This window comes from Accipiter gentilis, chromosome 2 (genome assembly GCF_929443795.1).
Source record: "Accipiter gentilis chromosome 2, bAccGen1.1, whole genome shotgun sequence".
Taxonomy (NCBI): domain Eukaryota; kingdom Metazoa; phylum Chordata; class Aves; order Accipitriformes; family Accipitridae; genus Astur; species Astur gentilis.
This window is the reverse complement of record NC_064881.1, coordinates 5,407,434-5,551,612: the sequence shown is the minus strand read 5'-3', so window position 1 is coordinate 5,551,612 and position 144,179 is coordinate 5,407,434. Positions and strand designations below refer to the sequence as shown.

General features: G+C 39.7%; 1 protein-coding gene across 1 annotated transcript; it reads left to right on the top strand.

The window, feature by feature from the left end:
• Positions 1 to 25,186: 25,186 nt before the first annotated feature.
• CDH2 (cadherin 2) lies at positions 25,187 to 142,621 on the top strand. The gene is made up of 16 exons (XM_049825493.1): positions 25,187 to 26,179; positions 37,197 to 37,308; positions 103,468 to 103,694; positions 105,529 to 105,675; positions 106,755 to 106,910; positions 108,680 to 108,824; positions 109,865 to 110,037; positions 114,573 to 114,710; positions 115,073 to 115,258; positions 117,112 to 117,368; positions 118,775 to 118,917; positions 120,105 to 120,338; positions 120,660 to 120,893; positions 122,620 to 122,759; positions 134,023 to 134,187; positions 141,417 to 142,621. Exons 1-16 carry the CDS (start codon positions 26,105 to 26,107, stop codon positions 141,621 to 141,623), a joined length of 2,739 nt encoding a protein of 912 aa, XP_049681450.1. The 5' UTR covers positions 25,187 to 26,104; the 3' UTR covers positions 141,624 to 142,621.
• Positions 142,622 to 144,179: the final 1,558 nt, after the last annotated feature.

Below are 144,179 nucleotides of genomic sequence, written 5' to 3'. Positions count from 1 at the left end.
AGTGTTGATTGTGGTACGTCTTATTGCCTTAGGAGATATGTGTTAAGTATAAAAGTTTGCAGCTGCAATTCTGCGAGGCACAAGGCTCCTCTGGAACATCTATCATGTCAGCAGAACTGCTAAAGTGTAACTCTGGTCAAACAAAGATGACACTACAAAAATGACATCTATCACGTACTGTATTTATATTCCCTTGGTGATTTCCAGATTAAATCTGCTCAGTTTACAAATCAAAAGAGACTTTTTTTAACTGCTTTTTTATCCAAAAGTCTATGTTCCCTGTTCAGCCTCTGCCTAAAAAAAAAAATAAATAAATAAATAAATAAATATTAAACTATGTTCTTTCTGTTCCATACCTCATTTTCCATCCACTCACAATAAAAATTCTCCAGCTCAAATAGAGGTTGTATTTGTACTGACATGGAATGAATCACAACAAACCATATCTCTCTCACCTTTCAGATCAAAGTAAAACATGTTTTTCTCCCCAGTAAGCTACATACATATATAGATGAAATGAAGTGATCAAACTGGTAATTTTTACTGTGGCAAACTGAACAATATTTCATACTAAATATATAGCTAACTACATGTCACACATCTATCTATCTATACACACACACACACACATATATGTGTGTGTGTATGTATGCACGTATGTATACTACACACCTGTATATTGCTACACATATATATTTAGATATGCTCTCAAGCATAGCCCTAATCAAAGGGTGTCAACAAATTGTATATCCCTTAAACACTTGTATCAATACCTCTCTGAAATGTCCTTCCCCACACAGGAGAAATTGGGAAAAGGACAGTTCCAGACTTTACTAGCACCAAATGACTGCAGCCCCACACTGCTTCATCTGTGTTGAAAAGCATTAGGATTATTTGCATCATTTCCTAACCCTTTCCTCTGTCTCCTGTTTGCTCACCTATATTTCATTAGCTCTCCTCTTTGACGTGCGTCAAACTGAATCTTTTCAATTTATAATGGCTAATACAGTTTCCTAGTTCTTGGTATCTGTTCATAGCATAAAAATAGTGATGTTATACACAGGGTTATACCACAGAATGGACATGGCTAGTTAGCAGGTATTTTTCCAATGGCAAAGGAATATAATTGCAAACAAAAACTAGTATAAAGAATGTTGCGTTTAAAATATTAGGATCATGGAGAAATCGAGAAATGCAGAGATAAAGCTGGTATTTTAAGTTAACATTTAGCTCTGTTTCATCTTCAGCCTTATGATTAGGATGGCAATCAGATCATCTCATCTCGTGAACGAAGTACAGCCAAATGGAGGTGAATCAAAGCAAGGCAAAGGTCATGCAGGTAAATAGAATATAATTTGTGCAGTGTGCTTTGCCATTATTGAGTGCACTTTGGCTGAAAGTATGTGTCAGCAGTTGGTCAGTCTGACTTAGTTTTGGAGCATTTGCTTGTACCAAGTTCCTCCATAGCTTTATTTGTGAAGTGATTTTTCTATTAACGTTATTTGATAATGTAAATTTGGTGGTGATTCCTCCATCCATCACATCCCAGAGGAAAATGACATCATCGTCCATCCTTTTGTCCCATCACAACTTTATTGCAGGAAGTTACCTGGACAGGCAATTATCAGTCTTTAGGAAAGCTAATGGGAAGAAAGAAAAAAAAAAAAAGAAAGAAAGAAAAAAAAAAAAAAGCAGCTGAAGCACATGTCCTCAGTAACATAACCTACCACGAGCACACTTAACTTATTTTCCAATCCTTGTGCTGGTCCACAGTCTTTATCTTCCAGACAACTCTTGTCGTGGAGCCAAGGTAACTAAAAATCACCTAAAGCTCTCAAATGATGACTAATGGGTGGTAGTACTATTTTTCAGACACATGGGTGATTTTATGGTAGAGGTAAAGCTTGTCTATGCAGGAGACACAACATTTTAAGGGTGTCTACAAGACTATGAAGTAAGCTACCACATGAAATAATGGCCTTTACAAATCTTGCCACTTTCTGCTAAAACTGCATGTGATCAATGTTAATCATTTCATTTAATGAAGTGCTGGAAGGTGAAGGGGAGAAGAGGAGCTGAGGTAGAATTTAAGCCTCAATTTGTCTGTCTCAGTGGTTGGCTTACAATATGGTATCCTTTTAAGTCTTAATGTATTTGTGTCAGTTAATAAATTTGCTATAAAAACCAACAATAAAACTGAGTTAATGTTGACAGCATATATCTGAAATCTATACTAAAACATATTCTTATACTGTTAGAAAGTAAAACTGTATGGCAAACAGCTTAATCATCATGAAAAAAGGTCAAGATTTTATAGTCTCTTTCCACCCCAAATCAAGAAAAAATTGAGATCTCAAGAATATTCAGTACAATCCAGCTCCATTTAAACAATTCAGTCAACAATGCAATGAATTTCAACCAATGAACTTTTTTAAAAGATTTGATTTAATTAACTTAAAGTTGTAATTGAAAAATTATTTTGACTCATAAAATGATTGATTCTGTTGTTTTGTGGACAAAGAGCATCGATTTGCAATTTCTGAAACTATCAAATCCTTGTCAAAAAAGAATCTTCCACAAGAAGAGGTTCTGCTCGAAAATCCTGCTCAGAATTTGTTTGTCCGGCTTCACTGTATTTTTCTGCCCCAAACCATCATACACAATATAATCAAAATAGAGCTTAGAAGCACAAAATATATATAAATAAAAAATGTTAAAAGTTAATTCTAAAAACTAAGCACTGGCTATGGACAGCAGAGGAACACAATCAACCCCATCTCTGATCTCCGACGCCCAGTGAAAACATGCAATAACCTCAGGTTATGACTCAGGCATTCACCTGGATCCTCACCTTCAGCAGAATGTTTATTAAAAGGAACGACTCCCCAGGACACATGAAAAGTACCTTTTTCTTCCTCTTTCTGGTGGCACAGGAGCCTGCGTGGCTTGAGGTGTCCACGCTGGATTTCCTCACAACTGCTTGCCCTCCCCTGCAGGACCATACCCCCAACACGTGCTCTCCTCCGCCCCGCTCTATTTAAATGCACACTCACACTCACCCCTCCTTATCCCACCCTCCTCGCCTCTGCTCAGAATAGACGCAGTGCCGTAGGCACTCGGGTAGCCTTCGGACTAATAATAAAAACAGAGAGCCGAAACTTACTTTCATTAGGAGCTGGTGCACTTTTTCTTTCCCCCCCCCCCCCAGTGAAACACAAAGAATTGTTCTCTTTCAAAATGGCTGCTGTTTCCCACTGCCTTCAGCAATACTGATGCTAAGCCACGTATAAAGACAGAGGCTTCCTACGCTGAAAGAGGAGAGAGTTTTTAGAATGATGTTCATAAAAAGGAATTAAATGTTGAAGTGTGTATCTGCTTGGGTAAGTGTAGTCACAGATTTAGTTTGGCTGTACTCCAAGCTAGGAAGTTGTGAGTGTGCTTTGGTTTGGCAGCCAAAGAGGCAAATTAGCAGACTGCTAATATACCCTGCCTTTCAGCCTACTGCTTCAGGTACAACTCCAGACCAGGCTGACTCATGTTTGGGAAGCGCAGAAAGAAAGATGAGCGAACAGGAAAATTTGGTTACTGTTGACCCTCAGCTGTGAAGTAAAAGAGGTCAAGAAATTAGTTCCAGAACAAAAAAAAAAAAAACCCAAAACACTGATCTGGTAATATATTTACTGCAAATTTTACTGTAATGCAAATATTCATGAGTAGTAGCATGTTAACATTCACAAGTAGTACCATGTTAATATTCATAAATGGCATCATGTCAACTTAAAGTAATTAAAGGAATCTAAGTGGTGAAATTCTTAGAGTTTTAACATGTTAGGTGTTAGACAACTTAATGGATAGCAATAATTGTGCCGCCAGCTTTGATTGTCAAATTGTGAGATAGTAAAGATCTCATTCCGCCTGCAAGTGGGAACGCTGGTAGGACACGAGTTCAAAGATGACAGGAGCCTCACAGCGACCAGCTCTCTTAACACACTCCAAGGTATCCCACACAATCCCATACATCCAGCTTATCTAGGCAGCCTTTAACTTGATCATCCTCTCCTCTCCCAGTCCTTCCTATGAGACATGGAGACCTGGGAGGCTTGAGAGCACTTCTTTCCTGCCTATTCCTTGCACATTCTCTTTTCCTATGCTGCATTTCTCCCAATGGACACAGAGAACAACAAACAACTCTTTTACATATTTGAAGGTTGTAATCATATCCTTCACCTGTCTTTTTTCCTTATATATTTCCTTATATGGGAAAACATCCCATGATTTTGCAGTCTTCCTGGAAAGTCAGGTTCTCCAAATTCTGGACTGTGCTCATTCTTCTACTTTTAGCTAGTCCACATCATTCGTGAAATTTAACACCTAGAACTGCACTCTGTTCAACATCTAATACCCTAGATTCATTTAAAACTCTGCAGTTTTCCTGCACACCGCATACGTACACTGAGATGTCAATCTTGCCCCCCCCCCCCCCCCCTTGCATAATATATTTAGATTTCATGGTATTTAAATGAGAAGGCAGCTGTGCAGGACGGATTCTGTTCAGTGGAACTCCAATGACAATTCTCACTGATTTAAAACTCATGCTTGGAGTCTCTAAGAGTGGCTTCAGATGTCCTCCTGTGTTACTGTTAGTTGAGAAGCTTAACCTACTTCCTACTTTTTCTAAGATTTTGAGGCAGCCAAATGCACATCCACTACCTGGATGAAATAGTATGATGAACAGCTATAAGTGTTCCTCAGTTTAATCCTCGACCTAAAGCTGAGACTGTATCACTACGAAGTTACCACTAGCTCAATAAAGCATGCTGCAGAATCTTAGTTTATTTTTCCCAGACCAGAACTGGATGAAAGTTGACTTACCAAGCATTGAAAGTAAAGATTAAGATGTATTTAAGAGGAAATATGTGTATATACCTAACCTTTTCTCTTTTTCCTGCTTTTCTATGCTCTTTAAATGAATGAATAAATACCTCAATTTGAGTCACCAGTGTGCTGATCACAGACTCTTTGGCAGGAAGGGTTTTGCTTTAGCCAGATATAACTGGGTCCAAAATGCTAACACAGCTGAGAATACAGAGCTATGGGACTGTAAGGCTTCGTCTTTTGTGAGAGGTAAAGGAAAATAAGCCTGTCACTTGATAAATATCCTAGCAAGATCTAAAGCACAGTTTGTCATGCAACCATAACAACATGCTTCGATTTTCTGTACCAGGTACTTAAGATAAACTTGGGCTAGTTTGTACCCAGTCCATAAAGTTCAAACCCGTTCTTTTTATGCTTTGTTGGAATTGCATAAATATTTTTCTGAGAGCTAATTGCCGTTGTGTTTTGAAATAATACAAGTAATACCAGTAAGTGCATCAGAATGCAGATGCAAAGAACTTCGTGATGGAGAGATAATGGTGTGATATGATAGCAGTATCAGTGCTGATTCAGAGCTGTATGCAGTATGCCACATCACTGGGTAGTCTACACAAGCAGATTATGTGGTAGAGGAGTCATGCTTCCCTCTTTGGTTGACACATACAAATGGAGCTGTTTAATGGAAGAAATAGAGCTCTTTCATCCCCTCAGCAATCTTCCCTAGAGATTGTGCATCTTATGTTTTCCACTGAGAGTAAATTACAGACCTCAAGTCTCTTTCCTTTATGTAATATTAGTACATTTCAGGGGATGTCACCATATAAATGCACCATAAAAAAAAAAAAAAAAGAGATAGAAAAAGTTATTATGCACACCTACTTGATCTCCAAAAGCTAACAGTTTTGATTTTGTGGTTTTCCTTTCTCAGACTAATACAAAATTCAGTTTTTACAGTTGCTTCTGTGGGTGGAAGGATGCAAAAGACATGAGTAAAGCAGGCTTCCTAACAAATGTTCTTGAGATTGAGTATACTTTAATCTCTTTTAGGAGTTAGAAATTGTCCTTAATTTTACTTTGGTTTTGAACAATTTCTGTTTTCTTCAGTACAATATAAAGTGATGGCAATGTCTGAGAACAACAGCAATGAAAAGAAAAAAATAGTTTTTAGATCTGAGTTTCACAGCCTCAGACATCTTGAGGGCCATTGTTTTATTCGCCCTTTTAGAATATTAAGTCTTAAGGTATTATTATTTCTAGTAACAGTATAAAGATGACAATGTTTCTATACTGTGGTTTTATTAGTGGAAAATGTGAAGATGGTTTTGGCAATGGTTGAACAGCATGTGACTGGATAAACAGTACGGAGAAGTCTATGATACATCTGCAGCAGCCAGAACAGCAAAATAGCCATTGAAGTATTGATGATAAAAATCTCTGTAAGCAAATAAATCATCTAGGACTGAATTATGATTCCGTTCAAACACTAAAGAAGCCACAAGTCAAGGAAAATGTCTAAAATTAATATTTTGAAAGGAACTCTTACTGCTGCTGAGTTTAGAAATTAATTTCTGAGTTGAAAAACATCAGAGTTGTGAAACTTGAAGAGAAAGTTCTTCTGATCACACTATGGACCATGTGAAAGGATACTGGAAGTGAAAAGAAGAATATTTTTTCTGTTTATCCTGCCTCAACCTTCAAAGGAAAGAATGTCTGGTTTTGATCCAATGTTTGCTGTTCACTCCTAATTTTTTTGTAAAGCCATACTGGATAACAGAAAACTACCTATCTAGAAGAGATTTGAGAATATATGTTTGTACAGAGGCAACCTTGGTTTACTCTTTTAAGACCAATCCTGTGACTTAATTGCCTTTACAGCTTTACAAAGTAACACAAATTGACAAAAATTTCTACCCTCTACATCTATCTCCTTCAGACTATGCTTTCCACACCATAGCTCCAACTTAAATATTTCTTACGTTTGCCACATACATGCCAGCAAAAATCCCTGACAAGACAGGTGATGACAAGGGAAGAATTATTCAAAGCAAGACTGTAGTGCTTGGAAGGTGCTAATATTTACTGTTGCCTTCTGAATTATAAAAAAGGTAAATTTCAGTCAGATTGTAAAACTGAACTTAATTGTTTCATCATTATAAATGTTCTTTCTTCTTTATGATGCAAACCTGTCCTCTATTCCAGCCTTGTGAACAGAGGAAAGTAGGAATTTAAAATTCTTTTTTACCTGCAGTAAGTAGCAGGTATGTGGAGTGAAGATGGAAGAGGAACTGAAAATCTAACAGGTTAGTATGTATCCTAAAGAGTTGAGATTAAAGTGGCTTATTTAACATAAATGTTACAACAAAGTAATACAAAATTGTAGCAGAGGTTTTCAAGCTTCTTTATGGGTGTTCTGCTGTATTTATTCAGTTAGCTACCGAAAACTTTTTGTATGGATTTATGTGCAAGATTTTTTTTTTTTTTAAATAAAACTTTCTTTGGCAGCTCCAAGTTGTCTATTTTTACTGAAACCTCAGCAGAGTGTTCCAACAATAACTGTAATGTAAGTACTTACCAGAACTCTAACAGCATAAGTCAACATTTATTAAGTTTCAAGTATTATATAGTAGTGGATTGCTGAAAAGTCCTGTCTTAAGTCTTGTTTTTCCTCTAACTTCTCTGAAATCTGGGATTTTTAAAATTTAAGAATACACAGGACAGCATCTACTCAATTTACAGAGCCTCCTTTTCTTGGTTCTCTTAAGAGGTTCATTCAACTATAACATCTTCTGTAGTATCAGTCTTATAAGTCAGGTCTTATCAGGCTAGAGATACTCTCAAGAATAGAGTCTACACAATCCCTCTTCACCATCCTTCTTGAAGATGAAGAATAACTTCCTACTTTCACTCCCTGTCCCAAGTCTAAAACTAGCCTCATTAGCTCAGGAATTATTTTTCTTCTTTGTTTACATAGTCCTTAGAACAAAAAGGCCCTAAACTCAGCAGGAGCCTGGTAAGCAGTGTCAATAATATAGGTGTGTCAAAAGAGGTTTTGCTAAGAAGCTCATTATTAAGTTGAACTTATGTTCTGCCTTCCACGGAAATTTTGAATAGCCTTTTATTACCATGATTAATATCTTTTGGATACAAAGAAGGGGGGGGGGGAGGGGGGACAAACCCACAATTTTAGTATTTGGTTTATCTAATACTGAGTTATTTTTGTTTAAATACCTTGACACTTCACTGCATTACGAATACAGTGTAAGAAACAGAGAAGCATGGAGAAACAACTATGCAGAGAAGAAAGCAAGTGAAGAGAGGGAAAGTACACAGAGCATTTAATGAATATGAGCTTCTTTTGATTATCTTGTGACCAGTTTTTAGATTTCAATCAGAATTAAGACCCCACATCATATGAACACATCGACACACAGAGAGGCACACAGTGAGAGGGGCCTTCTTTCCTTGAAGAACATATAGACTAATTAAAGTTCAGTTTGATAACACTAGGACACTACAGGAAAACTTATTCTTTTCCCTTGAAGCATTAAGCAGTTCTAGAAAAGCCTCCAGGATGCCTGAAGAGGCTCTGACTCTGGGTAATAGAAGCAAAAACTTCATTAATGTTTCCATTTCCATTTCTTGTCCTAAGAGGCAAAGTTGAGGGAAAGGCTGGAGGCTCAAAGCAGAGGAGCAACTTGTAGAGGAGACAAGGCATGAGAAGAATATGTGGGAGTAGGACACTATGGCTGTTTCATGTTTATAGCATCTAGAACAAGAAGATATCATCTCTGGAAGTAGCGGGGGGGGGGGGCGGGGGGAAGAGATTTTGCCTTTCTATTTCTTTTTTTTTTTAACCTGATAATAGAAAGGATAATTGATTTTTTTTTTTCTTTAGCAATGAGATCCCCGCTTCGCATCACTGAGAATTATTGCTCAAATGTGAAGAAAACCTCTTGAAAAAAAGCATTTTAGCTAAGCAGCTTTTGCAGTTTTGGTCCACACCTTACTTATAATGCTACTTAACCTTAGTTTTAACACAAAGCTAGAATATATTGCCTACTTTTATCAAAAGCCAAAAATAACACAGCACTCAGTATTTTTCTGTGCAAATATTATTAAAGTTGGGGGAAGGAGGAAAATAAAACTGACCTGAGCAGAATGAAAAATCGTGCTGCAATTAAAAAGACTCAGCTGTGGTAGACGGAGAAAATAAGAAAAGGAAAAATACAGCAGCATGTAAGAAATAAACTGCAATTAGTGAATAAGACTATTGCTGCTTAAAATTGGTATTTAAAACTTGGAAGAAGATCAAGCAACTTTCTTGTAGCTTTCCTATATTTACATGTACAATAAAACTTCCTATCAGTAAACTGCAGCATAAAGAAGTTAACATGTCATGCTACCGCTAAAATAGCATGAAAAAGTCTTGGAGGGGAAAAGAAAGGAATCTGGAGGAGAAAGGTTTCTGCCGTTACACAAAATTATTTATTTTGTCTTGTGTATTTGGCAATGAAGATTTAAAATTGAACAATGACAAGGAATGTTAGCATTGTAGTTAATGTTCTAAGCAGAGGTGCTTATATTACTTAGGTTTCTGTTTATTAATGTTAGAACTCTGTTATTACATAGAGAGAGACAGACAAATCCTGTAGAGTAACAATATGTCTGCTTAAAACTGTATTTCTGGTATAACAAGAATGCTTCTCAAAGCATACTTTATTCATTTTTAAAAATGTTATAAATGCCCTCTATTTCAGAGCTAGAAGTTATATTAATATTAATCTAAAATGTTCCTAACATTTCTTTTGCTTAAAACAACAAAAGTTGGAAGAGATCAGTTGCTGTAATGCATAGTAATACACCTGTCCCCAAAATGTCTTTCAAAAATGTTCTTTTTTCAGCTGGCAAAGCCCCCACTCTCTCTGGAAATTATTTCAAAGCCCATGCTATGTGAAGGCCTGCTTTAGTTGACATTTATGTGATTCTTTTCATGGACATTGTAAGGAGGTCACAGTCCAAAATCGAAGTGTTTGTTTTTCATTCCTAATAGCAGAGAGGTTTTAAACATGAAGCAATCACTCGCTCCTTCAAGAAAGATAATTCATCTCTTCCCTTAGCACAGTCAGATCCTGGAGACTTGCCACTTCAATTCTCTGGGACTTTACAACCCACGCTACAATATTCAAATAAAAACTTATTGTCTTGTGAAAGGGAGAGTGGGGATGAGAAACTGTGTTAGCACTGATTAAAGTTGAAACTTTAGTTCTGTGAAGGGCAGGAAATTCAAAACAGCTGCTTATAATATCTTTACCCTCCAGTGTGTGAACATGTAAATGGTTCTTTGCAGATAGGTGTGTGTTCATGTGGCAAAACAATCTCATACATTGTTTGAAAAGAAACTAATTCCAAGGTGATCAGGATCTCACTTTCAAAGAAAATCCTTGGAAACATGACTTACTTTTCCCTTTTAATCAGCACAGTAAAGCTGTCTGAGTGTTCCTTGCCCATGTTGCTTGACAGACAAAGTTGGCGGTACCCAAAACAATTGGCTCAAGAAAATTTAGACTTGTTCCCAAAGATATCATCAGTATGATTTCCAATAAAGCCTGTGGTAGCTGAGGTTGTGAAATCAGACAACTTATTTAATATAGACCCTTTGGCATATCAGCCATCAATTTGAAAAGCAGCTAAACTGTCTATTAAGTCTTCAAAGCCAATCAAATGCCTACTGTCTTAGTACTTCCAGTGATTTCCCTAAAATTAAACTTTTGTATTTTCTTTAAAGGCAACAGTAATCATGTCATTGCCTTTGGACATAATGTCCAAAGCTGAGCATGTGTTTAAAATTAATCGCATTATTCTGTCAGACATCTCTCCCCTTTTATCAGTTGAAAAAATAGCCTCCTGTAGAGTCAAATCTTTTATTTATCATTTCAGTGCTAGCTACAATTAACTTTGTTATTTTAAAGAACTTATCCTCTTACTGAAGAGACATGAAGAAAAAAAAGTCTTCAGTTAAAAGGACACATACTGTCAGCATTGTTAGTCTTTGAAAATTGCCTCATATTGTGGGGGTTTTTGGGGGGTTTTTTTCAGGAGTACAGTACATAATTCATACACACACGTAAGTGGCTGGAGCACTGAATAATTAACGTTAGACTTTCTGTGTCTTCCTCTGTAAACCAATTGATTGCCTATGCATCCTATCATCTAGCAATACGTCGCTTCTAGATTGATTAAAAAAATAACTACAGGGATCTTTAAAACAAGAATTTCAACACCAGCCAGCTGTCCAAGACTAATCGCCTTGGCTGCATTTGTTTAGTAATGTAGTAGCCAGCTCCTCATGCAACGTTTGCTCAGTGAAAATTCACCTTAAGCTGCATTCAAGGAATTAGGATAAAACTTGAACATATAGCATCAAGACAAGGGAAGGAGCAGATGGGGTAAGTAAAGTGCAATACAGGGAAGGGCACATCGTTCATTCCCTGCAGTAGGAGCCAGAGGAACAGCAGATTCTCATACTGGGACAAATTTAAAGACAATTGAAGTCAATGGACTCAATCCTAGCAGCAAATGTTGCTTGGATTTCACCAAGGAGAAGTAGGGTTCAAATGTGACCATTTAGTATATGCTCAAAATATTCATTGCTCCTTTTTTTCCAGTGACTTGTGGATTTTATTAGCCAGTTCATCCTAACAGCAGGCTTCTTCAGCGAGTCAAAGCAAACTGTTATCCCAGCACCTAATTTTTAGGGGGTCTAAAATTTCTGAATTTTTTTATTTGTCTATAAAGTGCTTGATTTAACACTTATGGAAACTTAAAGCTTTTCTAATAGAGAATTACCAGTTGAAAAAACTTGGCCGTAAAGGCAACAAAGTAAAGCAGGTGCAGACTCCTTTATCCAAGCCTCTGAGGCCTTCCCAGCTTTAAGGTTACCTATTTTTAAGGTGATTACAGGACTAGTTTTGACAGTTCCATGTTTGAACTGTTGGCAAGACACTTGAAAAGATATTGCTTAACGCCTTGAATATAGAAGGACACAAATAAAATGTTTTTTGCTTGTTTGGGAACTTATTTTAAGATATTTTTCTCTGTAAGAACTAAGGAGATATCCCCATGTCTTTTCTGTACAGTCCTCCGCAAATAAAGAATAAGAGAACTGATTGTTAGATGGTTAGAGATCCATAAAAGTATGAAGGTTGTGTAGACAGACGAATGTATTGGCTGGCCAGAGTTATATTTCTCATTCTTCCATCAAGTATCCCGTGTAACACAAACACAGTAAATGGGTTTGTTTTATTTTATTTTTAAAAGTGAGTTTTCTTTAAATTTGTTTGGTTGGTTGGTTGGTTTTTAGTTTGGATTTAGATGAATCATCACCTGGGTGGAATGTCTCATGGTAACAGGATTATTATTATTTCATTTCCTTTTAGTTTGAAACAAATAAAATCTTTCATTGATATCATATTCAATATTTTCCATTAGGAGTTTTCTTCATACCCAGCATGACATGAACAAAATTAATGCTGTCCTTCAGTTGACACTGGCAATGTTTATATTTTTACTAAGATTGTGCAAAGAGTTCTTAACATGTATTGGTACCCTACTCCATCATGACTTCACATAGCTAGGATAATGTACATTATTTTGTACTAAACGCTGACATAATTCTATTCAATGGAAATTTGCGTTGTAACAATACTTTATTGGTGTAAAACTTTGCTGACTCTGACTGCTTAAATGGTCTCACTAAGTTGCATTGAGGTTAATTTCAATCTTGATTCTGTACTTCTGTGTGTTTACGGGGCTTTGCCCAGTTTTTAGACAAGAATGGGCTGGGGGAGAGCCATTGCAGTCAGACTTTCACATTACTTTTTAAATACTTTTTGGTACAGGTTTGAACAAAGTGTAGCGAGTAAGATCAGCTGAAGAAATGCTTCACATACACCTTTCTGAGGAGTAACAGATTGAGCAGATAATTCTACAGAACATGGTGCAGCTTTTCCTAGTTGGCTTCTGCTGCTGAGATAAGGTATCTGCAGTGACAGAGCAATGACACTGCCAACAACAGCAGTGGAATTTCAAGATGACAACGGCTGCTTTCCTATGTATCTGCATGGGTGTTTCCACAACTCGGTCTCACAAGAAAGCTCACTTACCTGCTGCTTGCTTGTCTTTAGCTAAATATTTGAGCAGATCACAGTGGAGCAATCATAGGGAAGTACTGGAAGGAGCAGGGCTGTTGTGTCACATCAGTAACTTTGGCTGTTCGGAGAGGCCTATGAATTGCATTGTATGGCTGCATTCCTGATTCCGTTAGGACTCATAGAGGGATGTACATGACTAACCTTCAGCAAGGTTTCAAGCCAAAATCTTCCTCTACAGGACAAGGTATTTTTTCCGGTTGCTGCAAGACCTCATCAATTATTAAGGAAAATTCACTAATATTAATATGGAAACATCAGCATTGCCAAGAACTGGGGTTCATTTCCAGCAGTGCCCAAAGGAAAATCTGCCTTCTGGATAATCTGGATATTAATGGTGTTAAAACTTCACACCTCAGTAGGGAGTATCTTGTTTATTTTCAGTTCCCCAGCATATGGTGCTTTCTCTGGGTTCCTCAGGCAGAAAAAAAAAAAAATAGTTTGGCTTCATTTTGCTTAGTCTGAAAATGGAAAATGCTTTTGGACCACTTACAGTTAAATGCTGAATTTCTCCCAAGGATGTGTGGAAAGGACTGTTTTATTCTACAGGGAGGAAAGAAGGAGCAAGCAATTGCTGTGGGAAGGTCCTATAGCCATTGCTTGAAAGTGTGCTCCCCACAGTGACAGCAGCATAGCTCTGGGCCATGCTGCTCAGCCTGTTCCTGAAGATGTCGATTAGCATTGGTTTTCCTTTCATTTTTTGTCATTTTGACCCCTTCTAAAGGCTTTTGCTCCAGTTTGGTCCCTTGGTCCTAGCATAAGAAACTACTTGCTTCTCAGCTGTCTCTTCACAGCTCTCTTAGAGAAAATACAATAATCCCGCAAACAGATCTTTTCTTCTTTCTTTTCCGGTGGAGATCTGTCTGCTTCTCAATGGAGAAGAACTACCCCCTTTACACAAGCTGCAGCATGACAGAAATATTGCAGGCACTTGGTGACCCCTCTTCATATCAGTGCCAACAACACAAAATAATCCTTTTCCCTTTTCCCACCTCCTCCGCAGTTTTTGGGGAGCCATTTCCAGCTTCTCTGCTACCTTGGGATTTCTTTTGACTTCCCTTGAGAGGCTGAGCTATATTTGAAAGTATTTTCTTCCACTTAAAGTTTCTGTGACAGTAGCTGGGTGTTTGACCAGCAATGTTAGACTTTAGTGGGTAGGTAGAAAAAAGAAAACCAATTGGATGGTTGCTAATAGTATTCTGCATTCATCAAAGCTATTCTTACATTTGAGGATGCTACCCAGAGGCAAGACTTTCCTGAGGTATAGAAGGATCTTACTCAAAACAACCAATAGGCAAACTGGAAGGATGCACAACGGTGCTCTTTATCATGATCTTTTCCTCGTCTTACTCCCAACCGTAGATGTACTCCAGCTGCTGGAATGGTAAAGGGAAGTACTAACTATCTGAGCAGGCACAGGAGAGTTTTTCTTCCTTGAAGTCTGGGCACCTTAGTTTTCACTTCCTTTTTATTACACCTACAAATAGTTATAAAATACACTGCAAAATTAATAGCATTCTGCAGTAACTGTTTAAGAGCAGGTAGTTTGCAATGTCTTAAAAATATCTCCTTATGTTTGAATTGTCTCTGTAACGTGATTTTGGCTGTTTATGTTATGAAATCTTAGTAGCAGGAAAAAACCGAGTGCACTAATGAAACGATGAGCCAAAGTTCTTTCACTATTTTTCATGCTGGATCTGTCACAATAAGCATCCTTCATCTGCAAAGCATCACATTTGGTTCATTTTTTCCTCCAAAGTCCTGTTTTGTCAGCTTTTTGGAGGAAAAGTGGAGAACTCACAAACACTTTCAATTCCCCATGTCCAAGTGTGAGCTGTAGCCACATCCCATCTCCATACTGAAGTGACACTTCAGCACATATAAATCCCATTTGCCTGTTCTCCGCGGGAGAAATGATGACCAGGAGACCAGGTCTCAGAAGTGTACAAGTTTTAAAAGATTCTCACAGGAATTAATCAAAGGAAATCCCTATTCCACAATGAGCCTCATGTTAAGGAATACTTACCAGTTAGGATGAAGACACATGTTGAAATTATCTCATACAGCATTCTTTAGCTTTATTGGACATGTGATACCAGGAAGAAAACAAATTTAGAAATTATTTATAAATGCGCACCTTCTAAATGACATGCCACTTGCTTCAGCGGGAATATTAAGATATTTTGGGGGAGGTACTGTGAATGGGTATTATACCTTTTACAGGTATAATATACCTTTTACCTTGTATTCATTCACACAATGTACTCACTGGAGTTGAAAGGGGGAAGAGTATGAATGGCTGTTTACCTGCATCACAAAGTTGCTGTCAAAGGTAAATAGAGCAGTTAAAATCCCCAAAATGTTTAAACTCTTTAAGAACACAGGAGGGAGAAAGGCTTATCTCTGTATTTGTAAGCAATGGTCAAGAGTTTGCTTTCGGCCAGCACCCAGCAAAATACTGTCTTCAGCGGCAATAATTGCCAGATTTTTGTTTCCCTACCACTCCTCAAGAAAAGCCAGTACTGTGATTTGAGGGGGTTGAGTCATGATATGGAGGCGTACGCAGAATGTGCAGAAGCCACTGAAAGCAGAGTCATCCAGTCCAGGCTGAAGCTTATGGAGCTTACTCAGCACCCTGACTCTTGGGAAGTAACAGCACCAGGAAGGAACAGACGTGAGGCAGAGTAATATGCACGGACAAAACTCCAAGCCAACCCAAGGCCTGGCATTTAGTGCAGACAATGCAAAGGTACAGCCATGGACCATATCCGCTGTGGTTTTTATGGATATCTAAACACCACATAATTCCTAGGTTTGATGCAACCACGATCCAGCTCCTCACAATTGTGGCACGGCCATGATCAGCAGTCCTCTTCTGGTCCCCTCATCCTTCCGTTTCTCTGTTGCCACTTCTTAGCCATTGACACAAGGCCCAGGTTCGGAGGGATTCCTTCACTAGTTCTGAAAATCTCGTATGTGTTTACAACTTACTGACTCATCTCCAGGTGGGATTACACATGCTTCTCTTCAGAAGCCTAGGACGTGTTCAGGCAGAATCAAAGAGGACATGGCTGCTTTAATGGATATGGGAACTCGCTATTTGTTAGCAGTGGAGTGGGGCACTCCTGGCTTCCCAAGGACATTTATTTGTAGAGGCAATCTGGTCACGATGACTCCAAATCAGTGTAAGGAGAGAATACGGAGAGATGTAAAGTGACGAGCGTGGGATGGAAGTGGAAGACTGCCAGGAGTGGAGCTGCAAAGAATGTATTTACAAAAGCTTCAGCACGAAGGAAAACGAGGGTTCTTCCTGTAAAAGTCAGATGCCTGGGAACAAATGCTGAAGGGTGTGTTTCAGAGCAAGGAATACTATTTTGGGAAACTGTGGTTCTGACTGGGGAGTCGTCTGATAACCAAAGCAACAGTGTGATGAAAAGGTTAATGTGATCACTGTATTTGTTAACATGGGAACATTGAGTAGGAATCTGGTACGGGTATTATTTCTGTTTTTCAAATGACTACAGCTGCTGGTGAAATACAGCGTGTAGTTCTAGCACCAACATTTCAAGCAGCATGTTAAAAATTAGGGGTGAGGGAAGAACTGGAACATTTCTTAAATGATTGGGAACTATGTATTTTAATGAAATACTCAAGGACTTTGATTTAGTTAGCTTAACAAGGAAAAGTTTTGACTTATCAAAGGTAACTGGTCTGTAGTTCCAATACAGGGAACAGACAGATGAAAAAGCAGATCTTTAGCTTAATGCTGAAAGAAGTAACAAGAGTGAATGCCTGGAAATTAGACAAGTTAGATAAATGCAGCCTACTCATGACATAGATATTTTTAAAGAGAAGGGTAATCATCCACTGGAACAACTTAGTACAGGTGACATTAGACTTTCCATCACCAGTAATTTTTAAGTGAAAATTGGATTTATTTTAAAAAAAAATAAAATAGTTCAAGCAGCAACTACTTCAGCAATGTTTTATAACCAATATTACATCAAAGGTCAGCCTATAGACTTTTGTTCATTTAATCTAGGGTATATAGCATTCCAATCTAACAATTTTAAGGTAAATCACAAGCATGCATAAAGACTGACTGACTACAAACCCTGTGAGGCATATAAGCATTTTCAATGTTTATTTGTTTTTCTCCAAAAACTATTCTTGTCTGTGCAGTAACTGCTGTGCAATGTAGATTCCACTGCAGTAGCATTAGACCACGTAGCAGAAGCCCAAAACTCAGCGCTGGATGCAAAATCCTTCTGCAAATCAAAGTGAATGCTTGGGTGTTTAGCCCATGCTGAGCTCCCTGCTGTTGCCCGCAGCTCAGGAACTGTGAACAGATGAGGTTATAGAAGCAGCTGATATTGCACCCTCTCCAAAGTGGTTCAAAGAAAGACCTAGGTGGAAAAAGTGTCTGTCCCTGACTTGTGAAGTAAGACTTTCCACAGAAGAACCGTATTCACTGGGAAAAGTTACCTGTAACAAGACTTGTGGTGGATTCTGTCACTCTAAATCAAGCTTCCATGGCTGCCTCAAAAACATGCCCTTGCTCTGCACAAGTTCTTGGCCCTGTTAGGAAAATCACTAGGCAATATTCTTAAGCCTGTGTTTTGATAAGGTCAAACTAAATTATGAAAATGGTTCCTTCTGACTTCAGAAAACATAAAAAACAGTGGATGTGATCCATTAGCAGTGGAGAAAAACTAAGAGATTTTATTTTAAAGCCAAAGAACGAGATTGATTATTTATTTGTTTGTTTGTTTATTAATTTATTTTTTTATTTTCAGAATCTGCACATGTACTGCATTGTGCTCCTTAACATAGAAACAAATGTGGGGCTACGATTTAAAAAAACAACAAAAAACCAAAAAAAACCCCAAACCAAAACTACAACAACAACAACAAAAAAACAAAACAAAAAAAAAACACACAAAGCAAAGCAACCCCCCAAAAACCCAAACCCAAGAAAACCTTAATTTCAACTCCTAAATACTTTTGTTAAGACTCCAGGGAAAAAAAATGGACAAACCTTCAGAAATGACGAGTAGTCAGCAACTCCCATTGATCCTAAGGTCAGAAGCAGCAGAGTGGGGTTTATAAGGAGGAATGATGTAGATTTAGGGCTTTGAGAAAGGAGCCTTGGCTCATCTTGCCATGACAGTTGTTAACACCTTAATCCAAACAACCCTTCTGCCTCTTGGCCTCAGAGTCACCATGCTTTTTTTCTAATCCACTGCCCGGTAGCTACCTGGGGGCATCGCTCAGCTGTTTAGCTCACACTGGTGGCGAGTTCGAACTAACATAGAAGACTGCAGACTGGTGAAGAGGGGTACAAGCATGTGTTCCCCTCAGCGCTGGTGATGGAGACCTCTTGGAAAGAGGCAAGGTGGGCAGCTGCTAACAGTAGCAAACCACAGTGCCACAGGAAAAAGCTTATTTTGGTTTGAAGAGCTCAGTTTCGGACACAGCTGTGCCTGCAGAGCTCAGACTTTCCACAGGACGTACCTGGCACTGTGAGGACAAAACCCCCAGTCTCCAGGCTGCTAGGGGTCTAACGTAACCAAGGGAGAGTATTTGTCCCCTATGACTAAATGTTTAGAGACTTCTTAAAGTTCAGGTTAATGATCCAGTCATGTAAATTCAGGTAGCATTTGGGGATATTTTAGGCTTGCATTGCTGGAAAACAGAAAGAAGATCTCCAAAATGTCATTTTAGAGAAGAAAGCCGTTTTGAAGTCCTACTAATGTAAAAATTATTCAAAAACCAGGAAGATTTTTTTTTAATCATCAGATTTTTCTGAAAGTATGTAAAATGTTTCTGCATGGCTACTTTACTGCATGTCAAATTTTAACTTGGATTGAATTTCTGCAGACAAATTGTAAACGCTTTTAATAAGAGCACTACTATTATTAATCTACTTGTCAATAAAAACAATTTTTCAGATGCTTGAATCCACAGTTTCCTAACTTTCTAAATGCTCTAAACTTCTTGAATCCTTGGAACAAACCATGTAATATGTTTATCTTAATCTGCAATTTTGGGGAACATTGACTGTGATCTAAAACTCAGTTTTTGTAATTGTGTTTTCTCTCCTTGAGGCAGAAAAGGGTATCAACAGCATATCAATTATATTATCATGCTGGGCCATTTTATATTCTACCTTCATGTTTTCTATGAAAAACATAATTATCACTATTATAATCCACATCAAAGGAAGGTATCTATGAAGTGTAACTGCAGCTTATATTGACAACAGTTTCTTCTCTGGAGGAAGCCATATGTTTCTGTTGTTTTGTGAGGAAATCTTAAAGCATTACGATTTTTTTCCCCAGTATCGCATCCAAGAGAAGCATTGTCTCAACCCTTTCCTTCAGTTACCCTTTGATACCTCAGTCAGACCCAGTTCCTCCTCCGTGCTGTTGGGGCCTTTCAAGGGGAGCAACCAACTCACGAAAATAGAGTCTCTACCATCTCTCAGGTGCTTAATACAACAGAAAGCATTGGAAACTCCAGAGCAGCTCCTCCAGTCTCCAAATAGGGGATGTTGACTTGTTCTTATGAAGATGGCTTGTTTGCAGAACTTTTGCCACACAGCAGTTGTTGGGGGAATAAGAGGCATATTAGATGCAGACAGATCCATCAGGGGATAGAGCTGAGAAACTCTTCTGAACTATAACAACATAATTTTCAGATCTGTAACAATGCCAGATTTTGGTCAACTTTAACAGCGATTGAAAAAGGTACAACCTCAACATAAGAATCATGCCTCTCCCAAAGTTAAAGTCTATGCTCCAGAGCCTGGAGTAAAATCCCTCAGTGGGATGGCAGTGAGAATTTTATAACAAAAATAAAAAGACATATTTTCCTTGCTCTCATTCTTCAAAAAGGACAAAGGATTTTCCTGAAGTTTTCAAAAAGCACTTGGCTTGAAACAGCCAACCAGCCCACAGAATTCAACCTTGTTATCTAAAAAAAGGAAATATTGTAGTTAATGAAAATAAGATTTGGGGATAGAAAATATTAGGCAAATCTAACTATAGGTGTTAAAAATTGTGTTTTATAATGAAAGTGGCAATCGCATGACAGCTCTTACAATTTCATCAAAGCGGATTAACATAATTTAACATAAAGCAAATTATTACAATTTCATTAAAGTACACTTACAATAAACAATTTCTAAATAAACAATTAGGGTTCCAGTTTCTTAATTTTTATTACCCAGAAGTCAGGAGTATTATGAAATTTTTTCTGGAAATTTCCAGTGTTTCTTTTTTGTAGGTGTTACATACATACATTTTCAGAGAAGCCAACAGGTTCATTCACACCAGTGAATTCTGGCTATGGCTAAGGAGGGAGTCTGGGACTCTGCAGACTGCATGAGTCAGAATAAAGTAAGACTTCTGATCCCAAGACAATAAAATGATTACTTGATTTCATTGGAAAGCCAATCAAGAAAAATTAAATACTTCACTTCAAATAAGTGAATAATCAGCAAATTAAAAAGACAATAAATTCATTTACTGAAGCTAGCTTTTTAAGAGGCAAGTGCATCTCCTTCTAGTGGCCTATTCGTTATGAAGCAGTTCTACAAAACTGTAAAACTTTCTTTTGTGGTGATTAGAAATTATCATAGGCCCTTGTTACAAGTTGTCACCCTTTCAGCCCTTTATCACACCATATGATTAAGGCCTTGTTCTGGAAAAGATTTTTGTTTGTTTGTTGAAGATATCCAACTGAATAGAGATGCTACGCTGATCAGATGACCAGAAGATCTTCTCTATCTTGATTGTCAATAGAAACTCTCCAGGCCAAACAGCTTGCAGGCACCAGGCAGTGATGCTGATGAGATCCCTGGAAGAATGAATTACAGGCACTAAGCTTGACTATGTTGATTCCCAGATCATCACACTGAGGGTATAGACATAAAGCCAATTACACAATATGCAAATATATTGTATCACATCTGGATTACATATGCTCAGCTTCTTCTCCATAGAGAAATCCTTCACAAAAGTTACCAGCAATTAACAGAAACATAACTATGGTGACAGATACGATTTAGCTATCAGAAAAAGGAAAAAAACCCATGCTCTTCCACAAAATCATATATATATATACACATATACATAGCAATAGAAAGAGATTGACGTTGCCACGGGTTGCTAAAGCAGAGACAGAACTGCTGTACACAACATTCTTCCAGCCGATTTTCAAATTTGAACAGAACAGCCCACAAGCTACTGCAGCAGTAGTTACCTTTCCATGTCTTGCATTGTCTTGATGTAAGAAACAGGCTGGAGAAACATGCAGGGCTACACATGTTAGGTAATGATCATGCCAGAAAACCCCATGAGGATAACTTGGTTAAAAGTTCTATACCAAATCACAAGATATAGTCAAGTAAAGATTACTTACTACTAAGACTGCCTTTTTTTTCCCCCCTCTTTCCGAGATTATTTCCCTAAATAAAAGGACAATTAGAAATTACAGGGGTTTTAGTTCACATAGGTTATCAACATGAAAAAGCATATTTAGAAAAAACACTCAGACCAGATAATTCAAAGGATACTACTTATTTTACTGAAGTATGAGAAAGACAGCAGCACTAACAACAATGTTTTAATTATCCCAATTTTTAAAATATTTAAGCTGTTTTGACATCTGTGCCACTCAGTTTTTCTTTCCCACTGGATGCTATCTCCATAAAACTGCATTCTCTCTGGCTATGCATGATTATCTACTTCCTTAAACAATCATTTTCAAGTGTTGCCAATGACTAACAATCTTACAATTCCAAAAAATCTCCCCCCGCGTAGGAATTTTACATGTGTGAACTTGCTATATAGAATATACAAATTTGCATTTTCCCTGTTGCCTGTCACAGACTACTCAGAATAAGTCTGGGGTCTCAAGGGATCCACAGAGCCCAAGTTAAAAATCACTGTCCTGAAAGTTGGATTTTTGCTTTTGTAAGTGCTTGTTCCTCTTCTGTTAAAAGAATATCCCGAGGAATTTGGGTTCGCTGATAGTGTGTGCAGCCTTCATGTCATAGAAAGAAACCACCACTGTTTTTTCCACTATTGTGATAAAACTCAGTAATAAGCATTGAATGCCCTCAAACCCATTAATTAGGTGAGGGGTTTTTAACAAATAAAAATATTCTTTCATATGTAATAAAGAATGCAAGGAAGCTGGGCAAACTAATATGCCCTTAATACTTTTGGTACGTACATTTATCCTTCTATCTTGTAAATACTTAGGCATAAGAACAGTGGTATGCCTGTGTGTAGCGTGACTCAATTTGCTGAGATCACATGTATAAATGTTTGTCAGATCAAGGCTTAAACTGTCAGTAAAGTGCTTAATTTGCATAATTTGAATTGAGGAGAGTAGTAGTGGCAGTACCTGGCAGGTTAAATGTAAGGATAGACCCACAAGGGAAAAAGGTCTTTTTTTTCCAAAATATTTGAAGCCATGAGGAATCTAGTATGTTCCAAATTGAAAACATTCATTTCTTACAGAATTTTTATGAACCCTAGGAATGAAAATTAATTTGGACAAGTTGAAAGAGAGACTCAACTCCATGACTAACATGGGAATTACCCTAATCCTCTCTTCAACTTCATCATGGAATTTTAACAAGGTTTTTCTGGAAGCCCTTGAGATCTCCTAGGTTGAACATTTAACTTATGTCCGTTATTTTTATACTGCTTAAAACACACTCATAAATGCAATCTATGGCTGAGTTATGAGATAAACCCTTTGAGTTCTAAATCACTTGTTTGAATCTTGGCCAGAAATTGCCACCGTTTGCTGGCTTTTCCGTGATATACGTGAAAAGGGTTGATGATCTCAGTCTAGTAGCAGTTCTAATGCTGTATCTTCAGCTATGCCTACTTAATGCTAGATTATTTCTGGAGGAAAAAAAAAAAAACAACCCCAAACAACAAAAAAACCCTGTTCTCTTGGGCATATGCTACAGATTAATAGCATAAACCCTAAGGAACCAGGCATGTCTGGAAGCAATGCACAAGTTTCTCTTCCGCTCTGCCCTCCCACATATATGCCTCTCACCCAAAAAGAGATGTGGTGCAAAGATTATACCTCAAAAGGTATAACCCACCCCTGCTCTCTTAGTTTCTCTTTATCATAGTACCCAGAACTAGGGATTTCTATGACCCAGAGGAAACTTTTGGTTACGACCGCGTAAATGAGGGAAGCCAACTGCTTGATAGAAACTTGTTCAAGGCTAAAGGATTCAGTAAAACGATGTTGGCGAGAGCCATTTTTCTGCCAGCATTACCGTTTCTGCTAAGTAAATTTAAAGCCAGCAGCAGAACCATAAGAAGCATCAGCCAGAGCTCAGATCTGGTAACCTTCCAGATATGCCGCAGAGCCTTTTATTTTTTTCAGGCCTTTAGGGATGGATGGGTTGAGGGATATGAGAGGCCAGGCTCATTTAGATGATAGGTAATTACTCTCATTGGACAGTTGGTTTATGGAGTTGTTTATAACGTGTGCTTTGCATTTTGTAGAACACTTGTAAGAGGGAATAAATGCTCAAATACAGTCGTTAATAAATGTTAATATTACATCTACCTACCAGAAAATACAAATGGGAATCTGCTACTCGGGGAAAGTCACCATTTCATAAATCTAAATCCAAGCAGACATTAGAATTGCTAAAAAGACCAAACATATGCTCTGTCAGGTGCAAACCCGGGAAACTCTTCCTCGTAACAGGACCTAAACACCAGCTGTGCCCTTCTTGCTTACTTTCTCTCAGTCCTGGGCTAAATTTTAATGCCGAATCTCATTACCAGATGCTGTATCCCTCATTTATTATTCTTCACAACTGTTGGCTTCGGTACAATTTCATAGGCTACAACCTTAAAGAGGGCGCGAGTAGGAGGGAGGGGGCTGTTTTTCTAGTTGGGGCTGCCTCTCCTCGGCTGAGTCTCATTTGGCTTTTAATGCTTGCAGGTGGTGCCTGGCTTGCCGGCTGCCCGGGCCCTGCCCTGCCCCGCGGAAGCGGCACCGGCACCGGCTCCGGCTCCACCGGCTCCGGCTCCACCGGCTCCGGCTCCGGCGGGCGCGCATCTTCCCCCGCCGCTTCTGGCCTTTCCTCCCCCGCCCCTGGCTTGGGTAAACAGCTCCTTTGCAGCTCGCAAGTAACCGCTATTTTCAATTTCGAAGCTAAAGAAATCAGTATCGTAGAAGCATGTACTTACCCCGCCTTTCCCCGACAAAATACAAAAGCAAATCCGCTGTTTCCTTTCAAAACACGAGCATGGCGTTTTGCGTTATTTTCTAAAGCGGGGGGAGGGAAAAAACCCCCAACAAACCCAAACCAAAAAAAACCAAACCACTATTTTTCTCGCAAGTTCAAGCGTAAAATAAGATGCTTTAAAATAAATAACGCACCATTTTGAATTAACGCTCCATGAGATTGTCTAGGGGCCAATGCTTACAAATCCTCCCCTTATTATGTCCCAGGATAGGAGCTCTGATGCATGGACACAAAATAACTTTGCTCAGTGACCTGCGGGCGAGAGAAAATCCTTGCCAGCTCTGCAAATGACCCAGCACTGACACTGGCTTCTATAAACTGTTCACTCAGCAACACTCCCTAGTTCCGTTATGCACGTTGACATTTTTTGGACCGCGGACTGCAACCCCGGCCAAGCTTTTAAAAACATCTGCTGATAAAATTCAGCAGGTAGTTTGGAAAAAAAAACCCCCACAAACGGAGTGAGACGAGGAGTGTGGAGGGTTAAAAACTGAGAGGAAAAGAAAGGAAAAAAAAAAAAAAAAAGCGCTAACCCGCTAGGCAGTAACAGTTGAAAGAAACTTGCCGAGCCGCCGGCACCGGGTGGCGGGCAGGGGCGTCCCACGGCCCCCGGGCTGGGCACCACCGGCACCCCCGCAGCTTCTCGCTGCACCGGCCGTCCCCTACCGAGCACAGCGGGGACGGGTCTTTCCTCCCCCAGCAAGTTCCCCCCTCGCCCCCCAAACAATTGCAGCACACCACGTCGGTGGGTTGGGATTTATTGCCCCCCCCCCCCCCCCCCCCCCTCAGCTGTTGGCGTCGCAGGGTGAATCGGCGTTCGCGCCTGCCCCGCTGCCCCCAGCGCCGGCTCTCCGGGGACCCAGGAGGGGCAGCACTCTTTGCAGGCAGCAGCGGTCCCCGGCGCTCGCCGTGCCGATCCCATTGGCCGTGCGGCCGACAGGGAGCGACGGGAGGCGGAGGGGGAGCCGCCAGCAGCAGCAGCAGCGGCAGGCAGGCAGGCACCGGGCGAGCGCATACACACAGGCACGGCAGGCAGAGGCTGCTGGGGTATTGTTATCATTGTGCTTCAGCGGAGGGTTTTGCCTGCAGGGGGAGGGGTGGAGGGAGGAGAAGAAAGAGGGAGAGAGAAAGTGCGGGGCGAGCATGCAGCAGGGCTGGGGCCGGAGCAGCGGCGGTGCTGGCGTGCCCGGGCTGAGGCGCTGAGAGGAGCCGCCTGCCCGAGCTCGCTGGGGGGCACCGGCGGGAGGAGCGAGGCGGGCACGATCCAGGCGTGGGGAAGGCAGCCAGCCGAGGGGAGCCGCCACCGCCGCACCGGCCTCGCAGCAGCAGCAGCAGCGACTACTTCTTTCTTATCTCCCAGCCTTTTGTTCGCCCATCCTCCTCCTCCTCCTCTTCCCTGCCCACCCTCTGCACCGCGGAGGGGGCTCGGCAGAGAGAAAAGCAGCCTGACCCAGAGCTGAGTTTCACCCATCCTCCGCCCCTCTCTCTCTCTCTCTCTCCGTCTCTCTCTTCCCCCGCTGCATCGCTGCCCATGAGCTAGAGCGGCAGCCGGCAGCCAGCGCCGCGGCAGCCGGCTCCGGCAGGCGGGGGCAGACGCCGTCCGCAGCCCCCGGCAGCTGCCGCTGCCCGACCCTCCCCGCTGCTCCCCTCGCCCCGCTCCGCGGGCTCCAGCCGCGCTCCGGGACTGCTGGGGGCCGCCCTGCCGCCGCCCCTCCTCGCCTCCATGTGCCGGGTAGCGGGAGCGCCGCCGCGGATCCTGCCGCCGCTGGCGCTGATGCTGCTGGCGGCCCTGCAGCAGGTAAGCACCGCCGGCGGGGAGCGGGGCCGGGCTGCGTCTCTTTGTTCCCCTGCGGGCGGCGGTGCCCGGCGAAGGCGGGAGAGCCGGGGGGCCGGGGGGGGGGGGGGGGAGCTCCGCTGCCGAGGTGGGGGTCTCGGGGAGGGGGTAGGGGAAGGCGGCCGCTGCCGCCGCTGCCCCCGCGGCCGGGGTGCCCCGGGGTGGCTTGTGGCCGCTGGCGCGGAGTCACCTGCTCGGGGGCAGCCCCGCCGCCGGGCGCCGTGCTCCGGGGAAAGGGGAGCTTGTGCCCGGCGCCGGCTGAGAGGGAGATGGAGAGGGGGCTCCCCGGGGCGTGAGGGGTGCGGGCGCCGCCGCTGAGGGGACGCGGATTCCCCTCCTCGCTCCTGGGAGAGCAGGTGCCGGGAGTGTGTGTGTGTGTGTGGAGGGGGGCTGTCCGGTATCCGCTCGGCCGGCAGCAGGACGGGACCTCGGCCCCGCGGTGAGCGTGGGGGACAAAGTACCGGAGCGGAGGGACGGAGCGGACATCGCCCCCTCCGCCCCGCGTGGGGAAGGGGGTGCGGGGGCGCCGGAGAGGTGCCGGGCGGGGGCAGCCCCCGCGCCCCTCCTCGGGCGGCTGGGGGCCGCGGGGCAGCAGTCCCCGCGGGCCGCGCCTCGGCCACCCCCGGCTGCCGTGCCCGCTAATCCCTTCCCGGGAAGAATTTAATCAGCCTCCGCCTGGGCGCTGGGCTTCCCCACCCCCTGCCGTTAACGGGAATTTCCACTGGGACGGGCTCGGGCTCCGAAGTGTTTAATTTATTATTGGCAAAGTCCTCCTGCTGCCTCCCCCCGGCGGCCTCGCCGGGGCGGCCCGGGCGGGCTCCCCGCCTGCCCCGAGCGGCGAGGTCCCGGGCAGAGAGCCCCGTGGTGCGGGGCGGCGCCGGGCACCGCCGGCCGGGGTGCCCCGGGGGGTCTCGCCGTGGAGAAAGTAGGGGTCTGCGCGCCGGCGCCCCTGCGCGGGGGGTAGTGTGGGGTGAGGTGGGACTGACGGGACGCTGGGCGTTGTATGGGGACGACAAAATGGATCCCGGATGGGGCAGCGAGGGCAGCGCCTGCGGGGCGGCGGCCGGGCCGGGCTATCGCCCGGTGGCGAGGCTGGGGCCGGGCTCCGGCGGCGCCGGGGGGGTGTCCGGAGCGAGCGCGCAGCCGGGGGGGACCCCGAGCGGAGGCCGCGGGTGGGTGGCGGCGGGTTCCCCCCTCGCTTTGTGCTCGCTGAGCTCGTATCCGGCGCGGCGCCCGGGGTGGAGAGGGCGGTAAGTCTGAGGGACAGATGGCGCAGATCATCGCCTCTTAATGGTATTTACGGTTGGGGCATTTCTGGCGGGCCGGGGGAGCGGGTTGAGGCGAGGCCGGCGGCGGGGCCGGGGTGCCGGGGCGGCCGGGGCGCCCTCCCGCCGCGCCTGCGGCTGCTGGCGCAGGGCAGGGGGCGGCGGCGGCGGCAGCCACTGTCCATGGTGCAGCGCACCCGCTGCCCCCGCCCGCCCCGCCGCCTCCGCCGCAGCGGGGGCAGGAGGAGCCCGCTCGTCCGTCCCGCCGTCTCCTCTTCCCGCTCTCTCCGACACCCCCGTCCCCTCACGGGGTCCGCGGGCGGCTGACTCCTTCCCCGCAGTTTCTAAACCGCTCTCGGGGGGTGCTGACTCGCACCAGGCGAGCGAGGTGCTGAAACGCTGCTCCGCGGCAGCCGGGGATTTTCCCTTGAGTCTTAAGAGGACGCGGGGCGGGCTGGCTGGCGTGACACAGGAGTGTCCGGCTGGGCATGAGCGTCTTCCATGTGAAAGCAGCCACCCTGTTCAGAAACTTGTGGTGTGCCCCTTACGGGCTGTCGTTGTCTTGGTTCTTTTGAGTGTCGTGTTGTGTTTTGTTTCTTCTATTGGCTTGTTGGTTTTTGTACTGGTTAATTTTCAGTTGGGTTTAGGTTTTTTGCCTTTTTTTCCCTCCTCCTCTAAATGCTAATATCTCGGCAGATCTGTACATGCAGCTTTTCCTTCTTCTTTTTTTTTTTTTTTTTTTTTGTTTTGGCAAGTCCTTGTGTGCTGTTTATTTGTGTGTGCTTTCAGTTCTGTTTAGTCTTCCTATCTCAATAAATCTTTAAAGCACAAATACTGCAGTAAGCTTTTATTCCATCTTTTTTTTCTACCCAGGACAGGTTTGAAATTAAAGCACAAGCTATGAATTAAGGACAGGAACTAGCCATATTGCTTTTATGTATCACTCAGTGTCACTGGCGCGTTATGGTTGGGGAATCCAATTTCCCCCTTGTTTGGGTATCCATTAAATCAGGTTAGGGTTGATTTTTAATAGTGTGTAACAAAATTGGAACCTGGGTATGAAATCAGATTTATAGACCTGTGTCTGTACAATGCTTTCATTTCAAAAGCTTTTTTTTTTTTTTTTTCCTCCGTCTTTCATGCATACTGCAAAAGAACCCTCGCAAGCTAGATGCAGTGCTAACTTTCCCCCCGCCCCCTGTCATCATACCTACTACTTTTGGTCTGTAGAAGGTTATCTGTATCAGGTTCTTTTGAGATGTTGAACCTTTCTACATAGTTTTTCCTCTCTGTGACACAAGAGCTATCTACCTTTATTTTCTGGAGTTCTTGATCACTTTGTTATTTGTCAGTGATGTAGAAAAGCTGTCATTACAGAATTCCTTGAAAGATCGTAACTGGAAGCAGGTTTTAAGGCAAATCTGTGGATACTGTTTATATTGAGGAAATAGGACTTTAGATTTTTGGCGATATGTAATGTGTATGGGACGTGAGAGAATGAAGGCTGCACTTTATGTTGCTGGTTAACAGATCGGTATGAGCCTTGGAAGTATTATGTGAAAAAACCTGACAGAAGAGAGGATAAAAGGAGCGAGGCTTGCTTTTCTGGCCAAAATGACAGTTCCAGTTTGTGGAACTGGGATAACAACAAGGTTGAAGAAGCAAGCAATGGGAAAGGTAGCATGAGTTTACAGGAATGAAATTAGTGTGAGTTTGAAATGAAAGGGAGAGGGGAGTAGAAATTAAGTGCTCAAAAAGGGAGTAATATTTTTAATGTATAAGGTGATTGGATCACTCTGTGCATGTTGTCCGTTTCTAAATCAGGAACAAGTAAACAATAAAGCAGTTTTGGAGCCTTTCGTGCCTAGGTGACTGGTCTGAATTCGAATTACGATGACAGAGGACGTAAGTTATTACCTCTGCAGGCAGTTTTGGTCTTATTCCAGGTCTTGGCGAATGTATTCAGGTGATAAAGCTACTACCCTGAATGACACTCCTGTTAAGCTGCCTCTGCTGAGAATCCGGCGATGGCATTTCTTGCCAGCTGTACCCTTCTTGTAATTACCCCCAGCAGTAGTTGCTGGCAGAACTGGGGTGAGACATATTAATGCCGTTTTGTGCAGAAGTGGCAGTGAGATCTCCTATTGTGGGTTCATCTTCTGTCTCTCATAATACACCTGCGTCTTAGATTATTTTTTTTTTTTAAATCAGTCTATTTTAAGTAATAGAGTAAATATGTGATTCTATAAAGCACAGAAATGAGTTTCAGGGTGTCTCTCTAGCAAATCAGACTCCAACATCATTAACTCATTTCCAAGTGAACTGAATGCATTTTATAATGCTTTGCATAAGCCCCAGAACAGGGTAGTTCTGTGAGTGGCTCAGGCTTTTTGGATGTAGATCTTTCTGTTCTGGTTTTGCTTTTTCTTCAAAGAATCTATCTGAAAAGTTACATGTGGCAGGATATTGCAGCAAAGAGCTCTCTAATCCTTGTCTGTCTGGTCTAGGTGATAGTGATACCACTGATACATCCTCAAAAATTCAGATAATTGCAGAACTGAGAAGAAAGAAATAGAAGCATCTCTTTGGATATTAAACTGCATATATTATTTTGAAATTTATTATTTTGTTAAAAGACTTTTTTTTTAAACTGCTTTTTACATCTCTTACAGGACAGATAAGGTCGCTTAAGTCGACAGTAAATTTTTGGAATTGAAATCGTTGGCTGTCAAAACAGGAGATAATTTTGTGTATTAAACAAGTTCAGGTTATCTGAGCAGATGTTGTAGCAGGCTAGAAATATGTATGCTGCTGATGTTACAGAAGTTATATATTCTGTTATATCGTCAGTTTACGTCTTTTTAATAAATGTATGTGTTTTCTACTGCTTTCTCTCTTCGTGGGTAGTACTGCTACCTCAGTATGCAACTTAATGTGCTAGAAGGATGAATTTATAGGGTTTTATGATATCTGTTTATAAAATAATGCCTGAAATGATCACATTTTTGAACTACATTTAGTTGAGAATGTGTAATTCAAAAACTTCCCATCTATTGTTTTTCTCTCTGCTCCCAGAAATTGGAGGAACTCCCAGAAACATCACTGGAAGAGCCCCATCATGTCTCATCTTAATTAGTTTCAATGATGCTTTTATGTCAATTTCATTTATTATTATTTTCTTTAATAACTGAACACTGTAAGACATAAGCCAATTGAGTTGTGACAGAAGTGCATGGGTATATTTAAAAATAGCTTGAGGAAGTTGTGAGTAAAGTTATTTTTACTCAATAGACGGTCTTGCGTAAGGGACTTCTTGTCATGTGGTAAGGAGCAGGAGTTGTTGAATGGCTTTTCTTGCCTCAGTAAGAGGATCATTTACCAGATAAACTCTCTTTCTGTCTCTCACTGTTTTTGCAAATGCTTTTTTAGGTTTAAAAAAAAAAAAAAAAGTTTAGAAAACTTGAAATAGTTTCAGTAGTTCACCAGCATTTCCATTAGGATGAAAATTTAATTTATTTCAAACAATGTACACATACAAAACACAAGCCTGTTCCCCAAAGGCTATGCAACCTCTAATGTTCCCTGCCGTTTTTATTTTAAATTGCTTTTTGTTTACAGCATGGGAGGAACCCATAGTGTCCTTACTGAATATGCTGTGTACTTCCACTAACCCACTGGCACTAGCTGTGCATAGGCTGCAGCGGGACATACCAGGGATGGAGAGTAATGAAAGCAATAGCAACGGTAATTTTGATAGCGCTTCTCCTCACCTACCACTGAACCGAGACTCACTGGTTGGTCAAGTTAATACTGGCATACGTAGAGGTGAGTCTTGAGAGGAAAAAAGGTGTACTTTACTGCAGGATGAGTTTAGGGAGGATTCGTATTTTGCCAAAGCGCGTTTGTAGTTCGTGATCGATCTGAGGGACCTTTTTCACCTGGGTGTTGGGCTGTGCTGCCGTTCACCTTGAGTGGTATATTACAAAATCTGTGTGATTCATCATTTGATTTGATCCTGCAGTTCTCACTGAAAGATTATGGGAGCTCCATCTGAATAAAGAGGGGAAATTAGGCTTTCTATTTTTAAATAGCTTATGAAAACAGATATGGGATCAGCAGCTTCCAAGATGGAAGGTATATCGCTGCCAAATCTTTTCAACGTTTCACTTAAACTATTTGGTTTTAGTCAGTATTCATGTATTTAATTAAATATCATGTTTCCAAAAGGCACGTTTATCCTCTCCTCTAGGCGCTCCTTGACATATTTAAAAAATATATTTTTACCAACAGACTCCTCGAGGGTCTCCTCCATTCCTTATAATTAGCATATAATTATCACCCAGCAGCTGAAGACATAGTTAAAATTTTGTGATCCCCCAAAAGAGTTCTTCCAGATAGGCTTTGGAAGGCCTCCCCCGAAGGTCGGGTAAACTCAGCATCCTCCTGTAAGCATTAGCAGCAGTTTTCCTGGCCAGAGATGTTCGGTGTGAGCAATACAATGGCTATTATTAAATCAGAGAGAGGTCGTTTCCTCTCTTGAAGAACTGAGCATGTATAGTCAGACATAGGGCTAATTTGGGTTTTTTAAAATTAAAAAATGTGACTTAAAACGAAATTGCATTTCTGTAAGTCTGTTATTGCAGTTGAAATTTTAAGACATCCTTCTCTGATAGGAGCTGTGGCTTGCCTGGAGAACCACATGTCTCGGAAGATGCAGCAGTCCATGTTCTGCTAGTTGGGGAAAGGGGAAAGTCCAAACTGGGTTACAGCTTTGTGCTATGTGACGTATACCAAATAAATGTCTCTGCATTTAATAAACCAAATGAATGTTGTTTCTCAGTTGGGGTTAACAGAATAGGCTATGAACACGGTGTGTGAGACTCTGTAATTTGTAAAGCTATGGTAACCTGTGGTAACCAGTGGTGGTTTAAGGCAACTCATTTTAAACCAGATGGCAGCATAAAAGTTGCAGATCCTGTTATTTTGGGACAGTGTTTGAGAGCCTTAAGGGTTGGTTTAAGAAGCTGGATTTTCTGATCTAAAATATCCTGGTTCATGAAGTAGAGCACTAATTAGAAGTGAAGATGGCATAACGAAAGCCCTTTCTGCTGTAACTGAAGGACCTCTGGGAGGACATAGCCTGGCACCCAGTTCGGAAGCTTTTGGCTTCCAGAACAATTTGAAAGAAAGGCACTTTTCTTTTTCTCCAGTTGCAATCTATGGTTGAAAACAAATTGTACTTGACTACATTTGCTGGAGTACCGAGTACTGTGAGGGTATAAACTGTTGCAGTTCTTCTTTGCAGCAAATCGGAGTTTAAGAAGGAGTTGCTGAACGTTTTCGAGTTTAGCATCTAAAGCGTTTCAGAGATGTGTCTATAATCCTGCAGAGTATCTTTCATGTGCCTTATGGTAGTATGTAGAAGCTTATCATAAAATAAGACCCGCTTCGTACAGCATATCCCACTGTGGCAGGTGATGTACGTACACAAAACTAAAAATGGATAGAACGATCCCTAGAGTTACCTAAGTTGTGAATGAGTATTGGGTACCATCTTGGCCTTTAAATTAATGCAGAAACACCCAGTCTTTAAACACATTCACAAATGTTTCTGTGATCTGTGCTTAAGTTGAATATTACTGTCATAATTGCAAAGTAATGTTGGTTATTAAGGAGGGAGAGCTCAAATACCCCGTTCCTGCTCTGTCATACATATAATTATGTCAGACATTGTTTTGAGCTTCATGCAGTAATGCCCTGTGAATTGGCTGGACTTGGCAACTAGCAGCTGTACTATGTCCAATTATAACTGTATAGTATGGTATTTTCTCTGATGCATACCCCTCCGTTTCTCATTTTACTATCTAGGCTTATTTTCCTATGGGAGTAAGCTACATTGAGTATAAAAGAAAGCAGTCTTTCAAAAACAACTTCCTTTGCGCTTTGGTACAATCAATATTAAGAAATCTAATGTTGTAGTACATGCAGATGCAAACAGTGGAGAAGCAGAGACTTTGATATTTCAGATTAATAGCTACTAGTGAACTCCAGTGGCGTATGGCATATGCAGAGAGAAAAAGATCAGCCCTGTCTGAAAGCTGTGTTTAAGAGCCCAATTCTGCAAATTCAGGGTGCGTGTTGTGATACAAAATTGCTTCTACAGTTGTGTGGTGAGCTTGCATTTTTAAATAGATATTTCTTTACAGAATTGCATTCTAAATGTGTCTACTTTCTAGAAAGTGTGGAAATTGGAAAGAGGTATTAGTCCAGAACTGTCAACACTAGTGAAACAATCCTGTCTGTCTTTATTCTTGTTTTAATTTACAATCTTTTTACAAGTGTGAGGCCTGTATCATTGGAAGACTCCTACTGGTGGTGTTTAGAAAGACATAAACACGAATCCTTTAGAATGATGAAGTTGAGTTTGTCAACAGGTTGTTGTTTGGTTGGTGGTTATTTTTTTAAATTGAGCTGGAATACAGCCTTGAAATTAAACCACAGGTTTCTAGATGCTCAGATACCTAGATACGACACTAAAGTAGCCGAAAAGCAGGGTATGAAAACTGCAGGTTTAACTGCCAAAAGTATATTGAAATGGCCAATTCTTTTAATTGATTGAATAATAACTTTGACAGAAGACTTCTGATTTGCATCGTGTTGCTTCATAATTGCAGTTTGCCTATTGCATTTAATCTGAGATCTAAAATACTGAGTTTATATGCATGATCTGACACCATGTTTGACTAGGTGTTAGCTCTTTAGCATCTGCAGATAGTAATGTTTGTTACTCATTGTGCAGTTAAAAATTACTAAATAAGCCATAAAGGATAAGGAAAGCAGAATAGTTTTTCAGTAGTAACCCTCTTTTGCTTTAGCAAAGTCTTTTAGTACTTGAGAGGAGAATTTTCCAAGTGCTGAGCTTGTTCAAAGCTTTGTAACTCCATTAAGTAGGTTTTATATGGGTACAAGCTAAGGTAATTGCTTTCCATCTTAAAAGATAGTTTTTTAAGTAGTGTCCTTCTGTAGATGAATGTGCGAGTAATATTATCTTATGTTTGAAATAGTCTTGGGAGTTGTACTAATCACACAAAATCCTGTAAATTACAATAATGTGCCCCATAATCTTCACTAGCTTTCCCCTTTTGCCCCAGATAAGGGGATAAAAATATTTTAGCATCCTCTTTTGTTTAAAGTTAAAATGCTTTAGGTCTTGTAGTACTCTTAGGCTGAACTTGATATGACCCAGTGTTTCTGAAGCTACAACTTCTACTTAATCCAAAACGTTTAACGTAGGGCGATTAAGAATTGCTGAAAATTTGAATTCTTCCTTCCCTTGTGTTTTTATGCTCAAACAATCTTTACAAAGAGCTGTTTTTTGAGAGCAGAGTACAGTCTTTTGTTTCTGGATAAAATTGATGGCTGCAAATGAAAGAATAAAGAAGGCTCTCTATTCATGTCCCCCAGCCTTTGTTTCAGTGGGCATTGTTTCAGTTTATAAGAGCTGTTTAGTACATATAGATTGCTGGAAAGGCTGAAAGATTCCCAGGCGCATCAGTGCAGACTTGTTAAAAATCCTGCTATCTCCTCAGCTGCCCACCCAGGACCTTTTTGTTTCAAGGATACCATGAAAGGCCTTCCCCCCCCCCCCCCCCCCCATCACATTTGCTTTGAGGTCACCTTTTGTACAGTTGTTTAAACGAGTCTCACTATTTTTCTTTCAAATTATGGAAGCCTTATAAAACCTATGATTTGAGTTCTAAAGCTGAGGGAGCTGGCAGTTGGAATTGTAGTTATTTTTGATTTACCCATCTTTTGATCTTAAAAACTCAATGTGTAAATGGACTTGGGGCTTAGCTACAGATGTAAGTTCCAGCTTTGCAGGTAACATAGTCCTGTGGTAGCTTAAACTGTTGCTTTATGTTTGCTTTCTCTTTAGGGTCCCCATATAAACATTTTAATGTACATAAGTAATTGTACACAAGTGAGATACCTGTATAGTACTTAAGTCACAATTAAATCCACACCACAGTTTAAGTTAACCTGACACTTGCAATTATCAAGGTCTCTTACTGGGTGCTTACCTGGATGGTGCATTAACTTCGGAGTTAGATAGTAAATTTTAATTTAAAATTTTTATTTTTTTGCTCGTGTCAGTGTTGGGCTGCTTAGTTAGGATTGTGTTGGTCTAAGCGCAACACAATGTGTTATGAATACCTCCTTGTATTAGTGATAAAGTTATTCTGATAGGGGTTGGCACGTTGAGCTTGGCCATGAGTGTCAGTGGAGAGGTTACACTTCTGCTCGATCCCTCTTCCCTGAGGAAACCCTTGTGGTTTGAGATGCTTCTGTCCTGCCTCTGCTCTAATGCTCTCTTTCCCTGAGGTTACTATGGTAAATAAGTGTAACACTATCATCTCTTCCTTCTCCATCCCTTTTTTTCTGTTTTCTGTAGGGCTTTCTTTGCCAAGTGTATGCAGACGTGCTTCCATGGCCTTGAGTAGGTCTACTTGATGGAAGCCCATCTGGGAAAGTAAAAAGGAAAATCTAATTTAAGTCTTGATCAGATTTAGGCACGATATAGCAGCACAGTTGCTCATGCTGTCAAAGACCATATACTACATCTGGGCATGCACATGGATAGGCCTTTGCTTGGCACGTAGGCGTGTTTAAGATTGTGCGAGGGCTCTCGGATGTATCTCAGCCCAGGCTGGCATGGGAGCTGGCCTCTCTGCCTTCTGCAGCACAAAGGGGTTTTGCCATGTATGGTCATTTAGCCACATGTAAGGTGGACTGTTGTCTTGTGCAGTGCTGAAATGAGACAAAAAGAGTCCACTGAAAAGAAATTTTAGTCCTTTGCCACAGAAAATTGGATTTTTTTTTCTTTTTTTTTTTTTTTTTTCCCCCAACCACGCAACAAACTGTTCTGAGAACGAGCTTGGCTATCAGAAGTATCTCCTGAATGTGGAACACTACAGAACAAACAAGTTTCTAAATGCTGTATTTTATTTCTTAATAAAAAGGCATTTATGAAACTCTTTAAGAATGTGATTTGAGGGGAAACTTTCTTAACATGTGAGAACAAACAGTTTCAGTGGCTCGGCTCTTCCCTTGTTGTGCAAATTTAATAATGAACTGCTTTCCTTTTAACTTAATGTCCCTTTGAAATAGAAGGAGATTGCATGGGAAACATTTGGCTTTATATGGTATCCGTTTGAATGCTAACGCAAATATAAGCTCTGCTAAGTTACTGCAAATGTAGTATTTTATCTTGGTTTACTTGTTCTGGTGCAGCCTCACATAGAAGTACTCTAAATAAAGCATTTTAAATCAGTGTTTGAAGTAATTTGTCTCAAGTAATCTGGCTATGAAAAAGTTGCCAGTGGGTTTTGTGCAACATTTATTTCCAGAGGAAGGAATGTTTTTGTTCCCCCTATGATTCCCCTTCAGTCTTGGTGTCTGGTTTAGTGGAAATGTTCAGTTGTCAGAAGAATCAAGATTGTGTATTATTTAGATCTTACCAGACAAGTGGGATTTGTTCCTTCCATTCCAGTTATCAGAAAGATTAACCCTTTGCCCTCTCAGTCCTAATTGCAGTCGTTCAGAAACAAAGATGCTGCTTGTACAAGACAGCAGCAAAACGGAGTATGTGCCAACTGGAATGTTTCTCTGGTGAATGAGGGTTGCAAGTATTACATAAATTTTGTCTTGCATTTCAGGCACCGATAAAAGCAACCTGTGAAGATATGTCATGCAAGACTGGATTTCCTGAAGATGTTCACAGTGCAGTGGTGTCAAGGAGTGTACATGGAGGACAGCCTCTTCTGAACGGTATGGTTAGAAAAGATGTTTTGATTTTTTTTTTTTTTTTTTTTTTATTTATTTCCTCTAGTTGTAACCATAAATCACTCTGGAGCGTTTTCATCCTTAAATAGGGCACAAACTCCTGCAGGAAAGAACATCAGCTGCTCTGTGATTATTTTTTGATTACTGTCATAGGACTTGGAAAATCTGTTGGCATTAGTGGTAGCACATGCATCTCTCTTGACTATAATTTGAAAATACTGAGCCTTGCGAATCTTCCCGTGATCGTCCACTAATTCTCAGCACAGCGTTCACACTGATGTTTCTCATTACCACTAGCAACACGTATGCCATCAGTCTGTACTTAGAGCCCATGTATGAATGGTGAGGAATTAAAATTTCTCTTCTGCTTTACCTCTCCCATAGAAGTACTGCACTTATACCCAGTCCTAGTGCTTGCATGAATGCAGAGATAGTTCCCTCACTGCTTTTTCCTGGCAACCTGAGGAGAGACACCTATGGAAAGCAAGACACGGGACAGGCAGCAATGTGGGAGAGTGGTTCCCCATGAGCCCTCGGTCAGTGACCGCAGCACTGCAGGCTCTGCGAGGAGCCATGCCAGGAGAGGCAGGACAGTCGCTGCGGGTGCTGCGGGTGCTGCTCTCACCCTGGGACCTACCTACACCTGAATGGCACAGTGCCCAGGCTGAGGATGACCCGCTCCTGAGCTCGCAACCAGTGCAAACCCTTGCCTCCGCTGGGGATGCGCTGCAGTCAGTACACCTGCTTGCAGGTCGTCCTGGTTGGGAATTTAGGTGTTTGCTCTTTTTGTGTCTCTATTTGTCAGGGATAGAGTAGTTAGCTGTAGGACACAGAGGCACATGCTCTGAATCTTTTATACGTTCCCCAACCAGTGAAGCTTCAGTATACAAGTTTGTGGAAGTAGAACATTTTTAAAAATGTGCATTAATTTGGCTGTTTTCTGAACTGCTAACATTCCCCCCCCCCACCCCCCCCCATCTAATTTGGAAATTGTGGAACTGACTAAGAGCATCAGTTTTAGACTGTTTCAAATACATCTTAAATAAGGACTAATTTAATTTAATTTGTTGTTTCTTTCACATATAAATATAGTTACACAGATCAAGACATTTAAATGAAAAAATTCTAATGAGTCTGCAGAACAAATGAAGTGAAAGCTGTAGTCTTGATTTTATATGCTGTATGTAGCAGTCTCTCCTTAATTATATTTTACAGACCTGTTTTGTGCTTTTTTAGAAGTATAATGGAAACTTGAACGCAGGATGAATTGATTAGTTTTAGTGTATTTAAACTTGAGTTATTAAAGCTTTTTCTGTTCAGTTTCAAGGCAGTATATTCTACCACTGCAGACTTTTTTTTTTATTAAAGGATAGCTTAGAAATTCATGTATTAAAGCAAATGTTCTGCCAATTGAGAAAATAATAGAGGAAAGAGAATTTTCCTTGCTTTCCCACCAAATGGGTGTTAACAGATGACTCTATTATAGACTCCTCCAATAGACGTCAGCACTGAGACCTCCTTTGGTAGGTGATACACAAACCCAGAGAGGGGCAGAAACAGGGACAGAGCACAGCGGGCAAGTGCTTTCCAAAGGTGCTGCCTTGAAACCACCAAATGTTTATTACTGGTTAACGATCATGCTGTCAGTTCATCTTAAAATGGAGATCACCGAAGTTTTGAGATCTGCCCTGTCCTGTGAAGGTTCTCTTCGCTCTTCATGCAATCAAGACCCTTTCTGCAATTTCTCCCCTTTTTTTTCCTTACCAGCTAGGAACCACGGTGGACTGCCCACTAATTCTCTGTTGGCATTGCTCGTGCAAATCTGATGATAATGACTGACCAGCCTTAATTGAGTCTGAACTAGTGATGTAGGATGGCAGACTGACTTCCTTTCTCATTACTCATCGCGTTCACACAGTCCCTTCCCTTGCTTCTCAGAAGTGAGTGAAGCATGACTGTTGGTTTGTCCTTGAATGGTATTAAAATGCATAGCGTTTTATGAAAGTAGGAATTGGAAAAACTGTATGAGGCATACAGTATGTATCACATCATATCAGCTGGTTGAAGAATGACCTGGGGGAGTTTTTTTTCCTACTGGTGTTTCCTCAGCTGAATTACTGCAGTAGTTAATTCTTTTGAAAATTCTGACATGCTTAAAAGCATATAATTTGCTAGTTACACATAAACATACGGTCCGTCATTGCGTAGCTTTGACTTAAATTTAATTACACTGTCATTTTGAAATACTATTGTTGTCAAAAGCCTATTTTCTGGTTATTAAACTGGATTCAGATGACGCTGCAAGTTAAGTATAGTTGCGTGACATTTGCTTCTTAGGGGTAACCATGGGCCTGATTGTGGTCTTGGTTGCCTTGCCTGTCTTAACTGCATGCTTATACTAGTATGAATTCAGAAGTGAGGCATATAACTATAGGTTTTCTGTATGGTTTAGAAGCGAAAGCTTTCATTTTCTTTGGTTTTGTGCATTGATACCACAAGCACAGAGGCTTTATGGTCCTCTGAGCTAGCTGCAGAATGATTTGAACCTGACTTGATGCTTTCTTGACAAGTTACTTCTTAAAATAATGGCCAAGAAAATGACCATATGTTTATTATTTGTCTTGTTCATTTGCTTTTGTCTTGCACAGCTGGGGACAAGCCTCTTTTAAGGTCTTCAGTTTCCATCTTACCAAAACTTAAATAAAATTAGAGTTATCATATGACTTGTTGATCTGTGCCTTTCAGTTGTTACAGTAACATAGGGTACCTAGGTTTTAAAGTATTATTATAAGAAATCTTTACCTTAGAGTATGAGGCAGGGTTCCACCATGCACTACACGGTACTGTATATTTTCTGACGAGGTTTCTCTTTATTTCTGTATTCAGGTGGTGCTTGGTTTTGAGGGAGGGTGGGACTTACTCCTATTGCATTTAAAAAAAAAAAGTATAGCTGATAATGTCTTTGTTAATTCATACAGCTGGGATAGTATGTCAGCATCTACTAATTTCTCCTTCTGTGCATGCAGGCATAAGAGGCCACTACATGTTCAGTTGGTATCCACGTGTTTAGTTGTCACAAATGTGAAAAACTGGTGAAGCAATATATTCACAATAACATAAATTGGAAAAGGGAAAAAACCCCATGTTTATTAATGTGGGTAGAGGGAAAGAAAGAGAAAGCTGCCCTTGGTTTCAGGATGAGGAAGCAGGGAATCTTTTGTCGGGAAAAGATGCAGTTAGTTGGGAAGTCACAGCAAAAGAAGTTGGAAACTACTCCCTTAGTAGGTAGTGACTGAGCTGTGTAGGAGGTAGCCTGGAGTATAGGCTATGTCCTGTTGTCTCCTTCTGGCATAGTGTTCCTGTGGTACAGACTTCACTGGTCATAGCCTTGGAGACTTTTCAAAGCTGATGTCTTACACTTTGTCTTGCACAAAGTCTGCCAAGTCTGACTTCAAGATGCAATGTGCTCAGGTCACTAGACACATGTAAGCTAAGTACTGTAGGTCTAGTTTTGAATTTATTTATAATGTTTTACATCTTCTTCCACTTGGTACCAGTCACTTTAGTGAAATTACGGTGATTTTTACCAAGGAACTAGGTGAGCTCAGAACTGCTACCTTCATTTCTCTAAAGAGAGGAAAAAGAAAGTAGTAATTTCTGAAACAAAAGAAACCTCCTGCACCTCTAAAAGTTGTCTTACTGATAAAACAGTGGAGTTATTTGGGCCTCCAGTTCTTTCAGAATTTGATATACTTTGAAGTATTATGCATCATATGCAAATAACTCACCAGCCATCACCTAGTAGAAGTAGATATTTAACCCAAATTTGCAGACACAGTACTTATGACTTGTTTCTGTAAATAAAATGTGATTACTCTTTGGAGGACCATACATAAGATGTAGTATTAGGAGAAGAGGAGGTTAAGTTAAAGAGGGAGTTCTGTTCAATGTATTAAATACCCTTGCTTGTGCTGGTTTTATCACAGTTTTGTAGTTCATCCAGGAAAAAGTGTTTGTGGTAGTTTGATATGTATGTGTAGCCTGTTTATCTAATCTTTATCTATATCCTGCAAATTTTAAGATATAAATAATGTGGTTCTGCTAAAATAATTCACCTAGGAAGGTTACTTGAATGGTTATTTGCAGAATCTTAAAGTTAGAGATTCATACTCTTGATAATTTATTTTAGCAGTTCCTTATCTTTCAGACTTTAACATTGTCCTGTTACTAAATGCATGATTTTAGTTTTCTGCTACGCAAATGCATTGTCTAGAGAAGATTCATAAATGTATCCTTCGATACATTGCGTTGTGTAATTACAAAATATTTCTAAGCTCTTTGAGTTGCACAGTGATAAAGAAAAAAAATGTTTCAGTGTTGATCACTGAGATAAGCAGTGATTATGGGTGAGTAACAGCACAGTTTCATGAGCCATTTAAGCTGGAGGGAGCTGACAGTTTTGCTAAAAGAGGCACGCTTACGCCTTCTCTCCTTCTTGAGCCTGATACCAAGCGCTCTTGAAACCATAAAATGAATGGGGTTAGCCGATCTATCTGGGGTAGACTCTCACTCATACTCATTTAGGTTTTTGCTGTAAGATCTTGTATGCTTAAACAGAGCCATGGTGTCCCTGCTGCCTTTTCTCTTTTTAGCAGTGAAATGCTTAGACAATCGTATTTGTTTTGATGCATTCAAACTGAGTGACAAAACTTGATTTCGGCATTCCCACTGACTTATATTGTAGTTTACCATTGAAAATACCGGTTGGTCTGAAACAACCCAGAAACACGTTGCTGGGAATGTGGTGCTCAGGCATTGTCTGGCATTTAAAAGTAACTAATGTTTCTTCATGATGTAGTGGAGGTTGCATGGGCATTGTCTGTCCCAGGTGAAGCCACTCAGCTTTATTTGCTGCTAGTGGTGTTATGTCATTCTGTGTATAAAAATGCTCATCATTACCTAAGAATAAAATTCCTTTTAAAAAAGTCAACATGCTTAAAACTGAAGACAGCGGCACATTTTTTAAGGCTTATGTCTTGTTCCTTTCTATAAACAACTCTTATAAAATTGTATTTTTACTATGGTAGCATGCACTGGTGGCTTTGATATCCTAGTGTATGTTAACAGTAGCGCCAGGGAAAGTGTTTTTAGCAGAATCATATTTTCCAAGAGGGAAATCAGTCTTTCCCCACAAAAAAATTTGGACTTTATTTTTTTTTTTCCATGGAAAAAAAAATGAAAATGGTAACCACTTTGTTTGAAGTCTCTTTGCCTTAAGCAAAAAGACAAGTTGACAAGTTCCTTCCAGGCAGACAGCCAAAGAATCTCAGATGGATGGGGTCTCTCTATGAGCTGCTGGCAAGCTGGTGAAAAAATGTTTAAATTCTTCCCAAATGTGTTGTTTTCTGAAATGCTCTTCCTATACTCTGCCCCCCCCCCCCCCAAAACCCCAAACAAAAACAACCCCCAAAATCACCAAAACACCGTCCTTCTAGTTATTCTAAGACTTAGTGGGAGTGAGAATTTTTTTTTTTCCCAGAAGCTTATGTTGGGAATATATTTATATATTTTTCCAGTCCTGCTTAACATTTAGTAGGTTTAGTTTTGCTCTCTTCATGTGAAGCAGAATAAATTTTAATGCCGTTACTTGGTGATGCTGTGCCTTTTTGATTTATTTTATGTTACAGTTGCATTCAGATACTCAGTCTCTTGCCTTTTTAATCCTTTTCTTCTTCTTTTCTCAAACAGCTTTCCTGTTTGTCCTCTTTCTGTACCTCACAGCATCCTAAATTCTCCTGTGTCAGTATTGAGCTTGCTATCCTGGATTGGAAGAGCTTCTTCTGTTTGCTTTAACTACACTACCACAGTGCCTGTTTTATGATGTCTGTTGTCTATTCACACGCAAAGCTCTTAATGTATTCTCAGATACTTGTCCCCTGAAAATCAGCGCTTTCTTTTGTTGAAGCAAGAGATTGCTTTTCTTGAGATGGGGTTTCCTTACTCTCTTTTCCCCACTCCTTAGTTAAACATAGAATATATCCTAGAGTATATATAACGTATGTTCACCTTGCTGATCAGTGGCAAAATACCTATTTGAGTGGTGTCTCCTTTTTTCTCACTTTAATTTCTGTAAAGTTGTACGTCTGATCTGTACGTGGTATCCAATCTTACTCTTCAGTATTAAGTTACTGATTAATGTTGGTATTTTCTCATTGCAAGCTTGTATGTAGAACATGACATATATACAAACAGAGAATAAATGTAAATAATGAAATTCAGTGATGTTTTGGATGCACGCAAAGGACAAACGTTTCAGAAATGTAAGTCCATTATCCCTTGGTGGACCCTAAAGCTGGCATGGAATTGTAGTATGTAGATCAATATGTATATCCAATATCAAAGAATTTATCATTTGAGTTCTAGATAAGAAGTCATTCTAAAAGAAACCTGTCAACATGTACTGAACAAAATGTTTTCCTTTTATGGAATATTTGGGTTAGAGGTGGAAATATATTTTGTGGTTAAAAAAAATTCTAAATACAGTATTCTGTCCACTTTTTCCAGAGAAGAAATTTGACTTATGCTTATTTCCTGCAAAAGGAACACTGCTTCTGTTTCCAGTGTAGACTCTTATAACTACTTCTTGAAAAAGAGAAAATACACTTAAGAGAGAAATGATAGAAATCCTGAACGGTTACAGTGTTCTGGGATGTGTAAATTGGTTAATTAGTCCAGCTCTGACAGTCATTTCTGTTTATGGTGCATTTACTTGGAATGCACTGAATTAATTAGTACTTATTCGCTTTTCCTATATTCAGCTGGTTACTTATGAGGATCTCAAATGTAGTGTCCTTTCTGTGTGCAGAAATATGAATTATGGGAGCTGAGTTGTCAGCTGCCCCAGTAAGCTCTGGGCATGGCTCAACAGGGGATGGCAAAGGAGATGTTTGTTTCTGCTGCTGAAGGTGGGTCTAGCTTTATACTGTTTCTAACACCATTTAGTGTAGCCTTAGCTCAGTTTTAAACTACGCCATCTGTCCTTGATTCCCAAGGGGCCATTATTTCTCTTGGAATTGCTATAGTTTGAGCCTTCTCCAAGGCTGACCCTTGCTCTAGGGGAGGCTGGAAGGAATGGTGGTTGCAAAGCTGTGCAGAAAGCCTCCCCAGGAGACGAAGGTGCCCTTAGTTATGGGAGATTTATTTAGTGATAGAAGAAAAGTTGCTGTTGCTTGCAACAGCTGCATTAAAAAAAAAAAAATCTTTATGTGGATTGATCAGTCTATGGAATACATGGAGGAAAAATTCAGGTGAGGCCATCTGTGTTAGCATAATGTGAGACACATGGTATGTATAATTACACATTCAAATTCTCGCTTAAGACTACAATACATCTTTTGTGGACTTGTCATCTTTCTAACAATGCAGAAGACAAATTCACTAGCGCATCCTATTGAACCGATATTATAGGAAAATGCCCTTTATTACAGAACATATTACAATACTAAATAGAGATAAATTCCAGTAGTACTTAAACACTTAACTACATTAAATGAAATACTACTGTGTTGAAGACTTGGATGTCAGTCAAATCCAAGTACAGTTTGAACTGCTCTGATTTTGGTGGAATGCAGTGAGGCAGATTCATTGTTTTTGGTTGAACTCGTGACACTCAACATGGGGGCATTTTTTAATCTGGAAATGATAACTTTTCGAAGAGTTCACTTCCAAACTTTCGGGGCACGTTCTAGGCATCGGAGTCAGCCCTGCTGAACGGAGAAGACAGGAGGGGCAGAAGGAAGACGCAAGGGAACAGTGTCAGATTTTGGATGGAAGGGAAATGACTAGAGTTGCTATTATCTTCTAATTAGGCTGTAGAAGGAGTAAGTGGCCTTTGGTACCCTTTAGATCTTCCCAACATGACACAACATAGATGGTGTTCCACTCCTCTCCGTATACCCCAGCTGGGTGATTTGTCCTCCAGAGGGCAAGGAGAATAACGTTGGGGAATGAGTGGGGTGAAACTCCGGAGTGGAGAATGGGGCTGAGGCTTGGCAAAGGATGGAAGCAGAAGAATCTGGGTGATGAAAGGTGCTGGTATGGGTGGAGGAATAAATAGAGACCCTGCTGTAGTTCAAGGGGGAGAGGAAAGCACAGGTGTTCCACAACTCCAGAAAGAACAGAGAAACTTGGCATTGGTTGAAAGAAGAGGGCAGAAGCAGTGTAAGGTAGGAAGGTACTTTCAGATTTCCTCATGACATCCAGTTGGAGCTAGTCATGGGCGTCTGATATCTATGCTAAGGGAAATGCCAAGGACCTAACAAAGTGAATCAAGTGAGCAGACAGTGCTGAGAAGCTTTTCTAGGAGAAACTGCTAGGCCTTTTTGACATCAGAATGACAACACGAGGCCCACATCTCCCTTTTTTTTTGCAATTTATACTAGTGCCAAGAAACTTCATTATCTGAGTATTTAGCCAAGATGAGAACATGCACAAGGAAGAGCCTTTTGAAGACAAACTGATCTTACAGACAGGATATGAGGTTCACTAAAAAAGTACCTATAGCTGCACATCATGGCTTGTCCACTGTTATGGAGGAAGCCATTGGGTTTGAGCGCTTGGAGTCAATCAATGTCTATAGAGTGCCCTCGAAACCCACTGCAGCTTCTTGCTACAGGTGAATTGGTACCAGTAATGGTTTTTTCATTGTTTCTCACCTTGATTATAAATGTGCAGTTTAAGTGCATGTGAAAATACCAGCCTTAAGTAAAGCTAGGAAGATATACCAAAAACGCAGTTCCTTGAGTTATAAATACATCACAGTGATGTGGCTGCAGGATGAGCGAGTTAGATCAGCAAGCCGATCTGACACAAAATGGTACCTGCTTTTTGTGGTGGGCTAGTTCTCCTGGGTCAGCTTGCTTTGTTGATTTACTGGGACCTGCTGTGGAAAAGGGTATAAATTAATGAGAGAAGGGGTCTGTTAGGGGTGATGAGAGAAAAGGAGGTCATAGCTGAATGAGACTGCACTGTGTTAGGTTCTCTGTTATACTTCTTTTTTGTTGTTTTGTTTTTTCCCTTTTTTCTCTGCAGTGCAACTGAGAGCTTTCTTCCTGCCGTTTTAATTTATTCCAGGGTTGGGCAGCTGAAGATCAGCTCCCTGCCTGTCCCTTGCTGCCTGCTGCGTCCAAGCGTAGTGGTGAATTGCGCTGGCAGTTCTTAGCCGAGGTGCAGATGACAGCGAGCAATCCCATTAACCTGCCAGCCCAGCTGCAGATAATCCTGGAGAACCAGGGCACCCAACGCTGCCCGTGACTGCTGTCCCTTGTCCCACTGCAGCCCCTGCCTGCCGGTGGGCACTGATGCTCCAGGCAGAGGAGCAGCACAGCATGGCTCGGGTGCATCTCCTCCTTCTCTGAGCTGCCCGTAGAGCTTCAGAAACTGGCCCATTTTGAATTTTTCCTCTTCCCTTTTACTATTTGCTGTGTTTTGCCAGACCCGTGAGCGGTGGCAGATATTATGATCTTGTCTGCTCGCCTGCAGGAGCAAGCTCTTTCTTGTGCAGTTTGCTGCCTTTTAAAAAGTAGGTTTTCTTTGGTTTTGAAAGTTAATGGCACATGCCTCTCAGGTTGTAGAGAAGAGGAATTATTTAAGACCCTCTGTGAGTTCCAGTTTAATGTTCTCTTAAAGATGTAAGTTACGAATCCCTAAAAGCATAATTCGTAACATACAAGCTATCAAAGTAGCAGTGCAATCTGTTAAAGTGTTTAAAAATTTGATTCTCTGCAGTTTAAAATGTGAAATAAATGTACACTAATTGTTTTGAATGGAGATGAAGATGGTGTTTGAAGCCAGTCTTTAAAGGAATTAGTGAGATAGCACTGCAGTTAATGGTGGAGCACTATTTTTCTGTAATGGGCTCAGCAATGTTCTCTAATTAGCTTGCAAATTGATATTCAAATACAAGTAAACTGGCAATCAAATAGAAGCAAAACATCTATGTAAATAGACTTTGGTTTCTGCATTTAGCATACCTGTATCAAAATTATATGTGGGTGGAGGGTAAGCTCTTAGTTGTTTTTCAGCATGGAGCTTTTATTAGTGGTGGCTCACTGGTTACATTAGGTCAATATTTTGGTTCAAGCACATGAAAAGGGGGGAGGGGGGAATCCCTTTTCTTCCACAAGTGAGTGGCTTTTAAGCATTAGTAACATAATACTGAGTGTGTATGAGGTTTTTCCTGTCTTCATTTCTTTCAGGTTTTGTCAACTAGTTGTGCACATAGGATCTGATGTGTAGCTGAATTGGTGGAAATTATTCTGTCGGCTTTCCTGGATTTGGATCATGTTTATGTTCATTATTAAAATTATTGCTGTATGGTATAGCCATTTAACTTTCAAGCCTTGTGCTAGAAACTGGATGCGTAAAATATTATTGGTGTTTGTGTTGTAGGGTTTTCTGCTGCATAGACTGCAGGTTCTTAAACTTGAATTTAACTTAATCTGTGAACTTATTTTTCTACAAAGGAGAACCACACAATAAAGCTGTTGCATAAGAACTGTTGTGGGGAAAGTTAGATAAAGATCATACATTAAAAATTTAGATTTCAGGGTCTTTTTAAACTCTTTATTGTCTAACCTATAAAACATCTCTCAGTCATTGACACACTGATAACTTGCTTCCTACCCTCTGTAAGCTTATTGTTTGTTGACAGATGGAAGTGTGACTGCAGCAGTGGGTCAGCTTCCATGGTATTTGTTGTTCATCATCATCTTTTATGCTAAAAGTTCTTTGGAATGTACTTCCCTAAATCAAATTCTTATCACTGGGCATTCATTAAATCCAATTATTGTTTGCATAGATTTAGCTTTCTGTGCTGGTTATTGACTGGGTTCTTCAAGGGAAAAAACCCAAACAAAACCAAAACACGAAAGCCTGTGTCTTCTATAAAGCAGCCAGTATGCTTCTTACACCATAGAAATAATAACGTCAGTGAAAGTCTTCGGCTTTCCAATTCAGTGTGCACTTTTCTGTTCAAATAACCACAATTTTCCCTTTACAGTGCTTTAGTGCATGTTTGTGCTTTTATAAAAAATTGATTAATTTGGTTCTCAGGGGATGGCTAATGGGGGAGTGTTAGGTCCCTTGGAGGTCAGATTCAGATCCAGTCTGTCATCTGCATCCAGTAGCCACTAACTGATAGCTGCTTGGTAGGTTATGTAAAAACAGCCTTAGTTGGTGTTGTTTGTTTGTTTATTTGTTTTTTTTCTGAAGAGGTTTATGTTGAAAAGGTACTTATGTAATAAGAGCAGAAATACTGCTGAAATTAGTGGAAACTGGGGCAGCACATCCAGGCAGGCAGTTTTTGTGTGTATGAAGGTAGGTGGAGAAGGTCAATATCACAGTGCTTTCTAGACTGTCTAGAAGAGAGAAGCAATGAAATGGAGTGAAATTCTAATGTCTTGGAGTGCATTTATGCAGAGCTGAGGTATATTAGGGCAGGCTTTTTAACAGCTTGGAGCAAAAAGCACCTCTAGCATTTCAGGTGTCGAAGGTGGTTTTGCCTACCTGTATTTGATTCAGCCTGTTTCCCAGAACCGGAATGAAGTCTGTATCACATTGAAACTTAAACAAACAAACAAACAACAAAAGAAACCCCTCTCATTCTTACCCTGCATGTCACATCTCCACTTCTGATGGTGTCAAGTCTCATTTAATTAAAATCATGTCATTATGCTTGTGTGCAAATTAAATATTTAAGAATGATAAATGTCATTATTTATAAAAACGGATAATTTTTTTCCTCAGAGAAGGTGACTTTATCAGTTGTTACAACTGCAAATGATCTGTTATTTCCTCCTCCTGATTTTTTGCAATAAAGGCTCTGTAATTTATCAATGCTGAACAACACAAAAAAACATCAAAAAGCCAAAGTAGTCACTAAAATGAAAGATCTTGTTAGCCTTCAGTGGATTTGTTGTTTAAAGGCGACAAAACCTGCAAAAGCACAGGTGCGCCTGGCTTTAGGACCCAATTTTGCGTGAGAGAAATATATGTTGTGATCCCAGTAAAGCTTTGCGTGGCTGCTTCAGTCTGCTGGGCAGGTCATAGCACAGGAATGAAGCCTGGCTTAAGGTGGCCACCGTCTCTGAGTCTGTGGGTTTTATATTACAGCTGATTTCAAATGAAGAGGAAAGTTATTGAGTCACAGTACTGAGTTGTGTGTACAATAAAAGTACACAAAGATGCTTAATTTTTGAAGCCCCTTTTATCATGCAGGACATCAATAATAGACTGAAGAAGTAAGCTAGCTCTGAACACTTGTTCCTGTAAGTGACTGTAAACTTCCGCATGGTACTTAAACTTTTTGTATGGTAACCGAGTAAGATCTTGGTTAAAGCTGGTTTTTAAGACTCCCTGCTGTCTGCTCAAAGGCTTTTGTGTGACTTCTGTTGCATACGGTAGAAGAATGCTCTGCCTGGGTCCACCTGGGGAGGAAAATGGGTTGTGTTGCTCATCTTGTTGAGTGATCCACAGCTGCGCACCATGCATGGCCTCGCAAGCAGCGTGCGGCTTAGCTGGAGCCGATCGATGAATGTGGGCCCCTTTGGCAGATCAATACGCTGTAATGAACTCAGTGCTCCAGTTCCCCAGTAAGGATCACTGCGGGGGATAGGAAGGTGCCTGTTTTTCTGGAATGAATCAAAATGAAATTTATGTTTGAAGATCTATTTTTTTTTTTTCCCTCTCACGTAGGAATTGAATAACCTTTTTTAGTTTCCTCCACAAACTCTGAAAATCCTGTAATATGAACTCTTAGGTTATCTGTGAACTGGATGCTAAAATGCCATGGAATAAATTGATAATTGCTTTAGTTAGAAAGAAATCTGAAAGAGTTTTGGGATACTTTGTTGTTGTTTTGTTTCCTGATTGGTGGTGTTGGAGGTGGTCTGTTTATTCCTCTGGGTCAGAGCTGATGTCTTTAATTTGCAAGCAATTAAAATATTGTGAATGTCAGCCTAGCAGATGAGCAGAGTCTGGTAGGGGTTTTATGTAGTTCCATACACGCGTTTTTTGATTGCAATACCGTCTTGTAAAGCATAGCTTTGTAGAAGGTGTAGAGATAGATAAATTGTTTGATAAGCTGTTATACAAGTGTTTTAATAATGTCTGTCAGCCACATGTATTTATGATGGAGAGAATTTTCCAGGCTGTACCTAGTGTCAAAATGTTACTGAAGGTCAAAACATTGTTTGTTTCCTTAGAGGTCTTTGTTTTTATTTGGTGTTAGACTTCTCAAGTCTCTCTTTGTATTATTGCTTTAGTAAGAATCTTGCTGTCTTTCATTTTAAAATTTTTGCTAGCCATGCACTGATCTGCCACAGGATAAATTGAATTCTGAGTGTACTGTGCCATAAACGAAGAGAGGGAAAAAGGTCACCTTTGTGTGATAAATGCAAGCTGTGTTGATACCATTACTCATTTTATATCACATACTTTATGTTAACTTTGCTAATTTTCCAGCAACAAAAGGTAAAATGTTTTATTAACAAAATAGTAATATTAGACAAGTCTTTGGAAAGAGCTGGAGGTGCCAAGAGGACAGTCAGGTCTGTCATACTCGGTAAGGGACAGGCAAGTAAATGATTTTGGGTTGTTTCAGAATGTACCCGTTTAGTTCTGATAAAATGATTGGGGGGTTAATACTCATTTATACACAGTGTTTTTACTGCCCTTCCAAATTCCTGTGCATGCAGAGGAACATAGCATTTCTCACCTTTTAAATTGATGCTCCTACAAAACATTCAAAATAAATTTTCTTCACTATAGTGGATATGAAAATTAAAGTTCAGCTTGTAAAATGTTTTTGCTTCAGGCTGCAGAATTTTTAGTGGTTCTATGACTTGAATCATCAGGTGTCCAAAGCCCTCCGAGATGGATGTTGCAGGTTCCAGGCAGTATCATGGCTATAAAAAAAAACCCACCACAACCAAAAAACAAAACACGACCACAGTTAACTTGTCTGTGATTGAAAGATTTAAAAAATGTTGTTATGTGCAGTTATTGATAATGGCCAGGAAGATTAGGAAGACAATTTAGGAGATTGATTGCCCCAAGCTCCCTCACAGTAAGAGTACAGTTCCCCCAGTTTAGAGCATATAAGACTTGCACAGCAGCAGCTCCCAAATAGAGAAGCGTATATTGCTAGTGAGAGACAAAGATAAAACAGATGTGCAGTAAAATAAGGTTTGCTGATACTAGTCCCACTTGTGCCTCGCTCTCTCAGACCCAAATGCATTGGGAGGTTTGGTGCAGAGGCCCTTGCATTGCTGTGGATAAGGTGGCTAAATTAAAGCTTGGTCTCTCTTTTGGTACCGTAAGAGGTAGCAGGAGCAAAGGGTGGTGGATGTGGGGGTGGGGGGAAAGAGCTGTTTTGATGAGGGACTACTTTCCTGATGTGAGTCACACTTCAGAGAAGAAGACAACCCAGTGTATCTTCACTGGTGATAGAGGAACTCGGGCAGATTTGCCTTCGTCTTAAGGCTGAAGTTCTGTATTACAATTAAAGTGATCTAAGGGTAAATTACCGTTGGAAAGGGCAGTCCCACATCTCTTCATAGCCCTACCCAGAAGTCCAAATGCTTCTTTTGCACTGGATATAGTGGTTTTGCAGCCTCAGTATGAATCAATGCATCGGGCTGATCAAACGGCAGGCTTAACCCTGGAGCGAAAGAGGAATGATATTCCCTTGGATCAGCCAGATGAATCAACTTGTCCCGCAGCTGTGCCGCCGTGGCTTCTGGGAGAAGAGGGAGATGGGACTGTGGGCTGCAAGACCACCTCCTTTAGCAGCATCTTCTGCCTGAATCATTTTAATTGTCATACCAGAAGTGCATCCTAGCTGTGTCTGTAAATATTGCTCATTCTATACTGAGGTTTTCATCCTACATGTCACGCTGGCCAACAGTATTGCTTTGCTGTCATTTTAGATATGCAGAACCAGAGTGGTTGATTTGAACATCTAGTATGCAAATGAGATGACCTTTTCACTGTGATTACATTTTTTTTATGAATGTATAAATCATGGATATTTACCATTAACTCAAGCCCTTCTGTGAAATACGAGAACAATGGGCAGCATTTTAATATTTTCTCTTGTTCGTCCAGCGTCTCTGCCTCTGCCGTGACAGTCCAGCAGTAAAGCCCTAAACAAGCGGCAGTCTCTTCAGACAAGGAGAGTCATAGCTCTTGCTGCAAATCTGCAAGACAAAACGAAGCAAGCAAAGCTGACTCCCATAGTTGTAAGCCACTTTTGTGTTCACCCCCTCTTGAATTCTTTCTTTAGTCACCTGGGGTCATGTAAAACATGACAGTCTACCCGGGCCGCTCCAGGGGCTTCAGCGGCACGCTCGCTCCTCAAACTCTTCTGCGTGAAGAGCTTTGAGGGACAGCTCTGCTGGAGCCTCCTGCCATAGCTGAGGATGCTGCTGCCTCCATGTATCTGTGCTGGCTCTCTGCTGGAGGCTGCCATCCTGCAGCAAGGCTGATCACGCAGGCTGCCTGCCTGGGCTTCGCCTCTGAGGGTCAAAGCCTCCTGTGAATTATCAGTAAAGATGTGCTGACACCAAGGCAGCAGCAGAAGAACTAGAGCAGCAAGACAAGGATGCACATGCCCTTCTGTTGGGTCTCGCTCGGCACTGCCCTCAGCAGAGAGGCAAGATAGGTGGCTGGGGTTGGTAGCGTTTTGTGGGGGGAAGGTAGAAGAACCCCAGGGCCCTCTAATTTGGTCACAAGGACTTTTGAAGTGGTCCTCAGAAAGTGGTCTACCGCTGTTCTCTGCAGTAAGTTCCTGTGGTGGCAGGGCCTGCTGCTCTTCAGCCAAGGTTGAAGTCTTGTTCTAGGTGTTTCTACTGTGGCAATTGGGGTTAAAAAAAACAAAGACATGTTCCCTGTGACCTGTAATAATCGGTTTGATTAAGTTTGGGTTGAAAACAACAGGAATGCTTCTTTTTAAGCTGAAGACTGTGATTTGTTTTGGACAGCATTTTAAAGTTTCCCATTAAAGAAAAAAAAAAGGAAGAGATCCAAAGTTCTTTATATAGCACAATCTACTTTTCCTCTTAAATTAGTGGTCAGCATGAAAGTAATTCATCAAAACTGGTGGATTTACATAAGTATAAATGTGGTATAAGAAAGAGGAAAATTAGTTCCAGAGTTTCTGAGAATACTTGAAATTCAAGGCAAATCTGGCTGCTCTAAAATCAACCACAAACTTACTCAGTTTCTAGTATTTACGTTTTTTGCTTTTTTGGAATATCTCAACTGGAAAAGGGAGATTCTGTAGAATCTTCTATAGGTCTTACATTCTGGAAAAGATTTGCAAGTTATTTTTATGTATGTTATGTGAATGTTACAGGAAATGACAGTGATGCTGGTTTCCTGTTCAGGAACAAATGGGAATAAGGATGTCTCCAGAAACTAAAAATGAGGGTGCTTTTGTGTATGATGAAGAACAGAATGTATCTGATGGCATAGGTGTGTTTCTTCAGATAAAGATTTTTTGATATCTGATTTTTATTTTAATCTGAACCTGTGGTCAGGAGTTCTGTTGCTTGCTTTTTCTTATGACTTAAATGTTTTCCTAGTATGGGTTTTCACTTAAAGTTGGATGTTTGATAGTGCCTTTTCTTTTTAATTAGAAGACTGATGTGCAACTGCATAATCTAAACATTCAAAGTTACATTAGTGTTTCTTCATACTGATTTACATGGATTATTTTTTTTATTTGCCCTTGACTTGTAATGAGCCTATTAGCTACAAGCTATCTCTATGCCCATGGGCAGATCCTGATTCTAAAAGTAAAAGCTGACAGCTGTGGCCAGAGGGGGCTTTTCAATGCAATACAGTGTGGCTTTGCCAATAATTTTAATTTCCTAAGCAGAGTTTGGGGGGGGCACAACGACACACACTTTCATTGTTGAGTCAAAAATTAATGAAAGAGACATTTCTTTTTTGTTATTTTTCCTTTATGTTTGAAATATTCTGTGCTTTTATGAGAACATTGTGAAAATAAATCTGCAGTATTTAGACATAAGTAGTACAGAATGATTTCCTTATCTGAATTCAGTGTCTGCCTTGCATGGGTGAATGCTTGTCATGGTCCAAAACTTCAGAAGTAGACGGTAATACTGGAAAAAGTAAAGCAATTTCAAGGAGTACTAGAAACTTGATAATGTTGAGGTTTTCTGGAATGCTGTACAAGGTACTGAATGTGAATATTACATTCTAAAATAAACAATTTTGATATACTTGAATCTTTGCACTTATTAAGCAGAGATCAATAAATAGCTCATGATAGTTAATGTGCATCTCGGTCTTACTGCAAGTATTCTGCGGGAAGAAGGAAGAAAGCATGAGGAAAAAACAGATTTGAGAGAAGTCTGAGTGATTCAATTGAATTCACTATGGATTTTTCTTTTATTCCAAGTCACAAGTTGGGAAATTCATGGTGAGACAAAATATGGAAAGCTGTAGTTTCCTGCGTACCTATCATTACAACTTAAGACTGATAGTTAGACATGAGTTTTGTAATTTCTTCATACTTCTGTCAAACTGCAATAGATGTGAAAACAGGGGACGTCTGTTTTTCTCAAATGATAAATGCAGTACCTCAATGGCAATTAAGTTATATAAGCTCAGCTCTCATTAGATGCATTGTTTTGTTTTTTCTCATTTACGTTCTTGAAGCAGAAAATAATAAAATTTCATCATTTATAGTCAGCACAGAGGTTGCATTAAAAGTTTTAAATGAATTTTGCTTTGTAGAAGTTCATGGTTGACACTGAAGATGAATCTTGCCATACAGTGCTGAAGAGCAGAACATCATGTCAGCTGATCCTAGCGCAGGAGCTGCAGGGAACTCTACAGGGAACATCACGCTTTTCGGGAATCCCTTTGCTTTCCAGTTGCTGCTGTTGTAGGGGGCAAGAGCCCACATCCTGTTGTATGTCACTAGAAATGACACAAGGTTGGAGGTGATTTGGTGGTGGAGTGCTTGCTGTGGGAGAGGTTGGCTGGGAGATGGCACTTGCCAAAAAGGTCTCTTCCTTTGTTCAGCCACCCTGCTCCCTTGGGTGTTTTTCCTGCCCGCTTTCTCTATCTCTCCAAAAAGGAGGGCCAAGAACTGCCCTTTTTTTCCTTTTTTATTTCCTCTCCCCTGCCCCATCTACTTCATTGCTTCCTGCTTAGCCAGGTAAAGTCTTGTAGGAGTGAGGAGTGCTGGAAGGCCAGGCCCTGACAATTTTAGTGTCTCACCAAGTCTGTAAATGATCTGTGGGCTTTGCAGAGCACCTGCGCAGTGCTGGCACTGCCACTTACCTTTTCTTCTCGGAGTTCATTCGTAACTGTAAACAAAAAAAGATGAACTACTGCAAATATTTGTATTTTCCCCCCCTGTCACACAAATCCAGCACAGGTATTAGTATTGTCTGTCTTTATACTTAAATTCCTCACTACTAAAATTTCAAAAGCAGTGGTGTTTGGGAGTACTGTTAAAGCTGTATGACATTGACTTAGATGGTAAGCACAACTTTGGAGAATTTGGAGGAAGAGGATTTCTAGCGCGGGATGCTGAAAATGATTTAAAAAATGCAGAGCCATGTTCACAGTTTTGAGCAGTTATTCCTGTAAACTTCCTGTTAAGAATGCTAAGAGATGCAGATGGGCTTTTCAATAATGCAGTAAATGTGCTGTGTACTAAAGGCTTTGATTTTTAAAAAACAAAACCCCCAAAACTTGGTTTTATGTAATCTGCTGTGTAGCCTTTGTGTTTTGTTTGGTGCCGTTAAACAGCTCAGTATGTAATACCAGGTTTTGACACCTAGTCAAGTTTGTCATCTCCTATGGTGCAGCCTTTGCTCTTAAAAGGATATCATCATGCATACAGGAGACTACCATGTGGATAAAAAGCATCTAGCTCGAAGTAAGTGTAAGCCTACTTGGAAGTCATTTGGTTGCCTTTACTGAAACAAAACATTGTCTCCTTAAATGTTGTAATCTGTCAGTCTTTTTGCCATACTGCTTGGCTTTGTGTGTATTACTTACTGGTCAAGGTAGCTTGTGTTTTCTATCTTACCAGCACTGCGCTACTGCAGGTCATAGCAAGATCTAATTTAGCAGTGGTCCATCTGAGTTTACAATGAGTCTGGTGGGCTGATCTAGAAAACCTTTGTATTGTGCACCTGGGAAGGAAACCTCTGGGATCAGATAGCTCTGAACAGAGCCACACATGCAAGTGAGGTCTTGCTGCCCACCGACAGGCGTGACACTAGAGGCAGAGGCCCAGGCAGCCCCCAGGCATGGTGGCATTTGTGTGCCGTGGGAGGGAGGGCAGTGGGCAGCTGGGTTTATTGAGGCACATCGTGCCACCAGTTCTACCAAGCAAGGCTAATCTCTATCTAAGGAGATTAGACCTGTGCTCCACCCTTGCACTGGGAATGAAGGCTCAGTCGCAATCTTCAAAGTCTTGGGTGACTTGAGATGCATTTCTTAAAAGTGTGTTTAAAAAAGGAATAAAAAGCAAGTCTCAAAGAAGATAATCTTTCTATTTAAGAAGTGTCTAGCTATAGAATAATCTTCCAGACACTATCTCGAGTAGAATAGCTTTTAGAGAGGAAAAATAAGTCTTCTTGAAGAGCAACTCTGTTTCACCCATTGCAGCATAAAAAAACAATGTAAGAAACCCTAACATAAAGTCTTTTTACATGTTTGGCTGAAATAGTCCTTTGTAAAGAAAAAGAAGTAAGAAAAATGGGGGAACCCTCGTCACCTCAACAGAGGCTCAGAGTTGAACTTCTCATAGAAGACAGGTTTCAGTAACCTCTAACCTTTTGCTGTCAGTATTTTCAGCATGGAGAAAGCTGAGGATGTAACCTCCTTCCCCCCCCCGTTTTTTTCTTCCCCTCTAGTTTTTTAGCTTTTGTTAATCTAGTATTGCATGTTGGAGAAGGAAGTTTTTTATTGCTACCAGTTAGTATCTGTTCTTTAATACAGTTCTTACTTTTTTTTAAGTTGCAGAAAATAAACACAAATAAAAAAGTATGGAGTGAGTGAACTCAGAGTGAGACCAGAAGGTGCATGTGCATCAAACTTCTCTTTGAACGCTACAGATACCAAGGCTATTTAAAGTAAATGACATCAGCAGTGTAGCAGTGAGTCGATGGCCCTTATCTCTAGCCGTCACCTCGGTGTCAGATGGGATGGGACCTGGGCACGCAGGCACATGTGCCGTACGCCCAGCCGCCGTCCTGCCGCAGCTGTGCAGAGGTCAGATGCTGAAGGCACCTCTGGTTGTCTCCAGGCAGCTGGCAGAAAGCGGCTGTGGCTTATTTTGGTCCAGTGACTTTGTCTCTGGCCACAGAGCAGAGATATGAAATAGAAAGGACTGTGTGCCTCCAGGAGCCTGTAGTAGGTGTGATTTAAGACGTTATCTGCAGGTGACAAGGTTTTCCATAAACCTCACCATACAGATATTTGCTGTCCTTTCTGCTAGATGTATTATTAGTTGGTAGTCATTATTGTTTCATGCATTAAGTAAAGTTAAAATGTAAAAGTGAAGTTTTCAGTCAAAAGTGAAGCAAAAAATAAGCCATCAAGGGAAACAGGCAGTGCAGCTTTAAATGCTGAATACTTTTAATAACACTTTTAATAGCTGACTTTTGTCTCATGTTTCTGTGGGCATCCTTTTACAGCTGAAAGAGGAAGAATTGAGGTCAAATTCTGCTGTGCTGGATGGAGAAGTAATTTGTTCTCTACTGGCACAGTCTGCAATGTATGACTAAAATATGCAAAGGTGATGGAAAAAAAAATACTGTTAAAGGAAATGACATAACCTTAAGGTGGTGGTGGGGGAATATTACGACATGAGCCAAAGTATTTTGCTTCTCAGTTATTTGTCTGTCTGGGTCTTTAAAATCACATAGATCTATTAATTTAAAGTGACCAGACAGTAATAGGAAGAATCTTTGGTCTTTAGGTGGTTAGACCTGACATACAACCCAGCTGTCTGTACACTTTGCCTACTAAATTAACCCAGCTTTTAAAATGCCCAAAGAAAATATTTAAGGTGGGGAGAGCACTACACTGAAGTACAGTACCCTGGAAGTTATTTTTGATGTAGAAAGAACAGAAAATAAGAGATTGTGACAGTTCTGGTGGTGGGATTGGATTCACAAAGCTTTTTGGGTGAGCTTTCTAGCAGTTGGTGACAACTGAAACTTTAGTGGTTGCAGGGTTTTTTGTTTGTTTCAAAGTTCCAGGTTTCTGCTGAAATATATTGACTTGGAGGGAATTGGGCTTTATCAAGCTGCTTCTTACACTGGCTGTACGCCACGAATTGTGTAGAACCTGCCTTGATGTCCCCTGCCCTATGAGAAGGCTAAACCCCTCCATTTCCCGGTGTTAGACCTGTGAACCTCTGGGAAGTGTGGTTCAGAGGTTTGATATAGAATTAATACACAAGAGAATGAACATGCCATTGCTTTAAATCAAGATGGTCTTCTGTCATCTTTTACGCTCCCTGAGAACAAAGAGACTCAAGTTGGCATACTTACTTGCCAACTGAAGTCTGAACAGGGATGTGGTCAGGAAGGAAAATTGGGAGGAAGATATCAGAGGTTTAAAGCTCTTTCATATTTTTCCAGGCAAAATTTTGTTAGGAAGGAGCTTTGTGGTGATGCTTTTTTTGTTTGCAAAGCTCACTGACAATGAAAAGCCCTGTGTAGCACAGGCTATCATTATCACTATCCATGGTCTAACCATTGGACAGTACGCGTGTTTTGTGATGTCTATAATCTTCTGACAGGACAGGGCTGTTGAAATGCCATGTAAAGTTCATTCCATCCTTTTTACTAGTTAGCTAAATCATCTTCAAATGCTGGTTTTGCTTTGTGGTGAACCTTGGAAGACATTCTCTGGGGCTTTCTGTATGTAAGAACTAATGACAGCATTACAAAAATAGCCCCAGACTTCTTTGATAGTTGTCTGGCTCCACCCTTCATTTGTTTTCAGAGTAGTTGCACATAGATAGGCTCAATCAACCTTTTTGACTTAAGTTTGTGCTGCTCAACAAGAGGCTCTGGAGTTATTGAAGGACTCCCAAATCCGTCTTCCCTATACTCCCACTACATTCCTACTTCCCTGAAAGCGGGACCCAGCCCTGCCCTTCTGCACGTTTTCATCCTTCTTTCCTCAATGCAGGCCCCAGGATTGGTCTTGCCACTGTTCCTGCCATCGTCGTCCTCCTCTGTATCCCCAACCTGCCAAACCAGAAAGGCCTCATCTTCTCAGTGTGTACCTCAAGAGCCAAATGCACCTTTGCTTCAGCATTGTAGGAGTGGTACTCCGCTAGGGGAACAGGTTACTGTTGTCACTTAGCAGCTGACAACCTCCTTGTGCATATGCTTAAGCTGTGGCATATCTAGAAGGTGGGAAACCAAAAGCTACTATCCATTGCTAGTGTATGCCAAAACCATTTGTAGGTGTAAGGTACGTATTTCTAGTGCTATTGGTTCTAACTAGGTCATGCTGCCGATCCACCTTGCCTTTCTTGTACAGCCTTCTCTTCTCTTGCAGATAGCCCTGTGAAGTATGTGATGTTGGGAGTTGGGACATCAGGCCCACATGAGGTTTGTGTGCTAAGAACTGACCATCTCATAAGGCTCACAGAACAAAACCTAATCCCTATTCTGCTTTCTCAAGAGTTCTATGTAAATGGTATGTAGAATAGTGGAATTATTCTCAATAAGAGATGGTGAGCATTCCTGAGAGCGTAATGTAAGACCTGAAGTGCAGGGGTTACACAGCAAAGAGGCATAAATGGTTCTGCAGGAATAATGAGAAGTTACGCTGCAGTTGTCTTCTGCTCTCTTGGGATGTGGTGCAAGACCAAAGTTAACTTATTTTCTCATAAACCCCATAATCTGTCAAGTTACTTAAATGTTTGTGGTTTTGCCTTGTAGGAAGCCGTTCCACAAGATGCAGTACTCAAAGGGCTGGGCTTATTATCCAGGCGAGATTACAGGGTGGGGAGAAGTCGTGTCAGCTTAAAAATAGGGAGGGAGATTTACTCCCCCTTTTAACTTTCTTTGTAACAATGATAAGGCTAACTAGACTTTGAAGTCAGCCTGTATTTTAAGTTAGTGATTTGCTGAGTGAGGAAAGTGTGACTGGTTGATTTCATTACAAAGATATCCGAGGTGACCAGGATACTACAAGTTTTGAAAAGTTTAGATGAACGCTATACCTTTTTAGAGTACAAACGAAGCACAGAAGTCCAGCCACCTTCCTGCTCAGACCAAACCCGATTTTTAGTAGCTCTGGGTTTGGCTTTGCTGCTGAGGTTGACTCTCCTAATGGACTGGAAAGAGTCAGGCAGCAGCTGCGGGGTGAAGCCCCGAGCACCAGCCCATCGGGGTGCACTGGCACTGGCGGAGCCCCAGGTGTGGGCAGTTGCACTTCGGCTCCTCGCTATTGCAGCAGCTGGACCCGTTTAGCTGGGTACTTCCTCTCTGTCCTTCAGCACTGGCTTAAAAAAAAAACATAAAAAAAAAAATAAAATCCACTGACTTAGCAATTAGAAGAAAAAGTTAATGAGGGCGTATGTTAAGAATGAGTAAATGTCCAGAAGAAGTTTATACTTACAGATGTTTTGAGCAGTCGGTAGCTTGCAGGGCTTTATTTCCTTGCCGGGAAGGGACCTCTTGGTCGAATGCCAAGACTAAAGTGTTAGAAAATGAGTCTGTCTATCTATTCACCATTTGTCATGCTCACTGAATGTCTAGATTTTAATTTTTTTTATTTTAATTAACTGGCTTGCAAGCCCCCTCTCCCCCCATATTTCTCAATTCCCAACCCCCCTGGCCTCTCACCACCATTTGCAGGTTATTGTTTTGTTTGTTGACCAAAACGGTGCTAGTGGATTTTTAAACAGTTTCAACTGAAAAAAATCTGGATAATTAGGTTTAATTCATGGAAGAACAATATCTGTATTGTAGACAAGGGGTTCTTTCAAGATAAATCTTGTCAGTAGCTACAAGAATGATACTGAAGGTAAACCACTCTTTTAAGGCCCAACACGGGAGGATTTTCTTTTGGTAGGCAGTGAAGGGTGAGCTGCAGAAGATGTTAAGGGTTTGTCTTCATCTCATTTCTGGTTTGCAAGCTGGCTAACCAAAATGTACGAAGAAAATTTTTGTTTATCATTTTCAAGAAAGCATTGCCTCAGAATAAGGCATTTGCAAACGCTATTTTTTTTTCTTTGTGCAGGTGGGCTAAAGAAGTGAGTTGTAGGTTGTGTGCAGTTTGGGGAACATAAATTAATCAATGTACATACATAATTGCCTGTGGCACACTTTTATATGCATACAAGAACTGGAAATTTACAAACAAACATGATTTCTAATACAGTGAAAGATCATTTTCTTAAAACTAGTTTCTTTATACTCACTTGTAAAACAGGAAGTGACCAAAAATAGGCATTCTTATTGAGTTTGTTATAAATTATTTTTTGCAGGTATACTAACTTGAGAAAGGATAGAATGTTGTAATTGCTTCAATGGCTTGTATTTACAAAACTGTTCAAGAGTTTTTTTTAAATTGAAGTTTACTTGGATTCTGTGATGGTCACTTTGACACCAAACCGTGCTTTTCCCAACACCTACATCAGCTATGTGGGCATAGGTTAGAGCTTCTTGCTTTCCATGAAGTTTTGAGATGTTGATCCTTTTAAGGCTTAGTAATCCAAAAAGGAGGTGGCCAAACTGCTGTGCTATGTGCTATTACAATTACTATTTCTTTTAATTTCTTTTTCGAAGACCAAACTTGAAATACATAATGTTAGCTCAGGAAAGCAAGGGTCTGTTTGACCGAAGACCCTTTATGCTTTCTTCCCTTTTCCACTGAGAATCAGATAATCTCATTTCTGATGCTGCTCAGAGTTCCATAACATAATTCTGAGTAGACTAAATGTTCAGCTTCATCTAACGACTTCTGTGTACTTTTGAACTGACTGCATAAATTATATAGTAGAAGATTCATGCACAAAATACACAAATACTGAGTAGCAGTAAATGGGGCTTGTGATAAAATTCACTCCATGCAGATGGCCCATTTAAGACACTTCTACTTGACAAGGCCTGCCAAAGGTACGTTTGCAGGAGGAGGGAGGGTAGTAAAAGGACGAAATATAATCCTGGCACCACCTAAAAGGACAAACTGTAAGTAAGCATTTTACTTCACAGCCTGTCCAGGGTTTGGGGATCAGATAACGATAATTTGGGTGCGTTTCTTTCTTAGTTTTGTGTTTGTTTTGGAGACTGCAAACAAACATTACTTGAGTAATAGAGAGAAACATAAAATAATGTGGGTTTTGCTTAAGAACTTGGTTATTAAAGGGGGCAGCAGTCAAATTAAGGAGTGATCACCTGGTGTTCTGAGTGCCATCCCTCAAACAGGGTAGAATCTAATTGCTATCTGGTGTGTGGAGCCAAGGGACACTGTATTGAATAAAGTTTTAAAATTAGACTCCAAGAAAGGAAATGTAAATTCAGTGAACTGTGCCTAAAGTTACAGGGGAAAATCAGAGGGAACAAAAAGTCTGGGCAGGCTGATGACAAGGTTGCGGGGGGTGCCCTTTGGGACAGCACCCTGTCATAAAAGTGGTAGGCAAAAATGATTGTGTTATGTTGTTAAAATACAATTGACCTTAGAAATAATTTTTTTTTTTTTTTTTGAGGAAGAAGCATCATATAAATCTGACATTATTTAGGACCCTTATTTATATTTACAGCCATTAAAAGATAGCCATCTCATTTAGAGGAAAGTAGTGATGCTTTTCTCCTTCTAAAAGATAATTACTGTAAGCAGCAAACATCAAAGGTCAGTGTTGCCAGAAAACTCTTTAGGATATTCGAACAAGCTATTACCAATTAGGAGGCTATATCCCATACCTAAGGGGTGGGGTTTTTTTAATACAAACCCTTAGGGTGGAGGGAAATCTTACAAAAGGTATTGTAATAGCCTTTTATCTAAAATTGGAGGCTCTCACAAGCATGGTAACATTTCATAGAACAGGACTCATTCTAGAAATTGAATTGAAAGCCGTGGTGTGTACAGGATGCAGACAGTGAACTAACAAAAAGTCAACAGAGGATGCTATATTGTGTTCTCACCCTAAAATGTGTGTGTTCTAGAAAGTGTGTCTGTACAAATGGCTTTGTACTTCCCAGTGTATTGTTAGTGAGATCTACACCAAATACGCTTACTGTACAAGTTTAATTATGTTCCCTCTGATTGCTAGCCTTGCTTTTTCAGTCTGGAACCTAAGTTTAAAGTGCATTTTTCTTTATCATCTTCAATATTAAAAATTGTGTGGATTCAGCTAAGCCTTTATTTTTGCAGCTCTAGTTCTGGCAGGTTTGCCCAGTGGTGCTGGTGCAGCCGTATTGTTGAGATAGACTGTATACTTATAAATAAAAGAAACTGCTTTCTCCTGGTACTTACGCAAAACAACCCATCTCCCTCCAAAAATAATTTTACTTTATACTCTTATAGGTGTATCGGCTTTTTGCATTTGGCTCAGTTTATAATCAGCACATTACGTTGTTTAGGAAAGCATTTTTCTAGAAAGGGTGCTATAATGCCATTCTTTGTTTTTCCTTTTGTGTATAAATAAGCATCTCCTTCATCCCTATGAAGTATGTATCCAGTGATGCATTTGTTTGTTTAGTTGTTTGGGGTTGGGGTTTTTTTTCCTGGACAATTAGGTAACTTTTCTTATTGCCAGATACTTTTGATAGGGAGATGCAAAAATAAATCTCTCTAGTTTAGTAAATCTGAGAACCACAGACCCTTTCAAAGACTAGATGTAAATTTGCTCTCCTGGAGTGTGGGTGTTGCTATCCTTGAACCTTAGCAGATATCTCGTCCTTGATCTTATGGAGTAGAATACAGGCTTTCATGAGTGAGACGTAGCCAAAAACATTGTCTTTTTCTTTTCCCATGATAGTTTTTCTAAACCAGTGGCAGTTAGAAAGCCGATGTGAGGAAATTCCTACATAGAAGTACATGGACTGCTGGGATTTAAACCCTTCTGTCATCTGCTCTATTTTATGATGGTTTGACACGTGCATGAATTTGCAGGTTCAACAGCCGAACTGTTCTGCCTGTGCCCTGTTCAGTGCTGTCTCTAGAAAGTGGTTCATGAAAGGTTTTTATGGATGCTTTTCAGATGTTGATGTAACCGAAAAAAAGATGGGCTAGGATTTAGTAAATCTTACTCAACACCTGAAAAAGGAAAAAGGGATGTGCTTCTTATTTCTCTCACCCCTTTGTCTGTGGTAAGGTGTTCATCCCTGGAGCATGTCAGAGCATTACCTCCAGATTCTTCTGGGGAAATAGGTGGGGTTTTTGTTGTCGTTTGGTGGGTTTGGGAGGGAGTGGGGTGTTATTCAAAGGTTTGGTTTTTCCTCATGTTTGAGATGGGTTCTTTAAGGGCTTTCTTATTTTGCTATTCCTGTTTGTGGTTTTTATTAAAAAACAAACAAACAAAACAAATCATCTCTTATTTGTCTGGCCAGTGATAGTGCTTTCCAAAATCCATGTTTTAAAATTCCTGCTGTACCAGCAAGCCCATGTGGGGAAACACCAAAATTGCAGAGAAGAAAACAAATTCTGTAGGTGAATGACACAGACTGGCCACTGTCACGTAGCTTGCTAAGAGCTGTTCCCACACGAAAGGCTGTTTTTCTCCAGAGATGGTGCAGGGTTTTGGAAGTTAAGAGTCAGGGGAAGCATGACTTCTTTAAATGCAACTGCGTGGTAAGTGATTCTTATTCAAGACTTTTCCCGATACTCCGCTTCCGTTGTCCTTATCTGTGCAGGCTGGTGCTCTCATGGTACCCTCGAGGGTTATGCAGTCTTAAAGAATTCCTCCTCCTCCCTGTTCTATGTCCTTCAAATACTTTGCAGATAATTATCATGACTCCCTCATTTGTTGCTTAGCCAAGATATACAGCACGTTCAGCTCTTTAATCTTCCAAAATTAATTGCTCTTGCCAGGCAGCGGCTTCTTAGGTTTGTTGCTTAACTTCCTTTGGTTTGGCTTTATTCTTCTCTTTCTTAGACTTGGACAACCAAAGATCTGGAGGACTAGTAAGAGAAGATAATAGAGTAGATTGAGCCTTTATCACTAATTGTCCTGCCTCTAGGCTTCCTGGACGATGTAGCCTCAAACAGCATATGCCATGTTCTTTTTGTCCTGTAGGTCATTGGAAGAGGAAAGTCATCTCTAGTATTACTACATTGACTTAAAAAGGAGCATCAGCATCAAGTAGATGCAATGAATGCAAGAAGGTTTTTTTGATGGAGGGGAGAATGATTTAAAGAAGCATAGCAACTTAGCCATACTCTGGTTATGAGAGGGGCTGTAGGTTTGTAGTCCCTTTGTAGCTTTATTTTCTTGACCCGGTAACCTGTAGTCGCTTCTTGTATTTGAATGGCGTTTTTAAACCAAAGATCGAGGAACAGTTGACAGAAAGGAGGGGGTGGTTACAAATGTGTAAATGATGACAACTCTTATTCTAGTGAGAACTAGTAGAATTTTTATGGCAAGTTACAGAAGAAATATGTATGACTTGCTGCCAGACATTTTATGTCAGACAATTAAAATTATTTAGGAAAGCTGGGTATCTGAAACAGAATCAGAAAGCAGATCGGTCTGGGGAATTGTCCCATCTGGCAGCTGTCTGCAAGAGATCAGTGCAAGCAAGAATAATCTTTTCTTTCCCCCAAATAATACATGCTTTTCCAAGTTTAACAGCAGCCTTTTAAGAAATTAGTGTTTTGAGTTTCATTGCCCCCACTGGGTGCAAGTAAGCACCAGTGAGAAAAGATGCATCTCCAAACTGAAGCAAACAAAAGGATTATTGCCCTCCAGAATTGTTATCTAATAGGTAAAATCTCTCAATCTCAGATTTTTTTTCTGGCATAGCAGATTTTTTTTTGAAAACATCTTATGGCGGAGTAAAACAACAAATATCATAGGATTTGAGCAACCATGACTTCCTTGTTTCTACAGCCAGCTGCCTTGTGTCAGTTCTAGATCTCACTTGTAATGAAGATAGCTATTCAATTACTATGTTTTCTGTCTTTTGTTTGTGTATCTTGGAAGGTCTACTGGACATGTATTAAGAAAAGGAAGCTCCACTATCAGGAGGCTTAAGTTTGTTAGATGGAGACCTAGGTGTCCAGTGGAAAATGTTTCAGGCCTCTACAAAAGGAAAATAATTTCCAACAACTGCTTGCTTCCATGCATTCCTAGTTCTTTGTGGATACACTGAGGAAAGCAATGATGACTCTATCCCCACCTCCACCCACCCCCCCGGAAACTTGCTTTTGGACTGGGGAGGGGAAAAAAAGAAGGAAAAAAAGTTGTCATTCTGGGTATTCTTCATGAATTTTTAACTTCCTTCCTGAAATTAGTGCCCATTTCCAAATCCTGTGTTTCCTTTCTTGTGACTTGAAAGAGGTATATGAGAATTGACAGGTAGTCTTCCCTCTGACAAGCTTCAGTGGGTGGTGTAATACTTTACAACCCCGCTTGGTAGTACAACTTTAAATGCTGTGTTCATCATTAAAGTATTGTTGGGTTTTTAAAATGTAAATCACCAGATAGCACTGTGGTATCTGAAGTATTTTTCCCTATGCTTGGAACAAACTGCCTGGGTGTTAGATGCTGGATATTTATTTATTAATGAAATAATCCTTATAATACTGTTTAACAGAGAGTATTCAGGATAGCAAAAACTTCTTTGCAAGCACACCTGTTTTCTTTACAGGAAATATTTTTTATACACAACTCATTTGCCACGTTTTGGCTTTCTCCAGCTTGATTATCTCCTTTTGGAAGTTATCAATGTTTTATTGACCACCACATGTAGAGTAGAACAATCCCTTATAGTAAGAAGATGAATGATTAGTTTTAAAATTATTTCATCCATAAACCTTGGCTTCCGCATGAGTCTGTATGTTTATATCTGAAAGTCTCAATACTTAGGGAAATAATTTATATAACAGGAAAAGAACTGTGGAGAAAAAAACCTGGCAAGTGGTGGACCACATAAATCAGTGCAGTTTCTCTGAAAGTTTGTAGTTTAAGTTCAATATTTTCAAGATGAAATTTTATAACAATCATGGGCAGATCACATTTGCTCTGCTTTAACAGCACGAAGGTGGTGTCGTATGCAGGGAACTGAAGCACTACAAAGATAGAAACCCTCAGCAGAGGTTTAGACTGTTCTGTGCATTGCAAAGACCAAATTCTAGTATACATAACTGGTCTACCTAACAGCAAGAAAGCTTTCTTACCCAATGAAGTCAGTACTCTGAGATGCTTTAAAAAACCCCAAACAAATAATAATGTAAGCTAGAGAAGGACCTTCCTAGAATCCTGATTCTTTTCCTCTAAAATAGCAGTGCAATTTTGGTAGTTTATTGTATTCTGTTCTTGTTCTCATGCTGGTGGAAGTCATGCTTAATTTTGGCCAAAATGAAATACTTCCATTTATTTGTCTGTGTGTTTTTGCTTCTGAAATAAGCACCAGAGAGAACCATGTATTATGCAGTATATTTCTCCAGCTCGGTCACAAACATTGTTTCTGCCCTAGCTGTCCCTTCAGCACATACCAACACTGTATTGTGCTAGGTCACATGAAGAATTTTAGCTGTTGTGATGGAGCTATGGGACACTTTAATTGTGACCCAGGATTTATATGGTGGTCAGCAGTACTGTGAAAATGTTACTCAGTGGAGTCCTACGCTCATAAAGAAACGTGTGCTGGGATGTGAATTCTGCTCTGAAGTGAACAATACATTGCCTTTCTGAAAAGAGGTTTTGCTTGTCTCTGTTCATGTAATTGTTCTTTTTTTTTTTTTCCATTTCTGAATAAAAAGGCAACCTTCAGTTCACCATGTCCCAAGGCGTTGAAGTAATGTATTTTTAAATGCCTTTAGTGTTATATTTCAGACTTTTTCCAATTTTAAATTGGAGTCCCTTCCAAAGTATAGAAGATTGGATAGCTCGGTGGCCATCATTATGGCCTTAATAAAAGGCTGAGATGAGCACCTTTCATGCAATATTTTGGGTTGATATTGGCAAAAAGTACATATTTATTTAATTTTTTTTTTAGTGTAACTGTGATGGTGAGCTTCTTTTGATCAAAATTTGTTACTGTTTAACTGTCCTTGAACTGAGAGGTAATGTTTTAAAGTTGAATCTGATATCCAGCTCTTGGATATTGACTATTTATTATGACTATGTAAACAGCTCCAAGGAATTATCTTACTGTGTATAGGAAAAGTGCATATTTCCTTCTTCCCAGAAATGGAAAAAATGTATCGGCTACAGTTTTGCTCTTCAGAGCATTTGCACACTTTATGCAGAAACTATATTATGCCAAGATAAACTCCTAATACCACAAGAAAAAAAAAGGAACACCACCACCACCACCCCTCCAAGCCCCCCAAACCAACCAAAAAAAGCCAGATAGCCTTTGTCAAACACTTAATTTAATCTGCTGGAAATGATTTGTGTTTCCTAAATAAGAGCCTTATAAAGGCAAAAACTTAAGGGAGTGGGAAGCAACACTGATGTTTCATTGCAAATCCTGTCCTCCTGTAATGTTGTTGTAATAGTTATGCATATGTTTTGCACTGCTGTAAAATGTTGCATTCATTATCTTGTGTGAGCTTGACATCAGTGCAGCTGCATTCGTGCACAAATGGGAAAGAAAAGAACCTGACCGAGCAATTAAAAAGACCCTCCATAGAGACAAGGCCTAAAACTAGTTCTCTGCAGGCTGAATTTTTGTCGCTGTTATTGTTCCTGTTGGTCATTCTCTAAGAATAGGAACAAAAGGGCTTTTATATCCGACTAAAGAATAGAATTTCTAACAAGGTGGAACCAATAACTGAGAATTAAGAACCTGGTATTTTGAAGAGCCAGAAGAAGCGGGGGGCTTCCCTTTGGGAGACATCTTTTAACAAAACAAAACACACGCATGGGGGGACACATTCGAGTTTATTAGCAGTGTTCCAGCCATCTTCATCCCTGTCTCAAAATCGAATTTCCCATAGATTTTCAAGTTTTGCTTCGGCAGGCTGTTAAACGAATTACTGCATTGCCACAAAAATTAAAGAAATTTGAAACTTAAATTGCAGAAATGAATCCTATCTGGCATCTTTGTCTAGCATTACAATTTCATTGACCACCACTGCTAAGTTTTAGGAGTAATTTCTTATTATACGCACTTAAACTTTTATCTACATGAGGAAGCAGGCTCTCGTGTTCAGTTTTCATAGTGGAGGAGAAGGCAAGATGCTCTCAGGTTTAGTACAACAGTGTCATCTGCTGATACATTGTCAGGCAACCAAGGTTTTCTTCATAATTGTTTACTTGCATAAACTGTGTTAAAAAATTGTTGAAGTGGAAGAGCAGACAATAATGTGGCTAAAATGAATGTTAAAGAAACCAAATTTGATATCATTAACATCCGTTACAAATAGTGAAGTAGAAAATTACGTGTAGCTTTGTTGGTCAGGCTTTGTATTTGTTCTTCCAGGGAAAGATTAATGTAGTCTGTGATGCACCTTGCATTGTGCTTTTGTGGGTACAAACACTGTGTACACTGTTTCAAAAATACCTCTTCCAGGCAGCTGTGCTCTGGGAACTTCTGAGAAAAAGTGGTACACTTCAGCCTGAACCTTATGCTCTTAGCAAACAAAGTGGTCTCATCAGCAAATTGCCATTTCTGTGCTTTAATTGTGTGCTCATCTGGATTACTGGGGAAAAACAATTTTGGAAATAATTTTTCATGTTTGGTGTATGTTTTTATTAGCAGTTGCCCTCCGCCTTGTGTTTTTAAGTGCGCTGTGTACTCCTCCAGTAAAAATGCATTGTACGTGTGAATGATGATAATCACCATTTGCAAATCCATTTGACTCGGTTTTAAAGGAGCAGAACTGGATTGATTGAAGAAGGAGGAAGAGGATCATTGACAAACTCAAGATATGTAGTTCTTGATGTGTTGTCTTTTTTCCTATGTTTTCATCTAAAGAAAAATAATATATGGGGAAAAATGGAAAACTACGTATCTTGCTTTCTGTGCTTAGGTTTAAAGAGACTGCAGTAATTTTACTAAGAATATTCATGTTTGATTAGCCAATTCTTTAATTGATTGAGAACTCTTACTGCTTCTGAAAGCAATTCCACTTTCGAACTTACTTCATTACCAGTACTTTTTCAAATGAGGATTAGTTTTAATATAGTGTGATGTACTTAAATTGTTTTCTTTATATGATAAATTTCTCTGAAAACTACATTTAATAAGCCATTAACATGGAAGACTAGAATAGTACATTAACAAAATGAATGTTTGACAAGCATGATTTTTTAAACGTACATTGTTTTTTCTTTTCATATGATTGTAAAATTAAAAGTGCTTTTAGTGTAATTCAGTTTCAACAAATGGTGCTTTTAACCAATTGAAAAATAATCAGTTTTTCTTTCTATTAAGCAATTTAAATATTTTTACCAAGCAGCTAGATTATTAGCTTAATATGCATCAGTCATTTTGACCAACATGAGGGGGGAAAAAAAAGCTGTGTAGTTCTTTCTTAATATATTCAATCTGTTGTAACAAAAAATCCCTAAAAGTTTATGCAGTAAATCATATTGCACTAATTTCATAGTATAAAAACTGTCATTTTGTCTTACTAGCACCAGTTTGCATAAAAAGAATGATGTAGAGGGAGTGGGGAGGTAAGTCAGAACAGCTGAAAACTAAATGCCATGCCTGTTTAAGCTGTTTTTTGCTCCATGACATCTTTGGAGAGGGTGGCTGCAAAGTTAGATGCAACAGTATGTATGGAAATGCAGGTTGCTGCAGGTAAAGTGACCATATTGACACAACGTCTAACCTCTGAATGTTTCCATATTAACAGGATTTTGATATTAATAACTTTAGTCTGAGGTTTTATTTTTGCTATCACAACTTTGCACTTTTGGTCAACTACAGATAAAAATGAGTAGGTGTATGTGTAAGTATTTACATGTCACTTGACATCAGGTGTGATAGTTTAACATTAAAAAAGATATTCTTCTTAAAATTAGTTTGGAAAAAATCGAGTTGAAGTCTAATGTTACAGCTAACACATGGAATTGCTTTAACGAAGAATGATTGAAAAGATAATTCTGAGTCTTTAATCACATTTGGTAGCCCACAAAATAGTCTTCTGATACAAAGATCCCGTTTAATCATAATTTTCAGTTTCCATCCGCAGTTGAGTGGCTGGTGGGGGGGTATCTGCACTGTGCAAGTGGAAGGGCCTGTTTGGCGACTTCCCTTCCAAAGTTCTGGTACCCCACACGGATATGGAAGAAGGAAGTTGTCCAAGGTTGTGGGTTGGTGGTCTACCTGCTCCTGCTTAGGCTGGTTTTCGTCCTCCTGCTTCTAGTAACGTATTAGAAGTAGCGTGGTTCAGAAGAACTTGACCTGTCTTTTGGGACGATTGGTCGGTATCTGTAAACTTTTTGTTTGTTTTGTGTTGTTGTGGTTTGATTCAGGAAGCCGGCAACCGTTTCCTCTTTCCTGGAGTGAGGAGCTCGGCTTCTTTTCTCGTTAAGCTTTTGTGCATGCTTTTGTTCCCTCTTTAGTTGGTTTCTTCGATAGCCTTGATTTACCTACTGATGTTTTCTTGGTGGTTCATCTCGGACCTGCGGCAGAACTACTTTGTCCCGCTTTTCTTTGGGCAGATGCGCAGCCCTTTCTGTGCCTGCCTTCCAGCTTCCATCCCGCCTCTGGTCTCTTTGGCGTGGAAGTTGATGCCTCCTGAAGAGCACCGTCAAATTCAGCCAGTGGCAGAAGGATGCCGTCTCAAAGCCGTGGGAGAAAATCGACAGGTCCTGAAGGATGAGCCCGTCTCAACATGGCTGCTTAGCTAAAATGTTAAAGCCGCTGGTGTTCAGCAAAACCCCTCTGTAGGCGCCATCTTAAGAATTTGTCAGTGTGAATAACCCCCCGACCCTCCGACTGTATGCAAAGCGAGGAGGCCTGAATAACAGCTTTGTGCTGCTGAAACTTAACACACGGAGCAGGAGTAAAAGCCGGGTTTCATTGGTTATTTTGGACGTTTAACATTCAAGTCGCGTTAAAGAAAGAAGCTCATTATGACTCAGTTCCGTTAATTAGACGTAAATTACTGTCTTTAGTGCCTTAACACAAAGGAAGGTAAGGGGAGTTCTGCTGGACCAGAGGATACAGAAATTGTAATTAGATGAGGGCATGGGCTGGGAAAGGGTGGCTGAGCACAAGCCCCCATTGAACTCACGCCGAAGGGTGCGGGTGCAAGGACTGAAGTCAGAATAATCACTTTTTAAACTCCACCCAGATTTGCTGTGTTTTATTCGAAGACGACCGGTGTGGCTGACTCTAAATGATGTGGTGAACAGATGTAGTTCATGTAGTATTTAAGATTTTAGCTACTGCGGAAAGCTTTAAGCAATCTCCCTTTTAAAAAGGAGATGAGCCTTTAATTCTTAAAAGTTCAAAGGGAGATCCAAAATATTTCCTGACTTCTCATGGTCCTGGGATAGCTCTGGGCTTCTCATAGTATTTAGCATCTCTTTATCATGTATAGGCTGAAAATATTATGCCTATTGCATATTGTCTAGCATACCTCGTCCTGAAAAAACGGGTTTAGAAGCAGAAATGTGATAAAAGCATTAAGGAAATAAATGAATATACCTGTATCTCTGTTCACAAAGAGGTAATAATTTGAGTTGAAGCTAACAATCCATACATTAAATGCTGGGGGTTTTTCCTGAGTGCTTGCAAAAATTAACCATATATAAAACGTATGACTTAAAAGATGCTTTAATCCACTAAAAAGGATTTCTAAAAAACATTTTGCAGCTTTGCTTGCTGGTTGCTTCAAATTCAGAGCTGAAAGGCTTGTTTTCCGTACTGTAGACATAGGAATGCTTCTTGTCCACCTTAATAATGAATAACAATAGCTACAATCTTCCTTCTTTTGCTAGGATTTTGTCCAGTGGTAGCACTAACGAGCCTCTGCCTTGTGCACCGAACAGTCTTTGTAGTTTTGTCCCCCCACTCTTGAGTTGAATTCAGAAGTAACATATTAGCATAACATCTAAATGATGAGAGGCAAGACAATGGAGTAGTCCTTTTTGAGAGACTAAAAGAAATAGGAGTACTTAAAGCAACATTTGTGTTTGAATGTTGGTATCTAATGAGGAAAAGCTAGTTGTAGAGAAATAATACAAAATGATGAGGCACATTTATCGCCAGGAGATGGACACGGTGAATGTATTTTTTTGTTCCTGTGTGATCTGACTGTTCAGTGAATACTTTTTAGGGCCAAACAGTAAATCCTTCTGTAACTTTTCTGCTGTTTCTCCAAGAATAGTTCTCTATTCTTAGGTTAATAATGTTGGTAAGTAACTGGGCTGGATATAGAGAGAGAGAGACTGGGATTTGTGGTCTTGCCTCCTGATTTTTGGACTTTGTTCAGCAAAAAGCCATTGAAGTGTTAATAAAGAAACAAAACAGCAGGTTGTTCAGCACCATTCAGAAGCCCATATAGCAGGAGGAGGCAAGGGGAGGACACAGAACGACTTGTAAGTAAATATTAATGAAATATAAAGTTTCAGGCTATCTTGTGGGAAAAAAAAGGGACAGAGTTTAAAACCTAGAATGAAATTGTCAGGTCGGGCAACAGACACATAATGTATTACAGAATACATAAAAAGGGTTTACCAGTTGGAATATCTCTGTTTGAAATGCAGGAAACACAAATGTTACATCTCTGTGAAGGCTGTTGTTAAAGCAAAAGTGTAATCTGCTCTGCTCATAAGAATTACTTTTGGGTTTATTTTTAATTGATACTCATTTTCTATTAAACTACCTTTGAAGTAACAACCTAAAAAGGCCAGAAAGTGTTTCACAAGCTTTCATACTCAAGAGGCAAATCAAACCCTCGGGCACATACTTATCTGCAGGCATATTTGCTACTGAAAGTGCTAAGGGTGACTCTGAAAGCAGCTGTCTTGCATCAATGCTGTTGTAGAACTATAAAACCGTACCTTGTTCTGAGGTGTCCTAGAAAAAGCAAACAAAGTGATTTCTTTGAACAAAGTGAGTTCTTCTGTTCTTATCTCAAACTGTTTGGCTTGTAAATCTCATTTTAGCCTCATCAGTTACTTCAGCAAGTTGATAGGGAAACACTGCATTCTTCACTCCACAATCCTATTCATTAAGTGTGGTCACTGTAAATCATCATCATGGTGATCATCTGTTAGTGACAGGATGGAAGATACCATGTTTGTCCATGCACATGGAAGGGCATAATTGTTACCACTAAAGGTCATTGCTGAATGCAGAAAGAATAGTGGATGTTTATTTTAATAACAATTTTTGCATGACCGGTGTTAAATGCTTCATATATCCAGGTTGTGAGAATGTTTTCTACAGATAAAAAGCACAATTTTTTTCTCATTGCAATGCTGCCAGCTGAGAATAGCCTTATAGATGTTATTGATGTGATTCTTGTTTTATGCAGGACAGAATTCTGCGCTGATTCTTTCTGGTCAATCAGTTTGCCATGTAGGCCATTTAGTGAAATGCTTATTAAATAAGAACTCTTATGAACTATATAAATCATTTTAGAAGCGAATCCTGGAGCAGACCTAGGAGCCTTGCTGTAACAGCCTGTGTCCCTCACATCCCACCTTCTGCGTTATGTGATGCTAATCTAATGCACCGAAGTACTTAAAACATGAGTCTAGTTAAGTCTGTAGTTATCAGGTTTGTGTCAGTGGAAGGACCAGCCTGGTACTTACTCCTCTGTCCTGGCATGTGTTTCTTTCCCTCCTGTTAGTCAGTGGAAGAGTGACTTTTGAAGAGGTTGAGTCAAAGTAATTAAAAATATGAACATAATAAATGAAGTAGTATTCAAACATACATGATTTCTTTCTTAATCTCAAAGCACAAATAGCAGGGACACCTCTCTCATACATAACTTGGACAGACCTCCTTCCAAGCAATGGATCTTCTGCAGTTAGGTATTTGTTAGGAATAAGTATGTGATCTCTTCTGCCAGCTTGTCTGAAGGGCTTAGCTTCCAGCTGCTAGTTCTGCTCCCTTCTGTCTGTGGGCATTTCTTACCTCCAATCTCAGAAATTTTCAAAGAGAATAAAGGCTCCTTCTCTGAAGGAGGAAATGTCTTTCTCTAAGACTGGCTTTGGATGCGTAGAAGGGTTTCTAGGAGTGCCAGATAGGATATCTTAATTAGCCAGTATTCAGCAGCCGGTACTCTTTTAAACCTGCATAGGTCCTGAATGTGTTGTCGAAATTCATGTTTTGGTTGGCTGCTTGGGTATTGTGAGAGAAATGGTGTGTTTTCAGTAGCTTCAGTGATTATGTAAGATCTTAACAACACAAAGGGAAGAAATATATCCAAAAGTTCAGAGCATTAGGAAAAAAATTTACAGCATCTTTTCCATGTCATACTTGATTTCCCTCTGTAATCACAAGTCACTTTTTTCCATAAATGGTAAATGTATGAATTGGAAACACTGCATCATCTTCTAACTGAGCTTTGTTCAACGCCCTTTAGTCTTAATAGGTTCCCTGCCACTGTAGCACTGCGAGGTTCTACCAAGAGTGAAACAGAGCCTCTACAAAGTGTAGTCAGTGCTCTTTGGGGAGGTGTTGCTTCCTCGCCTGTCCACAGTGCTTAGCGGCATGATGTCCTGTTCTTAAACTTCAGACTTGCGTTTCAGAGGTATATCTTACAGGTTAGGGAAAGAGGAGGAGAAGCAAAAGCAATCAGCAGTCTGTTTCTGTGTGAGCCTTTGCAAGTTTGAGTGCGGGTTTGTGGGGAACCTTCGTTGGGAGGGCAGTGGGAACTGGTGGCACAACATGTCTGTTGAGAACAAGCAAGGAGCAGAGTGAAACACTGGGGCAGCATCCCACGATAGGCAATGAAGCTAAATGCATCGCAGGCTAAACACAATGGGAAGCTGGTATTTTTATCTGAGTCGTTACTCTAAGAATTGCGTTGTGGTCTCTCCTTTCCAGTGTTAGCTCCTTCCTGCTTCCAGCTGGCATGTCTTCTCGTGTATTAGGCCTTATGCCCTTGTTTTGTAATCTTCCACTATTATTCTATTGCTGTTTCATAGTTAGCTCATCACAGTTTTCTTCAATGGCCTATTAAAGTTTCCCTCCAGATTCTTCCTGCTCAGTTGGGTACTGCTCAACGATTTATGGGAAGCTTTTTGTTCGTGCCCATCAACTGCAACGCAAAGCGGAGGAGTCGTTACTCCTTGTCAAGTGGCAGCGCTAATTGCGACCCACACTGGGTATATCGTCAAGGCTATTTCGGATCCAGGGGTAGGAGCCTTTGCCAGGCCAGCTGGTATCCATTCAAGGTCAGGACTCATGTACGAGTCCCCAAGGGGCAAGTACACAGACATCTAGCTATAGTTCACTGGAAGGGTTATATCAGATCGGAGACTTTTGAAAGACTGGTCACCCTTGGACACTAATTCTCATGTAGATTATTTACCTGTAGGCACTCTCAACCTCAGAACTGTAAACAATTTTTTCAGTAATTTTTCCCTCTGGATATCTGTATGTATAAAACACTTGTGATCTGTACTGACTCACTCTCTCCTTTTCAGGAACACTGCCTAAAAAACAGCCTCTTGTTTCAGTCCAGTTAATCTTAGTAAGAACAAATGTGTTTCAGTGTGAGGTTCTAATTTTACCAAAAAAAAACCCCAAAAAAAAAAACCTTGTTCCTCCTTGCAGATGGCTGTTCTTTGACTTTGTGGAAAAACTTGCATAGGTAGATTAGACCATTTTAAAAACATAGGCAGTATTGGCAGGGCATGGGTTTGTCTTGTGAACTGGTTTCATTTATCATCAGCAGTCAATGTATTTGTTTGGTGGATGACACCAAAGTACCTTCATGATTTGAATGTGCCCTGCAAAAACTCACTTGAGGCATTTTCACAAGTCTCTCTTTGGTGCAAGCACTCCAAAAGTACCAGAGAAGTGATGTTAGCTGGTGAAGGAGCCCCCCAAATGTACATCCAGAACCACTCGATCTTTATCTTAGTTTGCTGGTGGTTTGCGCAGTAGCCCTGGGCAAATCTTTTAACTTTGTATGTTCACCTTCCCTTAGTTCCAAAATAAGAATACTTGCCCAGCTGAGAATAATGTTGTGAGGATTTTAAAGGAGTTTGTGTGCCCCAAATCTTCTGTCATTTTTTTTAAACTATGCGAGTTGGCCTAATGAAAGATACTTCTTCATGTGGAATTTACCCTTCATTGTTAAGCATCTCGTGTATGTTGTCTGGGCTTCTGGCCTCTCCAGTGGAGAGGGAGTTATTTTTAGATGGCAGTTTGCCCAGCCTGTCTTAACCCTTTAGGAAAGCAATTTGTCTTTGAGTTGAGTACAGAAAGCATCTGGATGATGAGACGTTTGGACTCGCTACAGTTGGTTGAAATGAATTCCACCATCTTCAGCCAGTCATTGCCATCTTTAAAATGTTTATATTTATTTGATAAATTGAGTAGAAAATGGGGTAAAAGATGTGCCAGATACTTTCTGGAAGTCTGGTTCATTGGAGGATCAGCTGAAGACACAAGCCTTTATGTGAATGCTACAATATCAACAGCATCCCTATATAAAGGATTTAAATATACAGTTTTCTTAGGGCTGGGATAAATAACGCTCGGTGTCCTAAGGCATTGATATGCATCCATATGTATTTATTAGTATGTGTGTGTAGAGCATGTGTGTATATACAGGTAATGCAAATGTCCTGAGATACAGGAAAAGCTGTTGTTCTGCATTCTGAGTACGCTCTACATTTTTCTGTATCCCCAACTATTAACTATATCAGTCTTGCTAGGGGTAAGCTGTAATTCTGCAAATATGCTTGTTGATGGTCCTTTTGAATGTATGTGAGGTTCTCTTATGCATCTAGTACTTGTCTTTGGATAAAGGCCAAAGAAAATGTTTTTTAATGGAAACAATACAAAAAGTTTCAATTCACTGTTGGTCTTTTATTCTTTTGTTTTGTTTTCAAAATGGAAATTGAGCTTTTAATATCAATTACAGATACAGTCTTTGAAAAGTCAAAGTTTTTTAGCAGTGTTATTAGCAAACTTTGACCACTTTGGAATAAGTGTAGCAATAAACTATATATTTTGAAGTCTTAAATGTTGAAATGATTTTGAAAATAAGATTCCTGTCCATCAGAAACTTGAATGACTCTCCTGTGAGAACTGAAGTGGTTCTGAGTCTTTTTAACAACTTCACAGGCAACCATTTCTCTTCTGTGAAGTGTACTTAGCTGTGTCTTTAGCTGAAAAGGAACTTGTCGGACTTGATGTTATGAATATTTCGTTAGAGGGGAAAAACATTTAATTGTTAATGTATAGTTTATTTGACATTACTGAGCTTAAGCAATGATTTACCCCCAACTCCATGAGTTATACACACCTATAATTTGGAAGCAAAGTGGAAGACTGTTGATTATAGAACTAGCATTCCTGTTGCTTCTGCTTAGCAAGCTGTTATGCACACAGTCAGCATCCGTAATATTTATTATGCGCCAAAATTCCCATTTTGCTATTCTCCCCCCCCCATATACATGTTTGCTGTATGCTAGAGCTTTGCATCTCTGTTCCCTCCTGTACAGTAAGACTCTCTGTGAGCGTCAGTGGGAGTAGAGCAGAGCTGACAGTATATAATTCAAGTGAACTCCCCTCTGCTTCGGTGACACAATCCCACAGCAGGAATTCAAGCTCATTCCCCGCCCCCCCCCCCCTTTTTTTTTTTTTTTTTTTTTTGTCTGCACAATAGGAAAAGGATTTAGCTGGAGAAAATGGGGAAGGGATATAATACACAGATTTAAAAAAGTAAAAGGAAAATGAGCTAGAGGAAATAATGTTAAAATATAGTATTAAGAGCCTGTTCTGATAGGTTTGAAGTGATTTTTTTTTTTTTTCTTTCTATTTTGGAAGCAGATAATTAAATAAAGCAATACATCATAGATACCTTTTTACTAGCATCTCCTACCAAATTTTTTATCCTGCCAGTTTCCACTACAGGAACAGCATGGATGTAAATACCAACTAGAGCTATAAAAGTGATCCTAGCAGCAGGAGTGTAAAACTTCAGTATTTCAGCTACTGTATGAATACAGAGATGTGTTAATCCAGGACTGCACCTTCACAAGGATTTATAGATATGTCCAGTTCGAAGCATATAAGTAATCCTGTTGACTGAGAGTATTTGTATTAATACAAAAATGATTTTACTCATGCAGGCTTTGCTTTCCAGTCAATCGGGTAAATCCTACAGATGACCTCATGGTGATTTGTATTAGCTAGGGCTGCAAAATATGCTTTTTGATTGTGTGGTATAATACTCTGTATGCTTGCATTACAAACGTCATTCTTCCATGATCACCCTTTGTTCCTGTTCTGACTTTATTTGTTAAGATGAAGGTTTGGCTTTGGAAAATTGGAAACAGACCTGTGTTTAGAATTGTATCCATAAACCATGCGGCCCTTAGTGCTGAAGTCTAAATAAGGAACAGAATTCCCATAAAAGAGAGTAATGGAAGCAAGTGGCTTCTGCTGCAAAGAATGAGAAGACCTGTTCTACTTAGTAATGAAAGTTTCAATATGTTAGTTTGCAGATATTTATTTTGGGCATCAATCTTGTGAAAATTAGTCCGTTGGCTGATTATTGCTTGATACAGAAAACATATCTCTGTATGTATTGGCAAATACAGACCTTTAAAAAGGCCTGGTAAACTGAGCTGCAGTGATACTCTAGATTTTGAGCTGGGGCGGAGAGGACACTCTCTAAGGAACTAACCTCTAATTGCTGTTTCCCAGCTTTGCTATGGTGAAATAGTAATAAAAGTAGATGTCCGATATGGCATGGGCACAATGGAACAATTCAGCTATCAGTAAAAGTATGTTATCTTTTCAACTGTGCCTGGCTATAAATAGACGTGGTAGAAGATCTTAATTATAGCCTGAAAAGTAGGATTAGAACTTTAAATTTTTTTCTGGGAGTCAGGAGGAGACTTTTGTGTTGTGGTTTTGAGGTTTTTGAATTGGATCTAGGGAAAGATTTAAGGGCTAGCTGAAAGTTTCCTTACTGTGGATGTACATTATTGTTGTTGTATAATTGTTTAACCAAATGTCCATGGATTTGATGTATAAAAACATTTTGTGCCCCAGTTCTGAGCAGCATTTGAGAGCATCCTCTGAAAGAATGAGGTAGGCTGCGCATGGGCATCAAACCTGAAAAGTGATTTTGATGCAAAAGCATCTGCAAGTGCCTAGCTTGTTCATCCTCCGGTTGCTCTGCCTGCTGGTTAGAGTGGGTCTCTAGTGCAACATCGTGAAATGGATGCTATTGTTTATTATATGAATCTCCTGTAATATTTCTTCATTTATTTTAAAAATGGAAGTGGATGGAGAAAGATTGTTGCGTAGCGTGTTCTGCCTCATGCATCATCAAAGCATACTCGTGTGTTTCTGAGCCTGGTCTTTACTGTTAGGATCAACATCCAAAATGGTGATAGCACAGCTTGACTATTTAGTTCCTATAAACTTCACAGCAGGAATCATGATATCATGAGTGCAAAATTCACCTCTATTTGTATCAGAGGACCCCTCTGGGAAGCAGGATCTTGCACTGTACCACTGGTGTTCCCTGTTGGATAGCTGGGTTTTTAATTTTACTAACTGAGGGAATAGAGTATTTTTTCCTCATAAATCCTGCTGAATTGTACAGTCACAGATGCTTCAGGTACATGAGGTAGCTACACCAAGGAATAGGTCATCTGTACTTGGAGTGTGTGGATTTGCTCATCATCAAAGAAACTCTAAATGATGCAGCAAAGAGACTTTTTTTTTTTTTTTTTCCCTGCCAGATTGGCCCAGTCTGGGAAAATAATACAGTTTTCAGATTTGTACTTGAAGTGCTGAATTTTTTTAAGGCAATAGTGGCAAATTTGCATTACACGGATGACTGGTAAGTCAAAGACTGCACGTCGGAAAGAACGACCAAGCACTGGTCATTAGGATGCTGCAGCCATAAGTGGTCAATCCAAATTCCTTGGATTTTTGGCTTGTATCCAAGATAAAGCTGAGATCTTGTAGATCTTGTTTGTTTCAAGTATAGACCCATGACATTACAGGCATACAAAAAAGGGACTTCTCAGCGTCAACTAGTTAAGTAAGCTTTGCGCTGTGAGTGTAAAGAGGTATAGCCAATATGGACAGCAGTATGTCCTATTCATGGCATGCCTCTGAAGGAAGATTTTGCTAGAAGATACTGAAACCTTAGCAGAAAAGCAAGCACCACAGACTGAGCCCTGGAAGGGTACAGTCAGCCAGTGTCCTGGATTGCGTTTGAGGTACACTTTACAGAAGGGACAGGATTTCTGGATTTGTTTTTAACCTTGCTGAAATCACAGGCTTTCCAACTGCGAGGTATTCTGTCTTGATGTTTGGCCTGGTCCGGATATGCCTAATCTATATGATGCCTGAAATGAGATTCCAGAATCCATATTGTGGTATCTATAAATAGTTTGATTTTTAGTGGTCCCAAAAACACAGCTGCTGTCAGCAATTCAGTTAATACAATACAATCTTTTGCATTTAGTGGCAAGGCAAATGAGCCAGAATTAAGAGAGATGGTGATCTTAACGCTGCTTTATTGCATAGGCAGATCTGATTTGGAAATACACCAGCAGCAGTTGATCCCGTCAGGTTTGAGTGTCTTTTGCATCATTTGACCCAGGTTTTCTGCTATTGGTAGTCATACTTCTTGAGAGAGTAGCAATCATGTACTACAGATACATAGTTTTATGTAAAAATGTTGAGAGGTCTTCTAAGGCGTGTGGTGGTGGTGCTGATTATTCCAATAACCCTTTGTCAGGTACCTATTATCTGTCCATTTTATAACCCTTCAGGTCAGACTGGTAAGGCAAGGAGTTATAACTGATCTTTGCGTAGCTTCACTCCTTCCCTGCTTTTCAATCCACTGTACAGACAAAAGAGAGGAGCAGCATGAAAGAAGAGGAGGTTATGATGTGGAAAATTATCAATTTTTCCCTGTTCGTCTTGTCTTCACCCATCCTACTGTCAGTCAGATCTAAATGTTGATATATCATGCACAGTTTTTGGTGTTCTCACAGAATTTGAAAGTGGGCATATAAAAGTCAGTAGCCCGTGAAATCAGGAAATTTATAAACATTCATGCAAGCAGACGACCTGTTGCAGGGTAAGACCTTCCATCTTTTTTTTCTTTGGTGAGAAATAGCTACAAACCCTGCACTCTCTTTGCAAGCAACAGTCAGTATCATGCCTGTCCTACAAGAGGTTTAGATATGGAGACAGGGAGCCAGAACCCTTGCAGCATACATATTCAGACTTGCATTGTCACACTATCTAGCTAGACCTAAGTGTTAGCGCTTAATTCAAGGACTGATAGGTGCATGTGACAGCATGTGTCTAAAGCCAGTAGTTACTATTGTTGTCATGGCATCCTCTGATGCAGGTCTGAATTACATTATCAATGAAAAGTACTTCAAATTGAAAAGATCCTTGTACACGATGCACATATTACAGTGTAGCACAGAAGAGGTCCATTCAAACTGAGTGCTGCTTCATGGTAATAGCCTTTGTCTCCAAGCAGGTTAAAGGGGGACAAAAATTACATGCTTGGCATATGTCTCCTCACAAAGCTAGGATAGAGTTTGGTATGGAAGTTACACATTACAGAGTTACGAGAGTTACCCGGTAACTGGAATAGGAAGGATTCACTGCTCGTGGCCTCTTTAAAAAATAAACTTCCATTGAAATTCTTTTTTCATTTGTATTTCAATTGCAGTGGGATAGAAGTTGCTGTTTTCATAGTTACAGCCTAAATGCCACTAGCCGTTCCTCTGCTAGCTGCTGGAAACTCTGTGGCTCTGTTACCTCAAAGTAAGTACGTTGCCAGATTTCTGCCTATAGCTTGGAAGGAGCCTAGCAGAATACCACTCGGTTAAGTGGAGAGAATCCCCAGAGCAGCTCCAGGGCCCTTGCACAACCTGGGAGACACCGCTGGCTTTATTTCTCTTCAAGATCCTTAGGTGGAAGGGTTTAATGCTCCTGCAGAGCTAAACCTTCACAGTGAGCAAATGTGAGTCTCATTTGCTGGAGCTGCCATGTCGCGAGTTCCCCGGGGATAAAGGGTGCTCTGGGGCTGCATGAAACGCTGTCCAAAGCAAGTGTGGATTTCTACCTCAATGAGCTGGTCCTGCTGCCAGCATTCTCCGCATACCCATCCCAGGGAGGCCCTCCTCCGTAAACTCCACATGAAAGAGAGCAGACTAAAAAGCCTTAGAAAGTGCATCCAGCTTTTTGTTTCCTTTGTCATCAATACAGTGTGTTCTGGTGTCTCCAAGACAACCATGTCTAAAAGGCTGACTGCATCTTTCACTGCTGCTCTATAGTGAGCTTGCCGAGATGGGCTGTGAAGGCCAACCTCGAGCCGCTTTTTATCCATGAGTTTTCTGGGTAGTACCTAAGTACTTTACGTGCTTGCTTCTGTTTCAGTTTTATTGTAAGAATTACGCTTTGGTTTATCAGCTTTAAAGGTATTATTTTGGGGTTGTCCCAGCTCATCTTTCTTTGAATAATTGCAATGAGCAGTTAGGATGTTCCCAGTAAGGCCTGCAACAATGCTGGCTTTCTTCGCATTTCAGGCCCATTCTGCTTCTGATAATAGATGCCTTCCTGCCACTGAATAGAGATGTACTGAATCTTGTGTTCTGCGTGCTCTTTTGTTGGCCATGTGTGCTGCCTTCTTGGATGATTGCTGGTTTGAAATTTAAGTTTAGATAGTCAAAATAGGTTTTCTGTATAGTCGTCAGTTTTCAGATTTGCAAATCTGCAGAATTAGGAGGGGTGTAGGGATCATTCATGGTACATATTCTCTGAGCAGCAACATCACAATCCTTTTCCAGTGCTCATCTGCCCCAGAACTGTGACCTCTATGTCTCCTTCTGTGTAAGGTACTTCTCTGCCACTTGCTTAGAGAAAAGTGGTGATGAAATATGGTTTCAAGGGCAGCACATGTTGTCTCCCATGAGGTCAGGGGGCTTTGGGAAGTTGTTCTGTTTCCTTACAGTTGTCTAGGAGAAGCTGGATCCAAGACTGGTCTCTTTTGGCTGAAGTGAAGAGTAGTTACAGATAATGTAATTATTTGTGTTTTATAGCTGCGACAGTCAAGAACACCACCCCATCCCTATGATGGGCCTTGTCAAGGTAGTTAGCATGGGCATCTGTAGGAGTAAAGCAACTGTTTTTTCTACTGTCACTTTCAGAAATGGCTGACCCCCATATGCTGAGACAAAAGAAAAAAGAAATAAAATTCTCTTGGCAAATTCCAGCCTGAGTGGTTGCAATTTTGTTCTGTTGGCAACCTCAATGTACTGTAAAAATATGTAGTTAAACATCTAGATAGATAACACTTATATATGTTGGGAAATCTTTATTAAGGATCTTTTGTTTATTCTGCTTGTGTTATATGCCTTCAAATCCATCTGAGATTCTGAAGATGCTGCATCCATTTATTGTTTGTTGTAGACCATTAATTTATTTTTGTATGTCAGAATCCAGTATCTTAAAAGTAGAATTGATTCTGCAAGCATTGTGTTGGTGTAGTTGAAAGGATAAGTGAGGACTTGCCTGTAGAACAGTAAGAAAGGACTGGGAATTGGACAGTATTAGTGGAGCTGTAGTCTGCAGTGGAATGACCAAAAGCAACCTGTGATGTATATGAGCAGGGCTGTAAATAACTTGGCAGAAGCATTTCCCCCTTGCTTGCATGCAGTTGTTGAGACCAGTCATGTATTCCCTTAGCACTGTCTGTTTAGAAACATTTCTTCTGGTTTTCTACCAGAGTGTCTGCAGAGCAGCCTAATTGAGAGGCAATGGGATATACTATCAAGGAAAGAGGAGACTGGGACATGCTTCATGCTTTGTCAGCCTTGATCCCCCCCCCCAACCTTCCGCACCCCCCCTCTTTTTCTGTTAGCCATGAGAAATTTTAGGAAAAGGCACAGGAGCAAATCCTCCATTTGGTGGAAAGATTCCAGGCATCAGAAACCGTGTCGTACCTCCTTTTCATTTCCCCAGGATGCAGTCTTGCAGTTCTCGTGCATGCCAAACTCTCCCAGATCAATACTAGTGTGTAATACAGAGAGGTTTCTGGTATCTACTTGTTTCCCTTTAGTGCTCTCTTTGCAAACACAGTGACTTGACTCTGGAAAAGCTGGTCTTCCATTGTTGATGTTTCATTTCTTTGTTATCAATTTGAGATGCCTGTCCAGGAAGGTTTTTTGTTTAACTTTCAAATGCAATCATAAGTGAAAACTCCCACACTTCTCTCTTCTGGAGCATTGTCTTCATTTTTTCCTTTCTTGCCTCATTTAAAGCAACTATAAATAATACCAAGGTCCCTTTAATGCTTTCAGTCTTTGGGTTTTTTTTGAAAACAACATGAACTCAAATTTCCAGTAGACACCATCCAACAATTTTAACACAGCAGTGCAGTAAATAATGCCTAGAAGTTGAGGGGGGGAGGGTTTTTGTGGGGTTCTTTTGTTTGGTTTTTTGTTTGTTTGTTTGGTTTTTAGGTTTTAGAGTGTTTGTTTGGTTGGGTTTTAGGTTTTAGAGTGTTATATAGACTTGTAAGAACTTAAGGTTGATTTGATTGGACTTACTACATTAATAGGCTATGACTGCTTGATTCAGGCTTTTCAGGTCTTGCTGAAATTCACCCTAATATTGTGGCTGCCCTCCTTTAGTTGTTCAGTTGCACCATGAATCATTTTTCATGTGCATGTAATGTTTTTAGTAAATTGACCAACTGATGTGGGCACTGAGTTACATAATGATGAAGACCTTGAAACTATAATTAGTTTTAAATCTACTGTGCTCTATCAAAATAACCTAAAAGACAAAGCACTTTACTCAGAGTTATTGTTGGTAGTTGCATTTAATAATCACAATTTATAATCTGTTAAATTTTTAATCATTTCAGTGTTTCATGTTAAATGAACATTTTTGTTTTGAAAGGTGGACTGTTCCTTACTGTAAATGGATCAGTATTAACTGGTCACCTTGTTATTCTTCAATGAATGTAATATTTTACAGTTGACTTCAGTTTTAGGAGTTTTGACAAAAATTGCACTTCTACCTAGATAAGAGCTAGGGGGAGAGGGTAGGGATAATATGACTGTTCAAGGTTATTACTGAAATTCCCTGTAGTCACCAGCTGTGTTGTAACTTCTCATTTAACATGTGGTAGTGGTGCAGCATAAACTACATAATGGTCCATAAATAAACTTTAAAAATCCGTATTTCTGGCTTTACCATTGGTAATGCCTGCTAGCGGGCACTGTCACTTAACTTCTGCCAAGCTGTAAATAAAATTCTTTTTCAGCCATTTATTGCCTCCTTCAACTTGCCACGCAAATCTTTAGCCTGAGAGAGATTTTTCTCATGGGGAATCTGCAGGGCATTGTGTTTTCCTGTGAAGATGAGGGCAAATTCTTGCTGAAACTGTAAACCTTTGCAAAAGCAGTTTGCTAAATATTGAGCATCAGAGGGAATTGTTTGCCTGCTTTTTGTTTGCTTTTGGACTGGCATGCTTAATACTCTTTCTGGGCATATTACGTGGAATAACTGGGGTAGGGGGAGAGAGGGGAGGGAAAAAAAAAGAAAAGTGTGCCACACGTAGTATAGCGTACCACTTGGCAAACTTGATAAAGAAGCAGACCTAGGACTGGGTCTGATTTCCCTAGACACCAGTCAAGTACAAATGCTTTTATAGCTTTCACTGCCCAAGGCAATCTGGAAAGAATTACCACCCCTCCCAGTCAAAAGCCACTTGCACAGTAAACAAAACAGTCACTAAACAATTTGCTGCCCTTGATATTTTGCTGACCTGCGTGACCCCTTGTCCTGCCTGCGTGGCAGAGCTGCCCCTGCAGCAGTGTCGCTGGCAAACTCAGGGCTACAGCATTTCTGTGTTGTTTGATGTTGTGTTCTCGAGCTGTGTGTTTGTGTGTCAGAGCATAAATTCCTCGTTTGAGGAGAGGCTGAGATGGCTCCTCTTGTCTGGAAAGACAGAGGTCTGTAGCAGTTACAGGAGGAGTGGAAACGGCTTGCGGTCAGGCTCCGAAGGGGCTTGCCCCCCCTGTGCTGTGTGAAACTTCCCGGCTCAGCCCTGGCAGCCGTAGCAGTGGATCCTCCTCACCTCTCATCTCTCGATCTCCACTTTGCTTCTGCAGGGAAACTGCTCCTGTTTGACCAGGGAGGGATGTTCTTCAGGGTCACCCAGTAGAGCAGTATTAATGGGGGCAGGGGTACTGCCTCCTTTACTGGGCAGTTTTTATTTACCTTAGACTATGTTTTGTAGCAGATGCATCTGAAGCCCCCAAGAAGTTTGTTGTTTGTTTTTCTTTGAATTTGTCATCCATGGTAGGGAAAAGAAATAATCAAAACATTACTACATGTGCACGATGTTTATGAGCAGATGAGAAACGTAGACTTGGCTATTGGTCCAGTAAATGTAAGAAAGTACTACGTCAGGAAACACAAATACACCTTTTAAAAACTTGGTAAATTTAATTTCGGAAAGCAGCACTATTTTACAGCACAGCATTAAGCATCATCAAAACTGCGTTTAGTTTTGATGAGCCAGTCCTCTAATTCAAAGTTTATATACATTTGTTGACTAGGCCTTCTACATGTATTTCAAGCTTGGATGAAAAAAGTAGAGGACAAAGCCTTCTGCTATTGATGACCACAACCAAGAAAAGTATCAAATATTATTAATAAATATTTTTAAAATAAAAAACTGCTACCTTACTGAAAAGACATTTAGGGAAAGATAGATCCTTTCCATTTTCATCTAGAGAAATGACATAGCTTTTTTTGTTCTTAAACATTCAGTTTTCCCTTCAGGTCAGTGAGCACCACAGGCTCAACTGTGCTTTTGACCCGATTAGGCCACAGAGAGAGAATGGTCCTATTTGACAAGAAAGGAAATGTTTACATGAATCATACTTTTTTTTTTTTTTCTTTTCTTTTAACATAAGATGACAAAGATTTCTATACATCGTTTTAAGCGGTGACAGGTTTTCAGGACAGTGTTTTGAGAGTGGTGTTTTAGTTTACCTCATTCATTTTTTTTGATTACTCAGTATGACTTTTGAATTTTTCTTTACAGACCTTTGTGCTATTTCTGATTCCTTTGTGGAAGTCTTCTGAATTTAGGTCTTGCCTGTTTGTTAGAATGGCTTTAAGAATTGTTTCTGAATCTTCTGTAAAGATAGCATGAGTTACGTTCACTGTTCATCCATCGTTAGGTAAGAGCATCTCTAGCTGTGATGGGGAGAAGGCATTTGAAGGAATAGTGAAAAGAAGTGATGTGTCCCATGTTGTCTCCTAAAATACCGTGCAGTAAGCCATCCCAGGTGAGGGACGCCCATTTCCTAAGGCATTGCTTTTTGTCTTGGTTCTGCTATCCTGCATCAAGATTTTGGCAAGACCGTTGTGTATGTTACTTTAGGAGCTGACACTTTTTTATTCTATCCCCATCTTTCCCATTTTGGAGAATGATAGAAGAGACCTCACTGGTACCTAAGAGACAAGGACCTACGTAGCAATAGTGTTACCCTGAACAACATGGACACATTTGTCGTGTGAAACCAGGACAACATTTTATGGCAAACACCGCTTGAGACATCTAGTTGAAAAATCCAAAAGCAGAGAATTGGGTTGTGTCATATATAGAAGGCAGGTTAAGAAAAGACATGGTGGAGACAAGGCGTATTAAGTAAAGGGAGATTAACTAATACTAAAACAAGTTAACATTGCGATACTTGGCAAAAGAGCAGAAATCTAATGTATCTGAAGGTAAGCTAAAGTAAAAACAACACTATGCATCTGTACATGACAGTTGAATGTGATTTGTAAATCACAGTTGCATCACTAAAATATCAGATACCTTAAGCTAGTCTGTTTCATTGGTCCTCAAAGAAAAAGCTGAATTGTAGTATTGGACACATCGAGCAACAAAGGAGTTAAAGAAAAAGCATGTAGATTAGTGATACCAAATTTTTTGGAAATCAGTAAGTTATGTCTGTAATAGGCGAAATGCCAGCAGTTGCACATTAAAAGTGACATGTCTGCATTTAAAAAAAAAAAGGCACTACAGTGAACTTTATCAAAATGTTAACTTCTAATAAAGAACAGCAGCCACGTTGTGTGCTTGTGAGCCAAAAGTCTTGTTAATTTTACCCAAATGCCTTTCTTCATACCACTTTACCATACGCAATTCATTTGTGGCATCACTTCTATGTTCCTTGGTAATTTTTCTGATTTATGACATTACTAAGCAGGAATCTGTTAAGACCTTTGCATGCATATTATTATTTTATGACATCATAGTCTGTTGTCTTTTGTAACATCCTTAAACTGTGTATACAGTCTTACAACGTTTATTGAAAAATGGACATGACTTCTAAATGGACTTCAATTTTCAGTGGCTCTTTGCTTTCCCTTGGCAGCATATCAAAGCAAAGTAATAATGTCTTGATGCCAGTATTTTAAAATGTAGCTCAGATGTTTAGTGTAAGGTCAGATCTGTTCCATTTCAGCTGCTGCTTCCTCTTGCTGGTTGAGAGGCTGCGTTTAGCTTGCAAAAATCCCTTTCTCATTGGAAGGTGAGCTTTAGGTACCACGATATGAGCCCTACGATATAAATCAAAATAACACATCACTCATTTACCATAGGTATTGCCCAACTTAGTAAGAGTTATTCCAGACTCAGAGCTCTCGGCTGACACAGCTGCTCGAATTGATTATATTGCTTTGCTAACCTGATTACCTTGTCAAAGTGTTATGCACCAGTCATAGGGACTCTTTCCACTGGGCAGGAAGGTCTGCAGTACTGTCCCTGTGATCAGCCTGTCCAAACAAAGCTGAAGATATGTGACACCACATGTTCTGGATGGTGCCTTTCAGACAACTGCTGAGCCTGTGTTTGCAGGCTCTCAGGCTGTACTCATTGGGGAGCCTCCTCCTGAGGGTAACTGAATTCCTCACCTTTAATGTAAAATGAGGTAGGGTGACATGGATGTGGGTCCATTCTCCAATTACTATGTGCACATTTTAATAGAAAGTAGATTGTAGTGGAGAACACCTGCATTGAAGTTACTTGAAATGAATAAAAAACATTGAGCCCTGGTTTTCTTTTGGTTTGATTTTTCAGGGGCAGGGTGTGTTAGAGGGGGTTGTTTTGTGGCTTTTTTGTGTTGGGTTGGTTTGTCTTGGTTTGGGGTTTTGTATGTGGTTTTGGGGGGTGGGATTTTTTGGGTTTTTTTTTTGTTGTTGTTGTTGTGTTGTTGTTTTGGTTTTCTTGAACTTCCTAGAACACAGCTGTAAACCCTAGTGAAATAGATACTAAACATCATTGCAGAGTTTGACTCCAGTCCTTGCCTGCAGGACGTAGACTGGCCAGACCTGCATGCAGATGGCTGTCAACTCCCTCAGACATCGGTGGGAGGAGAGGGTGGTTTTAGCTGCCGCTGATGAACATCAGACTCCCAACATCTGATGACAGGTTGCTATTTCACGCTCTACAGTTTTGTTTCAACAGAAATTCACTGTGTTGTCTCGGTGAATGACTTCGTCTTCTCTCGATAGGTGAAACTTGCATTTATGACCAAAACCATTTTCATATGCATACAAAGACATGTCTTGGTTATAGTGTCTGAGATTTATTGGAGAGGAACTGCACATCATGCACCAGGAAAAGAAAGAATTTTGCCATGAGTAACTTTCACAATCATTTATATAGATCATGAATCTGCTTGTGTTAGCTATCGAAGTACAGCATTTTGGTGATCTTTGTACAAAACGTTCATGATAATGCTTATCCTAAGGAAAAATATCTCTGCATCAGCGGTCGTTACTGTAGAACACGCTGGGTAGTATTTTCTGAAGTACATAGCAAGTGTAGTGTGACTTTCTTTATTCCCTTTGCAAACAAGCATTGTTTTGGGGGAGAGTAAGTGAAAAGAGATGTTTGTTCTCATGAGTGAATGCCACAGGTGTCTTTCTGGGGAAGTCAAATGTTAGAGGAAAATGGAGAGGAATACAGATGGCAGTTGAAATAAACCTTTCAACATTTCAATGGCTATTACAATGGGGCTTTTCCGCTCAGATTCCTTTTCGAAACAAGTATTTAGGTAAGCAAAGCAAGAAATGCCTTCATATTGGAAGAAGACACTACTTGGGTTTGTAAAGGCAAATTTAGTTTCATTTTTATGATGCATTGACTCAGCAAGTTACCACTGAATGTTTCCATTATCTAGCTGCTCCGACCGTGTTTGATTCATGTAAATGTTAGAAGTTACTATTATCTTCATCTAGTACCTAGGCTTCTCAGTCAAGCATCAGTCCCACTATGCTGACTGATGTAGGAATAATCCCCAGACACTTTGCAGTCTGGGCATTTGGAGGGTGATACTGCCTAATCTTTACTAAGAAATTTAGGATGTCATGACTAATACTTGAAAAATCAAGACTGCATAGAGTACAATACCTCACTGCTTCTCAGCAAAATAGTCTTGACTCAGACAGTAATAGGTTAATTGCCACATCCAGAAATGAATCCTAATGATTCCCTTTAGGAGCCATTACCACATGTAGGGTTTTCATTGCGATATTTATAACTGTAATCTTTGGTCTTGAAGCTCATGTAACTCTTCAAACCAGCAAAAGGGTTCAGAAAGGTAATAATCCTGCTCCTGTCCTTAGGCTTTGCTATAAGTAGAATTTTCAGTTTGAGTTCAATCAGTCAAGACCCTGCCATTTTCAGGCATTAGTCCAATCTAACACAATTTGAATGTCAAGTGTCTTGTGTTTTGCGCTCACGAGGCCCGCAGGAAAGTCTAGACACAAAATATATGCTGCATTTATCATAGGAAGCTTATCTTCAAATATATCAAAAGATCTGTTCTTTTTCTTTTCTGTTCTTCTGTGGCTGGACTGAATCATGATTGTTAAATGAGAGTCTGTTCATCCAGGTCTGTCTCTGTTCCCACCTGGAATAAATTGCATAAATTTGCACAGCGTTGTCTTGGCATAGGATCCTAACGTATGTCTTAATTTTGTGGTGGCTGTATTGAAAGTTGCCTCTTAAATGAAGTCTGTCTGTATCCCTCTCATTTGTCTGCATATTGTATCCAAGGATTATTCTTTTTATTCCTTCGTGTATTAACCCAGGTACCATGTTGTGCTACTGTCATGCTTGTCTGTGTTTTGTGAAGAAAACAGTTTTTATGAGTGTTTTTTTTCCTAGCGTAACACCTTTTTTTTTTTTTCCCCCCTGTCAATTATATTACTGTCAATTTGAATTTAAGTGGATTATTTGAGCCTCGTAATTTTGTAATCCCTAGACAAGATGCAGAAGGAAGGGTAAATGCTCTTGAAGGAAAGTAGCATCACTTGAACTTTGACTTAAACCGTGTCAGCTGTACACAGGAGACTTTATGTTGGTCATTTTAAAGAGTTTGCACTAAATAGTGCAGTCAGACATGAAGCGATGATACTACTTCTGCTTGCAGCTAGTGTTTCTCTAACTTATCTAGAGCCAGGTAGACCTTACATGAAATAAAATAGTAATTTGAAAAGGCTTGAGTCTGAGGTCCTGAGTCCATAGCTCAGACTCAAAGAAGCCAATTTTCTCATCCTCTTTGTTTTTCCCTTTTGTGCTGTCGAGATTTGGTAACATTGCAAATGATGGATGGTTTTCATCTCATTGAGAATATGGTTTAGGCAATCAACCAAGATGATAAAAGTAATTAATAATCATCCGTGAGCATTCACTAAGTGCCGGTCACGAAAAAGTATTCCAGCACTGGGTTATTTTTTTTTCTGATCATTGTACTTATTTTAGCTCAAGAGGAAAAACATGTAGTATACGTACTAATTACTCTTTGCTGCTATGTGTAGGACTGAATACAACTTTAAGGTTTCAGTATGGTGTTGCAATGTTTTAGGTGAGCTTACATGGTCAGCAGTGTCAAATGATTCCCTATATATTTCTAATTCATTTAAACAGGATAGCTAATACCAGTGGTCCTTTGTGTATTTTTAAGGTTTCTACACACATTTATTGCATCTGAGGGGAATGTGAGGTGTGTTCGGAGAGATGCTGTAACAATCTACTGAATGAACCCAGGTGATAAAGGTACCTTCAAATATATGAAATTAGGCATTTCTCCCTCTTTAATGACTAATTAATTAATGATTAATTAGCATGTCATCTTTGCCAGTTTAAATGATGAAAGCAATACGTAGAGGGAGAGAACACCCATTTAGATGTTACTTTCACCCACAGGTACTGCCTTATAATGAGATAGACCTATTGCCCTAGCTTTTTGAGTCCTCTGCTTTGTTATGGGAAGTACTACTCTTGCCTGGCTGTGAAATAGACTGCACTAGCCTGCACCAGTCACCAGGTGCTTTTGATTTTTTTAAGGTCAGATATCTGTGTATAATAATAACAATAATAATAATAAAACCCTGAGGTCTGACTAGATAACATTAAGCTGCCATGGCAACTAGTTTCTGCCTGAGGCCTACTGGACATGATCCAGTGATACCATAATCCCTAGGATTTATGATTTTTTATTGCTGTCTAACACATCAGTGTAAACACTGCTAGGCTATCTCTGCTCTTCTTCCACCCCGTTCAGCAACTGTGAGGTTTCCTGGCCTTTTTTGATACAAAAGCAGTTTTCAAGCAGATAGGATATTTTTTTCACCATTATCCCTTTGCTAAGGTAATGAGCACCCCTGTGTTACAGGGTGGCTCTGCTTTGAGATCGGCTGTGCCCGCTGTTTGTCACGGGGACACTGGTGCAGTTGTGTCTGTGTGTCGATGTCCAGCTCTGCTGGCTGGGAGGTTCTCCAGGTTCCTGCCGGAGATAACAGAATTCATCTTGTAGGAAAGATGTGGCACACAGAGCTGCCACGGTAACTTGAGGATGATGGAGGACCTTCTAAAAATCCTTAAAAGTTAAGTGCAGGTTTGGAAAATTAGACCAATAATGTGCCCAGAGGAATGACCTGTGGGCGAGTGGCAAACACCACCAGAGCATTGGACAAACCAGAGAAAGGAAGGGAGGAGAGGAGAGGAGAGGAAAAGCAGTGCTGATGTTTGTGGAGGGTCATCACACTCCAGTGGGCTCCGGTTTGTTGAAGAGCAACTTCAGGGAAAACTGTCCCCTTTCCCCTTGCTGCATCCGTAGCCACCTCTGAGGGACTGCAAAATGTGCTCCCAAGTGATAGGTGATATCCTGGGGTATGCAGCAGAATATAGAACTTTAAATGGTCCCGCATGCGTTTCAAGACACCTTTTTTAAAATGGGAAGCAGGAGTATTGGCAGGATCGCTGCCATTTTGTCAGAGCTGGGAATTTTTGTTTGTTGCAATGCAGTGCAAATACAACACTTGCTTCTGCCTGAGTAGTCCTGTAATTTAAGGAGAAAAATCCCTAATTTTATTTTATTTCTTTTCATAGTAAGATGTGACATATAGCCTAAACGTCATATATGCATGCTTCTCCCCTATGTTCTGTTGTTGCTCCTAAACCCCTTTTAGTGTGGGGGCTTAAGCCACCATGGAAAACTGCTGAGTGGGTGAATTGGTGAAACAGATCATCAGCTCATTTGAAAGTACGTGCCCCTTTGATATTTCAGCAAGTCCTGGCTCTTTACAGAAACTCCAGGAGCCTGCATTTTTATTTCTTTAGTTAATTATTTTATCTTTTTAAAGACAGCCCTCCAGTGACAGGCTCTTTCTGCCTAGGTGTACTTGAAGCCTGAGCTGCAGCCTGGGTTGTCAGCCTGAAATTTATAATGCTTTGGCACCTCTGCACATGTGTCAGGAGCACAGTTGAAAGAGGGGGCAGGAAAAATGGGAGCATCAGGGAGTAAAGTAAGTTTAAAAAAAAAATCTAGAAAACAGAACACCTAGAGAGAGTGGGAGGAGGAATAATAAAGAAGAAAGGAAGATGAGCTAGAAAAAAAGTGTGAAACCTGAAGCCTAAAAGGACTTTGGGCCAGGAACAGTTAGCAAACAGAACATATAAAAGCATCTATTCTCTGTTCTCACTCTCCTTATTGCTAACGGGGCGGGGGGGGGAAAGACGGACATGGACGGGACACAACACGACAAAAAAGGAAAAAAAAAGAATAAGCTAACTTTTTTTTAGCATTTTCTAAAGATAGACTAAAAGGCAAAGCTGTTTATCTAGTTTTTACTAGATATTTAAGTCATTACTGCAGCAATAAAACTACAAAAAAACTTTAATTGCTGTACCATAATTGTAGGTATTTGTTTCTTATACTGCTTAAGGTCACAGAGAAATGAATAGAGGTAAAAATAGGTTTGTGTTAAGCACCTGAATTTTGAAACTGTTTTCTGTTAGCTATCAGCAGAGACAGTACTTTCCCTTTAGTCTCCTGGTTTGACTGTTCCATAGATATATTTTTTTTAATTACCAAATTGGATTTTAGCAGGTGTAGTCAGTTGATGCATTATGGGTATAAGAGATTAGCGTTTAATCCTTCTTTTTATTACTGTGTAGAATGCTATACTTGGGAAAGTATTAAAGGTGCATTGCGTACTCCAGAGTACAGAAATGACATTTATTACCGAGTTTTCTTTCAGCTAGCATCATTTAGAAAAAAAAAGCTGGCGCAGAAGTCTGCGGGGGCCTATAGGCTCAGCTATAGTGAAACTGCCTTAAACAATACAGAACAGAGGAAAAGGGGAAGAAACCTTTTTGTGTTTTAAAAGCAGTTGTTGAAATATAAGTATTTCCCCTTCTCGAAGATGCTTACTCTCTTTTTCTGCATTTTGTTTTTTCTAAAATAAAGACAAAAGGGGTGTCAAAGCGCAGAAGATCTTTGTGTCAGTGAGTGGTAGAGGCAAGGACTGAAAAGGATCAGTGAATCAGATATAATTTGGACTCTGTTTGAGATACCAGTCCTGTGTTTTGCTGATGGCTGGTATTCCTGTTTTGAAAAGCTGCAGAGGCATTTCTATCGAATAGAAAGAACATTATCCCCATTTTCATTCTGGCATGCCTGTTACGACTTTGTTCTGTAAACAAAGAGGATTATGGGAACTGGAAACTAGATGGCATTTTATTAAAGAACTGTGCGAGTCTTTCACTATGAATGCAAGAATCGGACAGTCTGGTGATAGCTACCTGTGAAAGAAAATACTTTAAAAATAGACCTTAGTGTTTGAGTCAGTAGTGTTTATGAGGAGGCTGTCCTCTAATGTAGGACAGAGTATGCTCTGGGCTTTAATATTTCCCAGTTGCACCCTGCAACAAAATACTTGAAAAAATCTCAAAATGCAATTGCACAAACTAGGAATGAAAAATATATGCTGCAGAAATAGGGAGAGGGAGGTCCATGTCCACTGTCCTTCTGTTGTGTAGGCTGCCAGACTGCTTTGAAAGTATGTTATTTTAGGAAATGTTTGTATTTGTCTGTCTAGAACTAGCAGTCTGGGGAGTGGGGCAGGAAAGAGAATTGCACTGAGTGAACGTTAGTTGCAGTAACTAGCACAAATTATTTTTACCAGTGTATCATACAAGTTTTCGTATAACTTCATAGCTTTTCTGCAGTAGACTACTCACTTAGCATCTTAGTTCCACAGAGTAAAGGTTTTTTACTAGGTTTTACCTAATTCCTGCTGCAGATAACTCTGGAACTGCTTACTTAATGAAATAAGTATACAGTATGAATTAAACCACAACTCTTGCAAATCACTTTTCCTTTTAATTATTGTTTTCCTAACTGAATAGGCATATGATTAAACAAACAGCACAGCATAGAAACGTGAAAAGTTAAGCTGCTATGAGTCAGATCACAAAACACCTAAAGTTGGTATATAGCTTGAATGCATCCCCAGTTTTATCTCAGCTGACACTTTTTTTTCCCCCTCTTGCGAGCTTCAGAGCCTGGTTTTCACTTGATACCGGGCTGTAAAGCTTGTGAAGTCAAGTGAAAATAGGAATTAGAATCAAATGGCCATATTTGGCCCTTAGCAAGTGGCAAAACTCCAGTTGGTTTCCTGTGACCGGCTGAAGTAGCCTTCTACTTGGTGTGGGCTGGCGTGGTGGAACGCAGTGCTCAGCACAAAGGCAGAGGTTTTCAAAAGCAATTACTGAATTAGCAGGCTTGCCTTTCAGAAAGTGGTAAGCAGCTGCCTTTTGACAGCCAGGCTTTCTTTTAAATTGTCGTAGGTTGGTTACTCCAGAAATGCTCAAAAAGAGTAGCACTTTGAGATTTTTCTGGATGGTCTGGAGTATGGGATTACAGAGCATGAATATAAAAGTAGAAAAGAAAAAGGGGATTTGAAAAAAGGCTAGAAGAACCTATTAGAAACAACACTGATGTATTGAAGTATCTCTAAAGGATATAATGACAAATTTAATTATAATACAGGTAGGAAAATGCCATTGTCTAAAAATAACCTGATTATATTCCATATTTATTTTGCATCAGCAATTTCTGTAGCTAATTTTCTCAGTTTACAAGTGAGAACAAGACATTTTCCTGGCTGCTGTAGACCACCCATGTATCAAAAAATCGAAAAATAAATAATGTTTTTGAGCTGGTCTCGGGAAGTTCTAAAATCAGACCCACTTTAAAAGTGCTGCTGGTGATGGAAAAGGAAAGTTAGAATGTAGTTCAGTTCTTTGTGGTTATAATGGTCTACCATGATGTCAGAAACCCATTTCTCTTGAAGGTTATCTATAATTGTAGTAAAGGATGTCTCATGGGCATTTCACATGCCACTCCAACAAGCCATGAGCTGAAATATGAGCATGCGAACTCTGTTAGTAGGACTAACAGGTCACCTTACAGACACAGAAGTAATCAGTCTGAATAAAATAAATAATTTATAAAGTAGTTAATTTTATGTGTTTTAGTGTAGTTTTCTCCAGTTTCTTTCTCTGAAAAGTAGGAAGACTTGTTAAATAGAGTGTTCTTGGAGAAGCTAGTGTTCAGATATTAAGGATGCAGATAGCTAGACAGTTCAAGCAGAATGTTTCCATGTAATTTCTCATTCTGTCAAAGGTAAAAGTGGTATGTGGCAGGTAGTTGTATGTAAGCTACTTTCTTATTCCATTTATTTTATCTGCTAGAGAGTGATCCTGAGTGGATTAAATATACCTCGGTTTTCCATTTTATGATACACACTCTAAACTGTATTGCTGGAGTGCATATGTTGTTAGCACTTGGAATTTGTTGCGGTTTCTGTAATGTCCTCTAAGTGAGCTTTCGCCTTGAGGTTGGTGCTTAGGCATTGAGAATAGCATTCAAGAGGAGTAATACTGTTCCAGCAAATTTACAGAAGGAAACACGCTTTTTTGTTTGTTTGTATGCATGTGGATGTTATCTAGAAGTGAATTGGGATATTTTCAAAGTGCAAAACTTCACGTGGCAAACTCAATGCAACTGTCTTGGGATCAAAGCAAGTAATGAAAATTCTGTATTAATATTCTATATTGTACATGAGTATGTTCATGAAAAATTGATGTTAGTAATATAGCCCATTATATCATTCTCTGCTCAGTCCTTGGGGTCAAGTAATTCTGATGTTATTTGCCTAAGACAAAAAGAGGAGAAGCAGGTTGTCAAAGAGTGCAAACCAACGTGAGTAGCTGAAAAAGGGTTTTTATTGTCTGAGAAATGGTTCTAGTTAATTGAAGATTACTAGTAAGGTACATGAGGTTAGACATGTATTTTATAGACACTATGAATCATTCATCTCATTAGACCTGAGTATGAGTGGTGTAGCTCTCTAGTGCACTTTAATTTGCATGTTTAGTTCTTAACACTTTGTACGCTACACATGTATGCATATGTTGTAATTACTCCCATGCAAGAGTGTTAACTTGAAAGCTTGCTCTACCACAGAGCTGGAGATTTTCATTTTAGAATGTTGTAGTCACACAGGTCCTTTTTATTCCTTTTTAATAGATTATACTTGTCTTGGTTTTGGGACAAGAAAAGAGTCCCAAATTAGGATATTAATGGTCTTTTGTCTTAGGGTCTAATGTTTAATAATAATAATATACTAATACTTAATAAAATTTTTCTTCTGTTTTAAAGACCCTGCTTCTGTAAATCTTTGTGCATGGCCTTATTTTGAGCATGTGAACTAATTGCATTTACTCCCATGCTGCATATTACTGCATTGATATGACCAAAGCTATTCTCTTTATAGAGAATTTAGTTCTATTTCAGACTGTGATTGAATACTTCCTGGTACTTTCAAATCATATACTTTTAAAAAGCAGATACTTTTCAGAAGATGTGCAAGATACTTAAAAGAGAAATACTTAAAAATCTGTGAGCCGTTTTTACAGATTGTGAGATACATCTGATCGTTTATGCAGAGAGTGTTATTAAAAAGCAGTGAAATCAGATACTTGATTACTCTTTCTACTGCATATAAAGTGACTAAGATGCTGCATAGTATATCTAGTTAATTTTTTTTAAAATTAAAAGAATCCATATGATTGATGTGTCAACATAAAGTGACTTTTGGAAAGCATGCCTCCCTTTTGTGTGGTTGTTAGAAAGAACATGGTTGGTATAAACAGTGAAAAAAATTCTTAGTGAAAAAAAATTCCCTGTAGTGTTTTGGTTTTTTTTTCAAAAACCTTCACCCAAAAACCTACAGTTGGAAATCAGTCTTTGTTCATACCAGTTGAATGCTGAAAAATGAAGCAAAGTGATCTAAATCAAATTTACAAGACTGATAACCATGCAACTGGGGGGAGAGTAGCTACTGCACAACCTGTACTCTGTCAAGGGAATTTAATTATAGATGGTTATACTTGAGTATAATTTGCTAATGTGTGCTCCTTGCAAAGGGAGAATAATTCCTACAATGCATTGACAATTTTATACGTTTTTACCAGGATACTGTCAAAGGAAAGGGATTTTCATTGAATTTCATAATACACAGTTGCCTGGAGGAAGAATATCAATGAAGTGGCTAGCAGCGTGGTTTTTTCTTGGTTTTTTTTGGCTACTGGAGTCTATATGTAAGAAGACAGAGGGAAAGAAATCCTCTTCTTTATCAATTTGAATATTTAAAAAATGAACATATTATGTTACTGGGCAATAGTTGGGAAATATTTTTTTATAAAACATTGTGATATCTTCATCTTTTGGACCAGAATGACTATAATACTCATTTTAAATTTCACCTTTTTGAAAAACAGTAATGATCAAAGTATAGACTAATATTCATTCTCATGCCCACTTCCTGCTTTTCAGAAGTAAGTCTGGGAAGAGCCAGAGGTGAATCTGGCTCACTCTTTGTCCTTTTGGTCAAGACACTCTTTTGAAGAGCAGATTTTGAGAGCAACCATAGCTCAGATGAGGGGTCAGCAGAGGCACAGAGCTATGGGTTATATTGAAGGCTGTTTTTTTTTCCTTAGTCTCTTAATGTGAACTGTTTCTAACTGAGAGTTTTGTTTGTGAACAGAGATGACACTTGGAGGAGGCCCAGCTTTCTCCATGCCTGGGGTGTGGGCAGTCTATGCCTCCAAACCAAAGTAGGAGGAGCACTGTTTGGTAGTCCAGTCATTAAGTTCTTAAATCATTAGGTGTAGTGACTTTTGAGTAAGCTCTTCTTGGACACCTCTTTATTTTTGAGCTAAGCAATACAGAATATCTGGCTGTGAAGGTTGGATAATCAGAATTACAAAATTAGGACTGTGGTAATGATTTCTGTGTACTGGTATAGTTGTTTTAACTGGTAGTTTTATATCCTTGGCTTAGAATCGTGCTTTTTCTTGGTTGGCTGTTGTATTTCAGCATACTGTCATGGTAAGCTGACTCAAGCTGCAAGGCTCACTGTTGAAAAGAGTGGGAGATCAATGAGATGGTCAACATCTGGGAGCTGGACATTCTGCCTGTTAATTTTCTCCTCCCATGTGAACAGCAAACCAGAGGTTCTGTCACCTTCAAATCTTGCAGACCTGTAGTCTGTAGATCCATAGTAAAGGAAGTCAGTTGTACTTTATGGAGCAGGTAGGATGGACTTGAGGAGCAATAGGGATTGCCTAGAGAGTAATATATATGAAAACTTACGCAGGAGGCTAAGTATTTATCAGCATTTCAGTGAAGTACTCTCACTGCTAATAAGGAAGACCTGAGGCAACATTTACAAAGAGGACCACCGGAGGAGCCCTAGTGGTGCGGCTTCAGCCTTTTACCCAGGCAGATTGGTTCTTCCTGGCTTCAGTCAGGGCTTTGCGGACATGGGATGCTCTTCTCCCTGAGGTGAGGCTGGCGTTTCACAGAGGGAGACCTTCCAACTCTGCAAGCCATCTGGAAAGAGCAGTATGCCTGTCCAGCCCAGCAAGATCAGTATTGAGAAGGTTGACGTTTCCTCATTCATGTAGAGGAGTGCTGTGCTTTGTCTCATTTTTGTCCATGATGGACCCTTTTAAAGTACAGTCTTTTCTGTCAGGAGAGGGCAAGTGGGAGATTCTGGATAACTGAAAGGGTGCATGCAGTAAGGAAACAAATTTTATATGTCATCTGAACATCAGCTCGGTCCTTGAAGTTCAAATACAAAAAGGTACAATTCTCAGTACCTTCCTGGAAACAGTGCATTACAGAAGAAAGCATATGATACATGATATTTAGCAGTGATTTTTCTTGAGAAGGACCTTTAGGTTTTGAAGCTAAGTAGTTTGTGCATGGTTTAGCACAATATAAAAAGTCCAATAACTGAAATGAGGCATAAAGCCTCATTTCGTCTTCATCTTCACTATGTGCATTTCAGCACAACCTTCATAATGATGTTTTGCACTTCTATTGCCCATACAATCAAAATACTTCATAATCCTTTGGAAACATTAAAGAACGATCATTGGTTATAAAAGCACACTTTCATTTTTTTACCCACTATTATTTGCAGTAACCCAGAAGATAAGTGGTAGTGAAAGCAATCGGGTAAAGAAAGCAGCAACCTGTTATCAGTTCTGTTTTCTGCACTTCACATTGTTATCTATACAATAGGTTTTACTGACTTCTTGTTCCAATATGCATCTTTCAGACAAGACAGAAGGAAGGAGGGAGGAATTAAACAGGAATGGGTAGCTTCTAAGTAGGTGAATGCATATGTGTGGTACATGAAATAGCTTTAAATAAAAGAAAAAGTGAACTCTCTAATTTTCTCCATGAGGTTAAGTATTTACTGCTGCCTCCATCTTGTAGATGAGGGATGAGGAAACTCAGGCCCAGAGCTCATAAGTGACATACCTGAGATGATACAGGTGAATCACCAGCTGAGCTGGGCACGGAAGTTAATCTCTCAATGGACTTCTGGGTTTCTGCCTTACCCCCGTTGGCAGAGAAGGCATTGGAAGCACAGTTGTGGTTGTGATTATGGTTGCAGCATACTTAAATTTGAGGTTTTTTTAATTAATTTATTTGACTGGATCTTTGTGAGGCTTGAGGTGCAAATCCCTGCAGCTGTTCCACTGGAAACCAACTGCAATGTAGTGTAGGACGTGGGGCGAAATTGTTTTCTTGCTGGGGGGCGGGTCTTTGGAAGGGAGGTGGTCTATCTAGGGTTAAAATCTCTGCCTAGCAGTCCACAGAAGGATATCACCATTATGTGAGCTGACCCTTAAAGTACAAGTCTTAACTCATAATTGCATGTGATAATAGTAGCAACAAGTTAAGTTTTCCTGCCTTTGAGTATTTGTTCTTAATGCATTTTATGTCACGCTGAGTTCAAGCGGGCTGCTTTTTCATTTTTTGATCTTCATTTTGTGTCTGTTTTACAGTGAGGTTTCGAAGCTGTGATGGAAACAAAAAAATACACTTTGGAAGCAGTGAGCCAGAAGATTTCAGAGTAGGTGAAGATGGCGTGGTCTATGCAGAGCGAAGCTTTCAACTTTCAGCAGAGCCCACAGAGTTTGTCGTGTCTGCTCAAGACAAGGAAACCCAGGAAGAATGGCAAATGAGAGTGAAGCTAACCCCTGAACCAGCCTTTGCAGGGGCTTCAGAAAAGGTAAAACAATAACTAATGCAGCCTGTATAAATGGATCTCCACAAACAGGCCTAAAAATAGGGATTTGATTCTGTCTGTCATGCACCTCTTCATGAGGCAGTTTATTAATGGACACCTAGTGCATGAAAGGCTGGAGCTTTAGAAAGAACTTTTCTGTAGTCTGTTATTCTGTAGCTTTGCTAAGGCATGGAAAGACATGCCTGTTTTAAGTGTATAGGATTCATTTATGTTTGAGCTTTTTGTTTGTATAGTTTGAGATTTATACCTGAATTTAAGTTGGACATGGTCATTTCTTTATTTCAAGTTGCTTGAAACTATTACAGTATTTATTCAAGCGGTTAAATATAACCACAATATAAACAAATCTGTGCTAGAATGCATCAGTCACGTTTATTGGATGGGAGCTGTAGATTTACAGCAGTAGTAGGAAAGCATTTCTGGCAGGGAATATTGGATATGTCTGGTCCCTTCATAATCAAATTGGAGATTGTAACTTATTCATGATTCCAGCACTACTTGGTAAGGAAGATAGTCTCCCTCTGCTGGAAGTTGCCATAGGATGAGCCATGTACTATAACAAAAATCAGACTTAGCAATATACAAATAACAATGCATTTACTTTAGGAAAACGGTATTATGTCTACTACCTTTTTCTGTTACATTACATGCTGCCTGCTGTTTCTTACCTTCTCTTATGAAGTGCTTAGTTTACAAATAAAGAACGAAATTTATTCATAAATTAACATACCTTAATAGGTGCATATTAAAAATTCAAGCATAATGTCAAAATAGACAGTGTGGTTATGCAAGACATTTTTCCTGAGAACACACTGGAGACCAAAGCTGTGTAATCTTCAGTTTTTTGTTTGCTTACTTCTAAATCTGCTAAGGCATGTTTTTAACACAGGAAATATTGTCATTTTGTCTGTAAAAGTCTAGTAAAAGAGCAGATGCTTAGATATGCCAGGGCATGCCCTGTTCTTTCCAAAGATCCAGCTCAGGCATCCTTACCATCAGTGGAATGTAAAGTAGTGGAATCTGGCCGTCAGTTGGGCATCTGGTTTTACTCTGTGGCATATTTGATTAGATTTAAAAAAAAAAAAAAAAAAAAGTTTTTCTTTTAAAAGATTTGGAAAATGTTTTTGTTGCCCTGTCTCCACCCTTAAGCAAGCTAACATGGCTATATGTGTGCTGGCATCCAAAGGATGAAATGACTGCAGATATAGAAGGGAATAGGAAGGGAATGTTGACACCCAGCAGAGATTAATGCCCAATGTGTAAAGTGGGTCATCTACTGCATCCATCATGGCTGACATAGGTTTAAAATAATTACAGCATTAATTCTATGGGATTTAATAGGGTCATAAATATTTGAGACATTCCTTACCAGTATGTATTAAACTTCTCTTGGAACTCAAATTATATTTTAGCACACCCAGATCTAAATTTAATGTACAGTAGCACATTACCTGAACTGAAGTTCTAGCTAATGAGAAATACATAAAAGTATACTATTAAATTCTGCAAAATATTAACTACTTTTCAGAAAGTGCAGAATAGTTTACACAGTGGTGCCATGCTATAATGGTTTATAATCCCATTTCTCCTCCACCTTGAATAAGGAAAAAGGAAGTTCTTAAAATTTTTGCAGTGCAGTTGTAAATAATATTGGTTATTTTCATATTGCACTGTGAATGCAAATAAAACAGTTCTGTGAACACAGAGGAAAGACAGCCTTTCGGTCAATTACATAATTGTATCTGAGTTATTTTATAACGTCTACAAGTAGTTCTCCTTCTAACATGTGCTTAATTTTATCTTGTACCTGGGCAAGGACCAAAAGAAAATTGAAGACATCATATTTCCATGGCAACAATACAAGCACAGCAGCCCTCTGAAGAGGCAGAAGAGAGACTGGGTTATTCCTCCAATCAACCTACCAGAAAATTCCAGAGGACCTTTTCCTCAGGAATTAGTTAGGGTAAGGAAGTTAATAGAAATGTGGTTTCAGTGTCCCTTGGAGAGCTCTTGAAGAGATTTTGTGTAAATGATGTCTTGTTCATTGTCCAAACGTTTATCAGAGTCTTTTGGGCTGGTTTCTGTTGCTACCATAGCGGGCTGGGCTGCATTTACTAGGGTTTTTTTAAGCTGTCCCTATGCTGCTGTACTGGTGGAAGGTGACCTTGGGTTGGGTGGTAAGTGCTGTGATGACTCCCTTAAGTGGTGAAGGAGGATCTCTGCTGGTTCTGGAGTTTTCCTGTCTCCTGCACTGGAGTTTTCCACCTGGGGAAGGGTGTGGGCGTGAGCGGGAGGAGGATTACACCAGGAGGCAGAAGGAGCTGGGATCTGATGAGGTGAGAACACCAGCTGCTCCACAGGACTCTGCAGCACAGACGTAGCTATTGCCAGGAGCCCAGCACAGGAGAGGGCTTTCAACCGTGGTACTGGTTGGTCACAGTCAATTTGTTGGAACTTGGTAGAGCATTAGCCCAGGTTGATGGGATATGTTTTTGCTCTGTTCTGTTGATGTGCTTGCTGGTGATTCACCTGCTCCTCCCAGATGCACTGCCCTTTAATTTTTTCCTTGGAAGATGAGACCAAAGTTCAGTCTTCAAACAAAAATGGTGAGTTTCTAAAGGGCAGAAGACAGTCTGTAGCTTTGGTCTGGGAAGATATAGGAGGAGGGAAAAAAGCAAAACAGACTTTTTATTTCTTGTATAGTTTTATGATAGTGTATGTTTTCTCTAGGTTCTAAACATTTCTGTTTAAGGTAAGAATACTTACTTGTTTTGTTTTAATACAATTCATCCTATTAGGAGAAATAAACAAGGATATTCTCATGTTCCTGAAAATTCATTGACCAGCTTTCTGACAAAGAGTGCAGTAGAAAACTTCAAGCTTTGCTTTACACTTACTTTATACTGTTTCCAGAATAATTATTTTTACAAGTTGAGCTTAAAGATGGAAAAAAAAGAAAAAAGAGCTGCTGCTTGTCTTGGCAGCAGTCCCATCCACTGGTTGTCTGTGGCTAATGTAAACATTATCTTTTTTGACACGTAGATTAGGTCCGATCGTGATAAAAGCCTTTCGCTGCGGTACAGTGTGACTGGCCCAGGAGCTGACCAACCTCCAACAGGCATCTTCATCATCAACCCCATCTCAGGACAGCTGTCTGTGACAAAGCCTTTAGACCGGGAGCAGATTGCTTCTTTTCATGTAAGATTTTAATTTACCATAAATCAGATTATCAAATTGAAGATTAACATCTGCTTCAAACATGACTTGAGCAGCCAGCATTTAGTTTTCTATGAGATATGATTTGAAGAGTTTGTAGGAGATTTGTATTTATTGTACTTACTAAGGCTAACTCTTACTATGTTTAAGCAGCTTAAATACATCAATGTATGTAAACAGTGATTAAATGTATTTAGATAAAGTAATTGTGAAAGATTGAAATATGGATACTGTAGCTTATATTTCTAATACAGGCCATTGATCACAGTCTCCACTGTACTGTATATTTTCCAAAAGTTTACTTTTAATTCAGCAACTTAAATTAGGACGTGACTGCTATTAGAATTGCAGCAGCTGTGATTTGAGAAATTGATGGGAAGAATAACGTACCAATTTTCATTTTCAGGGGCAAATCTGAGCATTTTAATGGAATTGTAAATTAGGTCTGTCAGCTTATGAAAATGATATTCTTTGCTCTAAAGAAATGGACAAAGTAGACCACAGATTCCAGTATTAGTGGAAAAGGAAGGTTGGAAGGAAGGGAGAGACCAGGCTGTGACCTAAAGTTGTCTCTGCTTTTGTGAGACCATGCTGAAGTTGTTACAGAAGTCGCTCAGCTCCTAGAGAGAGAGCTTCCAGCATGTCATGGATTAAAAACACTCCTTGCCTTGTGCTCCAGGAAGCCCTTCGAGTGCTGCTCCAGAACAGAGGACTCAGCAGGAGGCATTTTGGGGGGAGCCAGGGGGAATGGCTCTCACAAGAGAACAGCAGCTCCGGCACTCATAAGATTTTTACTGAGAATTCGGCATTGGCAATTCAAGATTTACAGACTTAGGGATTTACATTTTTATGAGTCATTTCCAGAGTGTTGAGTTACTAATGCCCTATTGCTCCTTTCTAGTAGGTTTGTAGCCAGAAGATGTATATGTGTGTGTGTGTTTATATATATATAGGGCTTCAGCAGGACTGCTAAAGGAGAAAGTTGCTCTTTTGCCTAGCAGTTGCCAGGCTCTGACCTGGATACATAGGTTTACATTTTCAGAAAGTACTGTATTCTGTTCTTTTTTTTTTTTTTTTTTTTTTTTTTGCTGTCCAATTTAAGATGATTTAAGTAAACCTGGCTGTCAAAGGTAGTTACTTAGCCTTTTTTGACAATCAGGGCATTAAATTTAAGTGTTTCAGTATCTTTGAAACTCAGTCCATAAAACTTAGCTTAATTTTAGCCTGGAATTTCAGTGTGTGTACTGACAGTGATTTATCACAAACCCTACCTTGGTGTTCCAGGTAACACAAATGTATTCTATATGCTTTTTCTATGCCTTCATGTCTATTCAATATACATAATATCAGTAAAGAATTTTTAAAAGTGATGCCAGTGTTCATTCCCTATGGGTCATTAATAAGTTGTTAGTCGTTTAATATAAATCTGCATATTTTTAGAGTCTATTTTCTAATGGTCATTATTAAAAACACAATTATGTGTGACAGTAGGCATTGGTATTAATAAAAATTACATGATTCAAAATAATTTTCAGCAAATCAAAGAAATAAGCCAAGAACTTAGAACAGTTTAGAAGTCTGAACAGCAGTTCCATTAACAACCTGAAAACTTAAAAGGTTGATATGAGGGAGCAGTGACAGATAACAAAATACGTTGAGCTAAAAATGTCTGGCCTGAAACTTCCAGCCACCATTATTCTATTTGTGCCTGTATGTTGTGCATATTCTCATACTTTCAATGATTTTTGCAGCTGAGAGCGCACGCAGTAGATGTAAATGGAAACCAGGTGGAGAATCCTATTGACATTGTTATTAATGTTATTGATATGAATGACAATAGACCTGAATTCTTACATCAGGTTTGGAATGGGACAGTCCCTGAAGGATCAAAGCCAGGTAATACGTGGGCTTTCAAAGCGGGTCAGGGGAAAAATGTATGCAGTATCATTTTGAAGGTGATGAAGGGGGTGCTTTCAGACCTTGTAATACTTTCAAAGGTGTCTTTAGTGTGATGAGCAAAATCTCAGATACTTATTATTTTACCTTACTGTTCATTCACTTTTTAGCGTGCTAGGATTAGTTTCCAAAAGCAGGAAGTATTATCTACATAAACTAAATCAGAGAAGTCTTTAAGAATATGACTTTTACGTTCTTGTTTTTCAAAATTTTGTTTATAATGTCACAGTTCTTACAGTAGAGTTCATGATAGCCATTGATGTTCATTTAGTTGACAGGTCAGAGTATAAGAGACTTCTGAAATATCAGCAGATCTATTTCTAGTTCTGAATCTCAGAGGAAATGCTGGGATTTGAAATCAGTTTCATTTGAATTCTTGAGAAAACCCTAAATGTTATGCATATCTCATTAAAATTCTGATCAGCTCAGACTAAAGTTTACACTACGGCTGAAACCACTTTCTTAATTTGTCAGTAGTGCAAAATGAATTTTTTAGAAAGGTTAACACAAGAAATGTATTTTCTCACTTTGCAGTGTTGACTTGGCATTTGAGATGCGTCTCAAAGACCTTTGAAAGAGTATTATTTACCTTGATTTTCAGTCACTATCAGTATGTGCACCAATTCTGAACATTAAGTATATTTCCTTTGGCCCAATTAATAATGTTTTTATCTAAACGTGAGAAGCTCTGTTGTTGCAGAAATATTATTCATGGCAGAATTGTAGGATTTCATTGTTTATGGAGCTTCTTCAGTTATAAGCAGATCTGATATTTTATAAACACAAAGTATTTTTATCTCCTCTTATGTATTTTAATTACTCTGTTGGTGAGTCTTGGTTTTAACCAGCTTGTTTTAAGTAAGAGAAGGAATGTGCAGAGTTTACCAAAAGAAATACATGCTTTGAGCATTGCTTGTAAGTGATCTTGTGTAATCTGAGTAAACTGTTTATATAACATCAATTATTTATCCTGCTGCTAGGAACCTACGTGATGACTGTTACTGCCATCGATGCTGATGATCCCAATGCACAGAATGGGATGCTGAGATATAGAATCTTGTCACAGGCCCCGAGCAGCCCGTCTCCAAACATGTTTACAATCAACAACGAGACTGGAGACATTATCACCGTAGCAGCTGGGCTTGACAGAGAGGTACGGCAGGCTGTAATCCCATAGGCTTGTTGTACTTAATAGCGTGAAGAAGCATGTTTTTTGCTAGTAACTTGTAACTACTTCTCTCCCTTCCTGGTCTGAACTTTCTCCCTGGAAAAGAGGAAGTTAGCATGAGGATGAAAACTGGACCCACATGTTCTGTACGTGTAGTCACTCTTGGTTCCATGGGGTCATGGAAAGGATCTTGTCTCAAAAGCCTGTCTGCTTTTACAGAACAGGTACACACTAAAGCAGAACGATGCATGCAGACGAGGACCTCAAGTGCTCAGCCTGTGTGCTGAGATGGGAGGTGTTCCTCAGCTCCAGCCCTTTCGTTTTGCTGAGCTCCATAGGCAAAGAGTAGATGGAAAATGGAATTGGCTATGTGTTTCATTTATTTTGGAAGCTCCAGGAGAGCTTCTGTCCTCCCTCTGTCCTCTTCCTTGCTATTCAGAGAGGTGGTAAATATTTGAAATCTTCTTGATGCTGTGTTGCTAAATTTGCAGTAATTCCCTGATCAGAATTTTGCTTATTAAAATAAACCAAGAAAAATATTACAGATTTGAAAAGCACATTTCTAAGAAATAAACCAGTCAGTATGGGAAACTGCATAGATAGAGGCTTGTCTGAAGGCCTAGACACACATTCAAAAATCTTTAAAAATAAAAAAATAAAAAAAATTAAAAATCTCTTGCTGTCAGTAATTCCCTGCTACATGCTAGGCAAGTCCTGTTCTGTCTAGACAGTTCTTCACTGTGCCCACCATTGGAGAAGGAGGGTGCCAGATCCACTGCTCTGGTTCAGCCATCTGTGAGATGGGAATAAAAATATTTCCCTCCCAACTCCAGATCTGTCATGTGGACTAACTGTGCTTTTGAACTACTTGAAAACTTCACAAGAGATAAGCATTATTTTATAAACAAACTATAAAATCCAAACAAATCTTTTTTCAACGCATCTTGTTTCAACTTCTGTTTTACTAACCTCATTTTAGCTCATCAAATCTGAAGGTTTTTTTAAACTGGATTTGCTGTTCAGCTTTTAGCTGTTTGCTTATACTTACTTAAAATGGAGAACAAAAATAGTTTCTGATGCTCTGGGTTGGTTATTAATATTCTGATGCATTTCAGTTTGAAAGGGGCAATTAGAAGATTTGAAAAGCTAAACAGGCTGTTAGATATTGCAATTAATTTTTAAAGTTTTATTAACATTCATTCTATTTAAATTGGTTTTGAAGAGGATGGATTAGAGGAAAGGAAAACCCTGAACTTTACAGTGTTGCCATATTAAATTAAAAGAATGATGGGCAGCTTTTGCCCTTGTTGTTAAAATCCCCAGGTCATCTTTGACAGGTGAACTTTCAGAAGGACACAGCGATAACTCTGAGTTTTATTACTTAGTGACTAGCTGTACCGGAGTGATTTAACTTGGAAGAAACCTGCTGTCTGTGGATCTTAGACCCTTGCATTAACAGTTGGAGAAGCAGTGTCATTTACCATCAATTTTCCTGATGGATCACTGTACTGATACCCAAATGAGTATTTATAAACATTTCTTGCACGTATTGAATATTTATGATGAATGTTAAATCATTCAAATATTAAATTAGACTAAGATGAGATAAAATGGTTTCCTTCCCAAGCCACTGCTTTGCTTCCTTCATTTCCTCAGTCATTTCGTGGAAGTCAATTAAATTAAAATGACCAGGAGTCTAGAAAGCCAGATCTGAGTTTAGCAGGTCTTCTGCCAGTGGGCTGCAGAGTGCCTTGTTGCACAAGGTTCCTTGTTGTCCACAAACCTCAGCTGGGCTACCCACTTCTGCCATTCTGCCCTTTTCTCTAAGACTTGACTGGTTTTGTAAAGCTTTAATTAGGCTCATAAAATACTAGACAAAATTTTAAATTCTTAAATTATGTGACCCTTTTTTTATGGGAGTAGGTATTTATGTTGTAGGCATTCCAAAAAAAAAAAAAAAACAACAAAAAAAAAACCAAAAAAACCAAAAAAAAGTTGTTCCTCTGGCATTCCTCATCTGCTAGTATTTTAGGTTAACATGCACAATGCATTATCTGTGCCAACATGCACAGGAGGAGAGTTGCTTAGGTAAGGGGATTCGGCTAAAGGCAGAAGAAATCTTTCACTTGCGATCCCAAAAGATGCTGTTTCATGAGATCCAGCTGTTCTTATTTCTTCTGCTATTACTGTGGAATTCACGTCAGCATTAAAACATCTGCCTTACTGCTGGAGGTGGCAAAGAAGTCAGGCAGGATACTTAAAATTTACATGCTGACATTCCTGCCTCACGTGAGGTTAATTCAGTGAAGTGCTCTTTTATTTGGCCTGTGTTGAAGTGGAAAGATGGGTCCTGATGAGGTCTGCATTCTTTCTTGAAGCTGCCAGTTCATTTTCGGATGTGTTACTGCAAAGTCTCCATGTGGGCTGCTGACACGTGCTCCACTGCTTATTCCTGGCTGCTTCTCAACCCGCAGTAAAAGGAGGAGAGCCACCTCCCCCAATTTCCCCATGGTTGGAAAGTTGTATGCTTGTTGATTTCTGAAATTTCATTCCTACCAGTTGATCTTCTGTCTGTGAGTGCTGGGAAGGGGGAAAAACAAACAAACAAAAACACATATACGTGTCTTTTGGGGCACTTTGTGGGGGAGGTTTCTAGTGTGCTGCTTCTGCTGGAATTAAATAAGAAGATTGTACGGAAGTTGAGTCTCTGTGTAATAATAATGGAGTTCTCTTAATGAAATTTGCTTCTTGGGATCAATGTGTTAAGACCCAGCTGAATCAGAAGCACCTGCTGTTTCAATAACGTAGAGTCATCTGGCTGCAAGATTTGCTTCAATACTGCTCTAGATTTTACTGCTTCACAATAAGTAAAGTATATTTTTTTTCCTGGATGGAAGTGGTGAAAGTATTTCTTCGATTCCCTTGTGACTGCTTCTCTTGTTGATGTCATGAAGGAAACCTTTAGGATGTTTATTTAAGCCTTCTGAAGGTCACTTTGCAAGTATATTTTCCAAGCCAGAATTCGTATACATATTTATGCATTATTAAACACCTATACTGCATTTCTATATAAATAGTATTAGTCTTGCTTTTTTAAAGAACCGTGGGATGCATATATAGTAATACACATTTGGGGTGTGTTGTAAGGCTTCCTTTGTGAAAGAGGACATGAGCATACATTATCTTCAGTGGGAGACAAAGATTCATACAGGTTATTTTAAAAACTTTTTTTATTCAGTGGCTCATATTTGCTGCTTGGAAGTGTGCATAACAGTTAAATCTCTAATGTCTGTCTCGGTGTCTGACCAAAATTGGAATGAAAGTTAGATATTATCAGTGGAATTGTCCTTGCTTTTTTTTTTTAATTGATATCCATAGTCCCTTTTGTAAACTGCTTCCATGAAAAGTAATCTGTCATATACCCCAGTCTTTAAGTAGTGGGAGAAAATAAGGTACCAAGTGGGAGAAAAATATGCTTTTCTTGAAGTATTTTTATTTTGCCAGAAGGTTTTTGCCAGTGTTAGTAAACCATTCATGAAAGTGATATTTCAGAGTAATAGCAACTCCTTATGTTTGTGTGGTTTCTTTTGGAAAGAACTGAATGATAACACCTTGCTCTCTCTGAGCTAGGGAACTGAACCGGTAAATGAAAAAAGCATGCGCAGTGTTTGCATTTCATGGTAGAAACCATCAACGAGTTAAAGTCAACTTCTCAGCAACTCTACACGCAAAAACCCCATCTTTCTAATTTTATGTTTTTTTAATACAACCTTGTCAACTTTGTTTTAAACAGCTAACCAGTTGGAGGTCAGGTCTCCGCTGGGCATTTCTTGTGCCTGAGGGAGCCCTGGCCTGGCTCCAGCCTGGCGGGGAGGGCTGTTAGTGACGGCAGTGGGGCAGGCAGGGAGGGGGTGGTGGCGGCCATTTTCGTCAGGGGCGCTTAACGTTTATGGAAATAGCCCGTGCGGTTGTTCCCTCCCCCTTTCTCCCAGTGCCCTTACTCATCTCTGTTAGTCTTGACATCTTCGGTTTCCATGGTGATTGCAAGAAGTTGGAATAGCGGTTTTATACTTGGGCTTGGCTGAAACAAAACCTTGGCAGTTGTGGCTGTTTGGCCAGCAAACCTACCTTGGCTCAGTTCTCTTAAATGCTTTTGAGGACTTACCCTGTTTTAGTATGAATTGCACTCTGGGTTTTTTTCCGCATTTGAAAAGCGTTGTTAAATCTGTGATAATAGCATTAACTGTATAAAGTGGGTTTGATTTTTAAGAGTAGGAAGCAGACAGTCTGTCCTTGTCTCCGATAAAGAATATCGAGCAGTACTTCAGTATAGCTAGATGCATCTTGGTGCTGTATTCCTCTGGCACAAACTTTGCTTCTGTCATTTCAGGTGATGCTAACTAGAATAAACAGTGTGATAGGCTCCGTTGCTTAGCGAAGTGCAATTTTGGGAACACCTGCTGTCCTATGGTAATGTTAGTTTTGTCTAAAACTTACGTTGATGTCATTTTGTGTTTTAGAAAGTACAACAATATACATTAATAATTCAAGCTACGGACATGGAAGGAAACCCAACATATGGTCTTTCAAACACAGCAACTGCTGTCATCACTGTGACAGATGTCAATGACAATCCTCCAGAGTTCACCGCCATGACTGTAAGTACAGGGTAGGAGGAACTGAAAGATGTGCTTGTTTATAACCATTCCCCACTTTTCTCATTATATTCACAGACAGTAAATATTTATGACTTATTAAGTAGTGTACCGGCGGGCAGAATTGAAATATGTGCAGAATATATATCCCTTAGATATGGTATTCTGCTTAGGCCAAAAGGCAAAAGCTGACAAGGGAATCAAACCATCAGGTTTCTGGGTGGCCTCAGGTAAACTTTGTTAGATAAATTGTCAGAGCTCCGGTGAAGAGAGATGTGCTCCCTAATGTTGATGAATGTTCAGTATGGCATGGCTCTTGTGTGCTTCTGCAGCCGAGGTAAAATGTTTTCTTGATTTTTTTGCAGTTCTACGGCGAAGTACCTGAAAACAGGGTGGATGTGATCGTAGCAAATCTGACGGTAACAGATAAAGATCAGCCCCACACGCCTGCGTGGAATGCGATGTACCGAATGACCGGAGGAGACCCAACAGGTCGATTTACCATCCTGACTGATCCCAATAGCAACGATGGGCTGGTGACTGTTGTGAAGGTAAGAGATGGAATAAGTCAGAGAACATTGCGGGGGCGGGGGGGGGAAATGTGAACTCCTGAGGCCCGCACAAGCCTGGAAAGTAAAATGGATGGGCACCATCTGTCTTGTGGAAGTTAGGCATCCATCTTGTAGAGTGTTTCCTTGCTTATGCAGTCAGTAGTATTCCAACTGATCAGTTTTAAAAATTAGTCTAGGTTGTTGAAAGTGACAGATTTTGAAGCTTTATTTGCCAAAAGATAGGAATTTGTCTGTGAAAAAGCATTTGTTTAGTATTTGTTGCTAGTGTAAAGGAACAGCTTCCTACCTCCTGGCATCCATTAGTAGTCATGCTTGTTGTCTGTGGGTTTTATGTCAACATGTTCCCATTAAGGAACAGATATAGGCAGTCAAGGCACAATCAGAGAGGAAAAAGTGATAGGTGGGAGGCTACTTCTACAAGAGGCTTTTAAAGACTGGCTATTTTTAAAACCTCATTTAAATACCTTTTATGGAATAACCTGTCTGTCTTCATTCTCTAGCCAACATAGCTCTGTGTTGAGGGGTGACTTATTTCAAGTGATAATAACAATGTGGTTCTATAATTAAACCTTCCAGGCAGTAGCCACCTTTCCTCATGGCCCTCTGATAAGTGTCTCATCTCTGAGTTGGCCTGTTCTGGTTTTGGCTGATCCACTTATGAAGTCAAGTGTGAGATGCCAATGTTCCCATTTAGAAATTAAAACACTTGCTTCTTTTTTTTCCCCTCTTCGTTCTTTTCCTCTTTTTTTTTTTTTTTTAATCTTCTCAGTATCTAGGTGACAAAAAGATAAAATTTTTGTACAGCTATAGTGGTAATTCACACTAGGGTTTGGGGTTTTTTTTAAGAACTGTCTCTGTTTTATAACTGCACTTCCCCAGAGGAACCAATTGTTACATTGCATTCCTCTAGCAAGAATTATGTGAGTGTCTGTGCTTTGTAGCACTCCTTTAAGCACCAAGACATGGAAGAGTTGGAAACGTGCCTACGTTTTTTATTGGCAGTGCAATGAGTTGATCTGTCAACCTGTAATGAAGATTGGATTGTCTTTTGTCACTGACTTCTTAACTGTCATGTGCCAACGGCCCCTGTAAGCTACAGGGTTCCTTCAAGTCTAGAATCAGTGTGAGTAGTACAGTGCATAGTACTAAGGTGAATCAGGTCTCAGGGAATGGCCTACCCCTGTGCAGCACGACAGAGGAACTCTAGCCTCAAACTGGTTTTACTCCTTAAGTTGGGCTTCTGGCTCAGTGAGGAAGTCCCCAAACTGAAGGTTGTCTCTACTGTGAAGATGGGAGCTGTAGGTATACCAGAAGTAGGATTAGTTGGGATTACAAAGACTCTTTCTATTGAAACATTAAGGGCATGGGAATCTCTGATTTTTGGGGCTAGGTATGGTCATGATTTTGTTTGAAGGAAACCTTTGTCCTCATAACAGAGAGGCAGGTTTCTCTCCCCAGGAGAGTAGCTCCGCAGGAGGCACATCTGCTCACGCGAGTGCCTGGCACAGAGCTAGGAGTTTCTACATCATTTTCTGATGAAACTTACTTGTTTCCTCAGTTACCTCTAATGCAGTACCAGACAGAGTAAGTTAAATCCAAGAATGACCAGGTTTCTAGCTGTTCTGACTTAAAAACTGCTGCTGCTAAGCAAAACCCTAACCCAGTCTCATGTTGAGGTGTTACATATATTGGTTCTCTTCAGGCTCTCTGCTCATTTTTGAGAAGAGCAGTACAAGTAACGTTTAAAAATGTGCTTTAAAGTAAAAATGTTAGTGTGTGTCCATTGCTATTGTGAGTAAATGTTAATGCTTTCTGCTCTTTGCTTTTCCCAGCCTATTGACTTCGAGACCAACAGGATGTTTGTACTTACTGTAGCTGCGGAAAATCAAGTGCCTTTGGCTAAGGGGATTCAGCATCCTCCTCAGTCAACAGCAACCGTGTCCATTACGGTCATTGATGTGAATGAGAGCCCATATTTTGTTCCAAACCCTAAGCTTGTACGTCAAGAAGAAGGGCTGCTTGCTGGTAGCATGTTGACAACTTTCACTGCTCAGGACCCAGATCGTTACATGCAGCAAACCTCTCTAAGGTCTATATAAACATTTTGCAGTTATCTAACAGTTGGAATGCAATATCCGTGTTACAGAATGGGTGGGGAGCAAAGAGGCTGCATATGAAATGACTGCATTTACCATAGCACACAGCTATATCAATGCCTCCTGTGGCTTTTGTGCACCTCTAAAGAGATTTTTGGCTGTAGAGAAGGTGACCCGACCAGCATTCATAGATCTGTAAACTGGCTCATCTTCTAATGCCAAGTCCCACTCCTTCAAGGTAGAATGAAATTATGCATCTGTGTTAAAGTATACATGGCATCCCAACAAATTCAGTCAGAGCAGACACGTGCTTGTGTGAACTAAGATCACTTGCAGTTTAAATTAACCGGTAATTCTGACACAGCAGCAAAACCACATCAGATTTTTGACCAAATCTGAAGGGATTTCTTCTTATTTATTCTCCAGCAATGCAAAGTGCTGCTGTTGTCCATCTGTGAACTCTTGTACTGATAGCTGTGATCATAATTTGCCAAATGTCTAAAACTATGAGAGAAGAAAACATGGAAATCTTAAAGCATGCTTTCTCATACCTTGTTTAAAACATGGTCATTGACTGCAAAGCTAAGGCACAGTGACTAGCCTTGGGCCAGGACTCGGGTTCCTAGCTCATCCAACAGCTTTTTTAGCTCATATAAAAGAAACTCCAGAACTTGCTTCCTGTCTTTCCTTCCAAAATCAAGGTTCTTGCAATTTTATTTTCCCTTAATTTTGGTTAGTTGTTGCTGATATTTTGCTCATGTCTGGACAGAGCCATTGCAGACATGATAGTGTAAGGACTTACGGATACATGCATTTTTAATGACCTAAGATAGCTTGCACTTGATTAATGTCAAAGGGCAAATTTATCACATAGAATGATGGTTTTGAAAGACACTCCTCTTTCAAATTAAGATGATAAGCATGCAGTAAAACCAGGGCCTCTAAAAAATTAAGTGATATTGGAAGCGTTAGAATAATGCGAGTTAGTGCTGCTCTAATGGTCTTTATCCATTGTTAACTCTCTACTGCTCTTAGTGCTCTGATAAGAGAAAAGTTAATATGAACAGCTCTGTACGTATATAACAAGCAAGAGGGATCCTTAATGAATATTTTAATTGAATCTGAGTATGAATGTTATGTTGTTTATGATAATTGTATGATTTCCTCCAGTTACATGATAAATTACATGGCAGGGCACTTCAAGAATCTTAGTGTAGGACTGGTTTTAATACTTATTTTCAAAAATTTTAGCGATAAGGCTTAGTAATTGGAAATCTGTGAAATATTGTCTTCAAATTCCAAAAATGTGTTCAGAATACAAATTAAAATACTTATATTGTCTTTGTTGTCAATATTTATGTTGGCAGATAAATAACACAATTTGTGGTCAAATACACAGGTACTCAAAACTTTCAGATCCTGCAAACTGGCTGAAAATTGACCCTGTTAATGGACAAATAACTACTACAGCTGTTTTGGACAGAGAGTCAATATATGTGCAAAACAATATGTATAATGCAACATTTCTTGCTTCAGATAATGGTAGGTATCAACATTGTGTATTTTTTCAAAAAGCTTTCTTCTGTGTGGTTGAATGGCATTCAATTTTACCTGAGCAATGTGCTTGGAATAGATGTGTTAGTATCAAACTTATGTGTCAGCTATTCAGGAAATGCGCTGAAAAATAATTCTCTGAGTTTGGAGAAAGGCACTGGCTTAGTTACATTAGTTGAGTTTACAGAAAACTGAAAAAACCTGCACAGGAGTGCAGTAGGCTGAGTGAATGCACAGCATGAGTGGACTTTATCAGGAGTAATGTGGTAAGGGAGGGGTATTTTTCCAACATTCAGACTACAGCAGTACAGAGGAAAAAGTGTCTTTTCATTGTCAGTTTGTTAATGACAAGTAACAATCTCTGCTCAGAAATGAGTCCTTTGATTTTGGCTGGAGTGCTGTACTGTTCATAGCTGATACCAGAAAGATGGGCAGGTGCGGTTAGGAACTTTCTTGCATTAGAGAGGAAAACTGAAACACTGGGGCTATTTACCTTGGAGAGAAGACAAATGGTAACATTTTGCAAACTGTAACAGTATAACAAAGCTAGATCAACTATTTCTATCCTTTTGGCTCTGTTCTGGAGAAAAATATTAAATGGAAGATTATGGGGGGGGTGGAGGCGGAATAAGAGCCATTGCTAATTATACTGAAAAATTCAGTGCCACATGTTAATATAAAAGTGTGACTTTAGCAAGGTTTACAGAAGCATCACACATTCGATATGGATAGCAAGAATATCTAGAAGTAGTGTGCTGAAAGTCAGTATTAAAAAGAATTTAAATAGCACACTTCTGGTAAAGGGTGATCGTAACTCTTCAAAGTTACAAAATAATTTCTCTAGAGGATAACCTATGCCAATTTTGCACCTTTTTCTTTGAAGCATTTGATGTGGAGAACGGGCTGTCTGGTCAGTAAAGTGGTTGGGTCCCTGATCCATGCATCTGCAGTTACTTGCTGAATTTTGCCAAGCAGGGCGTTTTTTTCCTCAGAACAGACTACATAAGAATTTGAGTGTTAGCATGAGCAGTGACAGTGTTAGATTGGCTTGGTATAGACAGAATCCCAAAACTGATGTGAACGTTTGTACATGGCAATTGAAAAATGTTAGTATAGTTTCATTTAAGTAACTTTGCAGTTGGAAACAGGCTCAATACCATTTTCTTTTCTTGAAGGAATTCCCCCGATGAGCGGAACTGGCACACTGCAGATATACCTGCTGGACATCAATGATAACGCCCCCCAAGTGAACCCAAAAGAAGCCACAACTTGTGAAACACTACAGCCTAATGCTATTAACATCACTGCTGTAGACCCTGACATAGATCCAAATGCAGGCCCTTTTGCCTTTGAGCTGCCTGACACACCTGCTAGTATTAAGAGGAATTGGACCATTGTTCGAATTAGTGGTAACTAACATTATAGAAATGTTAATAATTTTAAAGAAACTATCGCATATGCATTTCTGTGTTTTACTTTGTTGTTATTTCGCAACGTACATGAATTTGATTAGTATGAATAGGAAAGCATGTTAGTGTAAGTTCCCCAAAGAAAAAGAAACTTTAAGAGAGAAAAGGTGTTCACAGTAATAAAGTAGTCTGTTATCCTGAGTGTCATGTTTAACAATAAGTTAATGCAGAGCTCAAAGATGAGCTATTTTTGCCAATACAGTTTTAATCCCACATGAGCAGTACATTACTTGTTAACAAGTGCCTTATTTTCACACACAGGTGATCATGCCCAGCTCTCTTTAAGGATCAGATTCCTGGAAGCTGGTATCTACGATGTGCCCATAGTAATTACAGATTCTGGAAATCCACATGCATCTAGCACTTCTGTGCTGAAAGTGAAAGTTTGCCAATGTGACATAAACGGAGACTGTACTGATGTTGACCGGATTGTTGGCGCAGGTCTGGGCACTGGTGCCATCATTGCAATTCTGCTTTGTATCATCATCTTGCTCAGTGAGTAGATAGATCTCTTACCCTAACTCTTTTATTCTTGTTTTGCAAGTAACATCTTGTTTTAGACCCATGTACCTTGACAAAGATGGAGGAGTGATTAAAGACCCAAGTCCAAGAATTGTTGCTGCATAGTTTAATGTCTTGGACAAGTATGAAAGCTTTCTGATGGTAAAGGATTAGAAGTCTGTGAGACAGATCCTAACTAGCCCTTGCAGGGCAGTCAAGCCCCACAGTGCATTTGTGAAAGAGATTCTCCATCTATGCCGATGGGCACTTGCTATGTTACGTCAGTGAGTGACCAGGTTGAAGATGTGATTAGCCCCTAGACATCTCTTCTCTCTTGTGCTACTGGTACAGTGTGATTTGACACCACCCACAGCAGGTATCAGTGCCTTTAAGGAGTGCTCTGGTGTTAGTGCTGTTGTGCTTCAGACTAATGCAAGTAGGCTATTTGATGATTTTGGAAAGTAATACATCACAGCCCTTCATATGAGACCCAACAAGCAGGCAGCCATGCAGGAACAGAGATGTGTATGTTTGTTTAAGTACTACATAAAACTGTGCTAGTATTTTATTTTTGTGGCAAGTGCATTCAATAAGGGAAATGACTAAACATCATGACTAAGTGTCTGTCCAGTGTAGTAAATTAGATGCTAGCTCTTCTACACATCATGGTTAACTGATTTCTGATTGTGGTGGAACACAAGTAAGGGATTAACCTGTTAAGAGTATACTGTGCACCAGTCCAGAACATATAAAATGATGAAAAGGAGTAACTAAAAAAAAAAAAAAAAAAATTTAAAAAAAAAAGTATTTGAGCCTAGCTAAGCCCATGGCTGTACAGATGCACAGTACAATTATTTTCTTGATACAAGATACTCTTAAAATGTTAGGTATTGAATTAACAAAGCCTTATTGAAACTATCAAAGATATTCTTCATATATTGACATTCTAGATACATTGGAATTTCTTTCCATGAAGATGGTTGTAATTGGAAACATGGCTATTGTAGGAGAAATTAATTTACTCACGTTTCTTCTGTTTTGTTTCTCATCCAGTTTTCTTTAACAGCTTCAGTCTGTAAACAAACAGTATAACTTGAAATTGTTGAGTTTAAAAATATATATAGCTCTAAATGCCACTGCATTTTCATAAACCTTGCGTTGTCTTGCTTCTAAACGTAAATCTAAACTTAGGCAACAATGTAGTCTGTTCTCATGGACTGCTGAGCCATATGCCAAAATAGCCTAAGCTTGGTGATGTCGAAACAGCAGAATTACTTAAACGATATAAATTGTGATATATTCTTGGGACATAGGAGAAAAAAACGGAAATAACGTAATCTTTCAGAATTCTTGCCACAACTGGAGAGATTTCCTTCTGAGTCCACTGGTTTATGAAGCTTGGTCTTTCTTCTCATGATGAGTTTATTATTTTGCAGATGCAGAATGGATTTGTGGCTTATGATCTTGAATATATGATTGATTTCCAAATCAAATGGCCTACAGTAGCCTGAGTTTAAACATCTCTTGCTTAAGCTGCCTTCTATGAAATTTTTTATTTAAAAATAACCCAAAAAACCTGAACCGCATCCAGAGCAGTCAAAGCCAACTTTCTTGGCTTTATTCTTTTTTTAAATCTTGGTGTTAAATTTGTACAATATTCCATGGCTGTACTTCAGAATAAAGATGTGATTTTTTTTTATCTTTGCTTTTTGCAATGTAGTTTTAGTTTTGATGTTTGTGGTATGGATGAAACGCCGTGATAAAGAGCGTCAGGCAAAGCAGCTCTTGATTGATCCCGAAGATGATGTGAGGGACAACATTCTGAAATATGATGAAGAAGGTGGTGGAGAAGAAGATCAGGTGAGGAATGATTAAAGTTTTTTAGGTATAGATTTGCACTTCACTCTGCACTTCATCTATTTTGTTCCCATTGACACGTTATGATAGGTAGCTAATTTTTTAAGGAAGGAAGTAGTGTTTTAAAAACCTGAAATACAACATTGCTTTCTCATGTTGTTTTTTGCAGTTCCAGAAATACCAATTGCTTGCCTTTTGGATGAGATGTAAAACCAGTATCTTGTCCACTTACAGTCATGGCATTCCGACCATATGCCGACTAAGGCTGTTATATTTATATGAAAATTAACATCCACTCTCATTGCAGTCTGTAAACCTTCTCCATTCCTTGTCTGGGATCCTGTTGTACAGAAGTGCAGAGTGCCTAATATATTCTATTCCAAATATGACCCTTTTTTGGTGGTAGGTGAATGCCTTTCTAGATATACAGTAATGCTGGCTATTGACAGATTGGCCACTATGGGGATTTCACTTTGGGAAGTATTTATGTTTCAAGTAGCTGTCAGGGCACATCTATGTTTATTCAGATACCTTTCCAGGCAGGTGCCATATGCATTTACTCTCACATCACTTCTGGTTGAACCACTGCTGATATGTCAGAGGACTAGGAGTGATGTGTATATGCTAAGCATAGCTTCTTTTTCCCCTCTTTCTCCAAGTTAGTGAATTTCGAAGCAGTGTGATTTCCTTCCTTGAGAGGAGGTTTATTAAGTGCTTTATGAACATGACAAACAGTATATTTATGCACGTTATTAGTGGTATAAGTAAGTGTAATAATTGCAAAGGGAACAGCGCATATAATAGAGCCTAAGAAGTTTTCCAGTAAAAAGCCTTGAAAAATTAAGTGTAATTCTTCCACACATACCCAGTCACAGTCATTTGGCATGTGAGTTATCTGAAAAGTGGTTCCCTTCGCTGGTACAGACACTTATAGCTTCTCTCTGCTCATTTGTTGGTTTGTCTGAAATTTGTGTTCTCTTTAATAATTTTTATGCTTTCCTGCATTTCCCCAAGTACTGTTCTTACTTCCTGGCTTTTCTACATAACTTTCTTCTTGAGCAATAGGAAACTTCAGTTTATGCAGTTTTGGAAGATCGCTTATGTTACTAAATAAATTGAAGACAACTTTTGAGTCTACATATGTATTCCAGTTGTTCGTACACAGATAGTTTGAGTACAAGAATTGCATCCTGTTTGTGCATCTGTTACTGCACAAAAGACTTACAAGCTTAAAAGACATGAAGAAGACAGTCCTGTGAGAACTGATTTTCTAGTTCACATATCCCCAGCTCTTGTTCACCCACAATTCTCTGGAGGATCTGTTGAGCAATTTTCATGTGGTTTTGATTTTTAATTATTGTCCACACAACTCTCAGGACAGAGACAGTAACATTCTCAGAGTATCTACTGTTCATTGGGAAGTCATAGGTGATGCTAGAGTAATGTTGGGAGAGTTTGTGCTGCAGATCAGAAACTTCAACCATTGTTGTAACAGCATACAATGAGAGTAAAATAATAGTTTAAAAATGGTGCTGAAGTCTGTCCACCTTGTACTATGCTCCCCTGCAGTGAACGTGTTGTCTTTGTGAGAGGTATAGTCAGGGTATTGTGGCAGGAGGTAAAACTGTGTGAATGCCGTAGAGATTAGCAGGATGTAAACCATCCATAAATGCAGTCTTTCACCAGCAGTGAATGAGCATAGTGCACGCGATGAAAGGAAAAACTGTCAATGGGTGGAGTAGCAGTAAAGTGGTAAGAAATGTGAAATTAGGATCGTTTCCTCTCACAGTGAGCAGAGGAAGCACCTTGACACAGGGAGGTTTAAGGGCTTTATAGAAAATTGAATGATTTTTAGCCACAAAACCCCTGCTTGCTTTCTTAAGACAAATTTTAAGGCCACTGTTGCAAATTAATTATCTTAGCTGCCAGCCACGTACTTCAGGTACAGCGGTCCCTTTCCTGATTCATTGAGCAGTAGACCATAGTGTCTGAGGGTCTAAAAGGTTTTTATACACTCCAAACATTACAAACACTACAGGAAAATAAAATAAAAGCTTATACAAAGTATAGCAAGCTTTTATAACCACTTCTGTAGCAAGAGTTTTAGACCACTGGGTAGGCAAGAAGGGGGTAGATTCTCCCACAGCTCCAAAGTTAGGAATCTGTTCCTGTCTAGAATGCCTGAATAAGAGAGCACAAACATTTCATGTAGGCACTTAATTTTCTATCTACAGTGGATGATAGAAGTAAGCTCTGTCTGGCTTTTCAGGGAGATTATTTTACTTTAATTTGGTTTGATGTTTTGTAAAATCTAATTTCTGCCCGTGTTTAACTAGATGATAATAGTTTCCTGGTTCATTTGTTCTTGGTTCCCTCCTTGCCCCCCTCACCTCTTGTGCCCAGAGGAAAGAGGTAGGATTATGTTTGGTTGGGGTTTATTTGCTTTTGCATGCATTTCATGTGAGATTTAAGAACTTGGAATGCTAAGCTTTTGAAACATCCCAACAAGTTCACTACAAGTAGTAATCTCATTTTTGCACACCATAGCTTAGCAAAATACTGTACAAGCAAAGCTGTGTGCAGAACATCGTGGGCAAAAGATGGCGGCCATAAAGATCTTTGCATTTTTGTCAAAGTAAGTGTTAAAGTGTTCCAAAAAAGCATGAGACTACCATCAAAAATCTATTTTCAGAAGGAAGTTTCATAGGGTAAAACTGCCACTGTTCTATTAAAATCAAGAAAAATTATTTCATGCTAACCTTGCATCCACAAGTCATCAGAAAAGGACAGAGGAAAATGTTCTACATCAATATTAACTTTTTATGGAGCACTCTCCCCAAAACCATCAGGATTGATTGAACAAGAAGCTTTGGTAGAAGGCAGTGCGCAAGGTGACTCAGAACACAGAACCATCTAACCCAGGGTGCATCTCATGCAGCAAAATAGAAGGGAATGCTCAAAGCTTCATGTGAATCTCAGTCAAAACAATATTTTAAAAGCTTCGGATATTTTTATAATGTACCTTCTAAAATTAATTATTTCTATTTATAGCAAGCCAATTACTTAGGCTTTTTTAAAATCACCTGCTTTTCTTGATGAATACTTGAAGACTTACCGTGTGTGGCCTCATATTTTTCTTGTTTATCCCAGATGCTTAGGTGAGTTGAAGATATGTGGTGGGTAGGACTTGAAGATAAGTGACAGAACTTTAGGAGTCGTTGCATCCTCAACCAAACTACTTTTAGACTTGTGGTTTCACTCTTGGAGTAATTTATTTATTTAAGAGGGTTTATTTATTTGGAAGCTATGCAGTTGGGTTTCTTGGCTGTCATGGCAGACCCAGAAACTCCTAAAGCATGCTTGGAATGTTCCTTTCAAACTGTTTGTACATGCTATCAGAGTAATGTCTCCTGCAACAAATTTGATGAGTTCCAAATTCCAGCTAGTTCCTCCGAGTCGTAGCAGCTGTCAACCACAAGGTGGAATTCCTGCTTGGTTTGGTGTTTTGGTTTGGTTTTTTTTCTCCTGTGCTAGCATTTCCAAGGAGTTATGATGTGAAGTCTGTCATAAAAGAGCAGTGTACTCCATCGTGAAGCTCTTCTGTTAATCCCATATGAGGCCATCTTGGCCTGCTTTGTTCACTCTGACAGACTGAATGCTTGTAAAGAAAATTGAGGTTCTTGAATGATTCATAGTCTTCCTCTAGCCTGACATGATGTACACAGGGTCGTGTGATCTCCTCAGCAGCTGAGAAAAATGCTTTTAATTCCCTCAGCCAGAAAAGCTCTTGAGCTGTGGGCTGTAACTGAAGTCAGCCGGCTCCCCACTGAAGAGCATTAACACCAGAGATGTTCTGGGCTTTTTTCACCTAAACTTCTGTTTCTCAGGAATACAGGCAGAAAAACTAGCTGTGAAAGCACTACTGCACTCCTTTTGTTCCAGGCAGAAACTTTTTTTTGTGGTTGTTGGGAAAGATCACTAGCAGACGTTGGGGACAAGGGAGGAAGAAGAGGAGGCAGATAGTATTCCAGATAGAAAGTCTGGGACTCTTCTCAGGATTTTGTTTAATATTTGCTAGTTTTAACAATTTGGCTACCTGACTTATGGCAGCTGGGCCATGAGATGCTTCGAGTCAGCATCATACCACAGAAGTCAGTGGGACTGGTTTGGTGACTGGTTTGGGGAGGGGGGATGTATGGTGGAGGTTGTTTGTTTTGTTTAGGTGTTTTTTATTAGTGGCATCTGAACCTTAACTCGGCAATTGGGGTAGGGGATGGGAGGCACTACGGTTTGCTATATTCTGAAATAGATGTTCCTAGTTTATGTACAAATTATGAAGCTGGTAGTGATTGTCTTGATTATTAGCGGACCACATGATCTAGAGCTTGTAGCTGTTTAGCAGACAGGAGGTGTGAGATACAAATGACAAAAATTGTCCCCTGACACTGTGTGCTCTCAACTTGTAACACTATTGTCAGTTCTAAATACCAGAACCTCGTGTTGGCTTAGTGTTAAAGCACTTAGCACATGTCTGCAGCATAGTTCACGCACATAGCAGATCACAACCCATAAGCATCACTAATTCATTTTCATTGCATATCTCAGACCATTCGTGTGATTTACATCGAGGCAGTGGGGGCTCGACTGGGATACGTGCAGCATATGTCAACCTGATAACTGTGATATTTTTTTTTCCATTTAATTCCTTCTGTATACATCTTATCGCACAAGATGATCCTCTCATCTCCTTTGAGCCCATTTCTTTAGTGTTTTCTGAATTTTAGTAGTACTTGCTCATGCAGATGGTCCTGTTGAAGCAAGTTGCCTGAACAAGTGCATGATGTGCTTTGAGAGTATCACAGATCAGCTGTTTTGAACCTGTTTTTTAGTTTTGCTCTCAGATCTCTTCAGCACAAGAGCTTCTATAACAATGATTTTACTATTATTCCTAAGGATTCTGTGTATTCCTTCCTACATGACCTTTTCTTAACAAGAGTGTTCAGACATTAGTCAATAGCTTGCTTTTTGTCATGTTCTATTATATGTTTATATAGAGAAAGAAAATAATAGCATTTATTTTAGAGGTGATAATAGCATTAAAAATAAAAACATAGTGGTTTCTTTTTATGTGTGCAGGATCTAAATTCTAAGCAGAAATTGCTCCTTTATAGAAAGGGTAGCTTAGTTCGAGCATTTGTGTGTTATTGATAAAAATGAATTGAGTGATCCTTTGGATTTTTTTGTTTGGTTTTTTTTCCTATTGTCGTAACTTTCTGTATGCCTGAATCTTAAGGTTACATTGGTCTTGTGTGCTGGATCTTATCATAATCTCTGTTGTAAACATGACAATGATCCTTACCTACTCTATGAACTTTATAAATCCATTTGGTGATATTTTATTTTCACCACCCTATCTAAGTGCTATTCAGATCATTTACTCTCACTTTCTAACCTTTATTTTGCATTGCATTAAGATTGAACATATTTTATGTTTATAAATTGTAATCATAATGAATGAAATAACTGTTGCTAAGATATCCCTAGGAATATGCAATATTATAATTAGAAGGTAGTTATTTTGGGGATTGTGTTTGCTTACTAAGACATTAACTTCATTTTTTGAATGAGTGACTCATGCAGTACTCCTGTGGAGGAATTACTGTCGTTCCTTGGTGAATCTTTATCGCATCATACAAAAAGTAACGTTTCCATAATTCCATTACAAAATTGTTTTGTGTTTTATTTTATCCTATCTAGAACCTATGCCTGTTACTGTGTTTTATCTGCAGCTGGAGTTTAACTTTCACCTTTTTTATTACTAAAGAAGATAAGGTAGCATCTTGTTTATCTTAAAAATTATTAACTTGTAATACTCCAGATGCATCTATAATAAAAACAAATGGGAAAAGCAGTATCGCAGAAAGTAATCAAAAAGTGAGTGGCAAATAGAGAGCAACTGTTAGCACAGACATTTTAACTAGCCTCCCACCTGCAGCCTACATCTAGTCAGTTCTCCGTGCTTTGCTTTTTTTGGAGTCCCATTATTTCAGCAGATGTAAGATTTAGCACAGGTTGGAGCATTTTACAGAACTCGGGCAGTGTTTTATGTGCAAATTTCTCATAGTTTTTTAGGGTGATGTTTGGTGGGTTTGGGGCTAGAATGGTAAGATGTAGTGGGGTTGGTTTTCACTTCCTTTTTCTTTGTTTTTAAAAGACCTTGGAAGATGGGAACATTCAGCTGTATAAAATATTTCTTCCCTTGCTTCTCCACCCATTTCTCTCTTGGAGCAGACAGTCTTTGGAACACATAGGCAAAGCAGAACATGTTTTATCCATAGGTACTTCAGGTCATAGTTTGCTCTGTTCTCTTAAACCAACAGTAAAAGTGGGTTTACACTGACACACCATTCTGTAAAACAGGTGGGTGAAATGCAAACTTCTGCTAATGCTGCTTTACACGCACTTAAACCACTGCAGCTGATTTTGTTCAGTGAGTGACACTTACAGTTCTCACCATCAAATTAAGTGATCTGGTGACAATTAAATTGATTATTTCTTGCGTGGGGATAGATCCAGACTTTCATATTTCTTTGCAAAGCCTGCATCCTTTGAAAAGGGGAAACAGGTGTAGGGTTTTTGTTACATTAGTCCTATGTCCTGTATTCATGCATAGCCAAAGGTTTAGTTCTGTACAAGGTAGAAAAAAAAAGTCATCCCTAGAAGTGTATAGCATAGTCTAATGAATGGCCAGGAAATATACTGAGAGCTCTGAGGTAAGAGAAGCCAGATTCCTAATTCATTAATGAATATGTCGGTCAGGTTGCATGTACTGGGGTGTATCACTGTTACTGTTAGAGAAAACTTTTTAGTAGTGGAAAGCCCAATTTAGATGTAATATATTCCAGTATTCACATATATTCAGAGTTTTCCTATCTGGAAAAAAGTCAGTCCCATCTATGTATAGCAATTTATAGTTTTAGTAAGTTGTGGTTTGATTCTGTTGTTTGCAGTTGTGCTTTATAATGTTGCAGGACGCATTCATACAAAGCAGGTCTGGTTACTGTAAAAATGTTTACTTTGTTAAGTTTTTGCCAAGAGGTTAAGTAGATTGTCTAAAATGCAAATACAACCAGAACAGCTAATCCAGGAGAAAAAAGTTAACTTTATAAAACTAGAAGCTTCTGAGAAACTCTATTTCCTGGCCTATCCCCTCATGGGTTTTTTAGGGATTTTAGCGTTTGGTAACTGTCAGTCAGAATGCAAGGTATTTTTAAAAAAATCTCTCCTACTGCCATAACTGATGACTGCTGTATGAGGGATTACTTAAGTGCTGTTAAATGAATAGCTGCCTTGCACAAGAGGAAGTTATTTAAGGGAAGAAATTTTGAAGGCTGCATTATCTTGCTTCTTTGTAAATCAGCGATAACGGGGAATAGAAAATGGCCTTTTCTTCTATCTGGACATTTCTTCTGTTCAAGTTGAGATACTTGGACTGTGCTTCCAACTACCATGTAGATGTTCTTAAAGTGCCTTTTGGGGTTTGGGACCCTTCTGCCTACACATCTGGTAAGGTGGTTAATTTGTAGGGCTTAGCTAGGTGGTTCTGATATTTAGCACTGTCTCACTGGGATTTCATGTTTCAAGAATAGGAGGCGGGAGCTAGTAATGCTGTAAGTCTTTGCTTAGAGCTGTCTAGAATTAAGTGAATAGCTAATAAGCTCAATGTTTGTAATCAGCTTGGAGGGGAGGGGGCTGATGGGGTTTTGCGAGGGTTTTTTGAGATTTGTTTAATTTCACAAGATGCCACTTCTGATAAAATGCCCTTTTAGTACATTGTGACTTTACTTTCTTTCTTAAAAGCAAATCAAACCCAGAAGTTTTTCTGCTTCAATACAGATAGTGGGGGCGGGGGTGGGGGGTGGGGTGGTCAGCAAGAGCAAATAGTGATGCTAGAGATGCTAACCAAAGAGACAGAAGTGCTGGTGGTTACATTGAGAGCTATATTGATAAAGCATTAAGGTTGTCATCTCTTTAACCACCAGTTATCTAAAAGACGGCCATGTTGTCTCATCCAGTGATATCAGATCCCTTTATAAACAAAGGGAAAGATAAGGGATCATTCAGCTTGCTTCATTTAGATTCCTGTCATAGAATGGGAGGTTTCTGTTTCTCTCTTGACTGTAGATTTGGACAATCAGACTAGTCTAAATTTCTGGTTTCTAAAGGCCTGACTTTTTGCTTAGATGCAAAATGGGAGCAAGCTAATATGTTTTAGTGACCTTCCAATAGAGAAAGCTAATACTAGATTCTCCCATCAACAGTCTAAGCTTGTCCAGAATTTTGAGGAGAAAAACTCAAACCCTCAGTTTGGATTTGCTTAAATCCATACTGAAAGAAGGGGAAAAGGTATTTGTTCTAAAATTGCTGGAGTTAGGGCTAAACAGCATAAATAAGTAAATAAATACTTCTGACAAAAATTGGCAGCCATATGAATTGGGTGCTTGCGTTTGCTCAAGTATGTTTCCAGTGGAGTCTTGTTGCTCATTAGCGCCTTGGCTGATTGTAATTATGAACAGGTTATATGGATAAAGGCTGGAGCAAAGACAAAATATTGTTGACTTGTGGTCCTGAAATTGAGTAAAAATAATGACCCAGAATGTTGCTCCAAGCTGGCTGTCCCAGCCTACCCCAGCATGTCTTGTTCTCTGATGTGCCACAGTTTTCCATTTAGCTGTCACTTCTGCAGTTAACTATCTTAACAAACTCTGCTTGAGACTAACCTTAAAGTCTGTTCAGGAGCTTTAGGTAATACATGAAAAACTTTCCCATTTTTCTAGCAGTGAATGCACCATTGAATGAAGAGATGGAATTTCAGCAGCCCGAAACAGCTTATGCCCTGGCTCTTTAAAACAGTTTTCCTTCTTTTTCTTTGCAATAATTGAGCGGAGTTGACTTTAGACAGAATGTTGAAACAGCTGGAGTTGTTGCATGGTGCTGCATTTGTATAGCGCCAAGCCAGTTTGGGGAGATGGTGGATGACTTGCCATACCTGAATGATGTACAGTTAGTATTGATTTTAAGGAGACAAGAGATTTGAGAGTCTGTGGTAATAAGCACAATGGATCTTCTCTTCCTGTCCAGACACTAATAAACCTACAAAATAAATTTCCTCTGATAGAAGGCTAGGTGGCAGTGTCATAAATTATCCTAGAAAAGAAAACCAAGGTGGGAGTCCACATAAGGACACGTTCTGCATTGCCGTTGCCTTGCGAATGGCAATCTTTGCTGTCTTTTTAGCTGTAGAGCCTGGAGGTGTCTCAAACTATACACACACTCAAGAGGATGGCCTTAGATATCTTAGATACTAGATACTTAGATGCTAGACTGACTGACTTGATTCATATTGCATTTCTGTATGACTACCGGTAAGAATAATAATTGTATGCATATGCCAGTGGGTGGAAAAAACATTTTATCTTTATAAAACTGAAATGACTAGAGAGGCTCTCCTGGTTTTAATATATTGCTATTTAACCATACCTGTTTGAATTCCTCCGTAATTAAATGCTTAGTATAAAAAAAAAAAACCTGTATTTTTCACGTCTCCTTGTCAGTGTTTTCCACTTTTATCTTTTGGGTAGGTATGAAAAGCACTCTTGTGTTACACATTTACAAATTCTAGAACATATGTTCTTCTCTGTTTCGTAGGATTTTCTGATAGCATGTCTCTAAACTATTTTGATTTATGTTACATAATAAAAAGGGAAAGGAGAAAAAGTTGTTCTGTTTACTTTTCTCCAATTCATACAGCTTCATGGCGACCACTTACTATTCTGTTTGGTACATGAAGAACCAAAACGTAGAAGCTACAGCTCTGCTCCAAGGAGCTTGTAATCTAATTAAAGCATATGAAGCTGCATTCTCAGATCTCAGTGGAGCTGTTCCACCTTTTTTGACTATATATTGGCGTGCAGTCAGCTGAGGACCCAAGTAACAAATTGGAAGGTGTAGTGGATTTGATAGTCAGTTACAATTCTCCCAGCAAAATACCTTCACTGCTGACAACAGACCTCTCTTCCTGTTGAAAAGTCTGGTTTGGGGGTCACAGTAGGTAGTACTCTCTAAAAGGACCTACAGCCTGCGAGGTGACAGTAGAAGTAAATGCTTGCATTCCTTCCTTTAGGAGCCAGTTAGGAACCAATGCAAATGTAATTGGCTGCACAGACAGCTTCCAGCAACTTGAGATCATAAATAAGATTTGTACCAGAACAACACTGTTGAAAAACAGAGACTGATGCTGCTCAACTGCTTGGATTATTTATGGGGCAGGGTATCTGGCATACAGGAGAGTTGGCACGAGCCCCAGTCTCCTGGTAGTTCGTGAATGGCTTTAGTTTAAGCCTTTAAGCTCAGTTCTTTGTTCTGCATTTTTACCAGTGCCTTGTGCAAAGGCATCCTTGAGCATGACATGTCTACCTTCTAGACATGACAACAGTGAGGTGAATGACAATGGTGAAATGCATCATTCTGTATAAATAGTATTCAGGCATATCTATCTTAAATGCATAAACATTCATCTAATTAAAATTTTTATATACACGCATACTGCTTATTGGAATTCATAGTGCTATGTTAGCTTCATCAGTCTGCCAGAGTTTGAAACTGCAGCATCAAGTACTTAATGAACGGATCCACGAGTAATCTTTAGAAAGTGCTTAGAATTAAGGCCAAATCTGAGGAGCTTTGTACTTCTTATGACATTTTTCCCCCCTTTGGCTTTCATATTATGGAAGCCACATGAAATCAGCAAGGAGTCTTTAAATTCATTCTTTGAAGGTATTATAAAATGCTGCAGAGCAGTGCGCTTTCTCAGAATGAGAATGTCTGGCATTTATTTGCTTAGAAAAATAAGAGTTGGATTTGGCATCTTTGCTCTATGCAGTAAATCATCATTACTAGGCAAAGTGTTTAGTCTCTTAATAGTACTACTCAAATCCTTGCTTCTCAATGGAAAACTTAACGAGAAGCTCTACAAATCTGGTGGAATAGAATTAAAACAGTAGATTCAGGGAGTATAAATCAAATAACATACTGTTGGTATGCAAATAATGTTACTGACTTATTCTCAGTAAGCGTTACAATCCTGAATATAGGACTTTTAGTGAAATGATACTTTGCATTTTCCCTTTTTTCCTCCTCATGTTTCCACCTGACAGATATTGTTTGAAAATCTCCTAAAGTACTGTCTTGGTTTCATATTTTGCAGGATTATGACTTGAGCCAGCTCCAGCAGCCTGACACTGTGGAACCAGATGCCATAAAACCTGTTGGAATCAGACGTCTTGATGAAAGGCCGATCCATGCAGAACCTCAGTATCCAGTCAGATCAGCTGCTCCTCATCCTGGGGACATTGGGGACTTCATTAATGAGGTAAAGGAGAGAAAAAGAGTTTCCTCCTAAGATCTGATAAGCTTTTATATTTTGTTAATTGTACTCTACATGAGTAGCTGTTACGTTTGAACATAATAACTTTTTAAAACTTACTTAGACAATTAAAATTGTCTTGCTCGATAGAAGTAAATATGTTCTTCTAAAGTGCAGGCAAATTTAGTTAACTCATTCAAACAGAAGGGGAAGATATATCAATTAACTTCTGTACATTTGTATTAATTACATTCATAATATGTTATCAGCTGCAACCACAGTATCTCCAAGCAGGATTTTTCTGTGGGTTCCAAGTAATACATAGACTAACAAAATTATAGTTTAGCCTAAATTCATTTATTAATTCACAGTAATTTAATAATGGAAGAAGGTCATTTTCATTTTCCTCATACATTACCCTTTGAATCCAGATAATAGTGGAAATTCAGTACCTTCAATAAGACCAAAAGAATTCCATCAAATACGATTAGTGAGCAGGGCAGCTAAATTAAATGTTGTGTAAGTGCTTTTAATACTTGTCTTGTCAGAGAGCTTTAAAAGTCTTTGCATTATCTTTGATTCTTCAATCTAATAAAGATAAATGGAAGTTAAGATTCAGACTATACCAGATTACTCGCAGTTCTGAAAGAAATGCTCCTACAAATATTCGTTTCATTATTTCTATCACTGATCAGTCTTAAATCATTGGTTTAGAGGAACTTAAGATAGAATGTGTTTCTTGTGCTTGCTGGTTATAGGAAAACAAATACTGATCCAAAATTTATTACTCAAAAATAAGCTATATCCTGTAGATGAGTAGTAGTAGTTAATTAGTTTCTCATATCTTCCTTGGCAATTGGAGCTGGACAAGTATTACAGAGTATTGGAGAAATGTTTTTGCAAATGTGTTTATTCTTGTTTGCTTTAAAGAAAAGTCAGGCTAATATACTAATGTCTGTTGTGTTAGCAAGCTGCAGAAAATTGAGTTCGTTCCTTTCAAGGTATACAGCAATACAACTGTAAAAAAAAATTACAGGAAGATGACTAGCAGGAAACATACATATATTCTTACAAGACATTGTATTTCAAGAGGCTCCAGGTTTGGGGAAGACCTGTATTAGAAAGAGATGTCTCAACAAAGAGGATTTTTGCATGCCTTGCACTTTAAGTGTTACAATTTTAATCGGCTTCTGGAAAATAGTGGAGACATGGGCCAATAAAAGGCCCACACTGTTGGCCAAGGCCACATGCGCACAAGAACTTCCTTGTGTTTCCTTGTCTTTTTCCAAATAATCAAGAGTTTTCCATCCTATTCTCACACAGCTGTGACCAGATACTACCCATCTGGCAGGCAGTTGGGAGGAACCCATGATGCTCAGTACCTTGATTTTTCTTGTCCTCAGAACAACTGTCAAGCTCTCTTACAGAGCCAAGACAACGAATGAGTGCGATTCTCCTGGAAAGCCAGAAAAGGGCCAGAGTTTGTCCAGTCTCCTATGATTTCTAAATTACTTAGAAAGCTGTTCTTGCAATACTATTTTTCAGGAGGTTATCACCCTTGAAGATTATAGCATCAATGTGTACACATGGAGTTGTAGAAACACTACGTGCTGTCTTGATTTAACCCAATATGTTAATATCACAGTACAGACAAGCACACAGCCAGTTTCCAGTTGCTGTCTGTTGTATTAGATCAATACCTCCCTTTATGCTTCCCCTTGCTATCCACCGCAACAGAAAGCTTCTCCCAGCTATTATTACACAGTAAAATAATGTCAGTAATATTGACTCTGAAATAAAATTAACCTTGGAAATATATATGAAATTAAAGAAAACATGGCAATTTTCTTGTCTGCAAGTTAGCTCAGAATTAATTATATCCTCTGATTGAAAGGAACTATGAGGTAGTTTCTGTGTTTCAAGCATTATATATTTACCTTCTTTTTTTGATAAGGTATTTCTTTCTTAGGATTTCACAGCCATGTATCGTTTTACTGTGGGGCATTCCACCTAACCCTCTCTCTAGCATGCAGTAGCCACCCAAAGGTTGTCCATGCTCTGTCTGTTCTGCCAGAAGTCTGAGCAAAATGGAGATTTTATTTCTCCAAAACATTTTCATCTTAATTTGTGTTTTATGTTAAAATTTCCCATGGCAAATGTGATTCTAGAAAGTCTATTGGGGGGGCGGCGGGGGATCAGTCTTTCACAGTAGTACTCGCTATTACAGTTAAATTTCCAAATTATTGGTGTCTAGAGCATAAACATGCAGGCTGCACAGGTTTTCAGACTCTCTTCAGAGAATTCCACCTGCAGTCCTGGCAAGATTATACCCAAACAAACTGCTAAGTTCCTCTCAGTTTTAGTTGGAGTAAAAGGAGAAATATCTTGGGTAAAACCCATACCAGACATTTCTTAGGGCAGTTTATACAGAAGATATGCTGAGCTGTGAAAACAATGCAGCAAGATAAGAAAGGGGAAAGTTCATATCTCTCTGCATCCAGCTTCAACATCATTAGGCAAAGAACTTTCTTCCACTGTAACTCCAAGTCATACCGTAACTTTTCCTTTGCGCAGCCCTAACACAAACCACCTGCAAAACTAGCCCAGTTGCTAGGTGAGCAGGGCAGGCTGCCTTTGGATTGTCAATACCTCGGTAGCAAAGTCTGCATTACCCCATTGGTTTGAAAAGATGCAACACTTTTGGAGATCAGTCTGGTCTTTTGGAGGACTTGGCCCTATTCCCAGAGATGCTGATCAGCATGATCCTTTGGGATGCCGGCCCATATGCGGGAATTAGTTTAGTCTGTTGAATGCTCACCAGCACCTCAGACACACAGCCAGCATTGTTCAGATTAGCCTCTGAATTACTGCAACTTTTGAGAAAAAAGAACTATAGGTCATTGATTTGAGATATTAGAGGATTTAGCTACCATTGCCAAGCAAGCCATGTGGTGGTTTTTTCTTATTACTTTTATTACAGAGCTGTAGAAACAAAAAGTGAAAAAGACCTAGTGGGTCATTTTGTTTCTTTCCTTTTGGCAGTACTCTGTTTCTTCTGGTATATTATTTTCTAGCTGTCATCTGTGGTATTAGATCTGCTTAACTCAATCAGACATACATGAGTATTTTTATAACACTTACAAAGTTAAGATAGCACATACAGAGCTACAAACTTTCTAAAATAAGAGGGTTCCAGAGGTGCCTTATAATCAAAATATGTTTTCCAGGCATAAGCTAAATGACCTCGGAGACTTTCTTGTTTTGTCTGTTTCAATGGATAGATGAATCTCTAATTTAAGGGGGGAAGGGAAAAAACCTCATTTTCTTCCAGTCCAGTGTACAAACAAGTCAGTGAAATAAGTCATGTGTTATTAAGAATCCTCTGTAGACCTTTTTTTCCATTTTGAGCCTTTTAAAACATAACCTGCAGAGTGTGGAGCATAATTAACACATAGAATAGTCAGAATTTGCAGGACAGTATAAATTAGGCCTGTTTGAAGTAGCTTTGTTAATCCTGTTTTCAAGAACCGCCTATGCTGTCCCTAGAAATCTTGAACAAATTATATTGTAGTGGAGAATTTGTGGCTAAGAATATATTTCTAATCAATAGAGGACATAGCCTGAGGTAAACTAAATTTAAATTACAAACTAAAGGTCTCATCCCATGAGGACATGGAGGACCCTCAATTCATTCTTAGTAAATGGTTATTGATACAGTGCACCCCCAAGCAGAAGAGAGTCCCTTGATGTTTTCTGTTTTCTCTTGTCAAGTAAAAAAAAGGTTCCAGATTTGAAATTTTTTTTTTTATTTCCCTAGAGTGCTCTGTTCTTCCTTTCCTTCTCATCAAAAGTCTGCTGAATCTGATTAAGTAGTAGGATGAATGAAAATAAAAGCATTAGATTTCGTAATGTTTCATACTAGCTCAAGATTTTGAGGGTGTGGCTTTCCCTTGATTTGAGGCAAATTGATATTGCTACACATACTAAGGAAAGTATAACTTAAGGTTACCATTGTTTCTCAGCCAAGGCCCTATAGTTTCTCCTCTTCTGCCCCTTATCTCCTCCTTAGTGAAAGTTGTCATGACATATGTAAAAGAGTAAGAGGAAAAAAGTGAGATTGCTACTCAGTCTGTCCTAGGTCTCAAGCTGGCCTTTGTATTGCCACGGCTCTTCTGTGACTGCTTGTTGTGCATTGGTGGTATAGCAAATGCAAGGAAATGTGACTTTAGTTCACTGTCTCCCAGCAGGATCACCTGGTCCCAAGCATGTGCTTCGGCAAGTCTGTTGTTGAATAAGCTTCTCTACCTAGTAAAAACTTTGGGGTTTCAGATCAGAAAACTGTAAACCAAATAACTATAACAACTCTGCTGCTCTGAGATTCTTGAACACATCTGGGAAAACTGAGAGATCTCTTCAGAAGTGGTTGACACCACCAGGGCAGCCTTTTCAGTTGTGTCAATGCAGCAGGTTGTGGTACCGCCCACTGAAAGGGGTGGCATAATAAGCAAAAAAGGCAGCAATACTGAAACCAAAGGGAGCTTCATAAGCCAATTTCTCTGCTGAAGCTGACATCCAGTATCTCCAGCTTCGGACATGCTGTAGAACCCAACAGTAAAGCCGAGCAGTGTACTGGGTAGGTTCAGAGAATATGCTTAGCAGAGGGAAAGTGAAAAAATTGTAGTATTTCTTTATCATTTTAGTATGTAACTTGCTACACAAATATAGCAGAAAACTCGGTTGTCATATGAAGAGTTAGAGACTAAGTTCAGTCATTATACTGTGAATCTGAGGAATTTTTAACCAGAGGTGCAAATGTCAGTGTAACTTTGGCTGTGCGGTTGAATCAATACCTCCATAACATGGCCCATAGCTACCTTCTCTGAATGAAATGGATTGCACAGTAAGCACAACATTTGAAACAGTGAATTTGTTAGTGAGATGCTATCTCGTAAGTCAGTAGCTCAAAGCCAGTTTTTAAATGCTATCATGATGCCAGCAGCAAACTGAAAAAAAATTCAACTTCCCCTTTGGAAAAAAAGATGGAAAGAGGCTGCCTGCCGCCTTGCCATGGATGGCTGATAGGTATATGAATTTCTGCAGTCATGTAGGAAAATGTTTTGTTCACTGATTTTTAATAAATTAGTATCCCATGGTTGGCTGGGTGTTACTAGACAGAACTGCAGGGAAGTAGCATTTCTTCTCCAAGCCAGCTTTCTAAATGACTTTTGCACACTGATACCTGGGATTCATTCCTCAGCACTCCTTAAGTTCAAATGGTACAAATCCCAGCTGTCAGTGTGTTATTAAACACGCAAAGCTCAAGTGTCACCTGTGTTCGAAAAGCATGGGTTTCTGTCACCCCAAGCAGGCTTAAGGGAAGATGTAAGTACCATTAGGCCAGTTACTGCTTAAGAACTAAAGTTGCATTTCTGCTTCAGCAGCAGAAATTGAGAGAAAGCCTTAGAACTATTTCCAGCTTTGAAGCTGGATAAGGGAAGTCTCCCAACACTTGCTATTGCCTTTTTGGAATGTCAAATCTTTTGTGCTTATTATGGCCACCAGGATGGAAAACTCCAAAGAGAAAGATAACAAGCATCACCAATTACTCTTATCAGATAATTCAAAATTGCACTTCTAATGCAGGCTATTAATAACCTGCTTGATGTTGTTGTACTACATGAAACAATCATTTTAAGTCCAAAATGTGTTCTTGATTAGAGGTCATTAGTTTGATAAATATGCAGGGCCTTTCCGCCACTGATTTGCAAAATTATTTTAGGTACATTTTGCACACTTCTGAATGATTTTTAGATAGGCAATAAAGAACCAGGATGCTCTTCTACCTTATCAATGCCATATGCTTTAATTAGTGGGTTTAGCTATATACGTATTTCTAGAAGAAAAATCAACATCCATTTCCATTATGTCACATTTAGACTAAAAACAATGGAGAGTAAAACATACTTTTCTAAACACAATATGTTAAATAATTCAAAGGAGGCACAGTCAATCCTTCAAATAATTGGGAGTATAATAAAGCCATTCCTTAAATAAATAAATGTTAAAAATCAAAAATAAAGCTAGCACAAATAGCCCTGGTTAAAATTAAGAGTGAGCAATTTAAAATCTTAGGTCAGCCTTAGAGAATTCTGGAAGATATATCCCTTGCCAGTGGCTGCCATCCTATTCAAAGTGGAAGATATTGAAAAAGCATTGCTAATCCTGTGGAAGAAGCTGCAAAGTTGAAAAATCCAAAACACAAGAGGGCTTTTAACTTCAGGTTTCAGCCTTTTATATTCAACTTGTAAATCTTCCCAGGTTAAGCACAGAGTAAGCATCTCGTATTCTAAAATTAAACTTACTGTTTTGGTTTGGTCCTGTCTAAGAAAATGGGGTGTAGGAAGAGACTTTTCTCTGGAAGAAGTGTGGTTCTTTCCCTGCTTTTCTCTTGTTCAATTTGTGCTGGTTTTAGTTTGAGTTATTCAGCTCTAGAGAGTAGAAATTCAAAATTACTGAAGACCCAATATTCATGTGTTGATCACTTGAATACTTTGAAATGAGGAAACAAAAATGGTTATAAGCTTGTATTTGTCTTTGATGTCATTGTGTGTGTGTGTGTTTTCTGAAGAGCAGGTGGAATCTTATGGGTGGTTATGGCAAAGCACTTAAGGATTAAGCCAACATATTGCATCTTTTTCTCACGGCAGCCTACAGAGGTACATGAATTTTACAGGACTGACTAAATACAGCTTTTGGCAGACGCAGGTGGACTGCAGGCCAGCAATGTCAGTGCATATGTTATTGGCCATGTGAGGTGGCTGTTAAAGTGAATCTTTGCAAACATGCCTATTTCTCCTTCCCCATCTGTCTGTTTAACCGGTCCCATATTGCTCATGCTGCAGGTTGCAAGCTGTGTAGCTCTGAAACTATATTTATTAGCATCAGTCCTAGTGCCACAACGTTCTCTTAAGGTTTTGTTAGAGCTGTATTTGCAGCTACATTCAAAATGTCCAGTGCTGTAATGCTGGAAACCTGGCCATTCAAAAAGGAATTGAAATAAGTTCTCGCTGGAGTTACAAAAATATGAATCCTCTTTTGAGTTGGATTGCAGAAGAATAAGAATTTGGTTTTTTTAAGTGGCGATTGATGGATAACTGCATTGCGCTATCCCAGTTACATTTTGTGTCTCTCTCAGATACAGAACTTTGTCTTTTGTCTCCCTCTCCTTCTTGCAGGGACTTAAAGCAGCCGACAATGACCCTACAGCCCCACCATATGACTCCCTCTTAGTCTTTGACTATGAAGGAAGCGGCTCCACTGCTGGATCCTTGAGCTCTCTTAACTCCTCAAGTAGTGGTGGTGAACAAGACTATGACTACCTAAATGACTGGGGCCCACGTTTCAAGAAACTTGCTGATATGTACGGTGGAGGTGATGACTGAACTTCAAAGTGAACTTTGTTTTTGGACAAGTACAAACATTTCAACTGATATTCCCCAAAAGCATACAGAAGCTAGGCTTTAACTTTGTAGTCTACTAGCACAAGTGCTTGCTGAAGGCTTTGGCTTAGGCTGCAAACCAATTTGGGCTCCGTGGAATATCAGTGATCCAATGCTGTTTGGAAAAAAAATATTGAGCTCAGTTACACTTGAATTTTACAGTACAGAAGCACTGGGATTTTATGTGCCTTTTTGTACCTTTTTCAGATCGGAATTAGTTTTATGTTTAAGGCTTTAATGGTACTGATTTATGAAATGATGCATTAAAGAGACAAAATATGTTGGGGTGGGGAGGAGTAAGGTGAAACACAATATGCTTCAACATGCTTTTGTTACATCGCATTGCTTTTATTAAAATAAGGAGATTAAAAATAAACAAAAAAAGTCCTCATGGAACAATTTTATTATCTGGGAGAGAAGACCATGAGGTGGAACAATGTACATTACTTCTAGTTTTAGATGTTAGGGGATTTTTTTCACTAAAATTCTAAAACTTATGCAGCTGGTTGCAAATAAAGGGAGTTTTCATATCACCAGTTTGTAGCAGAATTGATTTTTTTTTCTTACGCTAGAATGTTAGACACATTTTGGTCTTAATCCATGTACACTTTTCTTTTTTCTTTTTTTAATTTCTAGTATTTTTTTTCCCACTTCACTGTAAAAAATGGTATGTGTACATAATGTTTTATTGGCATAGTCTGTGGAGAAGTGCAGAAACTTCAGAACATGTGTATGTATTATTTGGACTATGGATTCAGGTTTTTGCATGTTTATATCTTTCGTTATGGATAAAGTATTTACAAAACAGGTTGCAAACAAGTGACATTGATTCAATTGTTGAACTGTAGTTAGAGTACTCAATATTTTTTTTATTTTTATTTTTATTATTTTTTTTTGTTTGGGGAGGGAGAAAAGTTCTTAGCACAAAAGTTTTACATCATTTGTACCAAAAAAAAAGGGGGGGGGGGGGGGGGGAGTTGGCCTGATACTGGTGGCACGAGTAAATATACAGTATGTTTTGGGGGCGGGGAGGGAAGGGGGAAGGAGCTTTCAAACTGGAGAGACTTCTGAGAACAGCTTTGCCTCTGTATTGTGTACCAGAATATGAATGATACACCTCTGACCCCAACGTTCTGAATAAAATGCTAATTTTGGATCTGGTGCTTGATTTGGCATTTATTTGTCCTACCTGGGCTATAGTAAATAAAAGTACAGAAAGTGTGTTTGAGTTTTGTGAGAATTTATGTGCACCTCTTTAGCATTCGATACTACCGGACTGAAAATAAGCTGCATATAGAATTTGGCACAGATTTAGAAGGCAAGTTCCCAGGTAAAAGCAAAGTGATCTGCGCCATTTCTGGGAATTCAAAATTTTCAATTCTGCATTGATGGCTAGCTCTTTGGTTTAATGTACATTATCTAAATAACAGAGCTTGCATCATTTTTGGCTCATTTCTAGACTGACAGTTTAATGATTGCGTGATTATGCTGCAGGTTGCATAAATAAAATAAACTGCAAATCCTGGCAGTCATCTGCCACCTGGACTTCCTTGCATTGAAGTAAAGACAAGGCCCTGTTAACTTCAGTGCACATCAGATTGTGTCCTTCAAGGAGGTGCTCACGGTCACGGAGCTTTATCAGAAAGTCCCATTAGGACATTAGTCATTACTAAACATGTTTCTGAACCTGTTACAATGATTTATTTACAAACAAAGCAAACATAGTAGGTACAGCAGTTCTGCCTTCTTCCACATCCAATGATCTGCTCAGGTTTCATGCCTACATTTACACTTATTGAAGACTGAATTGTGAACAGTACGAAGCTCAAGCTCGGCAGAAAACGCCACACACAGTTCCTTGGTCTGTTGAGAGAACTGGAGCAGCAGGAGGGGATCCGGGCACAGGGACTGGCGAAGCAGCCTCCTGCACTGGGAAGGCTGGGTGGGCACGAAGTTGGTCTGTGGGTGATGCTTTTCAGCATGGTGCCACTTCAGCGCTTCCTCAGCACTCAAACTGTAACTTGCATAATTTGACTGTGAATTCCAGAGGTAAATCCTGAAATCTCAGTTGGGGAGGGTTAAGCGCGGCATGTGAGGTATCTCCTCTTCACTGTGCTTTTCATGGGCATGTGTCCTTTCTTCCTCTTGTTCCTGATGAAAGTTGAGAGGTGGCAATTCTCTTGGACTGGGATATAGTGTTTCAGCATCTGCGTACCTGGCTGTTATTTATCTTGTCTGTTCGAAAGTATAGCTTGATGCTGTAGCAAGCCTTGATTTTTCAGTAATGTGTCAAAATTATCAAAGACCTTCTTTAAGCTATTTCCATATTAATTAGCAGTGTGGGGAAAAAAGATGTAGAGCAGGACATAGAAATGAAAATCTGGCTATGCATAGTCAAGTAAGGAAAACTTTTGTAAAGGGCATGATTTAAACTGTAAATGCATGTTAAATAAGCAAAAGGCCACTTTTAGCACATTGATTTTCCGTCTTCGGTGATTT

Coding starts and splice junctions, on each gene's coding strand:
- CDH2 (XM_049825493.1), top strand. CDS start 26,105: ATGTGCCGGGTAGCGGGAGCGCCGCCGCGGATCCTGCCGCCGCTGGCG. Junction 103,695..105,528: donor TTGCAGGGGCTTCAGAAAAG/GTAAAACAATAA, acceptor TACCTGGGCAAG/GACCAAAAGAAAATTGAAGA. Junction 118,918..120,104: donor ATTTCTTGCTTCAGATAATG/GTAGGTATCAAC, acceptor CTTTTCTTGAAG/GAATTCCCCCGATGAGCGGA.